The 144,179-nt window shown below is 45.5% G+C and overlaps 2 protein-coding genes and 3 pseudogenes across 2 annotated transcripts; 3 read left to right on the plus strand and 2 right to left on the minus strand.

The window, feature by feature from the left end:
- Positions 1–47,912: 47,912 nt before the first annotated feature.
- On the plus strand, positions 47,913–51,567 carry LOC123157237 (uncharacterized). The gene is made up of 2 exons (XM_044575496.1): positions 47,913–48,082; positions 48,897–51,567. The coding sequence occupies exons 1-2, from the start codon at positions 47,976–47,978 to the stop codon at positions 51,226–51,228; spliced, it is 2,439 nt and encodes an 812-aa protein (XP_044431431.1). The 5' UTR covers positions 47,913–47,975; the 3' UTR covers positions 51,229–51,567.
- Positions 51,568–67,391: 15,824 nt separating this feature from the next.
- LOC123158200 (uncharacterized) lies at positions 67,392–70,224 on the plus strand (annotated as a pseudogene).
- A 1,367-nt stretch (positions 70,225–71,591) lies between these two features.
- LOC123158201 (wall-associated receptor kinase-like 6) lies at positions 71,592–80,077 on the minus strand (annotated as a pseudogene).
- A 2,108-nt stretch (positions 80,078–82,185) lies between these two features.
- LOC123156066 (DNA-directed RNA polymerases II, IV and V subunit 8B-like) lies at positions 82,186–99,053 on the plus strand (annotated as a pseudogene).
- A 1,320-nt stretch (positions 99,054–100,373) lies between these two features.
- On the minus strand, positions 100,374–101,322 carry LOC123159162 (uncharacterized). Its single transcript, XM_044576991.1, has one exon. The coding sequence runs from the start codon at positions 101,090–101,092 to the stop codon at positions 100,712–100,714; it is 381 nt and encodes a 126-aa protein (XP_044432926.1). The 5' UTR covers positions 101,093–101,322; the 3' UTR covers positions 100,374–100,711.
- Between the last annotated feature and the right edge of the window lie 42,857 nt (positions 101,323–144,179).

Here is a 144,179-nt window from a genome sequence, read left to right on the forward strand (position 1 = left end):
CTGTCAAAAGTCTTCGCTCTTAAGCCTCGCAGAACTTCAGCATTTGCTCTTTCGGCTTGGCCGTTGCTTCGTGGGTGTGCCATGGAAGCAAAACAGACTTTGCTGCCAAGATCCTCAATGTATTGCATGAAGGCATGGCTTGTGAACTGTGTGCCGTCGTCGGTGATGATCCTGTTGGGTACCCCAAAACGGAAAACTAGTCCCTTGAAGAACTTGATGGATGACTACACTGGCACCTTCCTCACTGCTTCCACCTCTGGCCACTTTGTGAACTTGTCGATTGCAACATACAAGTACTCAAAGCCCCCGACGACACGAGGGAGAGGGCCCAATATGTCGAGCCCCCAGACCGAGAAGGGCCAGGAGAGAGGTATGGTTTGAAGGGCTTGAGCTGGTTGATGAAGGTTCTTTGAATGGAAATGGCACGCTTCACACTTGGTTACTAGTGCCGTCTCATCCTGGAGGGCAGTGGGCCAGAAGAAACCTTACCGGAAAGCCTTGCCGGCAAGGGCCCTCGACCCTATGTGGGAGCCACATATGCCTCCATGTATCTCTGCCAACAGCTCTAGTCCTTCCTCCCGGGACATGCACTTCAATTTCACCCCATTCGGTCTTTTTTGTACAATACATTGTCAACAAATTGGTACAGAGCAAACCGGCGGGCTACTCTTTCTGCCTCTTCCTGATCCTCAGGAAGCTCTCCTTTTTGGAGGAATCAGATGGTGTGTTGCGCCCATGCCGGAGCCTGTGGCTCGACGACAAGGACCAAAGGCATCTCTTCTGCCATGGGAGCGGCCGTCTCTACGGCTATGGCCTGAGACCCTGCCGGAGTCGACTGCCCCACGGCAGGGTCGGCATCCATGGCAGCATCTTCGCCAGCGGCCCCGGGGAGCTCGGTGGGGAAGTACTTGCCGGGGCCTAGCTTCCTCCGCTTGTTCTACCCAGCTGATGGTTCGACGGATGGTTGAGCTAACTGAAGCACAAAAGTACCTGGTTCCACATGTAGCTTGAGGGCAGCGCGCTTTGAAAAGTACTCAGCGATGTCGTTTTCCGTCTGAGGGACATGCTCTGCTTGTATACCATCAAAGCGCTCCTCCAGTTTCCTCACTTCATCCACGTAAGCTTCCATCAACGGGCTTTGGTAATCTTTGTTTATCTGCCTAACGACGAGCTGCGAATCACCCCTGACGATGAGTTTCTTGACTCCGAGGTCCGCCGTGATCCTGAGACCGGCAAGCAAGCCCTCGTATTCGGCGGTGTTGTTAGCTGACATCTCCTAGGGAAAGTGCATGTGAATGACATACTTGAGGTGCTCTCCGGTGGGTGCGACAAGTAGCACACCAGCGCCAACGCCTTGTAGAGAAAAAGCCCCATCAAAGTACATGATCCAGTTGCGGCTTGTTTCCTTGCCGGGGAGAGCAGTCTCCTGTACCTCTTCATCGGGCGTCGAGGTCCATTCTGCAACAAACTCCGCCAAGACTCTGCTCTGAATCGTCGAGGCGCTTTTGAACTTTAAACCTAAACTCGACAGCTCCAGGGCCCATTCCACGATCCTCCCCGTTGCATCTGGGTTATGCAGTATCTGTTGCAACGGGAGGTGGGTGACTACGATGATCTCGTGTGCTTGGAAGTAATGCCGCAGCTTCCTCGAGGCCATAAGGAGGCCGAAGAGCAGTTTTTGCACACCTGAGTACCTCGACCTAGCCCCCTGCAAGAGGGAGCTGACGAAGTAAACTGGGTGCTGCACCATTTTCTTCTTCTGTGCCACTTCACCCGGTCGCGCGGGCCCTGCCACACTGGCGTCAGCCCCTGCCGGGGACTCGGTCTTGCCGGGACCGAGCCCTGCCAGGGAGGGTTCCGGCTCGCCATCCATTAACCCTGCCACTATTGCTGCCTCTTCGTTGACCTCTCTCTGCGCCACTAGTGCGGCGCTAACCACCTGATTCGTTGACGCTAGATACAGCAGCAACGATTCTTGTGGTTTGGGCGCAACCAGCACCGGGGTAGAGGAGGGGTACTTCTTCAAATCTTGCAGCGCTGCCTCAGCCTCTGGGGTCCACTCCACTGGGCCTGTTTTCTTCAAAATCTTGAAAAGGGGAAGGGCACGCTCCACGGACTTGGAGATGAATCTGCTCATGGCGGCAACACAGCCAGTGAGCCGGCGCATGTCCTTGATCCGTTTGGGTGCCTCAATCTGCTCGATGGCATTGATCTTATCTGGGTTTGCCTCAATCCCACGCTGCGACACAAAGAACCCGAGAAGCTTGCCAGACGGAACACCGAAGATACACTTCTCAGGGTTCAACTTGAGGTTGATCTTGCGCAGGTTTGCGAATGTTTCCTCCAGACCTTGCAGAAATGTTGCTCCGTCCTTGGTTTTGACCACTATGTCATCCATATAAGCTTCCATGTTTCTATGTAGCTGGGGCTCAAAACCAATTTGGACTGCTCTTGCAAAGGTTGAGCCAGCACTCTTCAACCCGAAAGGCATCCGTAAAAAGCAATACGTACCATATGGGGTGATGAATGTTGTCTTCTCCTCGTCCTCTTTTGTCATGAAGATCTGGTGGTACCCTGAGTAGGCATCGAGGAATGATAACAGGTCACACCCAGTCGTGGAGTCAACAATCTGGTCGATGCGTGGTAACAGGAAGGGATCCTTTGGACAAGCTTTATTGATGTCTGTGTAATCAATACACAGTCTCCACTTCCCGTTTGCCTTGCGCACCACTATCGGGTTGGCCAACCACGTCGGATGGAGCACTCCCCTTACCAAACCTGCCGCCTCTAGTTTTCTGATCTCCTCCGTGATGAACTCCTGCCTCTCTAGAGCCTGCTTCCTGACCTTCTGCTTGACGGGTCGTGCATGAGGACAGATAGCAAGATGGTGCTCAATCACTTCCCTGGGAACGTCGGGGATGTCAGAGGCTTGCCACGCAAACACATTGACATTTTCCCGCAGGAAAGTGACGAGATCGCTTTCCTATTTGCTGTCGAGGGTGGAGCTTATGGTAAAAGCTCCCCCCGTACCGTCCTCCTTGACGAGCACCTTCTTGGTCTCCGGTTGTGTAGCTCTGGACTTCTTGCTCTTGCTGACGGAGCTCTCTGGCACGTCCTCAACGGGAGCGCAACACCCCGAAGAGGTGCGCTTGCCGGAGTAGGTGCGAGGGGTCTCGCTGGTCTTCTTCCCCTGGCTCGACGGAGCAACGGCCTACGGGTCCCGCCGGCCGCAACTCATCGTTGTTAGCGATGCCGACGAGGCTCTGGACAGTGGCCCTCCATTCGTCAAGCTTCTCCGCAGCGGGAGGAAAGTCGAGGAGCAGCTGCACGCGTGCTAGGGCTTCTACTGGCGTGGGCGACGGCGAAAGCTGTGTGGACCGCGACACGCCTCGACTTCTAACCGCGTTAGAAGGAGCCCCATCACGGCCTCGCAGCCATTCGCCACCTCCGCCACCACCTCGACACGCATGCTGGCCCTCCTCATCCTGTGAAGGGCGCATGGGACTCTTCCCAGGGTGGCGCCCAGGGTCACCAGCAGGGCGGTGCTGCTCATCGCGCATGACCTGAGAAGAGCGCGTCGTGGGCGCCGGCGTTGGTGTCTTGGAGGTTGCCGCGTCGCTGTCTGGTGGCATGACGGCGCCCCTGGAGGGGCCCCCGCCGCCTGCGGGAGGGCCCACTCCGTCTCTGGAGCCCACGACACGCGGCTCGTCGCCTGGCGTATGAACGACGCCGCTCACCAGGCCTGCAATGCCAGGGTGATGTGGATGTTCGCGGGCCGCGCCATGGGTTCTCTCCGCAACTGGCCCACTACTGGTCCGCACCGGGACTGGCAGTCCGGTCCCGGATGAACCGATCGCCGTGGTCGTCTTCTTCTTAGGAGCCATGGCGATGAAGAACTGCTAGGCCAATTACTAGACCAGATTCTCACAATTGCGCCCCCTACCTAGCGCGCCAAAGATGTCAGTGTGAAACGACACCTATGGGATCACAAGAATCCCTTCTGTAGTTGCGGGGCGCGGGGTTGTGAGAAGAGCAGGATTAGTAATCAGCACAAGGATCGTTTACCTAGGTTCGGGCCACGAGGATGCGTAAAACCCTAGTCCTGCTTGGTGGATGTATTAAGTGTTCTTGAGCTCTCGAACTAGCTATGGGCGCTGCGTGGTTCAAAAGAGCCGAATCCCTCTCCAGTACGCCATGGACCTCCTTTTATAGGCGAAAGGGGCTGCCACAGTGGCACACAGGAGGTGGAAAGGCCTACAGTGCTACGAGCTTATCGCTCATATTACAGGACAAGACGCATTTAATGCGTGGCTTAGGTGTCCCCTCACTTTATCGGGGACGGGAGAGAGGCCTGTCCCGTCCATCGCCGCTCCTCCTCACTTTGACACGCGCCCTGGCCAGCGATGCATGCGGTGCCATGTAGGCAGGCAGGCAGCTGAGGTGGTGCGGTGGTGGAGCCTCCACAAAGATCTGCATGCCGCCACGCAGGTGCCTGCACAGCTGGTTGGGCTGGCAGCTGCATGTGAACGGCGGCGGAGACTTGGTTGGTGCGGGCCTGACAGTGGCCCTACTGATGCCCCTAGCAAGGGTCTTGCCGGGTGGCCCGGCAAGGGTCTTGCCGTGGCGCGCCATCATCCCCAGCAAGGATCATGCCGTGGGTATTGTGGGTTTCCTCGGCAAGGACCTTGTCGAGGGTCATTGCCTTCCAATCCTTATCTGACCTTGAATATTCTTTGTCTTCACAAAGATCTGCATGCCACCATGGAGGTGCCTCTCGAGCCCTGGCCCAATGTAGTCAATGGTGTTGGAGACCGTGGGTTCGAGGGTGGCTCACTCCGCTGGTGTGGACGAGCTGCCCCGACAAGGGCCCTGCCGGGGCTGCTGAGGCTGCCCCGACAAGGGTCTTGCCGGGGAAACCTACTTCGTCCATCTGCACTTTGTAGCCTTGGTCCTTGATGTTGCCTTGTTTGTCTCGTGCCCTCAGCTTCTCTCCAGCTCCCCTCCTTTGCCCTGCTATGTGCGGTCATGGCGCGTGGCTCTGAGTGCCTGTGCACAAGTAAAGGGGTCAAAAGGAGAGCCCCTACTTTTGTACACCGACAGGCTGCTACAAATAGTGGTGCGCCGGACACGTCTAGCCATGTCCGTGGTCTTCGACGATTGATTAACTACTTGGGTTGGAGGGGCCAGTCAGTGGTTCAGCTGCTAGAGCCGCCACGTGTTCTTCCGCACGCATGGAACGCTTTGTATTTCCGCTAATTGTGATGACGCCACATGGACTAGGCATTTTAAGCTTAAGATAAGCATAATGCGGTACTGCATTGAAACGAGCGAAGGCCGTTCTTTCGAGTAGTGTGTGATAGCCGCTTCGGAATGGAGCGATATCGAAGATTAGTTTTTCACTTCGGAAGTTGTCGGGAGAACCGAATACAACCTCTATTGTTAGAGAGCCCGTGTAGCGGGCCTGTATGCCTGGTATTACTCCTTTGAAGGTGGTATTGCTTAGGCTGATTCTTGACGGGTCTATCTTGATCTTATGGACAGTGTCCTGATATATCCGATTAAGACTACTACCTCCGTCCATGAGGACTCGGGTGAGATGGTATCCGTTAATTATTGGGTCGAGCACCAAGGCAGCCGAACCTCCATGTCGGATACTAGTCGGATGATCCCTCCGATCGAAAGTGATCGGGCAGGCCGACCATGGGTTGAATTTGGGGGTGACGGGTTCTACAGTGTATACGTCTCGGAGTGCGCATTTGCGCATCCTCTTTGGGATGTGGGTTGCATAAATCATGTTCACTGTTTTGACCTCTGGTGGAAATTTTTTTTGTCCCCCAGTCTTTGGCTGGCGAGGCTCGTCCTCGTCTTCACTTGGCGTCTCCCTCCCCTTGTGTTTGGCGTTTAGCTTGCCGGCCTGCTTGAAGACCCAGCATTCTCTGTTGGTGTGATTTGCAGGTTTTTTGGGGTGCCATGAATCTGACACGATCTGTCTAGAATTTTGTTTAGGCTAGACGGCCCATCTCTGCTGCCTTTAAATGGCTTTTTCTGTTGACCAGGTCGAGAGCCCCTGAATCCGGCGTTTACCGCCGTGTTGTCTGGGATGTGTTCGTTGTTTTGACGCTTGTTTTTATTGCGTCATGGCTTCCCATTGCCGTCCCTGATTTCGAATGTGCCTAGGTCGCTGGTGCCGCTGCGGGCCAACCAACTGTCTTCGCCTGCGCAAAAGCGGGTCATAAGGCTTGTTAGGGCTGCCATTGTCCTCGGCTTTTCCTGGCCGAGGTGTTTGGCGAGCCATTCGTCACGGACACTGTGCTTGAAAGCCACTAAGGCTTCGGCATCCGGGCAGTCGACGATTTGATTCTTCTTGGTGAGAAATCTGTTCCAAAGCTTACGCGCTGACTCTCCGGGTTGTTGGATTATGTGACTTAAATCGTCTACATCCGGAGGTCGGACATAGGTCCCTTGAAAATTAGCCCTGAAAGCATCCTCAAGTTCTTCCCAACTTCCAATTGAGTTTTCGGGGAGGCTTTTCAACCAGTGCCGAGCTGGTCCTTTCAACTTGAGGGGCAGGTATTTGATGGCATGGAGGTCATCTCCGCGAGCCATGTGGATGTGAAGAATAAATTCCTCAATCCAAATCGCAGGGTCTGTCGTTCCATCGTATGCCTCTATGTTTACAGGTTTAAATCCCTCTGGAAATTCATGATCCAGCACCTCATCAGTGAAGCACAGGGGGTGTGCGCCACCCCTGTATTTGGATGTGTCATGGCATGCTTCCGACGGTTGTAGTGTTCAATGTTGATTCCGATCTGGTATTCAATCAGTATAGTCGTTTTGGTGGCCGTGATCCTACGCCGGAGCACGCTTCCTAGATCCATAGATGGACCTGGGCATACCAACTTTTTTGTCCAGGTGCTCACGTAAATCGTGTGCTGACTTGTATGCGGCGTCATTAGTCGCCCTGTCGCGGCCACGGGGTGGTCGGTCCGGTAGATTGGCTGTATTATTTTTCGGCGGAATGGGCTCTATAGTCTCGTCATCGAATTCGGGGAGCAGCTTGCGCTTTGGGTAGCTCTTTGTGTGGCGATCGCCACCGTATTTTTCGTCAGTGTCAAGCACTTTGTTCCATCCGCGGTTGAGCATGTCCTGCACGGCCTTAAGCCTTTGCTTCTACTTCTTCAAGCTCCTCTCGGTGGCGATAAGCCTTTTGTGGAGGTTCTCTTGTTCCAAGTGCTTTTCCGGGATGATGAATGCATCATCGTCCGGACTGTTCTCCTCTCCAGAGACAGGTTGATGAGTTTTACCCTTGGCATTGCTGTAATCGGATAGCGGCCCTGGACTATGTTTGCCGTCCCCTGGCTCATCCTGATCCATCGCTGGGTCCATGGGGTCGTCGTTACCTTTAGAGTCGTCCGCGGTATTATTCTCTCTTGTGTCGTTATCGCTGTTTTTGCTACGGAGGGATTTAGAGCGACGCTGCTGACGTCGGTGCTTTGATTGCTTCTCAAGAGGATTATCCTCCTTTGCATCCTTCTGTTCCTCGCCATTGTTTAACTTGGGTGTGTCCACCATGTATATATCATATGATGAGGTGGCTGTCCAGCGCCCTTTGGGCAGTGGTTCCTGTTCTTCTCTGGCATCATCGTCCATACCGTCGATGTCTTCGGAATCGAAATCAAGCATGTTAGCTGAGTCGTCGATAGTGGCTATTAAGTGGGTGGTGGGTGGGGAACGAATTTCTTCGTCCTCCGCTTCCCACTCAAGCCGGACATAGTTCGGCCAAGAGTCTCCACACAGGGAGAGAGATTTCAGTGATTTTAGCACGTCGGCCAAAGGTGAGTGCTGAAAGATATCCGCGGAGGTAAACTCCATGATCGGTGCCCAATCAGATTCGATAGGCACGGATGCGCGCGGTTTGAAGCCTATGGCCGGAGACGAGTCCGAGGGTCCGATGACACGGATCTCATTGGAGGCGAAGTTTTTGTTCGTCTCTATTGCCGATGAGTGTGCGGCCTCCGTGGCGGGGTCTAGCCACCCGTCCTCGGAGGGCACGATCTGCTCCGGATCTAAGGCCAGGGCAGCTATAGGTGCATTCTCCTAAACACCGTCCGATGGCAGATCTAAGTCATGCTCATCGTGACTGTACGGCGCACCTGTCATGGGCTCGAATCCGTCGAAGATCAAGTCTCCGCGGATATAGGCAGTGTAGTTTAGGCTTCCAAATCTAACCTGATGGCCAGGGTCGTAGCTATCGATCTGCTCCAGGTGGCCAAGCGAGTTGGCCCGTAGTGCGAAACCGGCGAATATGAAGATCTGTCCGGGAAGGAAAACCTCACCCTGGACCGCATCGTTGTGGACGATTGAAGGGGCCATCAAGCCTTACCGTGATGACACAGTGGAGCTCTCAATGAAAGCACCAATGTCAGTGTCAAAACCAGTGGATCTCGGGTAGGGGGTCCCGAACTATGTGTCTAAGGCTAATGGTAATAGGAGGCGGGGGACACAATGTTTACCCAGGTTCGGGCCCTCTTGATGGAGGTAATACCCTACTTCCTGCTTGATTGATCTTGATGTTATGAGTATTACAAGAGTTGATCTACCACGAGATCATAGAGGCTAAACCCTAGAAGGTAGCCTATGATTATGATTGTTGTTGTCCTACGGACCAAACCCTCCGGTTTATATAGACACTAGAGGGGGCTAGGGTTACACAGAGTCGGTTACAGAGAAGGAGATCTATATATCTGAATTGCCAAGCTTGCCTTCCACACAAAGGAGAGTCCCACACAGATACAGGACAAAGTCCTCAATCTTGTATCTTCATAGTCCAACAGTCCGGCACAAGTACATAGTCCGGCTGTCCAATCACCCCCTAATCCAGGACTCCCTCACCCATCCTCGTTGTCAACTAGAGAACCCTCCTGCATGTTAGCAACTCAGCCAACTCGGGTTCAACATTGGTGAGGGAAAATGGCATATTCTGAACAACAAGACAACATGATGGTCCCAAAGAACTACACCCCCGTTCTAAAAAATAACTATACCACCGCTGTCAAAATAGACAGTCCTCGATATTGCCCCATCTGTGTTAGCCTTCACCCAGCCCTCCTTCGGTGAACACCATCGGATTTTTGCTGGAGTAGTCCACGCACTGCTGACGTCATCATGCATAGAGCTCCACTCCTCCATCAGCCGCACCACAGGTCCTTGATAGCCACAGGATCTTATATCCCTTGAGCACCACTGGTGTTGTTCCTTGACTACCACAACTCATATAATCCCATAAAGATAGTTGCCTTCTCTTTTTCCCTTGTATGACCCATCCAATCTAACATCCAACTGCGCATAATTTCATGTGTCTCTATCTCTGACGAAATTAGAGGTAGGACACACACCAACGGCCTCTCTCAGAAGCTTCCAAAACTGGACGAAGTGCATACATCGCCAAAACTAGTGCATGATGGTCGCTTCTCTTTCACATCCCACACAAACACCCCTAGTTTGATTCTCATGTGTTACAGCTCCGCCCCAATGGCAAAACCATTACGCATAATTCTCCATGTGTGCACCTTCACCTTATGGGGGACATCTATTGTCCCACAAACTGAGCCAACTCTTATGGTTAATCATTGAGTCTGAGGAATCAACATGTGATACACGAGCAAACTTCATGGACATTCCTAGATGATAAGTGTACCTACCAAAAACTTTCCATCTTTGGTGAAGTTCCAAGATCTATTGTCTTCTTACCATGACTGCCCAGAACAATATTCTTGATATCACATGTATCACTTGGTGAATACTTGATCCAACTTTGATTCACTTTAGGCATTGCCTTGATCATTCAACAAACCAACAACCTTAACAATTTGAGGATGGTATGTTGCACCCAATGGCGACAAGCACTCCAACCTCATAATCCAGTTCTCATGCAAAAAATATATCTTTGATCCATCTCCTATGCGCCATATAGTGCCATGTCGCAGCAAGTCTCACCAGTGCATAATAGTCCGCCAAGTAAATGAACACTCATGTTGGCATGTCACTGTCATGATGTCCATCTCTAAAATACCTTGCTTTAAGAACACGAGCACATAAACCATTTGTGACCATGATAATCCTCTTACTTGGTGAGGATAACTTGGTTGAAGATCTCAAAATCTCTAAAGCCTAGACAACCTTCGTGCTTTCGAGTCCACATTTTATCCCACACCACCCCGATGGACCTTTAGATCACCATTAGCTACTCCCTGCTACTTCTTGAGCTTGCATTGGTTTTCCCCTTGAAGAGGAAAGGGTGATGCAGCACAGTAGAGATAAGTATTTCCCTCAGTTAAGAACCAAGGTATCAATCCAGTAGGACGAACGCACAAGTACCCAATAGATGCACCTGCACAAACAACCAAACACTTGCACCCAATGCGATAAAGGGGTTGTCAATCCCTTCACGGTTACCTACAAATGTGAGAGCTGATAGAGATACATAAAACTAAACAAAAGATAATTTTTTGGGGGGTTTTTGGTTTATAGATCTAAAAATAAAAGATTGCAAAATAGTAGATCAGAAACTAATATGATGGAAAATAGACCTGGGGGCCATAGGTTTCACTAGAGGCTTCTCTCTTGAAGGCAAATAATACAGTGGGTGAACAAATTACTGTCGAGCAATTGATAGAAAAGCGCAAAGTTATGACAATATCCAAGGCAATGATTATGAAATATAGGCATCACATCCGTGTCAAGTAGACCGACTCCTGCCTGCATCTACTACTATTACTCCACACATCGACCGCTATCTAGCATGCATCTAGAGTATTAAGTTCATAAAGAACAGAGTAACGCCTTAAGTAAGATGGCATGATGTAGAGGAATAAACTCAAGCAATATGATGAAAACCCCATCTTTTTATCCTCGAGGGCAACAATTCAATACGTGTCTCGCTACCCCTACTTTGTCACTGGGTGAAATCATGCAAGATTAAACCCAAAGCTAAGCACCTCTCCCGTTGTAAGAATAACCAATCTAGTTGGCCAAACCAAATCGATAATTCGAAGAGAAATACAAAGATATCAAATTATGCATATAATAATTCAGAGAAGATCCAAATAATATTTATAGATAAATTGATCATAAATCCACAATTCATTGGATCTCGACAAACACACCGCAAAAGAAGATTACATTGGATAGATCTCCAAAAACATCAAGGAGAACATGGTATTGAGAAACAAAGAGAGGGAAGAAGCCATCTAGCTACTAGCTACGCACCCGTAGGTCTATGGTAAACTACCCACAATTCATCGGAAGGGTAATAGAGTTGATGTATATGCCATCCATGATCGGATCCCCCTCGCAGGATGCCGGAAAAGGCCCCAAGATGGGATCTCACAGGAACAGAAGGTTGCGGCACTGGAGAAGTGTTTTCGTGGATGCTTCTTAGGGTTTTGGAATATATGTGAATATATAGGAGGAAGAACTAGGTCAGGGAGTCACCGAGGGGCCCACAAGGTAGGGGTGCCCCCTAGGGCGCACCCTCCTCCCTTGCCGCCGCCTCGTGGCTCTTATGACTTTCACTCAAAGTCCCATGGGTGTCTTCTGGTCCAAGAAAAATCATTGTGAAGTTTTATTCCATTTGGACTCCGTTTAGTATTCCTTTTCTGCGAAGCTCAAAAAGAAGGAAAAAACAGAAACTGGCACTAGGCTCTAGGTTAATAGGTTAGTCCCAAAAATAATATAAATTATCATATTAATGCATATAAAACATCCAAAACAGATAATATAATAGCATGGAACAATAAAAAAATTATAGATATATTGGAGATGTATGAAGCATCCCCAAGCTTAATTCCTGCTCGTCCTCAAGTAGGTAAATGATAAAAACACAATTTTTGATGTGGATGCTACCTAACAAATTTATCCATGTAATTTTCTTCATTGTGGCATGAATGCTCAGATCCATAAGATTCAAAACAAAAGTTTAATATTGACATAAAAATGATAATACTTCAAGCATACCAATAAAGCAATCATGTCTTCTCAGAATACTATGGCTAAAGAAAGCTATCCCTACATAATCATATAGTCTGGCTATGCTCAATCTTCATCACACAAAGTATTTAAATCATGCACAACCCCGGTTTTAGCCAAGCAATTTGTCGGATTTCGGGTTCCGGCAGACCCTCTAGGTTCGAACTCTGGGGTGCACACGGAGATCGCACCTCCTACCTACCTATGTCTCGTCGCCTCGCAAGGATCTAAACTACACGAAGAACAACACAAGGGACACGAGGTTTATACTAGTTCGGGCCACCATTGTGGTGTAATACCATACTCTAGTTTGTTGCATGGTGGATTGCCTCAGGGGCTGATGATGAACAATACAAGGAAGAACTACCTCGCGAGGGTAGGAGTTCTTGTGGTGGTGGTGGTGTTGGCTAAGGTTCTCATTCTCCTCTTGTCCGCCTCTAGATGCCTCTTGTTGGTCTCTAGATGCCTCTTGTTGGTCTCTAGATGCCTCTACCCTGGGGGTGGCTAGTCCTATTTATAGGCAGAGGCCCTGGGACTCTTCCCAAATATTGAGCGGGAAGGGCGCCAACAATTTGCCATTCTGAAGGGGAACATCTAGTACACTTATCCTGACTAAAGTCGGTCCTCGCCTGCCAAAGACTCTGGCGGTGACGCCGGCTTGGGCTCCACGATGACCTCCATCCTGTCATTCTGTTGGTCTTGGTCTTGTTGCACCGAAATGGTTGCCTTTGCTTGATACTCTTGCCTGCGCTTGCTCCCTTTGCACCAAAGAGGAAACCAGGACTCTGCGCAGGCCGGAGCCCGCCTGGCGCCCGCCTGGCTTTGGTCGTCATGGCTTGCGTCACGGGCACCTCGTGAGGTACCCCACCTTGATCTCTCCGCCTCCTCGTGAGCCAGCCTGATGAGGCCGTGCCTGAGGAAGCTTCATGCCGTCCGCCCCGCGAGGCTTGGCCCCTCGCGAGGGTCTTGAGCTTGTGTTGACAAAGACGGGCCGTACTGGGCCACCCCTTGAGCCATGCTGCAGGCCGCAGGTAGGCAAGTCTGGGTACCCCCATTCCCAGAACGCCGAGACAATTGTTTCATACTTTAGTATTCTCAAACTTTTTCAACTATCACGCAATACATGAGCGTGAGACATGGACATAGCACTATAGGTGGAATAGAATATGGTGGTTGTGGAGAAGACAAAAAATGAGATAGTCTCACATCAACTAGGTGTATCAACGGGCTATGGAGATGCCCATCAATAGATATCAATGTGAGTGAGTAGGGATTGCCATGCAATGGATGCACTAGAGCTATAAGTTTATGGAAGCTCAAAAAGTAAGTAAGTGGGTGTGCATCCAACTTGCTTGCTCACGAAGACCTAGGGCATTTGAGGAAGACCATCATTGGAATATACAAGCCAAGTTCTATAATGAAAAATTCCCACTAGTATATGAAAGTGATAACATAGGAGACTATCTATCATGAAGATCATGGTGCTACTTTGAAGCACAAATGTGGAAGAAGTATAGTAACATTGCCCCTTCTCTCTTTTCTCTCATTTTTTGGTGGGCTTCTTTGGCCTCTCTTTTTTATTTGGGCTTCTTTGGCCTCTTTTATTTTGATAACCTCACATCGGACAATGCTCTGATAATGATGATCATCACAGTTTTATTTACTTGCAGCTCAAAATTACAACTCGATACTAGAACAAAGGTATGACTCCATATGAATGCCTCCAGCGGTGTACCAGGATGTGCTATGATCTAGCGTAGCAAATGACATCAAAAAACGGACAAGCCATGTAAATATCATGCTAGCTATCTTATGATCATGCAAAAAAATATGACAATGATGATGCGTGTCATGATAAACAGAACGGTGGAAGTTGCATGGTAATATATCTCGGAATGGCTATGGAAATGCCATAATAGGTACGTATGGTGGCTGTTTTGAGGAAGGTGGGTGTAATGCATTGGCGAAAGTTGCGCGGTACTAGAAATGCTAGCAATGGTGGAAGGGTGAGAGTGCGTATAATCCATGGACTCAACATTAGTCATAAAGAACTCACATACTTATTGCAAAAACTATTAGTTATCGAAATAAAGTACTACGCGCATGCTCCTAGGGGGAGGTTTGGTAGGAGTTAACCATCGCGTGATCCCGACCTCCACACAAAGGATGACAATCAATAAATAAATCATGCTCCAATTTTGTTACATAACAGTTCACCATACGTGCATCCTACGGGAATCACAAACTTTAATATCACCAATCCACAATTACTCACTAGCATGACTCTAATATCACCATCTTCCTATCTCAAAACAAATGCAAGGAATCAAACTTCTCTTAGTATTCAATGCACTTTATATGAAAGTTTTTATTATATCCCTCTTGGATGCCTATCATATTAGGACTAAATTCATAACCAAAGAAAATTACCATGCTGTTTAGAGAGACTCTCAAAATAATATAAGTGAAGCAAGAGAGTTCAATATTTTCTATAAAATAAAGCCACCGCCGTGCACAAAAAAGATATAAGTGAAGCACTAGATAAAAATTCCCTAGCTCAAAAGATATAAGTGAAGCACATAGAGTATTCTAATAAATCACGATTCATGTGTGTCCCTCTCAAAAGGTGTATACAACAAGGATGATTGTGGCAAACTAAAATGCAAAGACTCATACCATACAAGACGCTCCAAGCAAAACACATATCATGTGGTGAATAAAAATATAGCCTCAAGTAAATTTACCGATAGACGAATACGAAAGAGGGGATGCCTTCCGGGGCATCCCCAAGCTTAGTATATTGGTTGTCCTTGAGTATTACCTTGGGGTGACTTGGGCATCCCCAAGCTTAGGCTCTTGCCACTCCTTATTCCATAGTCCATCAAATATTTAACCAAAACTTGAAAACTTCACAACACAAAACTCAACAGAAAACTCATGAGATCCGTTAGTATAAGAAAGTAAATCACCACTTTTTGGTATTGTCGTGAACTCATTCTTTATTTATATTGGTGTAATATCTACTATATTCCAACTTCTCCATGGTTCATACCTGATGTCTGCTAGAACTACATCGGTATCCCCAAAGAGGAAGGGATGATGCAGCACAGCAATGGTAGGTATTTCCCTCAGTTGAGATCAAGATTATCAAACAAGTAGGAGAATCACGCAACACTACGTGAACGACACCTGCACACAAATAACAAATACTCGCAACCCGACTTGTTAAAGGGGTGGTCAATCCCTTTTGGGCAACGGCGCCAGAAATAGGCAAACGAACATGAGAGAGTTGTAAATATTGTTAGATCCAACGCCAAATAAAATAAAGTGCAGCAAGGTATTTTTGTATTTTTGGTTTAATAGATTTGAAAATAAAAGCAAAGGAAAATAGGTCGCAAAGGCAAATATAATGAAGAATAGACCCGGGGGTCGTAGGTTTCACTAGTGGCTTCTCTCGAGAAAAATAGCAAACGATGGGTGAACAAATTACTGTTGGGCAATTGATAGAACTTCAAATAACCATGACGATATCCAGGCAATGATCATTATATAGGCATCATGTCCAAGATTAGTAGACCGACTCCTGCCTGCATCTACTACTATTACTCCACACATCGACCGCTATCCAGCATGCATCTAGTGTATTGAGTTCATGGAAAAACGGAGTAATGTAATAAGAATGATGACATGATGTAGACAAGATCTATTTATGTAGAAATAGACCCCGTCGTTTTATCCTTAGTAGCAACAATACATACGTGTCGGTTCCCCTTCTGTCACTGGGATCAAGCACCGTAAGATCGAACCCACTACAAAGCAACTCTTCCCATTGCAAGATAAATAGATCAAGATGGCCAAACAAAACCCAAATATCGGTGAAGAAATACAAGGCTATAAGTAATCATGCATATAAGAGATCAAAGAAGACTCAAATAACTTTCATGGATAAAAAGATAGATCTGATCATAAACCTCAAAGTTCATCGGATCCCAACAAACACACCGCAAATAGAGTTACATCATATGGATCTCCAAGAGACCATTGTATTGAGAATCAAACGAGAGAGAGGAAGCCATCTAGCTACTAACTACGGACCCGTAAGTCTACAAAGAACTACTCACGCATCATCGGAGAGGCACCAGTGGGCATGATGAACCCCTCTATGATGGTGTCTAGATTGGATCTGGTGGTTCTGGACTCTACGGCGGCTGGAATTGATTTTCGTCGACTCTCCTAGGGTTTCTGGAATATTGGGGTATTTATAGAGCAAAGAGGCGGTTCAGGGGGCACCCGAGGTGGGCACAACCCACCTAGGTGCGCCTGGGTCCCCAGGCGCGCCCTTGTGGGTTGTGCTCCCCTCGGAGCACCCCCCCCCCCAGGTGCTTCTCCGGCCCACTGGATGTCTTCTGGTCCAAAAAAATCACAAAAAGTTTTGCTACGTTTGGACTCCGTTTGGTACTGATTTCCCGCGATGTAAAAAACATGCAGAGAACAGCAACTGGCACTTGGCACTATGTCAATAGGTTAGTACCAAAAAATGATATAAAATGACTATAAAATGATTGTAAAACATCCAAGAATGATAATATAACAGCATGGAACAATAGAAAACTATAGATACGTTGGAGACGTATCGACATCCTCAAGCTTAATTCATGCTCGTCCTTGAGTAGGTAAATGATCAAAACAGAATTTTTGATGTGGAATGCTGCCTAACATGTCATATCATATTTCTTTATAGCATGGACATTTGTACTGTTATATGGTTCAAAGCAATAGTCTAGTTTTGACATGAGACTTAAATACTCAAGCATATCAACAAGCAACCATGTCTTTGAAAATATCAACACTAAAATAAGTTATCCCTAGCCCATCATGCTCAATCATTGATCCATTCATGAAACACACTCGCATCTTAGCTACACCCAATGCTCAAATACGAGCATAGTGCCTCCTAGTTGGTGCTTTATAAGAGAAGATGGAGACTCAAATTAAAAAGAAAAATTGTGTAAAGTAAAAGAAAGGCCCTTCGCAGACAGAAGTAGGGATTTGTAGAGGTGCCAGAGCTCAAAGCGAAAAAATATAGAGATAAAAACATTTTGAGAGGCATACTTTTCCCACCAATGAAAACGACTTAGAGCTCCCAACACTTTCCATGCTAGATATATCATAGGCGGTTCCCAAACAGAAAATAAAGTTTATTCCTTTTTCCACCATGCTTTCACTTTCCATGGCTAGCCGAATCCACGGTTGCCCTCCATACCAACACTTTCCAAGGAATTTATTATTTGACAACATAAAGTAAATTCATCTTTCATTTCGGGATTGGGCATCCCTAATACCTTTGCCTTACTCTCATGCAATGGCAAGTGAATAAACACTCATCGTGAGAATAACACATCTAGCATGGAAAATATTGGCCACCCCTCACCGCCTCGCGAGCGGTACGAGCACACAAAAGAGAAAATTATTTTGAAAATTAGAGATGGCACATACAAATTTGCTTAGAACAGCAAAGAATACTGCATATAGGTAGGTATAGCGGACTCATGTGGCAAACCTGGTTTAAAGTATTTTGGATGCACAAGTAGTGATCATACTTAGTGCAAAATGAAGGCTAGCAAAAGATTGAGAAGCGACCAACCAAGAAATGAATAATCTCATAAGCGAGTATTAAGCATAATTAACACCAAATAATGCACCACAAGTAGGATATGATTTCATTGCATGACTATTGAATTTCGTGCTTGCATAGGGAATCACAAACCTTAACACCAATATTCTTACTAAAGCACAATTACTCATCAACATGACTCATATATCACATCATTGTATCTCAAAACTATTACAAGGAATCAAGTTTATTTTGTCCAATGATCTTCATGAAAGTTTTTATTATATCCTTCTTGGATATTTATCACTTTGGGACTAATTTTCATGTGTTGCTTTTGATAAGCTCAAACAAATATAAGTGAAGATCATGAGCATAATATTTCTTTCTCTCAAATTAATTTAAGTGAAGCAAGAGAGAATTTCTTAAAAAAATTACTAACTCTCAAACAAATCTAAGTGAAGCAAGAGAGCATTTCTTCAAAAATACTAAAGCACACCATGCTCAAAAAGATATAACTGAAGCACTAGAGCAATTCCATAGCTCATAAAAATGTAAGTGAAGCATAGAGAGCAATTCTAACAAGTCATCGCATAATTTTGGCTCTCTCAAAAAGGTGTGTCCAGCAAGGATTCATGACTTAGAACACAAAGCAAAACAAGCAAAGACTCATATCATACAAGATGCTCCAAGCAAAACTCATAGTATGTGATGAATAAAAATATAGCTTCGAGTAAAATACCGATGGTCGTTAGAAGAAAGAGGGGATGCCACTCGGGGCATCCCCAAGCTTAGTTGCTTGCTTCTCTTTGGATAATAGCTTGGGATGCCATGGGCATCCTCAAGATTAGGCTCTTCTTACTCTTTATTCCTTCATCCATCATAACATCACCCAAAACTTGAAAACTTCAACCACACAAAACTCAACAAAACCTTCATGAGATACGTTAGTATAAGAAAGCAAATCACTACTATAAGTATTGTAGCAAACCAATTCATATTTTATTCTTGCATTATATCTAATGTATTCCAACTTTTCTATGGCAAAAACTCATCAAAGGAAACCATAGAATCATCAAAACAAGCACACAATGCAAGGAAAACAGAATCTGTCAAAAACAGAACAGTTTGTAGCAATCTAAAAACTTCGAATACTTTTGTAACTCCAAAAATTCTGAAAATAGGACTGGGTAATTATCAATCTTGTGTAAAAAATTCAGAGCAAAAGCGCGATTCTGTGATTTCTGAAAATTATTTTCGTGAGCGCAAATAGTTTTGTTTTTCAGCAAGATCAAACAACTATCACCCAAGAAGATCCTAAAGGATTTACTTGGCACAAACACTAATTAAAACACAAAAAACACAATCATAACAGTAGCATATATTGTGCAAATACTCAAGAACAGAAAGCAAAAAAGCAAAAATAAATTTTTGAGGTAGTTTCTTTTGTTGAGCTTTCATACACGTATAGCTCTAGTGCATCCATTGCATGGCAATCCCTACTCACTCACATTGACATCTATTAGTGGGCATCTCCATAGCCCATTGATATGCCTAGTTGATGTGAGACTATCTTCTCCTTTTTGTCTTATCCACAACCACCATTCTATTCCACATATAGTGCTATGTCCATGGTTCATGCTCATGTATTGCGTGAAGATTGAAAAGGTTTGAAAATACTAAAGTATGAAACAATTGCTTGGCTAAAACTAGGGTTGTGCATGATGTAAATATTTGTGTGATGAAGATAGAGCATAGCCAAACTATATGATTTTGTAGGGATAGCTTTCTTTAGCGATGTTATTTTGAGAAGACTTGATTGCTTTGTTAGTATGCTTGAAGTATTATTGTTTTTATGTCAATATGGACATTTATCATGAATCATTTCGATCTCAACATCCATGCCACAAATAAGAAAATTACATTGAGAATTATGATAGGTAGCATTCCACATCAAAAATTCAGTTTTTTATCATTTACCTACTCGAGGACGAGCAGGAATTAAGCTTGGGGATGCTTGATACATCTCCAACGTATCTATAATTTTTTGATTATTCCATGCTATTATATTACATGTTTTAAATGTTTATGGGCTTTACTTTACACTTTTATATGATTTTTGGGACTAACCTATTAACCTAGAGCCCAGTGCCAGTTTCTATTTTCTCCTTGTTTTTGAGTTTACAAAAAAGGAATACCAAACGGAGTCCAATTGACGTGCCAATTTTGACAATTTTTCATGGACCAAAATAAGCCCCCGGAGTAAAAGAGTTGGGCCAGAAGTGTCCTGAGTCGTCCACGAGGGTGGAAGGCGAGCCCTACCCCCTGGGCATGCCCCCTGCCTCATGGACGACTCGGGGACCCCCTTGACGTGAGACCAACGCCAAAAATTCCTATAAATACAGAAACCCCAAGAAAATAACCTAGATCGGGAGTTACGCCGCCACAAGCCTCTGGAGCCACCAAAAACCTCTTGGGACCCTGTTCCGGCACCCTGCCGGAGGGGGGATCCCTCACCAGTGGCCATCTTCATCATCCCGGCGCTCTCCATGACGAGGAGGGAGTAGTTCACCCTCGGGGCTAAGGGTATGTACCAGTAGCTATGTGTTTGATCTCTCTCTCTCTCTCTCTCTCTCTCTCGTGTGCTTGAGATGAACGATCTTGATGTATCGCGAGCTTTGCTATTATAGTTGGATCTTATGATGTTTCTCCCCCTCTACTCTCTTGTGATGAATTGAGTTTTCCCCTTCAAGTTGTCTTGTCGGATTGAGTCTTTAAGGATTTGAGAACACTTGATGTATGTCTTGTCATGCTTATCTGTGGTGACAATGGGATATTCACGTGATCTACTTGATGTATGTTTTGGTGATCAACTTGCGGGTTCAATGAACTTATGCATAGGGGATGGCACACGTTTTCGTCTTGACTCTCCGGTAGAAACTTTGGGGCACTCTTTGAAGTTCTTTGTGTTGGTTGAATAGATGAATCTGAGATTGTGTGATGCATATCATATAATCATGCCCACGGATACTTGAGGTGACATTGGAGTATCTAGGTGAAATTAGGGTTTTGGTTGATTTGTGTCTTAAGGTGTTATTCTAGTACGAACTCTAGGATAGATCGAACGGAAAGAATAGCTTCGTGTTATTTTACTACGGACTCTTGAATAGATCGATCAGAAAGAATAACTTTGAGGTGGTTTCGTACCCTACAATAATCTCTTCGTTTGTTCTCCGCTATTAGTGATTTTGGAGTGACTCTTTGTTGCATGTTGAGGGATAGTTATATGATCCAATTATGTTATTATTGTTGAGAGAACTTGCACTAGTGAAAGTATGAACCCTAGGCCTTATTTCCTAGCATTGCAATACCATTTACGCTCACTTTTACCACTTGTTACCTTGCTGTTTTTATATTTTCAGATTACAAATACTCATATCTACCATCCATATTGCACTTGTATCACCATCTCTTCGCCGAACTAGTGCACCTATACAATTTACCATTGTATTGGGTGTGTTGGGGACACAAGAGACTCTTTGTTATTTGGTTGCAGGGTTGTTTGAGAGAGACCATCTTCATCCTACGCCTCCCACAGATTAATAAACCTTAGGTCATCCACTTGAGGGAAATTTGCTACTATCCTACAAACCTCTGCACTTGGAGGCCCAACAACGTCTACAAGAAGAAGGTTGTGTAGTAGACATCAGGCATAAAGCAAGGATCTACGTTTTTTCATCTTTCTTCGTAGTTTCTTTAGAGGTATTTTTGTCAAGAGGTTTTGTAAAAACAACATAGAACATATTATCCCTAGAAACTTTAGCACTATTGAGTTGCTTATCATCATAACCCCTTCGATTTCCGGCAATAATCTAGAGTAATGTTGGTTAACATTATTGAAAACTTGTTGGATTATATCTAGAATGGGGACTTCTTTTTTAAGATTATCATCAAAGATTTGATTATCCCCAAGCAAATGGCTTAATGCATAATCACTATTGTAAAGAATTTCATCTATTACGGGCTTTTCACGATTCATACCATAAAAATCAAAGATTTCCCTAGCTTCCCGTATTATGTAGTCAAACTCATTCATAAGAATGAGAGTGGCCAACTTCTTACCCTTAGGATTCTTTATAATGGGGAGCTCAAAAAACAATCTTTGCAAAGTAGGATGAGTACGGATAAATTTATTTTCAAGTTTCAAAACTAATGTTGAAATAGCATCCGCATAAGATCTAGTAGTTCTAAGTATAGGAGCATCATAAAGACTTAAATTTCCCACACAATTGAAAAATTCTGGGATACGTTCCTTTCCCATAACATTCCCTTGTCCCAAGATAAAAGATTTAGCATCCAGATTACCCGTACGTCCAATATTAGGAGTTAGGCCATCATCTGTTGCTGCAATACCGAAATCACTCATGATTGCAAACAAAGGGTAGATCTGACAAGAAAACGACAAACAAAAAGAGGACGAATAAAACGGCAAATTTTTGTGAAGTGGGGGAGAGGAAAACAAGAGGAAAATGGCAAATAGTGTAAATTGCAAGGAGATGAGAATTGTGATGAGGAACCTGGTAGATGTTGATGATGTCTCCCCGGCAACGGTGCCAGAAATTCCTTTTGATGTCTGCTAGAACTACGTCGGTATTTCCCCAAAGAGGAAGGGATGATGTAGCATAGCAACAGTAGGTATTTCCCTCAGTTGGAACCAAGGTTATCGAACCAGTAGGAGAATCACGCAACACTACGTGAACGGCACCTGCACACAAATAACAAATACTCGCAAAATGTGTTAAAGGGGTTGTCAATCCCTTTCTGGCAACGATGCCAGAAATAGGCAAACGGACATGAGAGAGTTGTAAATATTGATAGATCAAACGCCAAATAAAATAAAGTGCAGCAAGGTATTTTTGTATTTTTGGTTTAATGGATCTAAAAATAAAAGCAAAGGAAACTAGATCGCAAAGGCAAATATAATGAAGAAGAGACCCGAGGGCCGTAGGTTTCACTTGTGGCTTCTCTCGAGAAAAATAGCAAATGGTGGGTAAAGCAATTACTGTTTGGCAATTGATAGAACTTCAAATAATCATGACGATATCTAGGCAATGATCATTATATAGGCATCACATCCAAGATTAGTAGACCGACTCCTGCCTGCATCTACTACTATTAGTCCACACATCGACCACTATCCAGCATGCATCTAGTGTATTAAGTTCATGGCAAAGGGAGCAATTCAATAAGAATGATGCATGATGTAGACAAGATCTATTTATGTAGAAATATACCCCCATCATTTTATCCTCAGTAGCAACGATACATACGTGTCGGTTCCCCTTCTATCACTGGGATCAAGCACCGTAAGATCGAACCCACTACAAAGCACCTCTTCCCATTGCAAGATAAATAGATCAAGTTGTCCAAACAAAACCCAAATATCGGAGAATAAATACGAGGCTGCAAGTAATCATGCATATAAGAGATCAAAGAATACTCAAATAAGTTTCATGGATAAAAAGATAGACCTGATCATAAACTCAAAGTTCATCGGATCCCAACAAACACACCACACAAAGAGTTACATAATATGGATCTCCAAGAGACCATTGTATTGAGAATCAAACGAGAGAGGGAAGCCATCTAGCTACTAACTACGGACCTGTAGGTCTACAAAGAACTACTCACGCATCATAGGAGAGGCACCAATGGGCATGATGAACCCCTCCGTGATGGTGTCTAGATTGGATTTGGTGGTTCTGGACTCTGCGGCGGCTGGAATTGATTTTTGTCGACTCTCCAAGGGTTTCTGGAATATTGGGGTATTTATAGAGCAAAGAGGCGGTTCAGGGGGCACCCGAGGTGGGCACAACCCACCTAGGCGTGCCTGGGCCCCCAGGTGCGCCCTGGTGGGTTGTGCTCCCCCGGAGCACCCCCAGGTGCTTCTCCGGCCCACTGGATGGCTTCTGGTCCAAAAAAATCCACAAAAAGTTTCGCTGCGTTTGGACTCCGTTTGGTATTGATTTCCTGCGATGTAAAAAACATGGAGAAAATAGCAACTGACACTTGGCACTATGTCAATAGGTTAGTACCAAAAAATGATATAAAATGACTATACAATGATTTTAAAACATCCTAGAATGATAATATAATAGCATGGAACAATCAAAAATTATAGATACGTTGGAGACGTATCAATACCCCCCGATACTACACATAGATTCATCAAAATAAGCAAACAACACATAGAAAACAGAATCTGTCAAAAACAGAACAGTCTATAGCAATCTGTAAACTTCGAATACTTCAGTAACTCCACAAATTCTGATAAATTAGGAAAACCTGGGCAATTTTTATACCAATCTTGTGCAAAGATAATCAGATCAAAAGCATGATTGCGTAAAAAATAAAAATTATTTTTCTGGGCGCAATTTTTTTTGCTGAATATGGTTGAATTTTCTGTGCCAAATATGGTTGTAGAAAATTTGATCTTGCTAAAAAACAGAAATTTTTGCGCCCAGAAAAATAATTTTCATGGTTGAATATGGTTGTAGAAATTACACGTAGATTGGTATAAGAAAATTTTCTACAACCATATTTGGCACAGAAAAATTTTCTTATACCAATCTACGTGTAATTTCTACAACCATATTTTCCTCTCTCATAGTAATTACACATAGGATCATAAGAAAATTCAACAATATAGCTATCACATAACATATTCTCAACACGATCCACATGCATGCGAAGTCTACACTCTTCCAAAATAGTGGGATTAACATTAACTAAAGTCATGACCTCTCCAAACCCACCTTTATCAAAAAAAATCATAAGATTGAACATTTTCCAAATATGTGGGATCTAAAGTTGACACTCTTCCAAACCCACTTTCAATATTATTGCAAACATTATTATCAATCTCAGATTCATCATGGGGCTTAAATAAATTTTCAAGATCATAAGAAGAATCACCCCAATCATGATCATTGCAACAAGTAGTAGACATAGCAAAATTAGCATCCCCAAGCTTAGGGTTTTACATATCATTAACGCAATTTACATTAATGGAATTTATGATAAAATCATTGCAATCATGCTTTTAATTCAAGGGGCTATCAAGTGTGGGTGCAATAGCAATAATTTCATGTTTAACATAAGGAACTATAGCGAGTTCATCTCCATAAGCATAATTAATATTGGCATCATGGCCATAAAAATAGCAAGCATCATGTTCATCAAGGGAAGATATCTCAATCAAATCAACGGAATCATAAATATCTATAGATTCATGCATATCATTATTTTCTTCCAAAGCAACGGTCATTTTCTCAATAAATTCTTTGACATAGGCATTATGAGCATAGTTTTCATAGCAATATTTAAGTATGTCAAAATTTTCAGATTTGTAGAGAGTAATATCATACTTTTCAATCAATGAAGCAACTTCATAAGCACCCTTAAAAGCAACAAATTCTTAAATTTGTTCGATATCATAGTAACAGTAAACACCCTTTTCATAAGAAGATAAGATTTCAAGAGCAACAAGTAAAATCACAAAGTTAACAAAGATTACAAACATAACATAGCAAACAATTTATTTGATTCCATAAGAGTCTCCCTTTTTCAGACAAATGATGACGCACAAAATGAGCATGCTCATCTAAAGGTTTTCCCTCAACTAAACTAGTTGGAGTTTCAGCACGAGCACATATGCATCGAACATGATCCAAGTAGAAAACTTTAAGTGGGTCCATATCAATAGATTTTTTAGCAAGCGAAGATGCAAGCAAATAGAAGGCTCATGGAAACATAAGCAAAGATAGCAAATGAGCAAAAAGGCATACAAAAAGAAGGATGAATAAAAAGGCAAATATTTGTGAAAATCGTTTTAGAAGTGGGGGAGAGGAAAACGAGAGGCAAATGGTGAATAATGTAATGCAAGAGATGAGAGTTTTATGATGGGTACTTGGTAGGCTTGACATAGATCTCCCCGGCAATGGCGCTAGAAATTCTTCCTGTTACTTCTTGAGCTTGTGTTGGTTTTTTCCTCGAAGAGGAAAGGGTGATGCAGCATAGTAGAGATAAGTATTTCCCTCAGTTAAGAACCAAGATATCAATCCAGTAGGAGAAAAACGCAAGTCCCCAATAGATGCACCAGCACAAACAATCAAACACTTGCACCCAACACGATAAAGGGGTTGTTAATCCCTTCACAGTCACTTGCAAAGGCGAGACCTGATAGAGATAGATAAAACTAAACAAAAGATAAAATATTTTCAGGATTTTTCGTTTATAGATCTGAAAATAAAAGATTGCAAAATAGTAGATCGGAAACTAATATGATGGAAAATAGACCCGGGGGCCATAGGTGTCACTAGAGGCTTCTCTCTTGAAGGCAAATAATACGGTGGGTGAACAAATTACTGTCGATCAATTGATAGAAAAGCACAAAGTTATGATGATATCCAAGGCAATGATTATGAAATATAGGAATCACGTCCGTGTCAAGTAGACCGACTCCTGCATGCATCTACTATTATTACTCCACACATCAACCGCTATCCAGCATGCATCTAGAGTATTAAGTTCATAAAGAACGGAGTAACGCCTTTAGTAAGATGACATGGTGTAGAGGAATAAACTCAAGCAATATGATGAAAACCCCATCTTTTTTATCCTCGATGGCAACAATTCAATACGTGTCTCGCTACCCCTACTTTATAACGGGGTGAAATCACGCAAGATTGAACCCAATGCTAAGCACCTCTCCCATTGCAAGAAGAACCAATCTAGTTGGCCAAACCAAACCGATAATTCGAAGAGAAATACAAAGATATCAAATCATGCATATAAGAATTCGGAGAAGATCCAAATAATATTCATAGATAAGCTGATCATAAATCCACAATTCATCGGATCTCAACAAACACACCGCAAAAGAAGATTACATCGGATAGATCTCCAAGAAAATCAAGGAGAACATGGTATTTAGAATCAAAGAGAGGGAAGAAGCCATCTAGCTACTAGCTATGGACCCGTAGGTCTGTGGTAAACTACTCACGCTTCATCAGAAGGGCAATAGAGTTGACGTAGATGCCTTCCGTGATCGAATCCCCCTCCAGCAGGATGCCAAAAAAGTCCCGAAGATGGGATCTCACGGGAACAGAAGGTTGCAGCGGTGGAAAAGTGTTTTCATGGATGCTTCTGAGGGTTTTGGAATATATGTGAATATATAGGAGGAAGATCTAGGTCAGGGAGTCACCAAGGGGCCCACAAGTTAGGGGGCGCTCCCCCCTAGGGTGCGCCCTCCACCCTTGCCGCCGCCTCATGGCTCTTCTGACTTGCACTCCAAGTCCCATGGGTGTCTTCTGGTCCAAGAAAAATCGTCATGAAGTTTTATTCCGTTTGGACTCCGTTTAGTATTCCTTTTCTGCGAAGCTCAAAAACAAGGAAAAACAGAAACTGGCACTGGGCTCTAGGTTAATAGGTTAGTCCCAAAAATAATATAAAATAGCATATTAATGCATATAAAGCATCCAAAACAGATAATATAATAGCATGGAACAATCAAAAATTATAGATACGTTGGAGACATATCACTCCCCACCCAAAGGTTGAAGAGATGGATTCCAGGTTCCCGCACATTCTCTTGGAGAGATGGAAGCAACTCATTGTATACGCCGGTGTTGCTTACAACACTGACTTAATGAGGACTTTCCTTGCGACCTTTAATAAGCCTTGGCCCTTCCAACCCAAGACTTCCCCTCTTGAACTTCCCCTGTTTACAACAATCGTTCTTTGAACTACCAAGCACCATCGGTAGGCCGAGATACTGCTCTAATAGGGAAACCGAGTCAATGTACTTGTTTGAGCTCCTCCTTGTTGCTCTCAGTGTACCCCTTTCCATAGAATATGGAAGATTTTTGAAGGTTCACCCTCTAACCCGATGCCACTTCATACGTCTGCAGAATGTCCTGGAGCTTCGACATATTAGCCACATATGGATCCATAAAAATAATGTTATCGTCCGTGAACTAGAGGTGGGTAACATTGGGGCAAGTGCTCCCAAATGACACTTTCTGGATATCTCGGTCCCCTTGGGGCTACCAGAGGAGCGCAAAGAAGCCTTCCACATGGAGATAAAAGGGTAGGGGAAGAGAGGACCCCCATGCCGCAAGTCCCCCAAAGGAATAAAACTGTTAGATAAATCACCATTTACACATAAAGTTTACCCTTTATTTTTCCCATTTTGATCGCATGAACACACCGTAAGACACTAACACATTGTCTATAATAAGTCTCCCCACCATCAACACACTTTCTACGACTCAAGTAAGTGATCAAATTGCATAATTTAAATACAATGTATACTTCTCTCCTTTTTTCCTTAAGCCCCCCCAACAATCTTTGCTTATCAAACATGTGGCTAACACATCTTAATATAATTTTGTAAACATCATTTGCACCTTAATAACTTGGCATTTACAGAAAAAACCATTCATGGGCTACAATTCTTTGAGAAGCACGGACTCCAAAGCTAGTGAATTCATGGGATGACAAATTATGCGCCTCCATTATTTTTTCACGGGATGGGATCTCACGGGGACAGAAGGTTGCGGCGGTGGAAAAGTGTTTTCGTGGATGCTTCTGGTGGTTTTGGAATATATGTGAATATATAGGAGGAAGAATGAAGATCTAGGTCAGGAGGTCACCGAGGGGGCCACAAGGTAGGGGGCGCCCCCTAGGGTGCGCCCTCCACCCTAGTCACTGCCCCGTAGCTCTTCTGACTTGCACTCCAAGTCTCCTAGGTGTCTTCTGGTCCAAGAAAAATCATCGTGAAGTTTTATTCTATTTCAAATCTGTTTAGTATTCCTTTTCTACGAAGCTCAAAAACAAGGAAAAAACACAAACTCGCACTGGGCTCTAGGTTAATAGATTAGTCCCAAAAATAATATAAAATATTATATTAATGCATATAAAACATCCAAAATAAATAATATAATAGCATGGAATAATAAAAAATTATAGATACATTGGAGAGGTATCAAGCATCCCCAAGCTTAATTCATGCTCGTCCTCGAGTAGGTAAATGATACAAACAGAATTTTTGATGTGGAATGCTACCTAACATATTTATCCATGTAATTTTCTTCATTGTGGCATGAATGTTCAGATCCATAAGATTCAAAAAAAAAGTTTAATATTGACATAAAAACAATAATACTTCAAGCATACTAATAAAGCAATCATGTCTTCTCAAAATACTATGGCTAAAGAAAGCTATCCCTACAAAATCATACAGTCTGGCTATGCTCCATCTTCATCACATAATGCATTCAAATCATGCACAACCTTGGTTTTAGCCAAGCAATTGTTTCATATTTTAGTATTCTCAAACTTTTTCAACTTTCACGAAATACATGAGTGTGAGCCTTGGACATAGCACTATAGGTGGAATAGAATATGGTGGTTGTGGAGAAGACAAAAAGAAGAAGATAGTCTCACATCAACTAGGCATATCAACGGGCTACGGAGATGCCCGTCAATAGATATCAATGTGAGTGAGTAGGGATTGCCATGCAACGGATGCACTAGAGCTATAAGTTTACGAAAGATCAAAAAAGAAACTAAGTGGGTGTGCATCCAACTTGCTTGCTCATGAAGACCTAGGACAATTTCTGTAAGCCCATCATTGGAATATACAAGCCAAGTTCTATAATGAAAAATTCCCACCACTATATGAAAGTGACAAAATAGGAGACTCTCTATCATGAAGATCATGGTGCTACTTTGAAGCACAAGTGTGGAAAAAGGATAGTATCATTGCCCCTTCTCTCTTTTCTCTCATCATTTTTTTCTTTTTTTCTTTTTTTCGATTGGCTTCTTTGTCCTTTTTTATTTTTCCTCACATGGGGCAATGCTCTAATAATGAAGATCATCACACTTTTATTTACTTACACCTAAAGAATTACAACTCGATACTTAGAACAAAATATGACTCTATATGAATGCCTCCGACAGTGTACCGGGATGTGCAATGACTCAAGAGTGACATGTATGAAAAATTATGAATGGTGGCTTTGCCAGAAATACTATGTCAACTACATGATCATGCAAAGCACTATGACAATGATGAAGCGTGTCATAATAAACGGAACGATGGAAGTTGCATGGCAATATATCTCAGAATGGCTATGGAAAGGCCATAGTAGGTAGGTATGGTGGCTGTTTTGAGGAAGGTATATGGTGGGTGTAATGCACTGGCGAAGGTTGTGCGGTACTAGTGAGGCTATCAATGGTGGAAGGGTGAGAGTGCGTATAATCCATAGACTCAACATTAGTCATAAAGAACTCACATACTTATTGCAGAAGTCTATTAGCTATCAAAACAAAGTAACTATGCGCATGCTCCTAGGGGAAGGGTTGGTAGGAGTTAACCATCATGCGATCCTGACCTCCACACAAAGGATGACAATCAATAAATACGTCATGCTCCAACTTCGTTACATAACAGTTCACCATACGTGCATGCTACGGGAAACACACACTTTAACACAAGTATTCTTACCAATCCACAATTACTCACTATCATTACTCTAATATCACCATCTTCGTATCTCAAAACAGATGCAAGGAATCAAACTTCTCATAGTATTCAATGCACTTTATATGAAAGTTTTTATTATATCCCTCTTGGATGCCTATCATATTAGGACTAAATTCATAACCTAAGCAAATTACCATGATGTTTAAAGAGACTCTCAAAATAATATAAGTGAAGCATGAGAGTTCAACAATTTCTATAAAATAAAGCCACCTCCGTGTTCTAAAAAGGTATAAGTGAAGCACTAGGGCAAAATTGCCTAGCTCAAAAGATTTAAGTGAAGCACATAGAGTATTCTAACAAATCACGATTCATGTGTATCCCTCTCAAAAGGTGTGTACATCAAGGATGATTGTGGCAAACTAAAAAGCAAAGACTCATATCATACAAGACGCTCCAAGCAAAACAAATATCATGTGGTGAATAAAAAATATAGCCTCAAGTAAAGTTACCGATAGACAAAGACGAAAGAGGGGATGCCTTCCGGGGCATCCCCAAGCTTAGGCTCTTAGTTTTCCTTGAATATTAACTTGGGCTGCCTTGGGCATCCCCAAGCTTAGGCTCTTGCTACTCCTTATTACATAGTCCATCAAATCTTTACCCAAAACTTGAAAACTTCACAACACAAAACTCAACAGAAAATCTTATGAGATTTGTTAGTATAAGAAAATAAATCACCACTTTATGGTACTGTTGTGAACTCATTTTTTATTTATATTGGTGTAATATCTACTGTATTCCAACTTCTCCATGGTTCATACCCCCCGATACTATCCATAGATTCATCAAAATAAGCAAACAACACATAGAAAATAGAATCTGTCAAAAACAGAATAGTCTGTAGAAATCTGAAAACTTCGAATAATTATGTAACTCCAAAAATTCTAAAAAATTAGGATAGCCTGGGAAATTTGTATATCAATCTTGTGTAAAAAATTCAGATCAAAATCTCGCTTCTGTGAATTATGAAAATTATTTTACTGGGCACGAAAGTTTCTGTTTTTTAGCAAGATCAAATCAACTATCACCGTAATCCATCCCAAAGGTCTTACTTGGAAAAACACTAATTAAAACACAAAAACACATCTAACCAGAGGCTAGATGAATTATTCATTGAAAAACAACAAGCATAAATATTGGGTTGTCTCCAACAAGCGCTTTTCTTTAAAGCCTTTTAGCTAGGCATTGATAATTTCAATGATGCTCACATAAAAGAGAAGAATTGAAGCCCATAGAGAGCATCATAAAACACGTGACAAACACATCTAAGTCTAACATACTTCCTATGTATAGGCATTTATGAGCAAAAAAATTATCAAGGCAAGCAAAAACTAGCATATGCAAGGAAGAAGAAAGAGACGATAGCAATCTCAACATGAAGAGAGGTAATTTATTAACATGAAAATTTGTACAACCATATTTTCCTCTCTCATAATAATTACATGTGGGATCATATCCGAGTTCAATAATATAGCTATCACATAACATATTCTCTATATGATCCACATGCATGCAAAGTTGACACTCTTCCAAAATAGTGGGATCATCAAATAAAGTCATGACCTCTCCAAGCCCACTTTTATCAATTTCATAAGATTGAATATTCTCGAAATATGTGGGATCTAAAGTTGACACTCTTCCAAACCCACTTTCAATATTATTGCAAACATTATTATCAATCTCATATTCATCATGGGGCTTGAATAAATTTTCAAGATCATAAGAAGAATCACCCCAATCATGATCATTGCAACAAGTAGTGGACATAGAAAAACTAGCATCCCCAAGCTTAGGGTTTTGCATATCAATAACACAATTGACATTAATGGAATTTATAATAACATCATTGCGATCATGCTTTTCATTCAAGTCACTATCATGAATCACTTCATAAATTTCTTCTTTCAATACTTCATCACAATTGGATCTTTTGAAATCTCATAAAGATAATCTAGTGCACTCAGCTCACTAGCAATGGTTCATCATAATTGGATCTTTTGAAAAGATTGACAAGTGGATGAGGATCCATATCAATAGATTTTTAGCAAGCAAAGATGCAAGCAAATAGAAGGCACATGGTAACACAAGCAAATATAGCAAACAAGCAAAAAGGCAAACGGAAAGAAGGCAAATAAAAGGCAAATATTTCTGAAAATCATTTTAGAAGTGGGGAAGAGGAAAACGAGAGGCAAATGGCGAACAATGTAATGCAAGAGATGAGAGTTTTATGATGGTTACTTGGTAGGCTTGATGTAGATCTCCCCGACAACAGCGCTAGAAATTCTTCTTGCTACTTCTTGAGCTTGCATTGGTTTTTCCCTTGAAGAGGAAAGGGTGATGCAGCATAGTAGAGGTAAGTATTTCCTGAAGTTAAGAACCAAGGTATCAATCCAGTAGGAGAAACGTGCAAGTCCCTAATAGATGTACCTACACAAACAATCAAACACTTGCACCCAACGCGATAAAGGGGTTGTCAATCCCTTCACTGTCACTTGCAAAGGTGAGATCTAATAGAGATAGATAAAACTAAATAAAAGATAAAATATTTTTGGGTTTTTTGGTTTATAGATCTGAAAATAAAAGATTTGAAAATAGTAGATCAGAAACTAATATGATAGAAAATAGACCCCGGGGCCATAGGTTTCACTAGAGTCTTCTCTCATGAAGGCAAATAATACGGTGGGTGAACAAATTACTGTCGACCAATTGATAGAAAAGCGCAAAGTTATGACGATATACAAGGAAATGATTATGAAATATAGGCATCATGTCCGTGTCAAGTAGACTGACTCCTGCCTGCATCTACCACTATTACTCCACACATCAATCGCTATCCAGCATGCATCTAGAGTATTAAGTTCATAAAGAACAGAGTAATGCCTTAAGTAAGATGACATGATGTAGAGGAATAAACTCAAGCAATATGATGAAACCCCCATCTTTTTATCCTTGATGGCAACAATTCAATACGTGTCTCGCTACCCCTACTTTGTCACTAGGTGAAATCACGCAAGATTGAACTCAAAGCTAAGCACCTCTCCCATTTCAAGAAAAAACAATCTAGTTGGCCAAACCAAACCTATAATTCGAAGAGAAATACAAAGATAACAAATCATGCGTATAAAAATTCAGAGAAGATTCAAATAATATTCATAGATAAGCTGATCATAAATGCACAATTCATCGGATCTCAACAAACACACCGCAGAAGAAGGTTACATCGGATATATCTCCAAGAACATCGAGGAGAACATGGTATTGAGAATCAAAGAGAGAGAATAAGCCATCTAGCTACTAGCTATGGACCCGTAGGTTTGAGTTAAACTACTCACGCTTCATCAGAAGGGCAATAGAGTTGATGTAGATGCCCTCCGTGATCGAATCCCCTTCCGACAGGATGCCGGAAAAGGCCCCAAGATGGGATCTCACGGGAACAGAAGGTTGCGGCAATGGAAAAGTGTTTTCGTGGATACTTCTGGTGGTTTTGGAATATATGTGAATATATATAGGAGGAAGATCTAGGTCAGGAGGTCATGAAGGGGCCCACAAGGTAGGGGGCGCCCCCCCTAGGGCATGCCCTCCAGCCTTTCCGCTGCCTCGTGGATCTTCTGACTTGCACTCCAAGTCTCCTGGGTGTCTTCTAGTCCAAGAAAAATCATCGTGAAGTTTTATTCTGTTTGGACTCCATTTAGTATTCCTTTTCTATGAAGCTCAAAAACAAGGAAAAAACAGAAACTGGCACTGGGCTCTAGGTTAATAGGTTAGTCCCAAAAATAATATAAAATAGCATATTAATGCATATAAAACATCCAAAACAGATAATATAATAGCATGGAACAATCAAAAATTATAGATACGTTGGATATGTATCAACATGTGCATGTCTTACGAAGCTACAATCTGACGATCGATTTTCATGTTTTCACCCTTTGCACAAAGTTTAGCCAGATTTGACCTCAGTTCGAAAGTATTTCGGGATATGACCCTTTCCCTACCGCCGGAGTCCACGATGGTAGGGTAGACCAGGCTAGTTCCAGGCCACCAGGCAACAGCCTAACAGCAGCCACCGTCATCCAACCGTTGTGGGGCTCACATGGCATAACGCCAGAGCGGAGGGCGGTAGGCTAGGTACAACTACCGCCATCTGCCGTGGCGGTAGGGTGTGGTAGAGCCTACACGCGCCCGCAGGTTCTGTAACAGAAACCCGACGAAATTTATGGTTCATACCAACAACATTGCAATCATACTCATCATTCAAATATTTTGTGCCAAACATTTTATTGACTTCTTCTAACATTTGAGCACAATTTTCCGATTCATCATTTTCAAGAAAGATATTATAAAGATGATCAATAATATGATGCAACCTCAATTCCATTTTTATGTAGTTTTCTTTTATAAACCAAACTAGTGATAAAACAAGAAACTAAAAGATTCGTTGCAAGATCTAAAGATATACCTTCAAGCACTCACCTCCCCAGCAACGGCGCCAGAAAAGAGCTTGATGTCTACTATGCAACTTTATTCTTGTAGACTCGTGTTGGGCCTCCAAGCGCAGAGTTTTGTAGGACAGTAGCAATTTTCCCTCAAGTGGATGACCTAAGGTTTATCAATTCGTGGGAGGTGTATGATGAAGATGGTGTCTCTCGAACAACCCTGCAACCAAATACAAGAAATATCTTGTGTCCCCAACACACCCAATACAATGGCAAATTGTATAGGTGCACTAGTTCGGCGAAGAGATGGTGATAAAAGTGTAATATTGGTGGTATAAATATATTTTTATAATATGAATAAATAAAAACAGCGAGGTAGCAAATAGTAAACAGGCACAAAAACGGTATTGCAATGCTTGAAAATGAGGCCGAGGGTCCGTACTTTCAACAATGCTAACATAGTTGGATCATATGATTATCCCTCAAAGTGCGATAAAGAATCACTCCTGAGTTCCTATTAGCGGAGAACAAAAGATAGGAATTGTTTGTAGGGCACGAAACCACCTCAAAGTTATTCTTTCTGTTCGATCTATTCAAGAGTTTGTACTAAAATAACACAAAGCTATTTTTTCGTTTGATCTATCCTAGAGTTCGTACTAGAATAACACCAAAGCAAATTCATATTCATAATACTCAATCCACACAAAGAACTATAAAGAGACCCCAAAGTTTCCGTCGGAGAAAAGATAATAAAAACATGCATCGACCCCTATGCATAGATTACCCCAATATCACCGCGGGAATCCGCGAGTTGAATGCCATAACACATATCAAGTGAATCAATAGGATACCTCATTGTCACCTCAAGTATTCATATTGCAAGACATATATCATGTGTTCCCATATCTGAATATTCAATCCGACAAGACAAAACTTCAAAGGGTAAAGATTCAATTCATCACAACAAGGGTATAGAGGGGAGAAACATCATATGATCCGACTATATTAACAAAGCCCATGATATAGATCACGAGAGAGAGAAGTCAAACGCATAGCTACTGGTACAAACCCTCAGCCCCGAGGGTGGGCTACTCCCTCCTCATCGTGGTGGGCGCTGGGATGATGAAGATGGCCATCAGTGATGATTTCCCCCTCCGGCAGGGTGCCAGAACGGGCTCGCGATTGGTTTTCCGTGGCTACAGAGCCTTGCGGCGGTGGAACTTCTGAGCTAGGTTAACCCCGAAGGGTTTTGGGATATTTGTGAATTTATAGGGAGAAGAGGGGGTGCGGGAGGCCACCGAGGTGGGCACAACCCACCTGGGTGCGCTAGGGGGCCCTGGCGCGCCCTGGTGGGTTGTGCCCCCCTCGGGGCACCCCCAGGTGTAGCTCAGGTCCATTGGGTTCCTTCTGGTCCACAAAATATCCCCGTAAAGTTTCGTTGCGTTTGGACTCCGTTTGATATTGATTTCCTGCGATGTAAAAAACAAGCAAAAAAAACAACAACTGGCACTAGGCACTGGGTCAATAGGTTAGTCCCAAAAAATGATATAAAGTTGCCATAGAATGATTTTAAAACACCCAATAATGATAAAATAACAGCATGAATACTTCATAAATTATAGATACGTTGGAGACGTATCAGCATCCCCAAGCTTAATTCCTACTCGTCCTCGAGCAGGTAAATGATAAAAGAAATAATTTATGAAATGTGAATGCTAGCAAAGTGCATAAGTTTGATCAATGATAATTTCAATCACTTTTTCTAGCATCATAACAATAGTTCTTTCTTATAAAACTTCTCATGTTATAGTAGCAACCAATTCACATGTTAAGGTTCAAACAATGAACTCTCCTGAAACTCAACAACCTATGTTATCAATCACCAAGCAATTGCAATTCAACTTATTCAACAGAGTTTAAGTAAGAGCTCCACATACTCAACCATCATATACTCTTCTATGATTGCTAACACTCACCGCATACACATGAGCAAAACGTTTCAACCGGACACATAGAAAGATAGGGGCTTATTGTTTTGCCTCCCAACATATTCACCTCAAGGGTGATGTCAACAATAATAACGCATGCTACCCATATTCAACTGGACATATGTGCCTAGATCTTTCCTCACCACATGATGCTTGCCAAAAGAGAAAAATAAAAAGGAATAGAGAGAAAAACTTCGACTCTTTGCATAAAAGTAAATATTGAAAAGTAAAAGATAGGCCCTTCACAGAGGGGAGCAGAGGTTGCCATGCGCTTATTTGTTTGTATGCTCAATCCCTTAGTGCAAAAGAACGTCACGTTATATTGCCCCTTATGATAGCAACCTTTACTATGTAGTCCGTCGCTTTTATTGCTTTACCATCATAAGTTCGTACAACACTCAATTTTCTCTTACACTAAATGATCTCACACTTTTAGAAGCAATTTTTATTGCCTTATTGCACCGGTGACAACTTACTTGAAGGATCTTGCTCAATCCTTAGGTAGGTATGGTGGACTCTTGAAAAATAAGATTTAGGTTTAAGGGTTTTTGGATGCACAAGTAGTATCTCTACTTGGTGTGGAATTTTTGGCTAGCAAAGATGGGGGGCAAGCACCACATGTTAAAGGATCTATGACAATATAACTTCTATGTGAATATGAGCAAACATAAATCATTACGTTGTCTTCCTTGTCCAACGTCCACAATTTTGGCATATAATATTTTGATGGGGGCTCACAATCACAAAAGATTTCCATGATAGTGTATTTGCATGTGAAAGTTCTCTTCCTTATACTAATTATTTGTGAATTGCTTGTATGACCAATATTGTGATTGCCAGGCCTCAAAAGATTTCACTTTCTAAACCCAATATGAAGCTACCACTAGGCATGATATGATTTCAACTTCATGACATTCAATTTATTCAACTATTTACTCATAGGATATGAGTGAAGCATAAGAGTAAATGACAAACTACTCCAAAAAGATATAAGTGAAGATCATGCGAGTAGTTAAGTAAATAGGTAACTATTTGAGGACTCTCTCTTATTCAAAAACTTTCAGATCTAAGTATTTTATTAGAACAACAAGCAACAACAGAATAAAATGACATTCCAAGAATAGCACACATCATGTGAAGAAGCAAAAACTTAGATTCAACCGATACTAACCGATAATCATTGAAGAAGAAAGGTGGGATGCCTACCGGGGCATCCCCAAGCTTAGATGCTTGAGACTTCTTGGAATATTAACTTGGGATGCCTTGTGCATCCCCAAGCTTGAGATTCTGTGTCTCCTTAATTCCTCTCATATCACGGTTTTCCTAAATCTCAAAAACTTCATCCACACAAAACTCAACAAGAACTCGTAAGATAAGTTAGTATAAACCAATGCAAAAACCTTATCATTCTCTACTGTAGCAAATCACTAAAATTATTATTTAACATTGCATACTAAATGCCTCTACATATTTAATACTCCTATCCTCAAATAGAATCATTAAACAAGCAAACATATGCAAGCAATGCAAGCATAACAGCAATCTGCCAAAATAGTACAATCTGTAAAGAATGCAAGAGTATCAATACTTCCCTAACTACAAAATTATGAAAATTTACCACATTGTAGAAAATTTATCAGAGCTCATTGTGCAAAAAGTTTCAACATTTTATCATATTATGACTTTTCTAGGGAATGTTTGCAACAGCGATAAACTTTCTGTTTTGAAACAACAACATGTATACTTGCAAAATAAGCATGGTAAAGGCTATCCTTAGCATTTTTATTGAAAATAAAGATGCAAAATATTATTATAAATAATAGCAAGAAAATCCTAGCAAAAGAAAATGATGCTCCAAGCAAAACACATAGCATGTGACGAATGAAAACATAGCCCCAAGTGAGGTTACCGATAATGTTGGAGACGAAAGAGGGGATGCCTTCCGGGGCATCCCCAAGCTTAGTTGCTTGGATCTTCCTTGAATATTACCTTGGGGTGCCTTGGGAATCCCCAAGATTAGGGTATTTTCACTCCTTATTCTCATCATATCGACATCTCACCCAAAACTTGAAAACTTCAATCACACAAAACTTAACGGAACTTCGTGAGATGTGTTAGTATGATAAAGAGCAAACCATTTCACTTTGGTACTCTCAAAGACAAGATTAATAATTGTTTCCACACAATTAATACTGTAGAATATCATTTTCACAATTTATATTGAGCAATATAAGCCATAGAAACTAGAAAACAAGCAAAATATGCATTGAAAACAGAATCTATCAAAAACAGAACAGTTTGTAGTAATCTGTACTCCAACCATACTTCTTCTACTCCAAAAATTCTGAAAATTTAGGAAAATGTAGAGAATTTGTATATCAATAACCTGTAAAACATTCAGATCAAAAGCACATTCCAAGGAATTTTCAAATTTCCTGGACTAGGCGCAAAAGTTTCTGTTTTTGCACAGATTCAAGTCAACTATCATCCACACTATCCCAAAGGCTTTACTTGGCACTTTATTCAAACAAAAGCAATAAAACATGATTACTACAGTAGAATAATCATGTGAAAACACAAAAATAGCAGGTAAAAGTGTTGGGTTGTCTCCCAACAAGTGCTTTTCTTTTATGCCTTTTAGCTAGGCATGATGATTTCAATGATGCTCGCATAAAAGATAAGAACTGAAACATAACAAGAGCATCATGAATCACATGGAAAGCACATTTAAGCCTAACCCACTTCCTATGCATAGGGATTTTGTGAGCAAACAACTTATGGGAACAAAAATCAACTAGCATAGGAAGGCAAAACAAGAATAACTTCAAAATTGTCAACACATAGAGAGGAAACTTGATATTATTGCAATTCCTACAAGCATAAGTTCCTCCCTCATAATAATTTTCAGTAGCATCATGAATGAATTCAACAATATAGCTATCACATAAAGCATTCTTTTCATGATCCACAAGCATAGAAATTTTATTACTCTCCACATAAGCAAATTTTATTCTCATGAATAGTAATGGGAGCAAACTCAACAAAATAACTATCATGGGAATGAAAATTAAAATCATGATGACAAGTTTCATGGTTATCATTATTCTTTATAGCATACATGTCATCACCATAATCATCATAGATAGCAACTTTGTTGTCATAATCAATTGAAACCTCTTCCAAAATAGTGGATTCATCACTAAATAAAGTCATGACCTCTCCAAATACACTTTCATCATTGTAATCATAAAAAATAGGAGGCATGCTATCATCATAATAATTTTTCTCATCAAAACTTGGGGGAAAAAAATATCATCTTCATCAACCATAGCATCCCCAAGCTTATGGCTTTGCATATCATTTGTATCATGGATATTCAAAGAGTTCATACCAACAACATTGCAATTATACTCATCATTCAAATATTTTGTGCCAAACATTTTATTGACTTCTTCTTCTAACATTTGAGCACAATTTTCCAATCCATCATTTTCAAGAAAGATATTATAAAGATGATCAATAATATGATGCAACCTCATTTCCATTTTTATGTAGTTTTCTTTTATAAACCAAACTAGTGATAAAACAAGAAACTAAAAGATTCAATTGCAAGATCTAAAGATATACCTTCAAGCACTCACCTCCCCGGCAACGGCGCCAGAAAAGAGCTTGATGTCTACTACGCAACTTTATTCTTATAGACTCGTGTTGGGCCTCCAAGCGTAGAGTTTTGTAGGATAGTAGCAATTTCCCCTCAAGTGGATGACTTAAGGTTTATCAATCCGTGGGAGGTGTAGGATGAACATGGTCTCTCTCGAACAACTCTGCAACCAAATACAAGAAATCTCTTGTGTCCCCAAAACACCTAATACAATGGCAAATTGTATAGGTGCACTAGTTCGGCGAAGAGATGGTGATAAAAGTGTAATATTGATGGTAGAAATATATTTTTTATAATCTGAATAAATAAAAACAGCAAGGTGGCAAATAGTAAACGGGCACAAAAACGGCATTGCAATGCTTGAAAATGAGGCCTAGGGTCCGTACTTTCACTAGTGCAACCTCTCAACAATGCTAACATAGTTGGATCATATGATTATCCCTCAAAGTACGATAAAGAATCATTCCCAAGTTCCTATTAGCGGAGAACAAAAGATAGGAATTGTTTGTAGGGCACGAAACCACCTCAAAGCTATTCTTTCTGTTCGATCTATTCAAGAGTTCGTACTAAAATAACACAAAGCTATTTTTTCCGTTCGATCTATCCTAGAGTTCGTACTAGAATAGCACCAAAGCAAATTCATATTCATAATACTCAATCCACACAAGGAACTACAAAGAGACCCCAAAGTTTCCGTCGGAGAAAAGATAATAAAAATGTGCATCGACCCCTATGCATAGATTCCCGCAATATCACCGCGGCAATCCGCGAGTTGAATGCCATAACACATATCAAGTGAATCAATAGGATACCTCATTGTCACATCAAGTATTCATACTGCAAAACATATATCACGTGTTCTTATATCTGAATATTCAATCCGACAAGACAAAACTTCAAAGGGTAAAGATTCAATTCATCACAACAAGGGTATAGAGGGGAGAAACATCATATGATCCGACTATATTAACAAAGCCCATCATATAGATCACGAGAGAGAGAAGTCAAACACATAGCTACTGGTACAAACCCTCAGCCCCGAGGGTGGACTACTCCCTCCTCATCGTGGTGGCCGCCGGGACGATGAAGATGATCACTGGTGATGATTTCCCCCTTCGGCGGCTACTGAGCCTTGCGGCGGCGGAACTTCTGATATAGGTTAACTCCAAAGGGTTTCAGAATATTTGTGAATTTATAGGGCGAAGAGGGGATGCGGGAGGCCATCGAGGTGGGCGTAACCCACCTGGGCGCGCCAGGGGGCCCTGGTGCGCCCTGGTGGGTTGTGCCCCCCTCGGGGCACCTCCTAGGTGCAGCTCAGGCCCATTGGGTTCCTTCTGGTCCAGAAAAAAAACTTTGTAAAGTTTCGTTGCATTTGGACTCCGTTTGATATTGATTTCCTGTGATGTAAAAACAAGCAAAAAACAGCAACTGGCACTGGGCACTGGGTCAATAGGTTAGTCCCAAAAAATGATATAAAGTTGCCATAAAATGATTGTAAAACACCCAAGAATGATAAAATAACATCATGAATACTTCATAAATTATAGATACGTTGGAGATGTATCAAGCGATGGCAGGCATCGTCCCTCCATGAGCAGGAACAATGACATCGACCGTTCTAGCGCACCCAAGCATGCCCACTATCTTCCGACAATGGGTCATGGACTTTTGCAATAACAAACAACCAAGAAGATAATACAGATCAACTTTGGGGTTACAATTGAACTATAACATGGCTAGGAGGCTCGATGTTACCTTCACTATTTCCCTCAGCTTGCTGTCATATTCCATGGTTCCGAGATCATACGCAAGCGTGTTCGAGCCATCAAGAATGCTTCTGTTAAGCTTCGATGCCTGCACAAGTAAGCATCATTTGTAAGTTAGTGACACTGACTAAAGCAGTTTTCATCCAACCGTTGATAGCTCAAAACAATAGAGAACACCACTTACCACTCTGTTCATCAGGGGTGCATACTCCCTGAATTCACCTTTAAGGTCTCTGAGGTGGTCACGGTAGGCTTCATCCTCGGAGTCATCCTCCTCCAATGATGCGATATTGGCTTTCGTCCCTTGGGGCCTCAGGCACATATTCTACTTCACACCATCCTCATACCACTTCATGTGTTCATGGTACGCATCCCAGTCAACCTTCTCCTCTCGTCGTCTTTGCGATACCTCCTCTTGTCCCAAGCTTTCACGTGGTCCGCGTGCTCATGCCCCTAGTCTGTGATTGACTGACAATTCTTCCTACTTTTCCTGCAAGGCATAAGAAACAATAAAACATAAAACATCAGGATAACGTCGAACAGAATGATAACATGGAAATAGTGAACAATGTCCTCACCATTGAAGCTCAAAGTCACCAGTGTCAGTGGGGCGCCCCGGTGGGGTATTCTGGAAGACACCAAATTGCGTGGCCACACGCTGTGGTAAGGGCCAGTCCACGGTGTACACACATATGATTAGCACAATGCACCGCTAGGCAAGCATGTCCTCGTAGCACATCGAGTTGAGCTCGAACCCCCATTCTCGATCATGGTATGACCACCAGTTGACCTAGAAAAAGATTGGTAAGAATCGTGAAAGTGGCAACAAAATGATTGGTAAGCTAGTTGGTATACCTGGTAAGCTGACAGGTTGTCCACCTTGTTGGTGAAGACCTTGTACAGCGCATTGGCCTTGCCCGTGTAGACCTTCACTTTGTCCCAAGCGTATGCAGCGGTGGGGTATCAAGCACGGTCGCCTTGTTCGCCATACTCCGTCCATATATGTCGGTCATCTCTCTCAGGACGGTCAACCAGAATTCACTCCCACATCCAAATAGAAAGGGCCCAGACAAATCCACACATGCTAGACCTCTCTTTGGTCCTCTGGGTTGCGTCGTCCAGCTACAAACACCAAATGATGACCAGATAATAATATCTAAAGCAACATACATACGTCCATAAATGAATATTGAGATATTTATCATACTGAGCGGTATAGGTACGCGAGGTCGACGGACCCCTAGCTGTAGCCTGCATCCCAGATGGTTAGGAAGTCTAGATACATCCATAGGGGGTGTCCCTTGAGCAGTTAGGAAACACGACCTCCGTTAGAAGGTACCACAAGTAGGCCCTCGCGTATTGCTCCACGGTCCGCTCATTGGCATCTTGCGGGCATATGGACCAGTTGTTTTGGATCCACATGAGTGGTACACCGGATGTTCGGTTATCTCGGGTGGTGGGGCAGTTGCCGATGAGGCCGGTGACCCTCTCCTTCCTGTTGTTCTTGTCCACTCGAGTGAGAGCCTGGCCCTGGATCCGTAGTGATCATGGCAAAGTCCTCGAGTGTCACCATCATCTCACCACATGGGAGATGGAAACTGTGTGTCTCAGGGCGCCATCGGTCGATCAACGCTTTGAGTGCTGAGTGGACGAGCATCGGCGACTTTCCCTTGAACTACAACACGAAACCCAGCAGGCGTGCTCTCCTGAAGTAGGACGTGTACCGTTCATCATACTGCATCTGAACGGCCTTGGTGTGGCCCCTCATCTGCATGGGGGTAGCATCTGTCAAAATGTAAATGGAAATAGTTAGTAACTTCATTTCTCATAATAACCAATAACTTCTACAACAACTTGATCATAGTTATTACCACTCCATTCTCCACAAAACGGGCACGTGGACCGTTGTCGAAAGCACGGTGTACTTGATGCCGATGTTGGGCGCATGGGGGGCGCCTAAAACTATTGGAAATGAATCAAGCTATTTTTTCAACCGACGTGAATCATATAATTTTCATCAATTATCACATATTCAACCAACATTCATATCATATTCAACCAACATAAATGATCAATGCAAATGAATCATATTCAACCAACATCATTCATTCAACAACATTCAACCATCCAAGATTTTTTTCCAATATCATTTATTCAACATTTATACAAAAAATTGAAATACGTATATGCATAATTCACCAAAATCCATCATATTCAAACATTGTACTATATGCATATGATTCATTCATTCAACAACATCCATCATATGTAGCTAAGTAGTTACAGTCCCTCCAACATCCATCATATGACCATTCAATTCAAAAAAAATGGTGATGAACTAGGGTTCATATGGAAACTACATAGAATCTCTTCAACTAGTTACTAGAGTTCATATTCAACCCCATACATCATATATTCAACCCCATACATCACTACTAGGGAAAAGCCCATACACATGATCTTACCAGCAGCGAGTTTTAAAATAAGGCACTGCTGCAATTTATCAGTAGCGCGCTCCGCCGGAACTCGCTGCTGAAATAAAAGTAGCAGTAGCGCACCTCCACTAAGCCACGCTACTATTACAATTCCCACGACCCCGCCGCGAAGCTAGTTATAGCAGCAGCGTGTTAGTTAGAAGGGCGCTACTGCTAAAACTAGCTATCTCCCACCACCCACGCTCTCCTCTATCTGATACTCACACTCACTTGATCTCCCCCTCAACCCCCCATACCGGTCCTCCCCGCCGGCCGCCGTCGCCTACCCCTCCTCCCTCTGCGCTGCCGTCACTTCCTCCTCCTCGCTGGACTCGGTACCGCCCTCCTCTTTCGTCCTTCCTCAACTCACCACCGGCCGGCCCCTCCTCGCTCCGCCCTTCCTCCTCTATCCTACTCTCTCCTTCCTCCTCCAGTCGCCCCTCCTTCTCCCTCCTCCCTCCTCCATCCACACCCCCTCCTCCCTACTACATTTTGATTTAGTAGGCTAGTTCATATGCAACATTTTGATTTAGTTCATATGATTTAGTTGATTTAGTAGGCTAGTTGATTTAGTTGATTTAGAACATTTTAATTTAGTTGATTTAGAACATTTTGATTTTGTTGATTTAGCAGGCAAGTTGATCTAGTAGGCTAGTTGATTTAGTTGATTTATAGAACATTTTGATTTAGTTGATTTAGTAGGCAAGTTGATTTAATAGGCTAGTTGATTTAGTTGATTTATAGAACATTTTGATTTAGTTGATTTAGTATGCTAGTTGATAGCTCTAAAGATTTGGCACCACCTAGCTTCTCGCGGAAGAAGAATCAAATTTCTTCTCACGGAAGATTTGGCATTTGGCTGTTGGTTCTATTCTAGAAGGTGTTAGTAAACTATGAAAATATAACTGAAGAAGAACAAAAAAAACACATGCTACTGTTTTTCTTTCGTGTGAAGTGGATCGTTAATCCTTTGCTCATATTGCTTTAGGAAAATGGCGCCGCCACCACCACCATGTCGATTGTGCAAGTCAAGGTGTGCCAGCAGCCTTGCAACTGGCAAGCTGTTCGGCATCTACTTCCAGCCGAGTTTTCGTCATGCGGTGGTAAGAAATTATATGAAATGTAACACCTGTTTTATTTTTAGTGTTGGCATTACTATATTGTGTCATTTTGCTTTTTTTACACAGATCATCCCATGCAATGTGAAGTTGAAATTCAACAAGCTGACAGGAAACACTGTGACATTTGAGGCTCCTGGGGGCCGTACACTATGGAGGTCGAGAAAGGACGCAATATTTCGCAGATTGGAGGAGATGGATGGGCCTGTTTCCTCGCCCGCATGCGTCTTACTGGTGGTGAGTTGATCAGCTTCTCCTTCAGAGCAGAAAGACCCAAGATGTCTGTCATTTATATCAACCTGGTGGAAGATGATGAAGATGACGAAGATGATGAAGATAATGAGGACCCACCCGATGAAGATGATGAGGACCCACTTCATGAAGCCATCATAGCTCAAAGAATGAGGCTGAGCGAGGAGGAGGTGTGCAACCTATGGGACATAATTCCGCCACGTGTTGACTTTGTCGGGGTGCCATTCGTGACCCGCCTGACAAGTACCATGGTCGATCGACATGATATGGTATGTTATACTTACAAATGCAAATTATCCGATGATATGCTTAGTGTAGAGTCCAATGATATGTTGTGTGGAATCTAGTCGATGATATGCTTTAGTGTAGAGTTTGATCACATGCTTATTAGTGTAGAATCTAAGGAACTATTAATAGTGTAGATAATCCATATATACTTATTTGCAAGAATACGTGCGAGGCTATTTATTAATTGATACGTTTTTTTATTCAAAAATTGGCAAAGAGCCTATCTGTGAGTTATGGTATCGAGCCTGATGAAGAAGGCTCAGCTGGACTACGCCTTACCGCAAGGGGCTCGGTCACAACCTGTACTTACCGCGTGGACACGGACGGTCGCACACACTTAAACTCGGTTGGGTGGAAGAGATTCCTCGATGGCAAGAATCTTCGTGTTGGACGGGCCATCCTAATTACTATCAGGAACACCAACCGCCCAGAATTGAGGATGATGATCGTCTTCGGTATCATCTAGAACTACATATGTGTGTGGCTATATCATCTAGAACTACATATGATGATCGTCGTCGATATCATCTAGAACTACATATGATGATCGTCGTCGATATCATTTAGAACTATATATGATGATCGTGGTCGATATCACCTAGTACTACTTGAGGATGCATGTGACTATATATGAAGTTGTTATCTAGTACTCCCTTCGTTCCAAATTACTCGTCGAACCACGACGAGTAATTTGGAACGGAGGGAGTACTACCTAGTACCTATAATGCTTTATGAAATTGATATCTAGTAGTACCTAGTATCTGGAAATTGCAGTTTATTGAAACCTGAACAGGGTAGGAAGCGGGGGGAAATGATGAAAGATATAGCAGTAGCGAGGGGCTAGGAAACCGCTACAGCTAACTAATAGTAGTGCGTTCCAGAAAAGCGCTGCTGATATAGTCAACAGTAGTAGCGCGAGTGCGGACCGCGCTACTACTAACAGTTAGCTGTAGCGCCGTAGTAGTAGCGCGGCTTCCCGCGCTGCTGCTGGCCTCAAAACTCGCGCTACTACTAGGGTTTTCCCTAGTAGTGCATCATATAGAATCAAGCTAAGCAAACCTAGCATCAACCAAAATTAAAATCTAGTAGGAAAATAGGGTTCCTTTGTATCAAATAATGCATCGAATCGGAAGCTTCTTGATAAAAACTAATTGGAGGGATTGAGAGAGCTTACTTTTCTCATCTCGGAGCCATCTCAATGCGCAAAAACCGTGAAGAAACGAAAGAGATTCGGGAAGGGGAGTGGAGTGAATGAGAGAGGGGGGGGAGCAGTTCTTCTTTGTTCTTGCGCGACGCGGCTGGAAAGAGACGGGGTGCGCGAACCGGCGCTCACGGATTATAACTGCTCAGACCTTACCGCCGGGGACCCTGGCGGTAGGGTAAGACAACCTATCGTCGGGCCCTGTGGCAGTAGGGTCGGACGGAGGGGACGGTTGCCGTTTGCGGCTGCTGACGTGGATTAGTTGCCTACCACCATTGGCCTCGGCGGTAGCCTGCACTATCCTACCGCCATGGTCCCCGGCGGTAGAAAAAGAGTCAGATTCCGAAATACTTTCGAACCGAGTTCAGATCTAACTTTGTGCAAAGGGTCAAAACATGAAAATCGGCCCAATCTGACCCAGCCCACAACAACCACACACAAAAGCCCACATTAGGCTGTCGATACAATCCCCACGGCCTTGTTTGGAGAGAGTGAGACTGAGAGAGAGAGAGAGAGAGAGCGCTGCTCGGGCGGTTCTGGAAGCGGATGGGAAAGAAAGGCCGCCTGCGGCGACGCCGCCAGCCGCCAGCCGGCATCAGCCCCACCACATCGTCGTCGACGTCGCCGCCGCCAGCGCCTGCATCCTCCTCAAGGCCTGCGCTCTCCACCTCCCCCTCTCCCTCTTCCCCTGAACCCCAGTTTCTCATCGCATTTTCCCTCGTTCATCTCTCGTATACGCGTCGTTTGTCTACTCCGTCGTGCAACTGTGCAATCAATCGTTCTCGTCGGAAGGGAAGAACTCGAATCGCGTCGCCGCTGTCCTAGGTTTAGATTTTTCACTCGATTTCGCCGTAAAGGATACTACTGAGCCTTGGAACCCTAGATGGGATGTGCATGTACGGCTAGTAGAATTGGTTTGAGAAGAAAATTAGTTCGGTTGTTCGTCGTCCCCCACTATGTGATTTGCATATGGAAAGGATTATAAAAACTGCCCAAAGCTGAAGAACCCGTGAAATTTCAGTGTATCAGTACTGTACCTGTACTGACAATCGGTATTGGTAAGACATTCTTATTAACGGAGCTTAAGTGCAGCTGTTTTATTCAGTGTTTACAGCCAAGCGAAATGTCATAGCGTTTGTCACCATTTCTGTATCATGATCTGAAGATGCAGATGGTTTCACTGTCACGAAATATTTTAACTACAGGGTGGGTTTCCAAAAATAAAATTATGATCTGTGCATGTTATCATCTTAGCCCTGTCATAACCATCTTACAAAAAATCAATCAATCAACTTGCTGCTTATTTGTAAGTGTCGACTTTCTTGACATGTAAGGGATATACAAGATCTGGAGAACACCACGTGCTTAATTGCTTATCCATGGTCCAAGCATGCTGTCTGCCTTTTTTCATTTGTTACTAGACTAATCTTTCTAACCTTTCTTCCTTGAATTTGTTGTGCTTTGCAGAGAGTTTGCCATGACGCAAAGCCCGAGCAAATTGTCTGACCCATCTGTCTCTACTCCCCCAGGAGTGTTGAGGCACCAAGGTTGGGCTGACCTCCCAGATAAACTGCTTCACTCCATTGTTCCTCTGTTGGGATCTTTCCTCGACCTTATTGTGTTTGCTAGCACCTGTGGTTCTTGGCGTGCTGCCTTCTCTTCGTACCCATCCAAATCGACCATCTGCACCAAACTCCCACCTCTCCTCGTTCGACCCAATGTCTGTGTCCAAGCCCCTCATCTCCCTTCCAGCAATGGTCGTCACAAGCTACGCACATGTAAGGTCATTGATCTAGCCAACCAGAACAGAGCCCTTCGCTGCCAGATTCCTCAAGAAACTTTTCAGAGAATGCGTTTTGCTGGCTCTTCCTATGGGCAACTCATCTGCTGCCGCCGAGGAAATTGTCTTGTTGTTGATGTGTTCACTGGTGCCGAGGTTTCACCTCCATGTCTCCCATTCAGTGGTGACTGTGAGCAGGAGTTCTACTTTGGTGGCACCCTGACAGCTCCCCTTGCATCACCCAACTGCCATCTCCTTGTCAGCATACGTTCCTCCCTGTTTGATTGGCCGGTTGGAAGTGACTCTTGGTCTGAACTCAAGCTTTCTGATGCACGGATAGATCAGATTGTGGAATTCAATGGTCACTTCATCGCCATAGATTATTCCCAGAGGATCTACATTCTGAAGTTAGCCCCCCAGCTTGGCCTGCAGGAGATAACAACCGAGTGGTGGGACGACATGACTGAATGCCCATATCTAAGACCAGGGCTGGTGGTCTGCGGTGATATGCTTCTCATGGTTGACCATTACATGAGCTTATCATTTGGAGCACCAGTCTTGTATAAACCCTACCGCCTGGATATGTCAACCAGACCTGCAAAATGGGTGGAGGTGAAGAAGCTGGACAATTGGGCACTCTTTGTAGGGGGTGATGTGAGGAGTCCACCGTTTTCTTGCTTGACCCCAGAGAAGTGGGGAGGGAGGAGCAACTGCCTATACTACGCCCATTACTCTCAGCCTTGGAGTGTACATGGATTAGGTGATGAGGCAGATGCTGTGTGGGATCCTTCCACCGACCCTGATCTTGTGTACAAGAGAAACTGGTACGGCCAGCTGCAGGCCTTCTGGGTGTATCCAAGCATGTTCTATTCCGATGCTCCAGTAGTGACTGGGCACCAAGACTGGGCTGACCTCCCAGATAACCTGCTTCATTCCATTGTTCCTCTGTTGGGATCCTTTCTCGACCTTATTGCGTTTGCTAGCACCTGTCGTTCTTGGCGTGCCGCCTTCTCTTCATACCCATCCAAATCAACTTTCTGCACCAAACTTCCGCCTCTCCTCGTCCGACCCAATGTCCGTGTCCAAGCCCCTCATCTACCTTCCAGAAATGGTCGTCACAAGCTACGCACATGTAAGGTCATTGATCTAGCCAACCAGAACATACCCCTTCGCTGCCAGATTCCTCAAGAAACTTTTCAGAGGATGCGCTTTGCTGGTTCTTCATATGGGCATCTCATCTGCTGCCGCCAAGGAAATTGTCTTATTGTTGATGTGTTCACTGGTGCTGAGGTTTCACCTCCATGTCTGCCATTCAGTGGCGACTGTGAGGAGGAGTTCTACTTTGGTGGCACCCTGACAGCTCCCCTTGCATCACCCAACTGCCATCTCCTTGTTAGCACCCGATCCTCCCTGTTTGATTGGCCGGTTGGAAGTGACTCTTGGTCTGAACTCAAGCTTTCTGATGCAAGGGTAGATCAGATCGTGGAATTCGATGGTCAGCTCATCGCCATGGATTATTTTCAGAGGATATACATTCTGAAGTTAGCCCCTGAGCTTGGCCTGCAGGAGATAACTACCGAGTGGTGGGACGGCATGACTGAGTGCCCATATCTAAGACCATGGCTGGTGGTTTGCGGTGATATGCTTCTCATGGTTGACCATTACGTGAGCCTATCATTTGGAGCACCAGTCTTGTATAAACCCTACCGCCTTGATATGTCGACCAGACCTGCAAAATGGGTGGAGGTGAAAAAGCTGGACAACTGGGCACTCTTTGTAGGGGCTGATGTGAGGAGCCCGCCGTTTTCTTGCTTGAGCCCAGAGAAGTGGGGAGGAACGAGCAACCGCCTGTACTATGCCCATTACTCTCAGCCTTGGAGCGTACATGGCTTTGGTGACGCGGCAGATGCTGTGTGGGATCCTTCCACCGACCCTGATCTTGTGTACAAGAGAAACTGGTACGGCCAGCTTCAGGCCTTCTGGGTGTATCCAAGCATGTTCTACTCTGATGGCCAGTGATAGTCGATGGGCAACTATGGCTTGCTGCACTACCAGCTTCTTTTGGAAAAACTATCTCTTCCAACAGAGACTTATGCAGCTGAAGAAAAGAGGTGATTTTCATGGTGGCAGTCGTACTGGAGCTTCTGCAGTTAGTTTCATCCTTCAGTTTTTAGAACATTGTAGGAGACGTTTATGGTGGCATTGGTGATTGCTCAAACCTTCGCCAGTTAATTTGTCATTCAGTTTGCTGTTTGGTCGTTGCACTGTATGGATATGTACTTGACTACGTATTGCTCATCTGTGCTGGAGTTGACTAGTTAAGCGCCATGTTTCTGCATGACGAAGAGTGTTCCTGCATGCGCCTGTGCTCTTATTTGCATCTTAATATCTTTTTAATTCTACAAGTTAATTACAACAAGCAGACTTCCATAGCTAATTTTGCTTGAAGATACATGATGTGTCCTCTTGAATTCGCCCGGTCTGTGTGAACAAGGCATTTTTTCTTAAGTTATTGTATCAAGAGTTGCCCTGAAGTGTGTTTTGTTGTGCATGTATGGTTACTGCTGCCTCATAAGGAAGGTATCACTGTGTATGCTTTGGTTGGTTTGTGTGATTGCTCTTGGGATGTCTGCTATATAGTTTGAACTAGAAAAAAAAGAGTACTTTTGCTAGCACAGATAAGCTTGTTGTAACCTGGGTGATTGTGTTCTTCTGAATGTGTTATCCAGTGCTTTGCTGTGTATGTATGGCAGAACAAACATGGCAGCAATGAACTGTCGGTATCAGTATATCAGTATGATCACTTCACAGTTGATCCACGTCTAACGTGCCAACAAGATGAAAATGATATACAGAGCTGTTGGTGTCAGCGTGAAATATCGCTTCACCATTCATACTTCGTATGCGCATAGATATCAAGATGCCTGAAATTCAAAACACATTCTCGTTGAAAGAACACTAATTTCTCAGTTTGAAGGCTTCTTCAAACTTCATATACAAAACAGTAGGGTTCTAACATATCCCGTACAGGCAGCAGGATCTCCTTGAACGTATGGTGTTTCTTCAACATTGGGCTTTGGATTACCCCCTCACCCCAAAAACAGAATTAAGATTCTACATTTACTTCAAGGAATTGTCTGCTTTCATTTCGTAGCAATCAAGTGTGTCCATGTGTACAATTCTTCAGTTCCTTTCTGTACACTTGGAATAAAAGTTTGGAGGCAGAGGTGAAAATTGCACTTCCACATATAGGTGTAACATTGCAATGTTCATCTCTTAGGCCTTTTTTTACGAATACGGTTGGTATTTGTCGTCCCGGTAAAAAAAATAGATTCCATGGTCGTAATTTCAGCTGCAGTCTTTCCCCAAACCTAAAACCTCTGGCGGCGCTGGGGGCGACTAGAGTTTGACGTGGAACCTTCTCTGCCCAACGATTCGTCGCCGGTGCAATCGAGGTAGGAAAACGGCAACTGCTCCGGGTTCATGGCTGCCCCCAACGCAGCGGGCTCAGGGGAGGGGAGCGATCCTCAGGTGGGTAACGCTGCTAGGAGGAAACTTGAGGAGGCCCTTGGGAAGCTTGATATATCCGAGGAAGAGGCTACTCCTCTGATCGTTGACGATCGCGTCGAGGGAAGGCCGGAGAAGTGGCCACTGGCCGGAAAAGTGCTCCACCGGAACCATATCCACATCCAGACCATCACTAATGCGCTTCGGCCGGCATGGGGCAATCCTCGCGGTCTGAAATTCAGATCGGCGGGAGTAAACGTTTTTGTTGCAGAGTTCGAGACTCAGAGAGACAGAGATCGGGTGTGGGGAGGCTCGCCATGGCACATCAGCAAAAACGCCGTGGTGTTGGCGGAGTTTGACGAGTGCATGCGGCCAGATGAGGTTCAATTTTTCCGTCTACAGATTTGGGCTAGGGTTTTCGATCTTCCCTATAACCTAAGGGATGAGGCGTGGTGGATGCCGATCGCTCAGCAGATGGATAAAAACGCCCAATTTGTCAGGTTTGATCACATTGGCGGTTATCTGCGAGCCAGGATATCAATAGAGGTGGACAAGCCTTTGAGGAGGTGGATTTTGATTGATTCTACCAGGAGGAAGAAGATGGATGTGTATGAAATCCAATATGAACAACTTCCCTACTTTTGCTTCTCCTGTGGCAGACTAGGACATTCAGAGCTCTATTGTGCTACCCTGGACTCTCGTGATGCCAAGGGTGAGCTACCGTTTGGTTCCAGGCTTCGAGCGTCGGATGATGCAAAGAAGCAGCAGGCCAGCGACAATTCCACCAGGGACCCAAAGACTCAGACCAAACCAACCACTGGAAATTCGAGTACTAATAAGGAACCTGGAGAGGAAGTTACTTCTCCTAAGAAGAGCAAGCAGCAGCCAAAGCGCAAAGAAGCTCCACATCAGGTCTACAAACCAGTAGCTAAAACTCTGCTGCTCACTGACGGGAGTTTGAACGTTCCTATTGGGGATACGAGTGCAAGCATCAAGGACCCAACCTCAGCCAGTAATGAAGTACAAGGGGATGATTATGCTCGTGAACCAAAGAAGAAGAAGCCTACACCGGAAAATTCGGCAGAGACCGCGGCACGGTCCTGCCCATCACAATGAGTGTTTTAAGTTGGAACTGCCGGGGGCTTGGGAACCCCGAGGCAGTTCGGGAGCTTCGCAGTATTGTGAAGCTTGAAGGACCCTCCCTTCTCTTTGTAATGGAAACGAAAATCAAGGCTAAAAGAGTTGAGGATTTGAAGTATACGCTTGGTTTTACAGGCAGTTTTGTTGTTGACAGTGTCGGCCTTAGTGGTGGCATAGGTCTATTTTGGTCCAAAGATGTGACCGCTGATTTGAAGAATTTCAGTAAGAACCATATTGATGCACTAGTTCAGAACTCTAATCGGAACGCTTATGTTTGGCGTTTCACGGGTTTTTACGGAGCACCACGGGCGGAAGAGAGACACCACAGTTGGCGGTTCTTGCGTACTCTGTACAATATCCCCCATAGCGCATGGTTGTGCGTGGGAGATTTTAACGAAACTTTGTTTGCTTGCGAGCACTTCAGCAGAGCGGCTCGGTCTGAATCTCATATGAGAGCGTTTCGGGAGGTGGTGGATGAGATCTCCTTTCAAGATTTGGGCTGGTCTGGCACGGCTTACACTTGGGATAACCATCAATCAGGAGATGCAAATGTCAAGGCACGGCTAGACAGGGCTTTTGCTAATGAGGAATTTCGTCAGCTTTTTCGTCACATACGGGTTAGACACTTACCTTTAGTTGAGTCTGATCATTGCTTTGTGGTAGCAGAAATCAAGGAGGTTTTGACAGACCGGCCTAGGACAAAGAAATAATTTAGGTATGAAAACGTATGACAGACCCATACAGATTATGATTGTCACATCCCTAGCTTCTGGCATTGCTCTAGCCTAGCTTCATGTGTGCATCATGTCTATATTTTTGAAACTTAAATTGAGGAATATTGGAAGCCTCAAAACCCTAAATAAAAGAGGGGCAAAAACCCTAGAAATCTTATTCATTGCTCCAAATGGCTCTTCTTAAAATGTTTGATAATTTTTGGTAAGGGTTCTGGTCCCAACCAAAATATTGAACATTTTTAAGGATTTATTTTTGGGACTTTGAATTTAAATCATAGCTATTTGAATTGGACTTATATCTACTGTTAAATAAATATAGGTCCAATAATTCTGAAATATTTTGTGGAGCATTGTTTTAATTCTTTTAGCTCCTAAAAATATTGTCAGAAGCAAAATAAATTGAATTGGTTTCAAAACCAAATTCAAAACAAACCTGCAAAATAGAAAACAGAGTTAAAACAAAACAGAGAGAAAAAAATAAAAGGAGTGAAGCCTACCTGGCCTCACCCGTGCAGCCCACCAGCCGGCCCAGCTCCCCCCCCCTGGCTGGCCCAGCCCACCTCCTCCTCCCTTGTCCTCTTCCTCCTCTGCCAGGAGGACGAACAGAGGCGAGGCGTGGCGCTCGCCGACGCTGCCTCGGCCACCTCCTGCTTCCCCCCTAGCCACCTCCTGCTTCCTCTCGTTGCCCTGGACCCCGTCCGCGACGCCACGCACCCCCCCAGGCCTCTCACTCTCTCCCCGAGCTCCTCTCCTCCTCTGGCTCTCTCGCGCGCAGCCACCGAACACACCCGCCGCCGCCGACGAGCTCTCTCGTGGCCACCGGCCACCCCTAGCCTCTCCGACACACCCACGAGCTCCGCCTCGACCCCCGCCTTCCTCCCCACCGACCCACGGCCCTCCGGAAGCCCTGCAACGCCGCCACCATCGCCGTTCCGTCGCCGGCCACCGAAGCTCCCCTCCGTCGATTCGCCGGACCCCGAGCCTCCCCTGCCTCGCCAGCAGCACCAGAAGAATCGCGGTGAGCCACTGAACCGTTCCCCTCTTCTTCCCATGCCGTTGGGCCGCTCTAGCCATTGCTTCCGCCGGACCCGAGAGCTCGCCGCCGCCGTGCCTCGTCACCACCGTGGCTGGAGCCGTTGCAGCTCGAAGCCGAGCACACCACCGCACCCAACACGTCTCCAGGAGCCCGTAGCCGCCACTAGCTTCCCTCCCGTGCCCCCGAACGCCAAACCCGACCTCGCCCGAGCTCCGGCCGCCGCCTCGCTCGCCGCCGTTGCTGATTCCGGCCACCCCCGCACCTCCCGTTGGTCCCCCTAGATGCGCACGGGCGCGGGCTACCTCCTGGTGCCCTTGGCGCGTCGATCCGATGCCCCTAGCGCAAGTCCGGCGCTCCCCCGCCGTGCGGAATGGTCGCCGCCGGCGAAACCCCGGCGACTGCCGACGTGGCACGCCTAATTAGCACTAATGACGCCTAAACACCCCCCCCCCACAGCCACTGACAGTGGGCCCCGTAGTGGGTCAAAGCCCGGGTCAACGCGGGATTAGCCCCTGTGTCACTGACGTGTGGACCCCACACGTCAGGTTTGACCTGGAGGCGCCCTGTTGACCTGCTGACGTCAAGGTGATGACATGCTGACGCCATAATTCATTTTCTGGAATTATTTTAATTCTAAATAATCAGAAAATTCCAGAAAATGCCTAAAACTTCTAAAAATCATAGAAAATTAACCATAACTCCAAATTAAATAATTTATATATGAAAAATTATCAGAAAAATTCAAGGAATCCATCTGTACCATTTTCATGCATGTTAGAACAACTTATCACTACTGTTTAGGGCAAATGAAGTAAATGGCATTTGAATAATCACATATGGAGTTTGAATTTGAATCTTGTATTCAAACCAACTTCATTTAATCTGTTGCTAGTTGCATTAGCTCAAACACATTCATTTTGCCATGTCATGATCATGCATCATATTGTGCATTGCATTGATTGTGTTCCCTTTTGTGTTGCCGGTATTTGTCCCCTCTCGATAGACGTGATACCCGATGATGTGATCGCTGACACTGATGAAGACTCAATGTTATCTTCAGAAGTGCCAGGCAAGCAAAACCCCCTTGTTCATTCCGATACAATCCTACTCTCTCGCTCCTGCTCTCTTTTACTGCATTAGGACAACACCGATTCATCTGTTACTTGCTGCGGTAGCTGAACCCCTTTATCCTTTGCATGACCTGTCATTGCCACAGTAAATAGATGAAACCCACTAGCATGAGTAGGAGTTGTTTGAGCCCTGCTGTGCCTACTCATTCATGCTTGTTTGTCATGCCTGCTACTGCTTAGAGTTGAGTCAGGTCTGATTCATCGGGGATGAATCAGAGGCGTGTGAACATGTCCTACTATGTGTGAGCTAAGTGTGTGAACACGTTTTGGTAAAGGTAGCGGTGAGAGGCCATGTAGGAGTACATGGTGGGTTGTCTCATTGCAGCCGTCCTCAGGAACTGAGTTCCGTGTTTGTGATCCATGATTCAGCTACTACCACGCATTGGGCCCGAAACCAATGGACCCTCTCGGCTTCTTAATCACCCTTGTCCTCTGTCCAGGAGTTGCAAGTAGTTTCTGGTGTTTGTAGTATGCTGGAGGCCGTGGACAGCGCTGACCGTAGGGGTGGGCTGTGATGCGGTAGGCACGTGGCCGGGTAAACCGGGCACCCGTTTGGTGTCACGGAACCCTGTACACATCGTTTGGGGCTGTGAGCGAAACTCCGGCCGGATCTCCTCATGGATGGAACCCGAATAGGCGATAAACCTGGACTAGAGACTTGAGTGTTTAGGCAGGCCGTGGCCGACACCCACGTTGGGCTTCCGCTTGAAGGTTGCCGAGTACATGTCGTGTAAACGGCGGTAAGTGGTGAGAGCGTGTGTGAAGAAGTACACCCCTGCAGGGTTAACCTAATCTATTCGAATAGCCGTGTCCGCGGAAAAGGACTTCTGGGTTGCTTATATCAGTTCATAGACAAGTGAAAGTGGATACTCTAAAATACGCAAGATAAGCGTGAGTGCTATGGATGGCGTTCTCGTAGGGAGACGGGAGCGATTCCATAGTGGTGTATTGCTATGGTGATTATGTGGACTCGTGTGCGCCACCTCAAAAGAGTTACATTGCAGTCGTAGTTTAGGATAGCCACCGAGTCAAAGCTGGCTTGCTGCAGTTAAACCCCACCATCCCTTTGTTGATAATGATGCATATGTAGATAGTTCTGATGTAAGTCTTGCTGGGTACATTTGTACTCACGTTTGCCTATTTTATGTTTTTGCAGAGAGACTTCGGTCTCGCTAGTAGTTTCACGTGGACTTCGACGTTTAGCTTGATACCTCAGCTACGATCTTGTGCCCTCGGCAGGATCTGATAGATAGTCAGGCTTCTCAGCCTTTTTCATTTATAGTTGTCTGTACTCAGACATGATAGCTTCCGCTTGTGCTTTGACTTGTATGCTCTGAGTGTTGGGTCATGAGACCCATGTTTGTAATATCTCGCTCCTCGGAGCCTATTGAATAAACTACTTGAGTCGTAGAGTCATTTTGTGATGCCATGTTGTATTGCACATATCGAGCATATTGTGTGTATGTTATTGAAATGCTTGGTATGTGTGGGATCTGACCATCTAGTTGTTTATCTTTAGTAGCCTCTCTTACCGGGAAATGTCTCCTAGTGTTTCCACTGAGCCATGGTAGCTTGCTACTGCTCCGGAACACTTAGGCTGGCCGGCATGTGTCCTTCTTCGTTCCTGTGTCTGTCCCTTCGGGGAAATGTCACGCGATGAATACCGGAGTCCTGTTAGCCTGCTACAGCCCGGTTCACCGGAGTCCTGCTAGCCCAGTGCTACAGCCTGGATTCACTCGCTGATGACTGACACGTTCGATGCTGGGTCATGGATGCCTGTCCCTGTAAGTCTGTGTCGCTTTGGGTTTACGACTAGCCATGTCAGCCCGGGCTCCTTATCATATGGATGCTAGCGACACTGTCATATACGTGTGCCAAAAGGCGCAAACGGTCCCGGGCAAAGGTAAGGCGACACCCGTGGGAATACCGTGCGTGAGGCCGCAAAGTGATATGAGGTGTTACATGCTAGATCGATGTGGCATTGAGTCGGGGTCCTGACAGCGTTGGTATCAGAGCTTGACTGCCTGTAGGATTACCAAGCCAAACTGGTCGAAGTTGAGTCTAGAAATTCTTAGTTATATAAGGGAATTGATTGTGGGATGGAACGTAAGGCTCTTTTTACTCCTTATACCTTATGCCCTTCTGATCTGAGTCATCATCTTATCTTCTACGGGGATTAAGAACTAGGCTATCTCTTCTTTCTATCAGGATCACGTGTTACTAATCCGTAGACTTATAGATTGTTGGATTAAGCCTCAGTTCAGTTCCTATTACTTCCGTATGTTAAATTGTTGATCTCGAAACCTTGATATTGTGCCTTTGAGTGGTTATGCCACCATTTTTGTGAATGTCTCAAATCTTTTCTGAGCATTTACAGCCGTTATGCTGTCCGAGTCATCCCAGGTTTCCAAACAGTCTGATGCATTTGCAAATCCCTTCCTCCTGTTTCCGATGTGCCTTTGGTCAGATTAATCACACAAATTGTTGAGTTGAGGTACTCTATTGCCTCAACCTTTATGTTAGAGTTATTACTATGACCCTAGGTGTCTCAGGGGATCATCTAGTAGTCTAGCCATGTTTTGTGTCCCAGTGTGATGATTCTGGCTTTTATTCTCGAAAGCATCCCGTGATGCCACTTAGTAGTAGGTATTCTACTCCTTGGGTTTTGAACCCGAGATTCACTCTACTTACTTCATGTTGATAGTGTTTGCTAATTCCTTCAGGATATTAGTAACTTTGCGATAGTCCTCGAGGTCCGTGGTATTTCCTTCTTCCAAATACCATGAACTACTTATGGCAGATGTTTATTGGATCAAAAGAAAAATCACAATTAGAGTACTCTTGAGGAGTTCTCCATTCATAAATCGTGACTCTGCCAGTTCTACCTTTCTGCATGGGTTATCCGGAAGAAATATGTTGAACTTGGTTCGACATACTAATCTATGCATCCACAACTCAGAAAGTTATATGTTCCTTTGAGTTGTTCTCTTTAGTTGCATTCTGACCCTCGTCTATCAATTGATAGTCAAGAGTATGCATGCATTTGTTTATCGATGCCTACTCTTGTGGTCCGTCAAGCCATTCTATCGCAGAATGACTAGGAGAAACAAACTCCAGTACCTCTTCCATATCCAGGATTGGGTCAGAGAAGTTGTGCTCCGCAGATCAAATTGCTAATCCAGCTTTCGTTCTGTTCCACCTTGGAGTATTACCATCTTTAAATCGGGATTGTTATAGGAATTGCACCCCATCCTATGAACTCCTGGTACAGTGATACTTCTTGCCGTCATTAGTCATTCCTCGGTCTTCGTGTTGATGCAACCGGAATACCGACAAATGAATTGTGATGTGTGAAATCAATACGCCTAGCAACCTCGTTGCTGGGTAGTTAAAGGATAATAATTTCATTCTTAGTATGTTGGTTTTCGAATCATCATTCTAAGGTTGATCATGCTACCTAGTCCTTGTTCTCAGTGCCCTCCTCGATCGATGGGTTAGGATTATTTCAAATTCTTGCTCTATTGATCATATCGTCTTGCCCTGAAGAGCAAGATTGTTCTCGAGCTTAGTAACATACCGGTGGCTCGTGATTTTCTGAATATCTTCTCAGAAGTATTACCAGGTTGTCACCTGACCGCTATGTTGAGCTCGTGATCAAGTTGGTTTCTTGTGAACCACCTTCTCTCCAAGAATCGGTGTTAGATATCCCTGAGCTAGTTGGTTAAGCTAAACAATAACTTGGAGGGTTGGAAGATAAAAGCTTGCCTGACTTAGTTCGTTCCAAAGGGATATTCTTGTGTAGTGTGTGTTGAAGAAAGATGATATCTTCATCGATTGGTCCCTGTGATCAGTTGTTGGATCTATTGTCTTATCAATCCTTTGATTTGAGTGTGGGCTATCGTCAAATCAAGTCAGAACCAACGATGTTCGTAATGTTGTCTTACTCGTGGTTGATCCCTCGAGCATACACCATTATATCTTTGGGGCTGACCAATGCTATCACCGTGTTCACACGATGGTGGAAGTCCAGTGATATGGAAATTCTGATGAGTTGTTGTTGAGCCCATTGACAACATTCTTATCTCCTCCATGATGTTGTTGAACATTAAGTTAGTGTTGGAAACTTTTGAAAGCATTTACTTCATGCCCCGTTCATGAAGTATATGTTTGGATAAAAGAAGTGACTTCCTTTGATTCACGTGCATTTGATGTAAGTTGCCGACGTGAATTCGAGAAAGCATGTTTTTGCCTCCTTTGGAATCATCCCAAATCAGTCATGCACACGTGCGAAGTATTCTGTGGTCTGGAGATTTGCAACCTCCATGCTATATGTATGTCCCGAGCACACCAAGCCACTGATTGATTTGTTCAAGGGGAAGAAGTTCCTTCATAAGAGCTAATCATATGACTTATGCAAGGACTTCGTTATCCACGGTGATGGTTCCCAACCAGAACTTGGTAGTGTTTTATTGTAAGACTACCACGTGGTCATGCTTGTCTGGGACAACGTGTTCACATGTTTGTAGCAGAACCAGCTCATGTTTTGGAGCTTGCTATCGTAGTTCATCTCCCTAGAATCCCGCAACGTCATCTCGTCGATTTGTGTTGCAAACTTTCATTTTTCTTCCTAAGACTCGATGAGCCTGGAATATCCTAACACCAACCAGAGCTGAATCTCAGGCAGATATGATGGTTGGAACATTTCCCTAAGAACTATAATATTGGTCTCTCGATAACCGGTAAGGTGGATGTCGTGGCCAACACACCCATCCGGTAGACCTATTATTATAGTATCTTGTTTGAGGAAGTTGGCCACCCCCCCCCTCTAGGGATTTCGTAGGATTTACTCTCTAGTTGCCCCTATGGATCTTTGTGTTTCCGAAGTCCGACCTTTTTACTTGATGTTCTAGATATCAAACCATATCTATGGGTGGGTTACACTAGCACATCAAGGAGAACATTAGAAGCGGAGTGCTAAATGTCTCTCGGTCGATCATCCAGATTTTGTTCCTTGGCTTCGCTAAGGTGTAATCTGAGAAAGTGTTATCCTCCTTCGCATCTGCATCATCCATCTTTAACCATCATGGTAGTAAGTTGTGTTACCGGACCCTTGACACGGATGTTGGTAAAACCTTGATGGATATGGAATTGCTCAAGTTCTTGAGAGCACGCACAAGCGCTACGTGTTATCATCGGCACTAACTGGGTTTGCCCTCAGTTCCCTCGACAATGCTATGACCTATTCAAACAGTGAATTAACTCTCTAGTGTTGGTTTCTTTCCCAGTTACTAGAATCATTCCCAGCATTTGCATTTTGTTCCCAGCTTGCACCGCCAATGTGCCATTCTACCATGGGTCCCTTCCATTTCCGGTGATAAGTAAATTCATCCATTGCGTTGTCTTCAACAAGGTAATCCACATCATCCAAGTCCGAGTATGCCATTCTACCGACCCCCTTCAAACGATCGCTCGAGAATTACCTTAGGCTGGTTTAAAGAGTTTCAATGATCTCTGAATCAAAAGTAATTCTTTTTGCCACTTAAGGGGATATCTCTACGAGTCACCTTCCCTAAGGTGTATCGTTATGGTATCATGGCAACTCAACTCCTCGCTACGTTGACAACCGATTACCACACTCTTAAGCGTGAAATTGTTGTCTACCTAGTGAACCTTCGTCATCCGTTTCTTTCCACCCCTCTTGATGTGTATCTCGTGTCTCAACCCGAGAGATGGTCCTATGTCTCATTCCGTGAGTTGTTCGATCTTCGAGAAGATCGACCCTTCTAGAGTCTCCTTCTTCCCTCCATGTCATGTTGGCAGGAGTTCTCAGAGCAAGACGACAAGACAAAGATGGTGTTCAAGCAACGTTCATTTGAAGTACACCCTGGATCGTGAAGATTATACTAGTTTGCGCTTCCCCTTCAGCTACCCTACGCTTGAATCTCGAGACGAGATTCTTGTTTAGTGGGGGTGAGTTGTCACATCCCTAGCTTCTGGCATTGCTCTAGCCTAGCTTCATGTGTGCATCATGTCTATATTTTTGAAACTTAAATTGAGGAATATTGGAAGCCTCAAAACCCTAAATAAAAGAGGGGCAAAAACCCTAGAAATCTTATTCATTGCTCCAAATGGCTCTTCTTAAAATGTTTGATAATTTTTGGTAAGGGTTCTGGTCCCAACCAAAATATTGAACATTTTTAAGGATTTATTTTTGGGACTTTGAATTTAAATCATAGCTATTTGAATTGGACTTATATCTACTGTTAAATAAATATAGGTCCAATAATTCTGAAATATTTTATGGAGCATTGTTTTAATTCTTTTAGCTCCTAAAAATATTGTCAGAAGCAAAATAAATTGAATTGGTTTCAAAACCAAATTCAAAACAAACCTGCAAAATAGAAAACAGAGTTAAAACAAAACAGAGAGAAAAATATAAAAGGAGTGAAGCCTACCTGGCCTCACCCGTGCAGCCCACCAGCCGGCCCAGCTCCCCCCCCTGGCCGGCCCAGCCCACCTCCTCCTCCCTTGTCCTCTTCCTCCTCTGCCAGGAGGACGAACAGAGGCGAGGCGTGGCGCTCGCCGACGCTGCCTCGGCCACCTCCTGCTTCCCCCCTAGCCACCTCCTGCTTCCTCTCGTTGCCCTGGACCCCGTCCGCGACGCCACGCACCCCCCAGGCCTCTCACTCTCTCCCCGAGCTCCTCTCCTCCTCTGGCTCTCTCGCGCGCAGCCACCGAACACACCCGCCGCCGCCGACGAGCTCTCTCGTGGCCACCGGCCACCCCTAGCCTCTCCGACACACCCACGAGCTCCGCCTCGACCCCCTCCTTCCTCCCCACCGACCCATGGCCCTCCGGAAGCCCTGCAACGCCGCCACCATCGCCGTTCCGTCGCCGGCCACCGAAGCTCCCCTCCGTCGATTCGCCGGACCCCGAGCCTCCCCTGCCTCGCCAGCAGCACCAGAAGAATCGCGGTGAGCCACTGAACCGTTCCCCTCTTCTTCCCATGCCGTTGGGCCGCTCTAGCCATTGCTTCCGCCGGACCCAAGAGCTCGCCGCCGCCGTGCCTCGTCACCACCGTGGCTGGAGCCGTTGCAGCTCGAAGCCGAGCACACCACCGCACCCAACACGTCTCCAGGAGCCCGTAGCCGCCACTAGCTTCCCTCCCGTGCCCCCGAACGCCAAACCCGACCTCGCCCGAGCTCCGGCCGCCGCCTCGCTCGCCGCCGTTGCTGATTCCGGCCACCCCCGCACCTCCCGTTGGTCCCCCTAGATGCGCACGGGCGCGGGCTACCTCCTGGTGCCCTTGGCGCGTCGATCCGATGCCCCTAGCGCAAGTCCGGCGCTCCCCCGCCGTGCGGAATGGTCGCCGCCGGCGAAACCCCGGCGACTGCCGACGTGGCACGCCTAATTAGCACTAATGACGCCTAAACACCCCCCCCCCCACAGCCACTGACAGTGGGCCCCGTAGTGGGTCAAAGCCCGGGTCAACACGGGATTAGCCCCTGTGTCACTGACGTGTGGACCCCACACGTCAGGTTTGACCTGGAGGCGCCCTGTTGACCTGCTGACGTCAAGGTGATGACATGCTGACGCCATAATTCATTTTCTGGAATTATTTTAATTCTAAATAATCAGAAAATTCCAGAAAATGCCTAAAACTTCTAAAAATCATAGAAAATTAACCATAACTCCAAATTAAATAATTTATATATGAAAAATTATCAGAAAAATTCAAGGAATCCATCTGTACCATTTTCATGCATGTTAGAACAACTTATCACTACTGTTTAGGGCAAATGAAGTAAATGGCATTTGAATAATCACATATGGAGTTTGAATTTGAATCTTGTATTCAAACCAACTTCATTTAATCTGTTGCTAGTTGCATTAGCTCAAACACATTCATTTTGCCATGTCATGATCATGCATCATATTGTGCATTGCATTGATTGTGTTCCCTTTTGTGTTGCCGGTATTTGTCCCCTCTCGATAGACGTGATACCCGATGATGTGATCGCTGACACTGATGAAGACTCAATGTTATCTTCAGAAGTGCCAGGCAAGCAAAACCCCCTTGTTCATTCCGATACAATCCTACTCTCTCGCTCCTGCTCTCTTTTACTGCATTAGGACAACACCGATTCATCTGTTACTTGCTGCGGTAGCTGAACCCCTTTATCCTTTGCATGACCTGTCATTGCCACAGTAAATAGATGAAACCCACTAGCATGAGTAGGAGTTGTTTGAGCCCTGCTGTGCCTACTCATTCATGCTTGTTTGTCATGCCTGCTACTGCTTAGAGTTGAGTCAGGTCTGATTCATCGGGGATGAATCAGAGGCGTGTGAACATGTCCTACTATGTGTGAGCTAAGTGTGTGAACACGTTTTGGTAAAGGTAGCGGTGAGAGGCCATGTAGGAGTACATGGTGGGTTGTCTCATTGCAGCCGTCCTCAGGAACTGAGTTCTGTGTTTGTGATCCATGATTCAGCTACTACCACGCATTGGGCCCGAAACCAATGGACCCTCTCGGCTTCTTAATCACCCTTGTCCTCTGTCCAGGAGTTGCAAGTAGTTTCTGGTGTTTGTAGTATGCTGGAGGTCGTGGACAGCGTTGACCGTAGGGGTGGGCTGTGATGCGGTAGGCACGTGGCCGGGTAAACCGGGCACCCGTTTGGTGTCACGGAACCCTGTACACATCGTTTGGGGCTGTGAGCGAAACTCCGGCCGGATCTCCTAATGGATGGAACCCGAATAGGCGATAAACCTGGACTAGAGACTTGAGTGTTTAGGCAGGCCGTGGCCGACACCCACGTTGGGCTTCCGCTTGAAGGTTGCCGAGTACATGTCGTGTAAACGGCGGTAAGTGGTGAGAGCGTGTGTGAAGAAGTACACCCCTGCAGGGTTAACCTAATCTATTCGAATAGTCGTGTCCGCGGAAAAGGACTTCTGGGTTGCTTATATCAGTTCATAGACACGTGAAAGTGGATACTCTAAAATACGCAAGATAAGCGTGAGTGCTATGGATGGCGTTCTCGTAGGGAGACGGGAGCGATTCCATAGTGGTGTATTGCTATGGTGATTATGTGGACTCGTGTGCGCCACCTCAAAAGAGTTACATTGCAGTCGTAGTTTAGGATAGCCACCGAGTCAAAGCTGGCTTGCTGGAGTTAAACCCCACCATCCCTTTGTTGATAATGATGCATATGTAGATAGTTCTGATGTAAGTCTTGCTGGGTACATTTGTACTCACGTTTGCCTATTTTATGTTTTTGCAGAGAGACTTCGGTCTCGCTAGTAGTTTCACGTGGACTTCGACGTTTAGCTTGATACCTCAGCTACGATCTTGTGCCCTCGGCAGGATCTGATAGATAGTCAGGCTTCTCAGCCTTTTTCATTTATAGTTGTCTGTACTCAGACATGATAGCTTCCGCTTGTGCTTTGACTTGTATGCTCTGAGTGTTGGGTCATGAGACCCATGTTTGCAATATCTCGCTCCTCGGAGCCTATTGAATAAACTACTTGAGTCGTAGAGTCATTTTGTGATGCCATGTTGTATTGCACATATCGAGCATATTGTGTGTATGTTATTGAAATGCTTGGTATGTGTGGGATCTGACCATCTAGTTGTTTATCTTTAGTAGCCTCTCTTACCGGGAAATGTCTCCTAGTGTTTCCACTGAGCCATGGTAGCTTGCTACTGCTCCGGAACACTTAGGCTGGCCGGCATGTGTCCTTCTTTGTTCCTGTGTCTGTCCCTTCGGGGAAATGTCACGCGATGAATACCGGAGTCCTGTTAGCCTGCTACAGCCCGGTTCACCGGAGTCCTGCTAGCCCAGTGCTACAGCCTGGATTCACTCGCTGATGACCGACACGTTCGATGCTGGGTCATGGATGCCTGTCCCTGTAAGTCTGTGCCGCTTTGGGTTTACGACTAGCCATGTCAGCCCGGGCTCCTTATCATATGGATGCTAGCGACACTGTCATATACGTGTGCCAAAAGGCGCAAACGGTCCCGGGCAAAGGTAAGGCGACACCCGTGGGAATACCGTGCGTGAGGCCGCAAAGTGATATGAGGTGTTACATGCTAGATCGATGTGGCATTGAGTCGGGGTCCTGACAATGATCGTCTTGTAGCCGATAATTGGCGAGGCATACAGCGGACTCCTGGTCTGCAAGGCATTGCTTCGGCACTTGGTACATTGCAGTCCACTCTAGAGCCATGGAGTTTGAGAGAGTTTGGGTGTTTGACACGTACAGTCAGACAACTCCAAAAGCGTCTAGACCGTGTTCGGTGCCAGGCCACAGGAACTGGGCCGTCGGATGAGGAGAAAAACATTGTTAAAAAATTAAAAGAGGCCCTGCATCAAGAGGAAGTGTGGATTCGACAGCGGTCGAGAGTTCCGTGGCTTCGCGATGGTGATTGCAACACATCTTATTTCCAAGCACAAGCAGCGCAGCGCCAGCGAATGAATAAAATCACAGAGTTGCGACGAGCTAATGGCACCGTGTGTGCTAGTAGAGATGAGGATAAAGTGGAGGTGCAGACCTTTTATCAACAGTTATATGAGTCACAAGGTTTTGCAGACCCACAGTTTTTGTTATCGCATGTGCCGGTCAAGGTGTCACAGGCGATGAACACCGATCTTTCCAAACCATACACCCCGGACGAAGTCAGGGTGGCCTTGTTCCAAATGGCTCCGTCCAAGGCACCGGGTATCGATGGTTTTACTACAGGTTTTTATCAGCGTCATTGGGATTTACTTGGCGATGATGTAACCCAGGCAGTTCTTGATTTTCTGAATGGAGGTGAGCTACCATCGGGTCTGAATGACACTTCTATTACTCTAATCCCCAAGGTCAGACACCCCCAATCAATTACTCAATATCGTCCTATTGCTTTGTGCCCAGTTCTATACAAGATTGCAGCGAAGGCAATTACTAATCGCTTGAGATGCATTATGGACGAAGTAATCAGTGAAGAGCAAAGTGCTTTTGTTCCCGGTCGCCTCATTACTGACAATGTTCTAGTTGCTTATGAAAGCATACATACGATGAGGAGACGAAAGAAGGGAAAGAATTACTCATGTGCGGTCAAACTTGATATGATGAAAGCATATGATCGCGTTGAGTGGCATTATCTGGAAGCTATACTAGTTTGGTTGGGCTTTTGTATGAGCTTTGTCAGATTGATAATGAAGTGTGTTTCCTCGGTTCGGTTTTCGGTACGTGTCAACGGAGAGCTGTTACCATACTTCACACCTACCAGAGGATTCTGTCAAGGAGACCCAGTTTCACCCTATCTTTTTCTGCTTTGTGCAGAAGGTTTTTCCTCGTTGCTAAAATATTACAATGGAATAACTATAGACAGGGGTTTGAGAGTGAGCTATAGATCGCCATGGGTCACACATTTGTTATTTGCAGATGATAGCCTGATCTTCATCAATGCATGTAATCCTAGCGCTCTTAGACTTAATGAAATTCTCAGAATCTATGGAGAGGCCTCTGGCCAAAGTGTTAATCGTGACAAAAGTTTGGTATATTTCTGTTCTAACACTCCTGATTCGTTGAGGCAGGTTATGCAAGCAACTTTGAATATCCAAGTGCAAGCATTCAGCGAGAAATACCTGGGGCTGCCTACCGCTGTGGGACGGATCACCTCTGGCACATTTGATCACATCAGCGAAAGAGCTCGTGGGAAAATGCAAGGTTGGTCGGAGAAATTATTGGCATGTGCAGGCCGAGAAACTCTTCTAAAATCGATCGTCCAATCTATTCCTACATATTCGATGAGCACTTTTCTTTTGACCAAAAAAGTTTGCAAGAGTCTTACTTCACCAGTGGCTAAATATTTTTGGAGTAGCTCTCTAGACAAGAAATCTTTGCACTGGGTGTCCTGGAAAGAGCTAGCTACACCAAAGTGCAAGGGTGGTATGGGTTTCCGAGACCCTCATATCTTCAATCTTGCTATGTTGGGCAAGCATGGGTGGCGGCTCATCACCAATCCCAATTCTCTTTGTGCAAGAGTCTTGAAAGGCCGCTACTTTCCCGACACTGACTTCATGCAGGCTACTGTACCCAAGTCGGCGTCGGCCACTTGGAGGGCGATCATTGCAGGGAGGGAGGCCCTACGGTCTGGACTGATCTCCCGCGTGGGTGACGGCTCTTCCATCTCGGTTTGGAATGACAAGTGGATTCCAGGTACAATATCCATGTCTCCTATCTTTCGGCCACCACATACGACCGTCGAGCGTGTGTCCGAGCTTATTGACCCATCAAATTGGTCGTGGAGACAAGAACTTGTTCGTCATACTTTCATTGCTCCTGATGCTGAAGCAATTCTGAATATCCCAATTCGGCAAGGAGGAGGAGATGATTTTCTTGCATGGGCATTCGAAAGATTGGGGAACTACACTGTGAAGTAGGCGTACCGTGCTCTCGGGACTCAGAAAGAGCGTGCTGCTCTAGAGGAAGGGACGGCTACCGGAACCTCAGAGGAAGATACACAGTTGTGGAAATCTCTATGGAAATTGAATGTCATCCCAAAGGTTAGTGTTCTGGTGGAGGGTTCTTCGTGGAATTCTCCCAGATGAGGCCACTCTTAACTATTGACATATTGCAGAGATCCGTCGATGCAATGTTTGTTTGGCTATGGACGAGAATCTGGAGCATGCGCTCATACATTGTTCGCACGCAAAACAGTTCTGGGAAGAAGCGTATGCTTGGTTTGGCCTTAGACTGCCTCGTCTTCATCCAGACTCTTGGGCGCGAGATATCACATGTGATCCTCGGTTCACTACTAATGATCGCGCAAAGATCACAACAATCATGTGGTCTATATGGCATTCCCGGAACAGAATCAAGCACGGCGAAGAGGGAAAGAATCCAACGGCAACACTCAGGGCCACCAAGGAGGCGATTGCCCTCCTTCATCTTCCACGCCGAGATGCTTTGATTTTGCCTGGCTTCGGTTGGAGACCGCCTGATGAGGGATTTGTTAAGATCACTACGGATGGTGCCTTAAACCTAGCGGATGGCAGGGGCGGTGCAGGAGGGGTGGCCAGATCCTCTTTGGCGCTCCTAGGAGCATGGTGCAGACCATATTTGGGTATTTCTGATCCCTTGATTATGGAGGGTTTATCACTGCGAGATGGAGTTCGCTTTGCATCACTTCGAGGATACTCGTATGTGGTAATGGAGACTGACTGCTTGGAGATGGTGACGCTCTGGAACACTCGCCACGATTCTCGGTCAATTGTGGCTCCTTTACTATTAGAGATAGGAGAGCTATGTAATCAATTTACTCTTTTTGATATTCAGCATGTAAACATGTCAGCTAATGTCCCGGCGCATCTTTGTGCAAAGCGCGCTTGCACTCTGAATGTGACCGACAGCTGGCTTGAGGAGACTCCAGGTTTTTTGGTGACCAGCCTGTTGGCTGACTGTCCCAAAAATGCCTTCATATGAATAAAGCTCTCCGGTTTTCCCCGCAAAAAAAAAGAAAAATTCAAAAAAATCTAATTTTCTTTTGGGGAGAAACATTGACAAAAGTTTTAAGTGCTTGCAAAAATTCTTCATGAAATCACATTTCTAGAAGGCGTGGCGAAAAAAACAAAATCGGTACTTTGAAAATGCTACTTTCAAAAGCATTTTGGAGCACTGAATTTGTTTTTTTTTTGCCACGCCTTACAGGAATGTGATTTCATGATGAATTTTTGCAAGCACTTAGAACTTTTGTCAATGTTTCTCCCCAAAAAAATTTGGAATTTTTTTTATTTTTCCTTTTTTTTATTTTACTGTTCACCAAGCTCAAATGAGCTCGGGAGCAGAAAGGCACTTTCAGAGTGGATGTTAGATTTCCTATGAAATGTAGTACAAAAGATTCCAAAGGAAAAATTCCTATGGGATTTAATCTATGAATCAAAGGACAAACATAGGGAAATTTCCAAAGGGTTTCAATCCTTCAAAAATCCTATTGAATTCCTTTGAATCAAAGGAGCCCAAAGAACAAAAAGAATATGCAGCACTCTAGCTGGTTACTAAAAAAAGGAGAAAGATAATTATAGCAGGAATGGTTCCAGCTCAATATGGGAATATCATTTCAGCAAGGGATGTGTGTTAATAGAGTGCGATGTATCAAGGATGAAACACTAATTTTGTTGAGTAAATCCATCATTCATCAAGAAGATGGTACTGTATATGCTCAAAAAGAAAAAGATGGTACTGCATAATACATTTTGTAAAAAAAGAGGTTTGCATGTAGGGCCTTACAAGATAAGGTGATCTAAGATGGTGCTGCAAAACACAGTGTTTGCCTCAGCTTAGAAAGAACAACCATGGCAAAAACACTAGAGAGCTGACAAGCATATCTAGCGGGGCAGGCTAGCGGATGCGAGGAACTCCTGCTCCAAGCTATAGCATGCGTTTTGGCTGCGCTGAGATGGTACATGGTAAGTTCTCCCGGCTAGGTTCATGACCATGGACTGGTGGCCTTGCATCTCATACTCAACGGCTGGATCAACTTGAGATGAATTTGTACGATTCATTCGTAGTTGCTGCAATGTTGTCTCGACTTCATTGTAGGCCTTTCCTCACCTTTTAGGGCATTTCCAGCCGTTCGGCCCCCCAGGGCGCTTAAATAGAGCGGCCTGGGGGCGTGCCGGCGCTAGTTCGGCCTCTGGGGGCGACCTAGCTCCCAGTCACGCCCCCACGCGCCGGCCCCAGGATGCGGGAAATTCAAACTTGGTCGTTCCCGCTCTCAAAAGACGCCGCAAATCCGGCGATCGGACGTAGTCTGGCGTTACAAAAAACAGGGGGCCGCCATGCGCAACGATTCACTCGACTTGGTCGGCTCCAGGCGTTGGCGGAGTCGGCGTGCGCGGGCTCGTCGGTGTCGGACCTGCTTCGTCGCAGGGCTGCGTCGGCGCAGCTTCGGCACTGCTGGGCGGCGATGTAGAGGCGCCGTCCGGGCTTGGCGTCTGTGTGGTCGTGGGCGTCATCGGCGTTGCCGTCGGCAGCTCGTTCAGGATGAGGCCGCGCTGCACCAGGTACCACGCCTTGAGCTTCTCGTCGTTGCTCTGGAGCATGTCCGCCCCGCTCATCAGAAAAGCCATGTCGGTGTTCGTCTTCTTCGCGGCGACGTTCGTCCGGAGCAGGTCGAGCTTGATGGCGTTGTTCTTCATAAGCGACGACCACCGCGCCTCGGTCTTCTCTTCGCGTAGGACGGCCCGGGCCTGGGCGTCGGCGAGGCAATGCTCGATGGACTCCTGCACTCGCGTGGTTGCCGCGTCGGCGCTTTTCCCCTTCTTTGCCATCTTGTGGCCGTCCGGCCGTCCCTCTGGCGCGCCCGTGGTCGTCGCGTCTGGCTTGTATGTCTCCTTGGCTTTGTCGAGGGCACGCCGGACTTCCGCCCACTTCTCGCACTTGTCAATGCACTTGTAGACGTGGAGGTGCTTGAAGTCGGCGTCTTGGTTGTCGCCCCGATACATGGCGAACATACGCAGCAGCTGCGCGGAGAGACAAACAGTTGGCGGGCGGCGGGCGTAGGGGACGAAGATATGCGGGCGAACGGCGTGCGTACCTGATCCTCAATGCTGGCGCCGCTCTCCGGGTGAGCCGCGACCTCCTCGACGATTCCATGCCATTTGTTGCACGCCAACTGGATACGCCCCCAATGGTTCGCCATCGCCTTGGAGCCACGCTGCATGTACACGCCTTTGAAGTAGGGGTCGACGAGCTTCCGCTCGTCGAACTCGGCCTTGATGCGGTCCCAGTACGTGTCCAAGCTCTGGTTCGTGTCGGTGGTCGGGTCGAGGCAGACGACTTTCCATGCTTCGGCGAGGCATTCCTCCTCCTTGGACGTCCACTTGATGCGCGGTTCGCCTGACCTAGCCGCCCGCTTCTTCTTCTTCTGGCGCCCCTTCGTCGGAACAGGAGCCGGTTCCTCCTCCTCCTCCTCCTCCTCGTCCTCCTCCTCCTCGGGTTCCTGCGCGTCGTCGCCGTAGACGTAGCCGAGCTCGGCCTCCATGTCGCCGTTGAGGTCCACTACCTCGTCCTGGGTGGCAAACCCGGGAGACTCGGCGGCCACGGTCAATCCTGTCGTGATGATGTCGTCCATGTCGGCTCCCGTGTCGTTGGCGTCGCCGAGGTGCGAGAAGGGTAGCGGTCCGCGGTAGAGATGGGGCGTCGGTGTGGACGCGTAGGAGGCGGGCGGCGAGTAGTTGTATGGAGGGTACTGCACGCCGACGAAGGCGGGCGAGGGCATGCGCGTAGCGGGGTGACCATGAGGGAAGGTCACGTTTGGGTTGAACCCGCCGTGCGCGTCGCCGTCGGCGTAGCCGGGCGACGATGAACCCCATGGAGATCCGGCGCCTTGCTGTCCCCAGGGCGCGTACTGGGCGTGGCTGACGACGGGTGGATTCATCCCCGCCTGGTCGACCGATGAGGAAGACGCCGCCGCGCGCGCCGTGTTGTCGCGGGCCTTCTTGGCTATGGCCCTGTTCCGCCTATCGGCGGTGACCGCTTCGCGCCGCTGAACTTCCACCCTCCACTCGGCGTTCGACAGGCCCGGTGGCTTCGATGGCGGCGCCCTCGGCTTCCTCTGCTTCGGCTGGACCACGACGCCAGTCACGGTTGCCGCCGCGCGCGGCATGGCGTACTTCTTCGGCGGCATGGCGTGCTTCTTCGCGGCGAGCGGGAGGGGGTTTGGCGGGAGAAAGGGATAGAATGGCGGGAGGAAGGCGAGCGAGCGGGAGAGATGCGAGGGAAAAGCGTCAAGAAACGGCGGGAAAAGACCCTCGGGTCGCTTCCAGGGTAGGCCCACGCGCCTTTTTCGCTTGCGCCGGCTCCCCAAGCGCCCCCCAGGGCGCCGGGTTCGGCCTGGGTCCGCCGGCACCAGTTTTGGCCCGAGCCGGCGAAAAACGGGCTTCTGGGGGCGCGACTGGGGCCTTTTTTTGGCGCCGGCGCGGCAAAATCGCCTGGGGACGGCCTGTTGGGGGCGCGGCTGAAGATGCCCTTAGCCTCAAGCACTTTTCCGCAAGAGAAGCAACCCCGTTGATCTCCTCCTCGTTCGCTTCTTCAAGAACTTGTGCCACCACTATTTCTTTGGGTTGCCTCGACCTGATCTCCAAGAGGAAGTAGTTACACAAGCTCTCGGCCATTCCCGACTCAGCTGTAAAAACAGGTTTTTTCCTGATAAGAAGTTCTAGGAGTACCACACCAAAACTGTAAACATCACTCTTCTCATTTAGCTGCCCAGTCTGGTAGTATTCTGGATCTAAATAACCGAATGTGCCCTGAACATTTGTAGCTACATGAGTTTGATCAATGGGGACAATTCTTGAAGCGCCGAAATCCGAAACCTTTGCTGCATTGTTTGTGTCTAGGAGTATATTAGAGGACTTCACATCATGATGAAAGATTGATATTGAGGCTGCAGAGTGGAGATAACATAGAGCACCCGCAGCTTCTGCTGCAATCCGTAGGCAGTCATTCCATGTCAAAGAAACCATGTTTATCATGATGAAGACTTTCAAACAATGAACCATTGGGAATGAAGTCGTACACTAGTAAGGGGACCTCAGTTTCAAGACAGCACCCGAAAAGTTTCACGATATTCCGGTGATTTATCTGAGAGAGAATTGCAACCTCGTTGATAAAATCGCTGATCTCACCTTCCCTGATTATCTGGGATTTTTTTATGGCTACCACATGCTGGTTTGATAAGATCCCTTTGTAGACTGTGCCATGTCCTCCACGTCCAAGGATACGTGCAGGATCAAAGTTATTTGTTGCCCTTTTAAGCTCTTCCAAGGAGAAAATCTTTGTCCTCTCGCTCGCATTTTCATCCCCTGATATCAATTGTTCCAAGAGAAGGCCATTGTTCCTTCGGAAATACTTCCTTCTTAGTTTCTTCTGGACGTCTCTTTTCCATCTTTGAACGAGAAATATCGTAGTTAAGCCGAAAAGTAGCATGCCAAGGCCACTGCTTAGCCCAATCACAATACCTACATAACGAAACTGATCCATCAATCCTCATATATCCCGAGTATCTTTTGAGGGGACGAACAGAACATACAGTAGAGATGGGCTCACCTAAGTAGAAATTTTGCTTTCTTACTGGAGTGCACTGCATTTTTGTTATATCATACTCTGTATGATCAGGGCACTTGGTGCAGGTGTAGTTTCCGATAGTGTTCTGGCAATTCCCTTTGCAAAGTCCTGGTGTCCGTTTGCACTCATCAATATCTGTAACCATATCTCTGTCAGGAGATACATAACATTTGTACAAATAATAAACTACAGTTGTAAAGATAAAGAGAAGGGGAGTACCTTCACAACCATCTGGGATGTATGGATTTCCTTCAAAACCGCGCAAGCATGCACACCTGTATCCAACATAACCTTCCATGGAGCTGATGACACCCAGGCAGAAGCTATGGACACTAACGCACGCATATCCAGAGGTGTTTTTTTCCGCCTCTTGGCATGTAAGATTAGCGACAGCCCACTGCACAGAGGCTGATTCCAGAGGATTGACATACAGGTTCGGTTCATCAGCTTCTGAAGATTGTAGCATAATGTTAAATGACTCGTCTCCAACACTCGACTCATATTTGATTCCCAGGAGCCCCTCATTGACATTTATGTATGTCACTTCAACGAAGCCATTATTATGCCAGAGAACGGGCGGTGTAGTGTCTGAGCAGTTGAGCTTAAAAGTTTTCCTCGCAGAACAACCTTCTTCTATGCCAAAAGGAAATGGGACACTTATATTTCCACATCGTCGAGAACAATTCACCCTATGTGGTCTTGAATTATACTCTATTTCTCAAAAGATATTCAAATTCATCAGATTAGCTAAAGAAGCAAGATAATGTGCTCAAATATGGAAGTCATTTTATCAACATAGCACTGTACAACTGTAAAAGTTATGGTGTAATAATGATATTTTTATCCTTTCTAGCTATTTTTATTAAATGGCCCAACTCCTCAATAGGACTAGTTTGTTTATACTTGTAGTTGTGGTAATAAGATTAAAAATCACCAATACGCAATCAGACGAAAATGCTGGCAGCTCGGTAGATTAATGAGACTAAAGTGAATCTTAAGAATTTAAATGACATCCCACCAAGGCAAATTTAATATTTCTAGCACAGAATGGTGCTTGTACATTAACTCAATCACAGCCGTAATATACTTAAATATACATAACAATTCAAGGCATACAATAATACTCTATCTTTCAAGTGGGATAAAAATACATAGAAAAACTCATAGTCGCTCTTGTTCTCAACACCACATGCCACACATCTCGGTTCACTCACAAACATCCTAAGATTAGTTTTATTGATCATCAGCCTGTGCGTCTGCATTGGCCAATTCAGATGAACACAAAAGTAGCAGAGGTTTTTAAATAGCATTTATTATACAAGATTTGTCCAAATTAGAAATACTGGAAGAAACTAAGTAGCAATATATGCATTTGAAATATTACCATTATACATCCAATAGTTTTTCATTGCTACTATAGAGATGGAAGTAGCAATCATATGACCAGTGGGGCCCAACAATAAGCGTAATTAACAAATTTAAGTAAATAATTTAAAACACAGATTTACTTCTTGTTTTTATGATATGCATGTATTTTTGTGAAATTAATATTAATGATTCTCCCTTTTTTTCATATTTTTTGATCTTATGATTGCCATCCTTTATCTTCTTTGCTAATGCGATCAAATTAGATTTGAACTTCAAATGCAAATGAATGTGTGGCAACCAGAGAACTACATGCGCAGCGTGTTTGTCAATTGGTCATGTTAAGCTGCTAGCCTAGCACAAAATAAAAAATATTGTTTACCGAGATGAACCTCTAAATGCTACTAGTAGAAGGCACGTGCTATGCACGTGTTTTTCACTCTCTTTTTGCAAAAAAGTGACTTCATCATTTAATTTGTTGGATTTTGAGAAAGGATTGTCAAGGTGCTGCATTTGGACTCGGTGGATACAAACGACATCGAGTGCTTTTGATTTGTAAAAGCTTAATGTCTTATATTTTAAGACGAAGGGAATAAATGTTCACCCATCGATTTGACAAATGTTAGTTGTTCAGTGAGTCGTTGTTTGCTAGATATTCCAGACCTCCCGTCATTGAGCAATGAAATTCAAAATAGCCACAGAAGATCCAAAATAGCAGACTTTTAATTTGCACCAGCACGTGTGGTGTGTGGTAGCATTCGGTGCCGTGAGTGTTCCAGAAAGATCGTGGAGTCATGTTGGTGCGTGTTTGTACAGAGCGAATCCAGGAAACATGAACCGTTAGATCACTTGGGTGTGGTACTGATAAACAGTGGATATTCATCTTCTAGAACAAATCAATGGCTCACAGTTGCTCATGAATCTTGATGGATAGCTAGTCCGAATTCAAAAATTTGTGTACTATAGTAGTAGAGAAAATGGAGTCCCAGTAGTGTCACAGGTAAAAAGCAAAACATGTACATGACTTCAAAATAATGCTACTTAAGTTGGACTAGACATGTTCCTAAGATTACTCAGTAATTCCTCCATTTCAAGATACAGTGTGTATTTTTTTATTCGTTAAGACGAGTTATTTCACCAATAGTTGTCAGTTAATTTGTGGTTTAAGTTATAAAAAACCACAAACATGAGTAAATACTTTTTAAATGAATCGGGTGACATCAATTCCATGTCACCTATACCACATATTAAAGCAATTGTTGGTCAAGGCCTTGTAATACAGAGACCGAAGAAGCCTTATATTTCAAAATAGAGGGGGTACTTAGTGAGATAGTAGATATTAATTTTGACAAATAGTTGGTATTGTTTCTTTGATTATCGTGGAGTTAGTTTCATAGAACTACATATTTTTTTTGTTAAAAACAAATCCAAAAGGAGCTTCAAAAGATAAGGTATGATAAAGGAGATTATTACCATGGACAGCTGAGCAGCCACCAGAGATATATGGATTGCCTTCATAACCACTGATGCACCGGCAGATATAACCTTTATCGGCAAGAGGAACCGTGCATTCGCTGTGGTGGCTGACACATGCATAGTTGCTATTATCCATGCTCCTGGAGCAGCTCGTTTGGTCGAGGATACTCCATATGATTAAGATATTAATAGTTATGTCGATTGTATCCCACAAGATGTTGAGTCTAGATTGTGTTTTTATCTTACTTGTCTTGTGGGGAACAAATTGAAACTCGAGGGTGTGAACTGTTAATGCAGAATATGTAAAAGAACACGACCCAGGGCCATGTCGGTCCTGCTTATAAACTTGCTCCGCAATATCTATGCTGGGGCAGGATACCTTGCAAACCAACTCACGGTTACCAAGGTCTTTACGCACCAAGTACACATCTAAGTCGCAAGCAATGACAGAAAGGGACATTGTACTGAGAAGGCTAAAAGTTTTCCCTGGAGTCCATGACATGTTGTAGGCATGGAGACCAGATTTCATGGGGATGGTTTTGGAGAAGTTGACAAAAAAAGAGCTGAACTGCAAGTGCTTGCCCCACAAGTTCACTGACATGCCACTGGGGTAAATATTGCCCACAACCTGGGTTGTACTTGTACTACTACCATCGTGCAAGAAGAGTTTAGGGGGATTGGTGGTGTGGTTGCAAATGAGACTGAATTCAGGATTCCTGAAGCAACCAGCTCCTATGCCGAATGGGTAGCTGAAGGTCAAGTGACCACATCTATTGGCACAGCTGAGAGTCAAATTTGAAGAACCCATGCCGGCGTCCAACCGACCGATCAGGCGGTTCAGAGGCTGGGTGGTGCTCCCATCTAAGCTTCTCACAACTGCAGATGCTCGTGCTTCAGCCATCCCTAGCATGGCAGGTATGAGCAAAACAAGCATGGTGTTGAACTGGGTAATTCGCTCGACACCTTGCTCAGCAAGTGAGGTGAGGGAGAATTTGTGGAGAAGTAACTGGCATAGAATACCACAACTGATGGGCTCTATTATAGGAGGATATCGAAGATGTCAAAATCACTAATGGGCCCATGCACTGTACTGTACTGGTACTTACGGAGGAAGTTTCTCCATTTCTCTTATTAGGACAGGAAGTTTCCTCTATAATACAATACAAAAAGGAAGCATGATAGGATTTACATTAAGGCCACACAAAAGAAGCTTGATACTCCAATATTAACCATGTGCTTACATAAAACAATTTCGGCGGATATAGGCAAGGTTGTATCTGTTTTTGCTTTTATCAAACAGATCTACAACATCTGTATTCTGTAATTGACATACTAATTTCTACCATACCAGGAGTCCCAACTTTAGATTCTCTCAAAAGCAAATTTTCTTGTGCGAAGGAACGAGCGTAACTAATCAGAGAAGAAGCAATGGCAGTCACTGGACAGAAACATTCTAACCCATGAAATGGGGCATTGACTCCATTGACCTTGAGCAATGGACTAAAATCAAGTCTTAGATTGCGGCCACTCAATCCAAGCAGACACCACTCCATTGACTCCATTGGGTGGGAAAGTCAGTCATTGATGGAACTGTGTGCACTCAATCCAAGCAAGCCCATTTATTCATTTTTTCCGGCGGACAAAGATAATACTAGAAGCTAGGATCTCCGTTTATTTCCCTTCTGAATAATACTGTGTTGTTGTGTAATGTTTCTTTGATTTATTTAGGGGAGGAGCAATTTTTGGTGTGGGCATTCGAAGTTACAGTACAATTTTTCATGTTTCACGATAAAGAATTCAACCACCTTCCTTCCTTTTCGACACCTACCATGTTTACATTAGACAGAAAATGCTTCATTGTTCACACGCTCAAAGCTTCGTATACTATTTAGCTAATGCATTTTCCAATTTTCAGAGTTTAAACTTGGCCATTCACCCACCGGTGCATTCAGACAAAGCTAGTAGTAACAATTTGCAAATTCAAATGCCCGACAAATCACCTTGCTAGGTTGGTCCAGTGCTCCTTGCTGCCCACTGCTCGCTGCACTTGCGGCTGACCTGCTCTGCTGCTCATTGCTCAGCTGCAGCTGCCAACGAGCGATTCAATCAGATTAACCGATGCATGGTGTGATTGTAGTGCCATGACCAGTAGGTCGAAAAGAAGGAGAAAACTGAAATCGAAACTGTAAGTGTGCCGGCGTACACGGCCATACGCCCGGAGCCCCGGACAGCCTGGCGCCGGCGCCGGCGCCACCGCAGCCGACGGGCGAGGCGAGTGCAGCTCGCGCGCAGCACCGCACGGAGATCGGACTTCGGAGGGGACGGCCGTCGCGATCGGCGGAATCCGGTCGGCCGGTCGCTGTTGCATGGTAGGGTTCGCCGGCTCAGCGCCAGCGGCAGGGGGGCGGGGCCTCGGGGGTGAGTGAGGCTGTGGCATCTGTATGGCTGTTTGGTCGTGGGCTGTAATAAACTAAGGCCCACTGAGGCTTTAGAAAAGACTAAGGCCCAGTGGCTGCAACCCAAGCCCTCGCGACCAAAGCCTCCACCGGCGGGGGAACTCCTATCTCGTCTGGGCCGGCCCACGCGGAACAGCCAGCGGTGAAAAAATACAACAAAAAGAGCAGCCCCAATCAGGATTCGAACTCCCGACCTGGCGCTTGTAAACACGACACCTAACCACCGGAGCTGATCAGAGTTACTGTCAAACATTCAACACGAAACCTATTAGTACTAAAAATACCGACATATCAAAATATTTTCCATTTTTTCGAACATTTACATAAAACTCTGAATACTTTTAAAAGAAATTCTGAACAATTTTCAAAAAACACGAACAAGTATTGAAAAATGTACAATTTTTAGATTTGTAACAAAAATTTATAACGCAAAGAATGTGTGAAATTTTGAACAATTTTCTGAATAGTTATTTGTTTTAAAAACATAAACATTTTTTGAACTGGTGAACAAATCTTGAAAAAACAGGAACATTTTCTAAATTCCGAACATTTTTTGAATTTAGAGAACAAAATTTTGAAATTGAGAACAAAATTTGAACATAATTTTTTTCTAAAAGTATGAACATTTTTTGAATCTTGAGAACAAATTTTGAAACGAAGAACAAATTTGGACAATTTCTTAAAGCATGAACATTTTTTGAATCTTGAGAACAAATATTAAAACAGAGAACAAATTTGGAAGCATGAACAATGTATTAAAGCACAGACATTTTTTGAACATAAATATTTAAAAACATAAACATTTTTTGAACTGGTGAACAAATCTTGAAAAAACAGGAACATTTTCTAAATTCCGAACATTTTTTGAATTTAGAGAACAAAATTTAAATATAAATATTTTCTAAAAGTACGAACATTTTTTGAATCTTTAGAACAAATTTTGAAACAAAGAACAAATTTGGACAATTTCTTAAAGCATGAACATTTTTTGAATCTTGAGAACAAATTTTGAAACAGAGAACAAATTTGGAAGCATGAACAATGTATTAAAGCACAGACATTTTTTGAATATTTAGAACAAATTTTCGAACAGAGAACAAATTTGAAAATACCAAACAAATTTGGAAGCGCGAACATTTTTTGAACAATTTTTGAAAATTCTGAACAATTTTTGAGAAATGCATACAGTTTTTGAATTTGTGAACAAAATTTGAAAACACGAATTGTTTTAAAATTCTGAACATTTTTGTAAAAGCGCGAACATTTTCCAAAAAATGTGAACATTTTGTTGAAAAAGAAAACATAAACTTGAAAAAAAAAGAAACAGAAATAGAAAAAGAAAAAAAAACCGGTTCAGGAACCTTCTAGAAGGTTTCCAAAACCGGAAAAAAACCAGCTGGAAACCTCTAGAAGGTTCCCAAAACCGGGAGCGCTGGAACGGTTCAACGGGCCGGCCCGTTGCGTCGCTGCTCGGTCGCTCACCTGTGCGAAGCGCCGGCAGTTTGACGCAACAAGCGGCATATAGGATTTTCCCACCGGCGGCTCGCCACCGAGCCGCCCTTCCCCTGCCGGCGACCGCCGCGCAGACCGAGCACCGCCAGAACCCGGAGGCCACAGCTCTCCGCCGAGAGGTTCTCTCCTTTGCCCCCTTCCCCGTTGGACATCCCACTTTGCTTGGTAAACCCTAGTCCACCTCTGATATCCCCTCTTGTTTTCTAAACCCAACTGATTCCATTTATTCTTCAGAAGGAACCATGTGAAGACTAAATATTGTACTAGTCATGAGCTACATACCCTTGAACTTCAGACGCTCGGTTATTTGTTGCTTTTGGGGGAGCTGGGCTGCGTCACATGTGGAAGATTTTTTTTCTTGGAAAACATGAATTAGGAGGCACTTGTTTGGGTTATTTTTTAGAACCAGTCGGTAGGATACAAGGATTGCTGTGCGCTGCTAGCAATTCTTTTTTACTTTAGCACTGTGCAAGATTGAAGTTCTTGCTCTGCCTCTTGGACAGGAAAAATGGCCGGGCATCTCTTTGAGCATATCTTCATTGTGACCAGAATCGATCCTGATGGGAAGAAGTTCGACAGATGTGATTCTCTCTGGCTGTTCCACCTGATGAATTGTGAGTTCTACTAGACCGCGCTTTACTCTGCCCAACCGTGCCGCTCATGTATGTTGATTCTTGGAGTGCTGTTAGCAATAAGTTGATAATAATTTATGTCACCCTGCAAAAATAATAATAATTTATGTCTAGCCATTTTACAGTGCACTATGTAAATATTTAGATCCTGGGGTGTTCAAATCATAGCTACACTTACACATCTTCGTTGATTCAGATATTTACTGAACTGAGTGAATTGTAAAAAACCATCACATTTGAGGCTTCATTTGCGGAAAACCACCAGGTCGCTATTTGAAAAAAAAACACCGCACATTCAATAAACATTTTGCAGTTTGCACTGAACAGGTGATTTAGCCCATTTAATCACTTTTTGACATGTGGGGCCGGACTGTAAGGAGCTGACTTGGCAAAATAATCACACACGGACCCCTAGTAGATTTAAAAAAAAAAAGCAATCAGCCCCCTGGACCATGCCCGGCTCCCGTCGCCGCCGCCGGAAGACGCCCGTCGACCGGGCGGTCGCGGAGACGAGGAGGAGGTGGAGCGAGGAGGAGATGGATAGGAGTGAGCCGGCGAGCGCGGCGTGCGCGTCGCGGTGGCCGACGACGGCGGTGAGCAGGCCGGCGCGTCCCCAGCAGAGCGCCATGGCCTCCTGTTCCGTGAAGACGGTCGGTTGCCCGACCTCGAGCATGGCCCGTCCTCGTGGCAGCCCGAGCTCGCCGGTGGAAGAACGCATCCGCCTGCCCCTCTGGACCGGCATCCCCCCCCCCCCCCCCCCCCCGCGATGAAGCTCCGTGGCCTGGAGTTCCTCGGCCATCCCAGGCACCCACCTGGATCTGTCGGGGTCACCCACCTAGAACGCGAGCACGGAGGCGCCGGCCACCGCCCAGGCCATGCACGGGTTTGTCGAGGAGGCAGTGGTGCTCGCGACCCTGCGCCCAGGTCGTGCACGGGTCAGCCCTCGCGGTCCACTCCTGCAGTCCCAGGGACGCCCGTGGGTAGTGATGAAGCTATGTTCCTAGGGTAGGGTCATGGACCTGTCCAAAGTACCCTACCCAAGGACATCTCTAGAAGAAACCACCTGTCAATCGACTCAGAAGTGTTCCACTCGACAGACTCGAAGACACTCGACCATGAAGCCAACCACTCGACCATGAAGCCATCCACTCGACAGTCAGGAGACCTAAAGTCACTCTGCACGCCAACGGTCGGTCATTAAGTAGCTTTTATGGTCATCATAGCACTTTATGTGTAGCGTTACCAGTAACGCCCAATCTTAATGTATCTTAAACCCTGCATAACTGAGGGCCGGAGGGGTCTGATGGACTCTATATAAGACACCCCCTCCTCAGCGTAAAGGGTTCGCACCCCTGTAACTCATACGCATATAATCCAGTCGACAGTCTCCGGGCTCCGAGACGTAGGGCTGTTACTTCCTCCAAGAAGGGCCTGAACTCGTAAACCCCTTGCGTATACAACTACTCCATAGCTAAGATCTTGCCTCTCCATACCTACCCCCCTACACTACTGTCAGACTTAGAACCACGATAGTTGGCGCCCACCGTGGGGCGGGTGTCTTAGCGACTTATTGGAGAAGTTGCGATTTTTCCCGATCTCCATCATGGTGTCAAGCGGAGTTTTGGTCGAGGGCCGCGAGATCCGTCTCGGCGCTCTCACGTTCATCTCCGATGACTCTGCTTGGCTTCAGGAGGCTCCGCTTGACATCGACGCGCTCCCAGTCTGCGGAGCGACGCACTTTCACGCGTGCGTCCGCGGCGTCCTCCTGCGGCAACCGTCGACCCAGTATCGGTCGGTCCTTGCGTCGTCCTCCCACCCTGTTTCCTGCTGGCGCAAGCGCTCCGGTCGGTCGAGGCTTCAGTGGTGGGTGAGACACGCGGTGGCTCGCCAGTCGGCCACCCCCCAAGTCGCGGCAATCGAGCCCGACGAATCTCTCTACGGCTTGTTCGATCTGTCGATTGGCTCCGCAGAGACTGCATCCGAGTGCGACAGTAGTGATCCAGCGGCGGAGGTTCTGATGGTCGATGGACCACGCGGTCCTCCCGGTTTTCCCGACGCCGACAGAGGCGACGGAGGCGATCCGTCGCATGGCTATGAAGAGTATCTTCCTGAGCCCCTCACTTTGCTGCAGAGGGAAGATCTTCGCCGCCGGAACATGGATGCACTACACACTCCTATCGTTGGAGAAACCCCCGAGGCTCGTGCCCTAGAGGACGCGCGCTTGGCCAACTTGGCTGAGTGCACTCGACTGGAGAACCTCCAGCGAGCACTCGATGAGCGTGCGCGACAACGGGTTCCAGAATCCAACCGACGTCAACTCTTTCCACCACCGACTTAGGTATATCAAACTCCGATTCAGAATTTAGCAGCTGCAGCCCGAATAGCAGAGTCGATTCAGCCTTCCCAGTCAGAGGCTGGCAAAGGCCTATTGCAGATCAGAGATTTACTCCGGGCAGCCGGAGATCGGAATTCAGCTATATCGCAGTCGCGAAATAGGATTCACAGCAGATCCGTAGCTGCAAACACAGTCCAGTCGGCCCATAGCCCCAGATCACCCCCGAGGCATGAGGGGCGTGGAGACCGGCATGATCAGTACAAGAACCGTGAGCAGTATGATCACCGAATCGATCGTGATGATCGACGTCGGGTGCCCACCCCTCCCCCAAGGGGTGGATCGTACGCGCCTCGACAACAGGATGATAGACGCCAGCACAGTGTTGGGCGAAGGATCCCGTCGACCCCAGGGAACCAGGCTTTGATGCGAGATCCATTATCGTTCAAGGTTTGGTCGACAGGAATAGAGCTCACCGAGAGGGTCACAATAGAGATGTACCCACCAGCAGCAGAGTGCACGTCTCAGGACCAGAGTGTTTTAGCAGAGCTGTCAGGGCCGCAGTGATTCCTCCCAACTTCAGGTTGGCGACTGGAGTCAGTAAGTTCATTGGTGAGTCCAAGCCTGATACTTGGCTTGAAGACTACCGAGTGGTTGTTCAGATTGGCGGCGGTAATGATGAGGTGGCCATGAAACATCTGCCTCTTATGTTGGAGGGCTTGGCCAGAGCGTGGTTGAATCAGTTAGCACCTAGCAGCATTTACACTTGGGAAGATCTTGCCCGAGTGTTTGTCAGAACATTTGAAGGAACTTGCAACCGACCAGTAGGACTGACAGAGCTGCAATCTTGTGTGCAGAAGTCGAATGAAACTTTGAGAGATTACATCCAGAGATGGATCACGTTGCATCACACGGTAGAAAATGTATCTGATCACCAGGCAGTGTGTGCCTTCAAGGAAGGCGTTAAGTACAGAGAGCTAAACCTGAAATTTGGTCGAACCGGAGACATGTCTCTGAGTCAAATGATGGAGATAGCCACCAAGTATGCCAATGGTGAAGAAGAGGATCGGCTCCGGAGTGGCAAGCACAAGTCAGTCGCCTACGAAACCAGAGGAGGGAACTCCAGTCGGAAGCAGAAGCAGAAAGCCGAGCCAGCTGCTCCTGGAGAAGCCTTGGCCGTGACTCAAGGAAAGTTTAAAGGGAAGCCCAAAGGGTCTTGGAACCCTAAGAAGGTGAAAGACAAGGAAGGAAATGACGTGATGGATTTGCCGTGTCACATCCACACGAAAAAAGATGAGGAGGGTAAATTCATTTACCCGAAACATACCACTCGACAGTGTCGGCTCTTGATCCAGCAATTCCAGGGGAAACAACCCAAAGATAAGGAAAAGGAGTCGGACAAAGTTGAGGACAAAAAGGATAGTGATGATGGATATCCCCAGGTCAATTCCACCCTGATGATTTTTGCTGACGTTGAAAGCAAAAGTCGACTGAAAGTTATCAACCGAGAAGTGAGTATGGTTGCTCCGGCGACACTCAGTTATCTGAAATGGTCTCAGACTGCCATCACATTCGACCAGTTTGATCACCCGACACACATAGCCACCCCTGGGAGGAAAGCTCTGGTGGTTGACCCAGCCGTCGAAGGCACTCGTTTGACTAAAATTTTGATGGATGGTGGCAGTAGCCTGAACATACTATACGCAGAGACGATGAAAGGGATGGGCATTCCGATGTCCAGACTAAGTACCAGCAACATGAGTTTCTATGGAGTCATTTCTGGAAAGAAGGCCGCGTCACTCGGTCAGATTGCTCTTGATGTGGTTTTCGGTGTTTCCAAAAATTACCGCAAAGAAAAGTTGACATTTGAAGTTGTGGACTTCTAGAGTGCCTATCACGCTATTTTGGGCAGGCCGGCTTATGCACGTTTTCTGGCTCGACCATGTTATGTGTACCTCAAATTGAAGATGCCTGGCCCCAAAGGTGTGATCACCATCACTGGCAATCAGAAGAAGGCGGAAGAGTGCTTTCAGAAAGGCTCAAAGATCGCTGATGCTCAGATGGCAGCGGAAGAGTGGCAGGAATACCAGAAAACTGCAGACCCGAGTGATTTGTTGCGAGCCAAGAAGCCCGCTACGGAATCAGCGTTTCAGTTGTCTGGTGAGACAAAACCGATTCACATTCACCCGACCGACCCCAGTGCTGCTCCGACTCATATCTCTACAACGCTCGACTCCAAATAGGAAGAAGCGCTCATCCAGTTCCTCCGTGAGAACTGGGACATCTTCGCATGGAAACCTTCTGACATGCCGGGTGTTCCTAGGGGGCTGGCTGAGCACCGTCTATGAGTCGACTCAAAGGTGAAACCTGTTAAAGAACATCTTCAACGGTCCGCCGTCCAGAAAAGAAAGGCCATTGGCGAGGAGGTGGCTCGGCTCTTAGCAGCAGAATTTATCCGAGAAATTTATCACTCCGAGTGGCTCGCCAATGTTGTCATGGTCCCTAAGAAGGACAAGTCACTTCACATGTGCATTGACTTTAAACATATCAATCGGGCCTGCCCGAAAGATCATTTTCCTCTCCCCCGCATCGACCAAATAGTCGACTCGACTGCGGGAGGTGAGCGCCTGCCTTTCTTAGACGCCTATTCCGGGTACCATCAGATCCGTCTGTATGGACCCGATGAGATCAAAACAGCTTTCATCACCCCATTCGGGTGCTTCTGTTATGTCACCATGCCATCCGGTCTCAAGAATGCCGGAGCCACGTTCATGAGGATGATTCAGAAGTGTTTGCTCACTCAAATCAGTCGGAATGTGGAAGCATACATGGATGATATTGTGGTCAAGTCACGGAAAGGTTCCGACCTGCTGACTGATCTTGCAGAGACATTTGCCAACCTCAGGAGGTATGATATCAAGCTTAATCCATCAAAGTGCACATTCGGAGTTCCTGGCGGAAAGTTACTCGGTTTTCTCGTTTCCAAACGAGGAATCGACGCCAATCCAGAAAAAGTCGGTACTATACTCTGAATGAAACGTCCTGTGCATGTGCACGATGTCCAGAAGCTTACTGGTTGCTTGGCCGCTTTAAGTCGATTCATCTCTCGTCTCGGTGAAAAGGCATTGCCTCTTTACCGACTGATGAAGAAGTCAGACAAGTTCGAGTGGACTCCTGAAGCCGATGCAGCGTTTGCAGAGCTAAAAACTCTGCTTTCCACCCAGTCGGTGCTTGCTGCCCCGATCAGCAAAGAGCCTTTGCTGCTTTACATTGCAGCCACAGGACAAGTCGTCAGTACAGTACTTACGGTCGAGCGGGAAGAAGGAAAAGCCTTTAAAGTTCAGCGCCCAGTGTATTATATTTCTGAAGTTTTGACCCCATCAAAGCAAAGATACCCTCATTATCAGAAGCTTGTATATGGGATTTATATGACCACGAAGAAGGTTGCTCATTACTTCTCTGACCATTCCATTACAGTCGTCAGCGACGCTCCATTGTCAGAGATTTTGCACAACAGAGATGCAATCGGTCGAGTGGCAAAATGGGCGATTGAACTCCTTCCCCTAGATATCAGGTTTGAGGCAAAGAAAGCCATCAAGTCCCAAGCAATAGCAGATTTCATCGCCGAGTGGACCGAACAACAACTGCCAACTCAAGTTCACTCGGAGCACTGGACCATGTTCTTTGATGGTTCTAAGATGCTGAATGGATCCGGTGCTGGGGTAGTGTTGGTTTCCCACCAAGGAGATAAGCTCAGATATGTGCTCCAGATTCACTTTGATTCCTCCAATAACGAAGCAGAATACGAAGCACTTTTGTATGGGTTGCGTATGGCCATTTCACTCGGTGTCCGTCGCCTCATGGTCTATGGTGACTCTGATTTGGTGGTTAACCAAGTGATGAAGGAGTGGGACGTCAGAAGCCCAACCATGACTGGTTACTGCAATGCAGTGAGAGAGCTAGAGAAGAAATTCGAGGGGTTAGAGCTTCATCATATACCCCGACTGAAAAATCAAGCAGCTGATGATTTGGCAAAAATAGGTTCCAAGAGAGAAGCCATTCCCAGTAATGTGTTTTTGGAACACATTCACACACCATCAGTTCAAGAGGATCCTTTCACCGAAGAAGCCCCGCAGCCAAAAAGTGCCACGGATCCGACTGAAGTTGAGGTCCCAGCTGTGGTCGACCTGATCATGGAAGTTTTGGTCATCACTCCCGACTGGACAGTGTCGTACATCGCGTATATCCCAAGGAAAGAGCTCCCAGAGAATGAAGAAGAGGCTCGACAGATCATCCGTCGGTCCAAGGCCTTTACTGTGATAAAGGGACAGTTGTACAGGGAAAGCGCGACTGGAGCCAGTCAGAAATGTATAACGCCAGAAGAAGGTCGGATAATTCTTGACAATATCCACTCGGGGACCTGTGGCCATCATGCGTCCTCTTGGACTATTGTGGCTAAAGCATACCGAGCGGGGTTTTACTGGCCCAGAGCAAATGAAATGGCAAAAGAGATAGTCGACAAGTGTGAAGGATGTCAGTTCTATTCCAATATGTCACACAAGCCCGCCTCAGCCTTGAAGACCATTCCAATCGTCTGGCCCTTTGCTGTTTGGGGATTAGATATGGTTGGACCACTGAGAACTGGTAGGAGCGGCTTCACCCATGTACTGGTGGCAGTCGACAAGTTCACTAAGTGGATCGAAGCCAAACCTATCAAGAATCTTGATGCCGGCACTGCTATCAGCTTCATCAGAGAGTTGATATTCAGATATGGAGTTCCGCATAGCATCATCACTAATAATGGGTCAAACTTCGATTCCGACCAATTCAAAGCCTTTTGCGCTTCTCAAGGCACGCGAGTCGACTACGCTTCCGTCGCTCACCCCCAGTCGAATGGACAGGCAGAAAGAGCAAACGGCCTAATTCTCAAAGGACTGAAACCCCCGGTTGATGCGTGATCTCAAACACGCAGCAGGCGCGTGGGTCGACGAACTTCCATCAGTTCTTTGGGGATTGATGACTACTCCTAATCGGTCGACTGGGTGAACTCCATTCTTTCTGGTCTATGGAGCTGAAGTAGTTCTGCCGAGTGACCTGCTTCACAATGCACCCTGAGTCGAGCTCTACTCTGAAGATGAAGCAGAACAAGCCCGGCAGGACGCAGTCGACCTTCTAGAAGAAGAAAGAGAGATGGCCATGATCCGATCGACCATCTATCAGCAGGACTTACGTCGATTCCATGCCAGAAACGTGAAGAGTCGAGCCTTCCAAGAAGGAGACTTGGTCCTTCGAGTGGATCAACAGAAGCCACACAAACTCGCCCCTACTTGGGAAGGCCCCTTCATGGTCACCAAAGTTCTCCACAATGGAGCATACCATCTTTACAATGTCGGTCGCTAGATTGATGAGCCACGAGCTTGGAATGCGGAGCTGCTCCGCCCCTTTTACACTTAAGTACTCACTCGGGTGAGATGTAATAAAAAGTATCATGTAGTTTGTTTATCAAAGACAAAAGTGTTATAATTTTCCCATTGATTGTTGTTGCTTTCGTTTATGTGAGAAATCCCCCAGTGGGTGGCTTAGCTGCGAATCCGTTTCGCCTAAGTTTGTAAAAAAATTCCCTACCAAGTGACGAGCAAGCCTCTCACTCGGGGGCTTAGCTGCGAATCCGTTTCGCCTAAGTATTTGAAAATCCTACCAAGTGACAAGAAAGCCTCTCACTCGGAGGCTTAGTTGCGAATTCGTTTCGCCTAAGTATTTGAAAATCCTACCGAGTGGTGAGTCTGCCTCTCACGCGGGGGCTTAGCTGCGAATCCGTTTCGCCTAAGTATTTGAAAATCCTACCAAGTGACGAGCAAGCCTCTCACTCGGAGGCTTAGCTGCGAATCCGTTTCACCTAAGTATTTGAAAATCCTACCGAGTGGTGAGTCTGCCTCTCACGCGGGGGCTTAGCTGCAGTCCAGTACTCGCCTAAGTATTTAAAAATCCTATCGAGTGGAGAGCAAACCTCCCACTCGGGGGCTTAGCTGCAGTCTAGTACTCGCCTAAGTGATAAAAATCCTACCGAGTGGAGAGCAAACCTCCCACTCGGGGGCTTAGCTGCAGTCTAGTACTCGCCTAAGTGATAAAAATCCTACCGAGTGGAGAGCAAACCTCCCACTCGGGGGCTTAGTTGCAGTCTAGTACTCGCCTAAGTGATAAAAATCCTACTGAGTGGAGAGCAAACCTCCCACTCGGGGGCTTAGCTGCAGTCCAGTACTCGCCTAAGTATTTGAAATCCTACCGAGTGGAGAGCAAACCTCCCACTCGGGGGCTTAGCTGCAGTCCAGTACTCGCCTAAGTATTTAAAAATCCTATCGAGTGGGGAGCAAACCTCCCACTCGGGGGCTTAGCTGCAGTCCAGTACTCGTCTAAGTATTTAAAAATCCTATCGAGTGGAGAGAAAACCTCCCACTCGGGGGCTTAGCTGCAGTCTAGTACTCGCCTAAGTGATAAAAATCCTACCGAGTGGAGAGCAAACCTCCCACTCGGGGGCTTAGCTGCAGTCCAGTACTCGCCTAAGTATTTAAAAATCCTATCGGGTGGAGAGCAAACCTCCCACTCGGGGGCTTAGCTGCAGTCCAGTACTCGCCTAAGTATTTGAAAATCCTACCGAGTGGAGAGCAAACCTCCCACTCGGGGGGCTTAGCTGCAGTCCAGTACTCGCCTAAGTATTTGAAATCCTACCGAGTGGAGAGCAAACCTCTCACTCGGGGGGCTTAGCTGCAGTCCAGTACTCGCCTAAGTATTTAAAAATCCTATCGAGTGGAGAGCAAACCTCCCACTCGGGGGCTTAGCTGCAGTCCAGTACTCGCCTAAGTATTTGAAAATCGTACCGAGTGGACAGCAAACCTCCCACTCGGGGGCTTAGCTGCAGTCCAGTACTCGCCTAAGTATCTGAAATCCTACCGAGTGGAGAGCAAACCTCCCACTCGGGGGCTTAGCTGCAGTCCAATACTCGCCTAAGTATCTGAAAATCCTACCGAGTGGAGAGCAAACCTCCCACTCAGAAGCTTAGCTGCAGTCCAAAGTGCTCGCCTAAGTATGAAATCCATCCCGATCTGCAAGGACGACGAGGTGCAGGTCGACTGCTACCTTCTCCTTCAGAGCTACGCCACAAATACAATGTGCGCTCTGCAAGGACGATGAGGTGCAGGTCGACTGCTACCTTTTCCTTCGGAGCTACGCCACAAATACAATGTGCGCTCTGCAAGGACGACGAGGTGCAAGTTGACTGCTACCTTCTCCTTCAGAGCTACGCCATAAATACAATGTGCACTCTGCAAGGACGACGAGGTGCAAGTCGACTGCTACCTTCTCCTTCGGAGCTACGCCACAAATACAATGTGCGCTCTGCAAAGACGACGAGGCGCAGGTCGACTGCTACCTTCTCTTTCGGAGCTCCGCCACAAATACAACGTGCGCTCCATCCCAATCCGCAAGGACGCAGGTCGACTGCAATCTGTGCTCCATCCTTGCTTGCGAGAGCGGTGAAGAACAGATCGACTGGATTCTCCACCTTAGGGCTGCGTCTCAAGCATTAAAGTATATTCCGAGTGAAGAACAAAGTTCGCTCGAAGGCAAATACAAGCATATTAAACGATAAGCCAAGTTCAGATAACATCCTACGGATTCGGAAGTGCTCAGGCATCAAGCCTGTAAAAGTTTATCGGTTACAAAACCACTCGGCATTCCGAGGCAAATTTAAGGTGAAGCATAGAAGTTTTTCTTACTCCTCGGGTGGAGGACTGGAAGGCGCGACAAACTGGTCCAGGTCGATTCCATCAGCAATTCGAGTGGCAGTAGCAATGAAGGTCTCCATGAAAGATTGAAAGTCATGCTTCTTGGTGTTGGCCACTTTGAGGGACGCCAGCTTGTCCTCTCGCGCATCCTTGCAGTGAACACGGACCAGGGACAGAGCAACATCAGCACCACACCTGGCAGAAGACTTCTTCCATTCTTGCACTCGACCTGGAACTTCATTCAGTCGAGTCATTAGAGACTCGAGGTCATTTTGAAGCGTCTCTCCCGGCTAGAGTGTCGAATCGATTCGCGACGCCGCAACCTTCAGTCGAGCAAGATAGTCAACCACACCAGCAACACGAGACTCCAGTCGGAGCACGTTCATGGCAGTTTCATCCTTCACAGGAGAATTAATGGGATCCAAGCCTGTCTCCACTCGGCTGGTCTCCTCCTCGAAGTTTTGGCAGAACTCTGCAAACACAATTCAAAGATAAACCAGCAGTTCTACGATGAGTCGACGATAACAAGTCAGTCGGACGGCTGACCTCCTTGTTGGCCGCGTCGAGAGCAGCTTTCAGATTGGCGTTCTCCTCTTCAAGTTTACCGACTGAAGCCAGCTTTTCTTCCGCAAGCTTCGTTTTGTCCAAAGCCGCCTTCTGCGCCTCGGCAAGGTCATGGTCCTTCTTCTTCAGAGCCTCCTTCATTTTATCTGCAAAGTGACAATGAGATCAGAATCAGGAATGGGCCGAAAGATAAAGACAGTTGTCAAGTTCTCACCAATCACACCTTTTGCTTCGTCCTTCGCCTTCCGAAAGTTCTCCTGAACAAGCTTCAAGTCAAGGTCGAGCTGGATATGTTTGTTTTCCAACTCAGTATAACGAGCCACAAGCTCGCAAGATTTCTGCAAAGTGTCAGTCGACAGACATCAAAGAGAGGTTGCTTCTGAGTGACTAAGAGAAAAACCGTAACGTTTCTAAGACTACAGTCGAATCAAAATATTCAACAGTAGTCTCGGGGACTACACCCAGTGGGTGCACTCAGCGTGCCCCCACTGGTTTTACCGACTTGGTCCGATCAGTCGGCCGAAAAGAGACAAAGAGGTTATGATCCTAAAACTATAGCTCTATAGCTAACTACCAGCAGTCAGCCTTGGTCTCATCATGAAAAAAAACAGGTTCTTCAGACTACAGTCGACTGCCAGCAGTCCATCATAGTCTCGCGGACTACACCCAGTGGGTGCACTCAGCGTGCCCCCACCGGTTCCAAGATTCCATTCGACATGGTCCGACCAGACCGAGTGAAGAAGTTAGAGTGAAGAAATTTAAAATACGAAGACTACAGTCGACTGCCAGCAGTCCACCATAGTCTCAGGGACTACACCCAGTGGGTGCACTCAGCGTGCCCCCACCAATCCAAAAATTCAATCGACACACCCACTGGGTGTACAGATACAAAGATCTTCGTAAAGAAAGTCTTTAGATAGCATATCCTAACAGAACAAGCGGTGACCAACTAACCTGGACATTGCTCTGAAGGGCTGAGCTAGCATCATAAGCCGCTTGGCTGGCTTCCCGGATCGCCTTCACCTGCTCCATCATGATCCCCGCTTGGCGTATAGCCTCCTTAGCAGCACCCGCTTGGTCCTCTGGGACGTGGTGTGTGGCAAAAAGGGACGACGGGTCAGCAATCGACGACGAAGGCCGGGCACTCGTCAGCGGCACAGCAAAGGACACGGAATGCCGAGTGACATCGCCACCTTCTTGAACCAATGCCGCAGGCGCTGATGCGATCTGAGTGGTCTTGCCAGCCGGCGCCTTTTTATTCCTCCTCGCCCTCAGTGGCACCTCGTCGTCATCATCAGGGAGATCAATGACATGAGGAGGAACTACAGGAAAAATCCAAAGTTAAAAACGAAAATCCAATCGACCAAAAGTGAAACTACAGAGAGCATACCAAGGTTGGAGGTAGCAGCGTCTTCCATTTCCTGGTCTTCGTTCTTGGCGGAGGTCTCAGAGGTAGCAGCACTGCAGATTTCAGAAACCAGTCGGTTAATCAATGAGTCGACCAAGAGTTCGTCCGCGCTAAACAAGAAGACACAAGTTCTGCTGTTACCAGGAAATGGTGGGAATGGCCATTCTCATCTTGGGCAAGGCCTTCGGCGGCTTTGATGGCGCCGCTCGTGGGTGCTTCGGCGCTTTTTCAGTCGGCACCGGAGAAGCCGCCCGAGGGCGCTTTGACGATTGCACAACAGACGCAATCGCTTTGCCGCGCTCACTCGCGGGGTCATGGATGAGCTTGGATCGCCTCTCCGTGCGAGGAGGATCGACTTCCTCTTCCTCCTCCTCTTCGCTGGAGCCATCATCATCCTCTTCCCCCTCACCATCAGATTGCCACTCCTCCTCACTTTCACCTCCACTCGCCTCTCCCTCCTCGGCCTGTTCTTGCGCCCCATTGGGCATCGAGTACATCTCAGTCGTGGCCTAGAAGACAACAAACAAGACAAAAGTCAGTCGACTGATTTTGAGCAAACAGAATGAAGAAAGCAGGATCACAGTCGGAGATGCAGAATTGGACCTTGTCTACTTCGTATGATTGGTCGAGTGGAGGAATCCTCCTGGCTCCTCGGGGGTTGTCTTTGTTCCCTGTGATGCTCCCCAGCCACCTCTCCAGCGTGGCATCGTCAATCTCCTCCGGATGGATCCGAGTGGTGTCCTCAGTACCAGAATACAACCACATCAGATGGTCTCGGGCTTGAAGCGGCTGGATGCGTCGTCGGAGGAAGACCTCCAAGAGGTCCATGTCGGTCACCCCGTCGCGGATAAGCTGGACGACACGCTCGACCAGCACCTTAACCTGCGCCTTCTCTTCCGGGATCACCTTCAAAGAGGAAGGCTTCCTCACTCGTTCCATGGAAAAAGGAGGGAGTCCGGTCGATTGCCCTGGCGTCGGCTAGTCTTTGCAGTAGAACCAGGTCGACTGCCATCCACGGACCGAGTCGGCAAGGATCATGGCCGGGAAAGAACTTTTTCCTCTCATTTGAACCCCAAGACCCTCACACATCTGAATCACTCGGGTTCTCTCGTCACTCGGATTGGCCTTTTTCACCGTCTGGGAGCGATAGGTGAAGATGTGCTTGAAAAGACGCCAATGAGGCCGGCAACCCAAGAAATTCTCGCACAAAGACACATAAGCAGCGAGGTACACGATGGTGTTGGGTGTGAAGTGGTGGAGTTGCACCCCAAAGAAATTTAGAAATCCCCGAAAGAAAGAGTGAGGCGGCAAAGAAAACCCACGGTCGACATGGGTGACCAAGAGAACGCACTCACCCTCCTGAGGCTGCGGCTCGGACTCCTTCCCCGGGAGCCGCGCCGATCCATGGGGGATCAGTCCTCCATCGGCCAGGTCGTCAAGATCTGCTTGACGAATCGTCGAACGGATCCAGTCGCCCTGGATCCAGCCCTGCGGCAGGCCGGCCCTCGATGAAGATCCGCCTCGACCGGTTGCCCTTCCCTTCGCCTTCGCTGTCGCTTTCTTCGCCCGCTCCAGGGCCGCCGTCTTCTCTTTCACCATCGTCGCCGGCGAGACGCGCACGGGGCAGCGGCGCTGAGGCGGAAGCGAACGCGGCGGAAAGTCTGGAGAAGGGAGGAGGAAATGAGAACGCACTGTTCAAAAAAACCCCGTCCGGCGCCTTATATGAGGTTACATCCAAGTGACTGACTTGTAGGCCCGGGCGATCCTGTCAAATCCCGCAACAGCCGCGCGCGCGATACGTGGCGAAAAAGGTGGCGCGGAGATCGAGGCATCCCTGCCTTATCCCATCCGATTACCGCGGCCTCCTCCACCCCGCGCGCTTCCCGAAATACGAATCCCGCTAAATTCGCGGGTTGCAGAACAACTCGTCAGATGAAAGATCTCCTCCGCTTTGTCGCTCGGAGCTCTCCAAGTAAAAACTTCACTCGACGGATACAAAGAATGGATCAAGGCGACTAAAAAAGAAGTTGGTGCCGTCACCTAAAGTTCATTGATCCAGAACAAGACATACTCATAGCACAAAAAATGGGTCGGAAGAATTCTCAACTCCTTCCCCACTCAAACCTCGATCCATTCGGGGGCTAATGATGAAACTATGTACCTAGGGTAGGGTCATGGACCTGTCCAAACTACCCTACCCAAGGACATCTATAGAAGAAACCACCTGCCAATCGACTCAGAAGTGTTCCACTCGACAGACTCGAAGACACTCGACCATGAAGCCAACCACTCGACCATGAAGCCATCCACTCGACAGTCAGGAGACCTAAAGTCACTCTGCACGCCAACGGTCGGTCATTAAGTAGCTTTTATGGTCATCATAGCACTTTATGTGTAGCGTTACCAGTAACGCCCAATCTTAATGTATCTTAAACCCTGCATAACTAAGGGCCGTACGGGTCTGGCGGACTCTATATAAGCCACCCCCCTCCTCAGCGTAAAGGGTTCGCACCCCTGTAACTCATACGCATATAATCCAGTCGACCGCCTCCAGGCTCCGAGACGTAGGGTTGTTACTTCCTCCAAGAAGGGCCTGAACTCGTAAACCCCTTGCGTATACAACTACTCCATAGCTAAGATCTTGCCTCTCCATACCTACCCCCCTACACTACTGTCAGACTTAGAACCACGACAGGTAGTGCAGCCCCGCCAGTTCCGACGACGACTCCAGCGGCTGCTGCGCCACGGCTGCCGCCAATCCTGCGGTTTCCGTCGTCGTAAGCCATGGCCACCGCCCCCGGAGGGGAAGGGGGCGGTGTGTCGCCGTCGGCCGGTGATGTCGCATCCTCATCGGGCGGCCCCCTGTCGCTGCGTGCGAGGAAGGAGATGCCCTCCGTGGGGGAGGGGGAGGGGCTTGATTGCTTTTCTTTTTTAAGATCCAGGGAGGTATATGTCAATTTGTTGCCAAATTAGCTCCTTACATTCCGGCCCCACTAGTCAGAAAGTGGTTAAACGGGCTAAATCACCTGATCAGTGCTTTTTGCAAATGGTTTACTGAATGCGCGGTGATTTTTGCAAATGATTAGCGACCAGGTGGTTTTCCGCAGATGAAGCCCCAAATGTGGTGATTTTTTGCAATTCACTCTACTGAACTACATTTTCCTTTCCATATTTGTGTGCAGTTAATCGCAGCGAGGCTAGATGCGAGCAGGTCGATATGTAGATGGAATTAGATGTCGCTACCGATGTTTACCCGATTCATACTGGTGAAAAAATTCACCATGGGTTTGGCTCCTACGCTGAATCTGGATGGAACTCCAGACATTCGCTACTACACATAGGTAACGTGATCTAATTCTTCTTCCAAGTTGATCATGGAATTATTTGGCAACTGAATGGTGTGAATGTGGCTCATTATGTGTTACAGTTGATTAATTGTTGTTATTTTTAGATGGGCGTGCCTTCATGGAGGGCACATGTTTAGGGCCTGATGATACTTCGTGCAGGAAGCTCAAATTATATTCATTTCTTTCCTTCTTTCAGGCTGGTAGGAAAACCCTTGCTGACAAGTATTACTGTCATGCATGGAAAGCTTTACAACAATTCAAAGGACAGTTCCAGTGGTCAAGCTACTAAAGTGTATGATGTCTGAACTTTAGATTAGTGTTTTCTTTTAATGCAGCATTCCTTATCTTCATATAGTTTATGAAGATTTTGTTCTATAACATGTTTCTTGTTAAGCGTCACCTTGGGGGGGGGGGGGGGGGGGGGGGGGGGGGGGCTCATCTGAATTTTACACCTGTATGAGTTTGAGGGTACATAGTGATCTCTTCTTTTTCCCTTCAGCTTGACAATCCTTAATCCCAGTACCTAATGCATGTCTACATAATCTTTTGTGGCCGGGGTGGTGGTGGGGAGCAGAGGTGCCGTGGGAAGGCGTTGAAATTGCTTAATGTGAGTGTTACTGAGTAACATGATGTACATACATGGTCCAAGACAACGGGCGGGTTTTGAGATTTCTTAATTTGGGTGTTATGAATAACCTGCTGTATATACATGGTCCAAGTCTCTCAAGATAAAAGGCTCCACTGTCATTGACAAATGTGGGTTAGTGGCGGAGGGGGCATGGGCCGCTTTCACTGGAACTGAATGCTATTCCAAATGAAATAATGCCATGGGCTGTTCCCATGTGAGGATCTTGGTGTGACTCGTACAAAGAACAAGGTTCCACTTCCACATCTGCTGAATGGCTACCCCTCAAAACAAAACAAAAAACTGGTGAATGGCTGATTGAAGGTTTTGGTTGTACATATTTGATATTCCTTTTATAGTTTGTACTTGCTAGAAAACCGCTTAAATATTTGCAAGATGCTACAAATGTATTGATAGCGTGTTGATGGTGTCTTCTCGTTTTTGAGTCACAAGTGCTGGGATAGTTATTTACATTTTCTCACAATGCCTATGTGTATGTCTGACTGCAGCTGATCTGAACAACTCACCTGTCTAACTGCTCTAACGATTCTACTCTGCCCGCTCTCCCTTTCCTGGGAGATTTATGTGTCTTTTGGTGGCCTCCCGGTGTTCCTCAAAGGCGATCCTTGGAGTGCCGCCAACCTCGAGCTGGATCGAAGGCCGTTCCTCCTCATACGGAAGGTGTAAATGACCAGTGCTTCTTTTCATTTTGGCGGGCAAAATTTTACCTTTTGTAACTCTAGTCTCTAGATTGGCCCAACTGCTCCTCTGTGACAGAAGCCACTTATTCCTGTTCCCCTGGAGAGCACATTATTTTGTATATCACCGATGTTTTGCGTACACTACCATGCGGCATGAATGTTATCTTGGGTGATTATCAGGGTACTCTGGTGGTACTGCCATATCTTGCTTGCCTGAACGTCCCACACCCAGTATATCCTCATCCAGATCTCCAGCAGGCGATCGGTGAGTTTACATGGAGGATAGCTGTCGCCAGTGCGGGTAGATGCTTGGATTGGTTACAAAGTTCACATGCAGTTTCCTCCCCGGCCTTGGCAAGGACGGGGGCGCACGAACAGGGAAGCCTTTACTCCTACCATATACGTCGACCAAGATAAGCAACCAACCTCTGCAGCTTTGGATTTAACTCCCCCTGCCACCCACAGAAAGGCTCAAGAACAATTTGCCCAAACGCCGGCCCCGATGGATCGGAGAGGAGCTGGCCTGCCTCTGCCTGCATGGACCACCACTGACTGTTCACCAGTTTGCGAGAGCTGGAAGCGGCCTCTGGGCCAAGAATAATCCGTGAAGCTCCACGGATCCTACTCATTGCGCCATGGAGCGGAGCGAGCAGAGCAAGCCGAGCAATCACTCACTCACACACGCACAGAGCGTACTGCCGCTGCCTGCTTTCTTCCCTGGGGCCGTATCTCCCGAAGATGCACATCCGGTGGCCCTCCCTCTTTATCTTGTACGAGTACTACGAAATTTTACACTACGGTGCGTTTTTGAGTCGGCATGGGGCTTGCCTTCAATTCAAGCATCGAATGCCTGTGCTAATTAAGAGCGTTGGACGGGCAGAGCAGTACAGGAGCATTGATAATGACACTACACACTGCTCACATTCGAAGAGAGCTTGGAACAGTACCGTCTCTGAGTGACTAGTACGAGTAATCATGGGAGTAAGATGTGGTCACAAAACTATTTTTCGGCCAGGATTGGACCAAAGCCGTTTGTGATTCTGCAGGGCCTACCCACACGCGTATGTAAAAGGCCTGCGGCTTTCTACGTGCACGTACAGAGAGAGATGCGCACGAAATCTTTCAGGCTCCACAAGCACGATCATGTCATGTGATGGCTGAGGGCTCCAAGCCAACTCGGATGCGATGAACGGAAGAATCTTCCCGGTTCGAGGGTCGGAACAAAGACCCCCTGCGGATGGTGGCCAAGCGGGAGCTACCCGAGCAAGAGAACAATTCTTGTTTCTGATGGTAGAACAAAAGGACATCAGCTAGGCGGAATATACACCAAGTACTCGCGGACAAGAGCGCAAACAGGCAGGAAGCGGACAAGATCATCGACATCAAACCAAAAATCAAGTGCTTGCTAACTATGGCTAACAAACTGATAGATATCTGTCCCATGATGGACAGAGGATGCTGATGGGCACCGGGCAGAAGGACCAGCTCGGGAGCGGGAAATTCTGACTGGCGCTCCGGTTCAGCAGCAGCTCACCACCGGCGCCGGAGTGTCTGCTCTGCTCCTCCTTGCTTCTTGCATTTGCAGCTCTGCCCCGGTCTTCGCTTGGCCGCTACTTAATTACGGAGGAAGAGCTTCTCGCGCGATCACCTGTTGTGCAGCGGGTTCGGGCCCGTCGGGATGCGCCGCTTGTCGTCCTCGTCGCACGCCGCGTCGTCGCGGCCTCCGGCGGTCGGCTTCCGCTTCCACGCCGCGCTGGTCTTGCTCTTGCTATTGCACCGGGCGGCCGCAGCGGTGGCGGTGGCGTCGAACGCGACCGCGCGGGCGCCGGCTCTTGGACTGGGCTTGGGCACAGCGTGGTGCACGGGCATCGAGGGCCACCTCTGCGCAGCGCGGCCGCGCGCGCGCGTGGAGAAGGCCGGCATCCTGGCCGCCCAGGCGCCCGCGCCGTGGGCGACAGCGAGCTGCAGCAGGACGGCAATGGCGAGGCATAGGGCGGCGGCGCGCGCCCAGCGCCGCCTCCTCATGGGCGCTGAGTTCAGCGGGTGGCACGCACGTAGGAGCAGTACGTACGTGCGCTCTCTCTGAGTCTGGTTGTTGGGGAGCTCTGTTGTTGGAGGCAGAGAAGGAGGGAGGGAGGCACACGCAGCTGACCAGCAATGGGACTATTCAAAGGGTCTGAGGAGCCGGGCTTGCTCCGAGTTTTAACAGCGCCGCGCGTGGTGACCACTGGCACCCACAAGGGCGCCACAACCACAAGCAATAACTCGAGGCAGACGGGGTAAATCTAATGAGTTCCCGAATAGCGCTTGCCAAAACAGAGCGCGGCAATGGTCCTACAATACGATTTATTTTCTCACAGCTTCTAAACACGGAGGGAGGGAGAGGGCGCGCGCGCAACTGCACGTACAGGTACAGCCCCATTCCAACCACATTGATGAGCCTTCACTCCCTCCCCCGATGGCGCGACAGCGACGTGCCGCCGGGGCCGTGGTGGCCACGGAGCTAGCTAAAGCGACGCGCGGCTAGAGGGCTAGAGCTACGTACGTTAACCGGGGGGTGCAGCGCAGCGGCGGCATGCCCGTACTCCCGTCCCGTGCATGTGCGCCGGCCACCGGTGCCGGTGCGGCCGGCATGGCATGGCATGGAATGGCATGTCGCCGCGCCGCGTGCGCTCGGTTTGACCGGCCTCCTGCCGTTCGCGTGCTCACCGGTGAGATCGATCCGTCGTCCGGCCGGCCGTCAGTCCGCCGTTGCATCATCATCATGGCAAGCTAGCTAGCTCGGCTACTCCTCCCTTCCCTTGTCTCGCGGACGCGCCCACTCTCCGATCGACCCGTCTCGTCAGTGCCGTTTGCTCGTAATTCCTCTCTCTAGGGTGCAGATAGGAGTGTGCTGCTCGCTCGCCCGGTCGCTCGCAGTCGCCGGTGGCCGGTGGCCGATGGTTGTCCACAAGGGAGGCGGACTATGCAGCCGTCCTAGGGTGGGTGGCACTGATTCGTGCAAAAGCCTTCGGCCCTTCTGCATCCCTCCCTCGCTCTCTTTCTCCGGTACATGGATCGATGATGGCCTTGCCAGAACGCGGTACGTACAAAAGCCTTCTCTTTCGGAACAAGACCTGTACCGTACGCGTTGGTGTTGGTGACCCCCATCGAACGGTCCACTCCTATAGTCCTACAGTATGTACTCGTATGCGGCAGGAGTAGTAGTAGGAGTAGGAGCAGGACGGTCACTGCTTCTGTCGAGTTTGCTTCCTCTGATCGCGCCGGGTACAAGCCGTACAGGTACAGGCGCAGTTACGCTTCTTTGCTTTAAATAAGTATTACTGGTACATCAGTACAGTGGTACTACATGTGTTTTTTTTTCTTGAGCAAAAGAGAGGGCTTTCCCCCTCCAGTTTCATTCAATGAAACCATATTCCGGTCTTACAATATCCAAGCATCCAACCAAAACTAAAGCGCAAAATATAGCACCAGTGCTCTACCAAGTTCTATTACAAGCATCTACAACCGGGTGCCTCAAACGCCCCTTCAACTCTCAGACGAACGACACTCTCAGTCTGTCATTGACAGGTCAGAAAAACCTGACCCAGACGGACGCCTCAAATCGGCATCAAATGTTCGGGCTGACCGGCACCCCTCATATCCAGTCTAAATATGGGGTGGCCCTAGCGCGTCCATCACGTCGGATCCGGCCCACGCTGGCCCACCCGACCCCACATATATATCCATCTCCATTCGCTCCCCGAGCCAAAACCTAGCCACTCCACTCCGCCCTCGAGCTTCCGTCTGGCGATCTCCAGCCTTCCAGGAATGGCAGGCAGCGAATCTGACTCCGACCACTCCAAATCCGTCAACTAGGGTGTCATCCCATGCGGATTGGAGGAGTCAATGGCCGTCCGCATTGCCCTCCGCCGCTCCCGGGAGGACTGTGCGCGGCCTACGTCGGGATTTGTCCGGCGAATTCATTGCGTCAGCGCAACTGGCGCTTGGACCCGCTGGGGCTGGATCATCGTCGCCCTTAGCTTCCCCATCTCGGGGGGGGGGGGGGGGTGAGAGCTACCAGGACCAGTGTGCTCGCTGTGGGAAGGAGAGGATGAGGGTGCCCGAGGCTCGCCTTCCTGCCGGCATGGCGGCGGTAGATGCAGCAGAGCGCGCTGCCGCGGAGTAGGAAGTCATCCACGCCCGCATCATCAAGAAGTGGCAGCGGAGGAACACATGCGCCCTCGCTCGAGTGCAGAATCGGGTGGTCCGTGCCATGGCTGGACTACCCCCAAAGAGGAGAAGTCGGACAACTCCGACGATGAGCAGATCCGGCTTGATCCATATGACATTTTTGATTGGTACTTCCGCAAGAAGGACGACAAGGGCGCTGGGAAGGCAAGGGCAATTGTGGATGATCTTTTCCATAGCTAGTATGTAGGTAGAACATGCCGAATTTTGGTAGTCCAATGGCAATGTCCTGATGTAGTAGCCGCATGATGTGTGTTGCATCGTTTACATAAACGTTGCTTACCTTTGTATGGATTTGGGTTGTGCTAATTGAGGTTTTTGGTTGTGCCAAGGAAAATTTGGGGTGTGTCCGATCCATGCAGGCGGACGTGTCCGGGCACGTCTTCGGGCATTTAGGGGTCCAAATTAGCAAGTTCCGGCTATAGATGCTCTAAGAACGGGCTAAGCTCGTCCCCAAAATACATCCACTATGCAAAAGACCACAAAGATGGCAAGAAGAGAACCCTCCAGGATCTCAGCAGCTCGCTAGTTTAGCCACCAAGTCTTGGGACTCTCCAGTCTCCAACCATGCGAAGCGCGATATACTTCACTTGTCACCCGCTCTATTAGTTTTTCTCCCAGCGTCAGCATTTTTTCCTCTCCCTCCTATGTGCAAAACGGACCAATCCGTGATTCAATTACAGATTAGTCTCACCAAACTCATGGGATCACCAAATATTTTCCTATTGAAGATCACATCATCGCGACATTTCCAAGTGAACCAAAACAGAGCCGGAACACCCACCAACACTAGTTTCTTATCATGTTTCAGAAAAGTTTTGATACATCTGCAAAGTTTCTTATCATGCAAGTCAATAGGAATGTAATGTAAGTCGAAAGCATATCTTAACAAATTCCAAATCAATTTTGCAGCAAAGCAAGTGAAGAATAATGATCAATACTTTCTTCTTGCACACAGAAAACACAACTCTTCTCTCCTTTCCATCCCCTTTTCAATAAATTGTCCCTAGTTAAAATGCTTTTTTTCATCAGCCCCAAGAAGATTTTAATTTTGGCAGGTACTTTGATCTTCCATGGAATTTTTTGTGGAAAACCACAATCAACCTTAAATGGAGATATAAAGACTTCACAGAAAACTTCCTATCAGCAGCAAGCATCCGCAGGGGTTTATCTTTTCCTCCATGCATCATCACTTCCTCACATCTCATTTTCAGACTGTTCCAAAGATCTCAAGATTCCCCAAACAAAGATCTTCTAAAAGAGAAATTGTGCCATCCTTTTTTAATAGCATCAGACACAAAAATGTTATGATCAATAATGGTATAGTACACATTAGAATAATCATATTTAAGAAGTTTATATCCAATCAACTGGTCTTCCCAAAATCTGGTGATTTTTTCTATCCCCAATTCTTTTTTTTCACATGATGATAAAAACAAATCTTTCACCTTTATGAGACAAGACCAAAATTGTGAGTCTCCAGCCTTATGCAATTCCAGAAATACATTTTCCCCTAACATACTTATTAAGCAATATTTCTTGCCAAAGTCCATACTCATTTTCTAATATCCACAACCATATAGCTAGGAGAGCTTTATTGAAAAGATCTAAATTTATGATCCCTAAACCACCCTGATGTTTTGGCATACATCAAGTCTTCCAATTAATTAAATGATATTATTTTTCTTATCTTTGTCAGCTTGCCACACCAGCCTAGCCCTGAAGAAGTCTGCTTTTCTCCTGATTCCAGCAGGAATAGGATAGAAGGACATCATAAACATAGAAATATTTGTGAGATAGTATTGCACCATTGTCACCCTGCCAGCTATGTGAAGCAGTCTCCCCTGCCAACAAGCACATCTATTTTCAGTTTTCTCTGTCACCACCTTCCAAAATTTATTCCTAATTCTAATATCAGAGACTGACAATCCTAGGCACTTCAATGGAACAGAGCCTAGTTCACAAGTGAAGGTTTCTTGATATAGGGAAGTTTGATAAGTCTCAAACGTATCCATAATTTTTGATTGTTTCATGCTACTCTATTATCATTTCTATACACTTTTATTATCGTTTTACATTATTTTATATTATTTTTATGGACTAACCTATTAACTTAGTGCCCAGTGTCGGTTCCTGTTTTCTGCTTGTTTTTTGTTTCACAGGAAATCAATATCTTCGGAGGTCAAAATATGTTGTTGATTTAACACAATTTTTTGGGCAACAAGAAACACATGAAGCTTCAGGTGTCGTCGAGAAGAGCCACGAGGGGCCGACAAGGACAGGTGGCGGGTCTGGGGGTGTTCACACCCCTGCATGTATGGGAACCGACTTGACCTATTTCCATTGCCATAAGTTCCTATAAATAGAGAAACCATCGGCACACCTCCATAAGAGTTTTATCTCCGTCGCAAGCCTCTGTTCTGAAGAGGTCCCATCTGGAGCCCTGTTCTCGATGTCAGTGTTAAAACGGGCAGATCTCAGGTAGGGGGGCCCAAGCTGTGTGTCTAAGGATCAATGGTAACAAGGGACAATGGGACACAATGTTTACCCAGGTTTGGGCCCTCTTAAAGGAGGTAATACCCTATGTCCTGCTTGATTGTATTCGATGAGTATAGGGGTTACAAGAGTTGATCTACCTCAAGATCATAATGGTTAAACCCTAGTTGTCTAGCCTATGAATATTCTGATAGCCTCTATGGACTAAACCCTCCGGTTTATATAGACACGGGAGGGACCTAGGGTTGTACATGGCTGGTATACAAGGAAGGGAAATAGAATATTCGGACACCAATCTTGCCGTCCACGCATATAGGAGTCCTACCCGGACACGGGGGATGGTCTTCTGCTTTATCTTCATGGCCCATTAGGCCGGCCCACATAGAATAGATCGTACACCCAAGGACCCCCTAATCCAGGACTCCCTCAGTATCCCTTGAACTAGTCTTCAATGACAATGTGTTTGTCATGCGGATTGTCTTCGGCGTTGCAAGGCGGGTTCCTTTTCTTGAATATTGTACGTCAGCTCCCCTTACAAAAGAACTATGCCCGGCTCTGCATAATTAATACTGTTGGGGAACGTTGCAGAAAATAAAAAAATTTCCTCCGGTTTCACCAAGATCCATCTATGAGTTCATCTAAGCAACGTGTGATAGGAGTGCATCTACATACCTTTGTAGATCGCGAGCGGAAGCGTTCAAGAGAACAGGGTTGAGGGAGTCGTACTCGTCGTGATCCAAATCGCCGATGACCAAGTGCCGAACGGACAGCACCTCCGCATTCAACACACGTACGGAGCGGATGACGTCTCCTTCTTCTTGATCCAGCAAGGGGGAAGGAGAGGTTGATGAAGATCCAGCAGCACGGCGGCATGGTGGTGGATGCAGCAGAGTTCCGCCAGTGCTTCGCCAAGCTCCTATGAGAGGGAGAGGTGTAGTAGGGGAGAGGGAGGCGCCAAGACTTTAGGGTGCGGCTGCCCTCCCTCCCCCCTCCTTTATATAGGCCCCCAGGGGGGGCGCCATCCCTAGAGATGGGATCTTTAGGGGGGGGGGCGGCCAAGGGGGGTGGAGTGCCCCCCAAGGCAAGTGGAGGCGCCCCCTCCCCTAGGGTTCCCAACCCTAGGCACAGAGGGGGGCCCAGGGGGGCGCACCAGCCCACCAGGGGCTGGTTCCCCTCCCACTTCAGCCCATGGGGCCCTCCGGGATAGGTGGCCCCACCCGGTGGACCCCAGGGACCCTTCCGTGGTCCCGGTACAATACCGGTGACCCCCGAAATTCTCCCGATGGCCGAAACTACACTTCCTATATATAATTCTTTACCTTCGGACCATTCCGGAACTCCTCGTGATGTCCGGGATCTCATCCGGGACTCCGAACAACTTTCGGTTTGCTGCATACTCATATCTCTACAACCCTAGCGTCACCGAACCTTAAGTGTGTAGACCCTACGGGTTCGGGAGACACGTAGACATGACCGAGACGGCTCTCCGGTCAATAACCAACAGGATCTGGATACCCATGTTGGCTCCCACATGCTCCTCGATGATCTCATCGGATGAACCACGATGTCGAGGATTCAATCAACCCCGTATACAATTCCCTTTGTTAATCGGTACGTTACTTGCCCGAGACTCGATCATCGGTATCCCAATACCTCGTTCAGTCTCGTTACCGGCAAGTCACTTTACTCGTACCGTAATGCATGATCCCGTGACCAGACACTTGGTCACTTTGAGCTCATTATGATGATGCATTACCGAGTGGGCCCAGAGATACCTCTCCATCATACGGAGTGACAGATCCCAGTCTCGATCCGTGTCAACCCAACAGACACTTTCGGAGATACCTGTAGTGCACCTTTATAGTCACCCAGTTACGTTGTGACGTTTGGTACACCCAAAGCACTCCTACGGTATCCAGGAGTTACACGATCTCATGGTCTAAGGAAAAGATACTTGACATTGGAAAATCTCTAGCAAAACAAACTACACGATCTTGTGCTATGCTTAGGATTGGGTCTTGTCCATCACATCATTCTCCTAATGATGTGATCCCGTTATCAACGACATCTAATGTCCATAGTCAGGAAACCATGACTATCTGTTGATCAACGAGCTAGTCAACTAGAGGCTTACTAGGGACACATTATGGTCTATGTATTCACACGTGTATTACGATTTCCGGATAATACAATTATAGCATGAATAAAGACAATTATCATGAATAAGGAAATATAATAATAATCCTTCTATTATTGCCTCTAGGGCATATTTCCAACAGTCTCCCACTTGCACTAGAGTCAATAATCTAGTTACATTGTGATGAATCGAACACCCATAGTGTTCTGGTGTTGATCATGTTTTGCTCGCGAAAGAGGTTTAGTCAACGGATCTGCGACATTCAGATCCGTATGTACTTTGCAAATATCTATGTCTCCATCTTGAACATTTTCATGGATGGAGTTGAAACGACGCTTGATGTGCCTGGTCTTCTTGTGAAACCTGGGCTCCTTGGCAAGGGCAATAGCTCTAGTGCTGTCACAGAAGAGAGTGATTGGCCCCGACGCATTGGGTATGACTCCTAGGTCGGTGATGAACTCCTTCATCCATATTGCTTCATGCGCTGCCTCCGAGGCTGCCATGTACTCCACTTCACATGTAGATCCCGCCACAACGCTCTGCTTGCAACTGCACCAGCTTACTGCTCCATGATTCAACATATACACATATCCGGTTTGTGACTTAGAGTCATCCAGATCTGTGTTGAAGCTAGCATCGACGTAACCCTTTACGACGAGCTCTTCGTCACCTCCATAAACGAGAAACATGTCCTTTGTCCTTTTCAGGTACTTCAGGATATTCTTGACCGCTGTCCAGTGTTCCTTGCCGAGATTACTTTGGTACCTTCCTACCAAACTTATGGCAAGGTTTACATCAGGTCTGGTACACAGCATGGCATACATAATAGATCCTATGGCTGAAGCATAGGGGATGACACTCATCTCTTCTTTATCTTTTGCCGTGGTCGGGCATTGAGCCGAGCTCAATCTCACACCTTGCAATACAGGCAAGAACCCTTTGTTGGACTGATCCATTTTGAACTTCTTCAAAATCTTATCAAGGTATGTGCTTTGTGAAAGACCTATGAGGCGTCTCAATATATCCCTATAGATCTTGATGCCTAATATGTAAGCAGCTTCTCCAAGGTCCTTCATTGAAAACACTTATTCAAGTAGGCCTTAATGCTGTCCAAAAGTTCTATATCATTTCCCATCAAAAGTATGTCATCTACATATAATATGAGAAATGCTACAGAGCTCCCACTCACTTTCTTGTAAACGCAGGCTTCTCCATAAGTCTGCATAAACCCAAACGCTTTGATCATCTCATCAAAGCGAATGTTCCAACTCCGAGATGCTTGCACCAGCCTATAAATGGATCGCTGGAGCTTGCATACCTTGTTAGCATTCTTAGGATCGACAAAACCTTCCGGCTGCATCATATACAGTTCTTCCTTAGGATGTCCGTTAAGGAATGCCGTTTTGACGTCCATCTGCCATATCTCATAATCATAGTATGCGGCAATTGCTAACATGATTCGGACGGACTTCAGCTTCGCTACGGGAGAGAAAGTCTCATCGTAGTTAACCCCTTGAACTTGCCGATAACCCTTAGCGACAAGTCGAGCTTTATAGATGGTAATATTACCATCCGCGTCCGTCTTCTTCTTAAAGATCCATTTGTTTTCTATCGCTCGCCGATCGTTGGGCAAGTCTGTCAAAGTCCATACTTTGTTTTCATACATGGATTCTATCTCGGATTGCATGGTTTCAAACCATTTGTTGGAATCTGGGCCCGCCATCGCTTCTTCATAGTTCGAAGGTTCACCGTTGTCTAACAACATGATTTCCAGGACAGGATTGCCATACCACTCTGGTGTGGAACGTGTCCTTGTGGACCTATGAAGTTCAGTAGCAACTTGATCCGAAGTACCTTGATCATCATCATTAATTTCCTCTCAAGTCGGCGTAGGCACCACAGGAACATTTTCCTGAGCTGCACTACTTTTCGGTTCAAGAGGAAGTACTTCATCGAGTTCTACTTTCCTCCCACTTACTCCTTTCGAGAGAAACTCTTTTTCCAGAAAGGATCCGTTCTTGGCAACGAAGATCTTGCCCTCGGATCTTAAGTAGAAGGTATACCCAATGGTTTCCTTAGGGTATCCTATGAAGACGCATTTTTCCGACTTGGGTTCGAGCTTTTCAGGTTGAAGTTTCTTGACATAAGCATCACATCCCCAAACTTTTAGAAACGACAGCTTAGGTTTCTTCCCAAACCATAATTCATACAGTGTCGTCTCAATGGATTTAGACGGAGCCCTATTTAAAGTGAATGTAGCTGTCTCTAGAGCGTATCCCCAAAATGATAGCGGTAAATCGGTAAGAGACATCATAGACCGCACTATATCCAATAGAGTGCGATTAAGATGTTCGGACACACCATTACACTGAGGTGTTCCAGGCGGCGTGAGTTGTGAAACGATTCCACATTTCCTTAAGTGTGTACCAAATTCGTGACTTAAATATTCTCCTCCATGATCTGATCGTAGGAACTTTATCTTTCGGTCACTTTGATTCTCTACCTCATTCTGAAATTCCTTGAACTTTTCAAAGGTCTCAGACTTGTGTTTCATCAAGTAGACATACCCATATCTACTCAAGTCATCAGTGAGAGTGAGAACATAACAATATCCTCCGCGAGCCTCAACGCTTATTGGACCGCACACATCGGTATGTATGATTTCCAATAAGTTAGTTGCTCGCTCCATTGTTACAGAGAACGTAGTCTTGGTCATTTTGCCCATGAGGCATGGTTCGCATGTGTCAAATGATTCATAATCGAGAGACTCTAAAAGTCCATCAGCATGGAGCTTCTTCATGTGCTTGACACCAATGTGACCAAGGCGGCAGTGCCACAAGTATGTGGGACTATCTTTATCAACTTTACATCTTTTGGTATTCACACTATGAATATGTGTGACATTACGTTCGAGATTCATTAAGAATAAACCATTGACCATCGGGGCATGACCATAAAACATATCTCTCATATAAATAGAACAACCATTATTCTCGGATTTAAATGAGTAGCCATCTCGTATTAAACGAGATCCAGATACAATGTTCATGCTCAAACTTGGCACTAAATAACAATTATTGAGGTTTAAAACTAACCCCGTGGGTAAATGTAGAGGCAGCGTGCCGACGGCGATCACATCGACCTTGGAACCATTCCCGACGCGCATCATCACCTCGTCCTTCGCCAGTCTCCGCTTATTCCGCAGCTCCTGCTGTGAGTTACAAATATGAGCAACGGCACCGGTATCAAATACCCAGGAGTTACTACGATTACTGGTAAGGTACACATCAATTACATGTATATCACATATACCTTTAGTGTTGCCGGCCTTCTTGTCCGCTAAGTATTTGGGGCAGTTCCGCTTCTAGTGACCCTTCCCTTTGCAATAAAAGCACTCAGTCTCAGGCTTGGGTCCATTCTTTGACTTCTTCCCGGCAACTGGCTTACCGGGTGCGGCAACATCCTTGCCGTCCTTCTTGAAGTTCTTCTTACCCTTGCCCTTCTTGAACTTAGTGGTTTTATTGACCATCAACACTTGATGTTCCTTCTTGATTTCTACCTCTGTTGACTTCAGCATTGAAAATACTCCAGGAATAGTTTTCACCATCCCCTGCATATTGTAGTTCATCACAAAGCTCTTGTAGCTCGGTGGGAGCGACTGAAGGATTCTGTCAAGGACCGCCTTGTCTGGGAGGTTAATGTCCAGCTGGGACAGGCGGTTGTGCAACCCAGACATTTTGAGTATGTGCTCACTGACAGAACTATTTTCCTCCATCTTACAACTATAGAACTTGTCGGAGACTTCATATCTCTTGACCCGGGCATGAGCTTGGAAAACCATTTTCAGCTCCTCGAACATCTCATATGCTCCGTGTTGCTCAAAACACTTTTGGAGCCCCGGTTCTAAGCTATAAAGCATGCCGCACTGAACGAGGGAGTAATCATCAGCACGTGACTGCCAAGCGTTCATAATGTCTTGGTTCTCTGGGATGGGTGCTTCACCTAGCGGTCCTTCTAGGACATATGCTTTCTTGGCAGCTATGAGGATGATCCTCAAGTTCCGGACCCAGTCCGTATAGTTGCTGCCATCATCTTTAAGCTTGGTTTTCTCTAGGAACGCATTGAAGTTCATGTTGACATGGGCGTTGGCCATTTGATCTACAAGACATATTTGCAAAGGTTTTAGACTAAGTTCATGATAATTAAGTTCATCTAATCAAATTATCTAATGAACTCCCACTCAGATTAGACATCCCTCTAGTCATCTAAGTGTTACACGATCCGAGTCGACTAGGCCGTGTCCGATCATCACGCGAGACGGACTAGTCATCATCGGTGAACATCTCATGTTGATCGTATCTTTCATATGACTCATGTTCGACCTTTCGGTCTCTGTGTTCCGAGGCCATGTCTGTACATGCTAGGCTCGTCAAGTTAACCCTAAGTGTTTTGCATGTGTAAAACTGTCTTACACCCATTGTATGTGAACCTAAGAATCTATCACACCCGATCATCACGTGGTGTTTCGAAACGACGAACTTTAGCAACGACGCACAGTTAGGGGAGAACACTTTCTTGAAATTGTTATAAGGGATCATCTTATTTACTACCGTCGTTCTAAGTAAACAAGATGCATAAACATAATAAACATCACATGCAATTATATAATAGTGACATGATATGGCCAATATCATATAGCTCCTTTGATCTCCATCTTCGGGGCTCCATGATCATCTTCGTCACCGGCACGACACCATGATCTCCATCATCATGATCTCCATCATCGTGTCTCCATGAATTTGCTAGCCAACTATTACTTCTACTACTATGGCTAACGTTTTAGCAATAAAGTAAAGTAATTACATGGCGTTAAATCATTGACACGCAGGTCATACAATAATTAAGACAACTCCTATGGCTCCTGCCGGTTGTCATACTCATCGACATGCAAGTCGTGGTTCCTATTACAAGAACATGATCTCATACATCACAATATATCATTCATCATTCATCACAACTTTTGGCCATATCACATCACAAGGCAATTGTTGCAAAAACAAGTTAGACGTCCTCTAATTGTTGTTGCATCTTTTACGTGGCTGCAATAGGGTTCTAGCAAGAACGTTTTCTTACCTACAAAAAAGCCAACGTGATTTGTCAACTTCTATTTACCCTTCATAAGGACCCTTTTCATCGAATCCGCTCCAACTAAAGTGGGAGAGACAGACACCCGCTAGCCACCTTATGCAACTAGTGCATGTCAGTCGGTGGAACCTGTCTCACGTAAGCGTACGTGTAAGGTCAGTCCAGGCCGCTTCATCCCACAATACCGCTGAAGCAAAATAAGACTAGTAGCGGCAAGAAAGTTGACAACATCTACGCCCACAACAGATTTGTGTTCTACTCATGCAATAAAGAACTATGCATAGACCTAGCTCTGATACCACTGTTGGGGAATGTTGCAGAAAATAAAATTTTTTCCTACGGTTTCACCAAGATCCATCTATGAGTTCATATAAGCAACGAGTGATAGGAGTGCATCTACATACCTTTGTAGATCGCGAGCCGAAGCGTTCAAGAGAACGGGGTTGAGGGAGTCGTACTCGTCGTGATCCAAATCACCGATGACCAAGTGCCGAACGGACAGCACCTCCATGTTCAACACACGTACGGAGCGGATGACGTCTCCTCCTTCTTGATCCAGCAAGGGGGAAGGAGAGGTTGATAAAGATCCAGCAGCACGACGACGTGGTGGTGGATGCAACAGAGTTCCGGCAGAGCTTCGCCGAGCTTCTGCGAGAGGGAGAGGTGTAGCAGGGGAGAGGGAGGCGCCAAGACTTCAGGGTGCGGCTGCCCTCCCTCCCCCCTCCTTTATATAGGCCCCCAGGGGGGGGGCGCCGACCCTAGAGATGGGATCTCTAGGGGGGGCGGCAGCCAAGGGGGGTGGAGTGCCCCCCAAGGCAAGTGGAGGCGCCCCCTCCCCCAGGGTTCCCAACCCTAGGTGCAGAGGGGGGCCCAGGAGGGGGGGGGGGGGGGCGCACCAGCCCACCAGGGGCTGGTTCCCCTCCTACTTCATCCCATGGGGCCCTCCGGGATAGGTGGCCCCACCCGATGGACCCCCGGGACCCTTCCGGTGGTCCCGGTACAATACCGGTGACCCCCGAAATTCTCCCGATGGCCGAAACTACACTTCCTATATATAATTCTTTACCTTCGGACCATTCCGGAACTCCTCATGACATCTGGGATCTCATCCGGGACTCCGAACAACTTTCGGTTTGCTGCATACTCATATCTCTACAACCCTAGCGTCACCGAACCTTAAGTGTGTAGACCCTACGGGTTCGGGAGACACGTAGACATGACCGAGACGGCTCTCCGGTCAATAACCAACAGCGGGATCTGGATACCCATGTTGGCTCCCACATGCTCCTCGATGATCTCATCGGATGAACCACGATGTCGAGGATTCAATCAACCCCGTATGCAATTCCCTTTGTCAATCGGTACGTTACTTGCCCGAGACTCGATTGTCGGTATCCCAATACCTCGTTCAGTCTCGTTACCGGCAAGTCACTTTACTCGTACCGTAATGCATGATACTGTGACCAGACACTTGTTCACTTTGAGCTCATTATGATGATGCATTACCGAGTGGGCCCAGAGATACCTCTCCGTCATACAGAGTGACAGATCCCAGTCTCGATCCGTGTCAACCCAACAGACACTTTCGGAGATACCTGTAGTGCACCTTTATAGTCACCCAGTTACGTTGTGACGTTTGGTACACCCAAAGCACTCCTACGGTATCCAGGAGTTACACGATCTCATGGTCTAAGGAAAAGATACTTGACATTGGAAAATCTCTAGCAAAACGAACTACACGATCTTGTGCTATGCTTAGGATTGGGTCTTGTCCATCACATCATTCTCCTAATGATGTGATCCCGTTCTCAACGACATCTAATGTCCATAGTCAGGAAACCATGACTATCTGTTGATCAACGAGCTAGTCAACTAGAGGCTTACTAGGGACATATTATGGTCTATGTATTCACACGTGTATTACGATTTCCGGATAATACAATTATAGCATGAATAAAGACAATTATCATGAATAAGGAAATATAATAATAATCCTTCTATTATTGCCTCTAGGGCATATTTCCAACAAATACAACCCTTAGCCATGAAGGCAAGATGTGAAAACAAGGACAATGTCTTTTGCTGACAACTTTTTTCGGCGAAGCGTCACACTTGACTCTTCAGTATTTTGAACTGTTTTTCACACCTCCTGTTTTGTGTTTTGAGGTCGAGCCTCCATTGGCACATCTTGTCAAAACAGAGATCGTGCCCGCTTATTACGGGATTCTCATCATGGGATTTGGGTAACCCAACCACGCCTTACGCACGATCTCATTGGGAACATGTGAGGTTTAAGGCTTAAGAGAGGGATGATTGGCATTTTCACCGTCTATAAGAGGACAAAGATCCCTCCTTTCTTCCCCACGCCTTCCTCTAGCCTCTGTCTTCCAATCCCCAAGCTCTAGCACCGAAAAAGCTCCAATCTTTCCCACCGCCACTACCCTCCCCAGCCATGGCTGGGTCCGTCTCCAAGGGCAAGTGGGAGGCTGATGACCCACAAGTGTAGAGGAACTATCGTAGTCCTTTCGATAAGTAAGAGTGTCGAACCCAACGAGGAGCGGAAGGAAATGATGAGCGGTTTTCAGTAAGGTTTTCTCTGCAAGCACTGAAATTGTAGGTGATAGATAGTTTTTTGATAAGATAAATAGTAACGAGTAACAAGTAAACAAAGTAAATAAAGTGCAGCAAGGTGGCCCAATCCTTTATGTAGAAAAGGATAAGCCTAGACAATTTATAATAATGAGAAAGGAGCTCCCGAGGACACATAGGAATTATCGTCAAGCTAGTTTTCATCATGCTCATATGATTCGCGTTCGGTACTTTGATAATTTGATATGTGGGTGGACCGGTGCTTGGGTACTGCCCTTACTTGGACAAGTATCCCACTTATGATTAACCCCTATTGCAAGCGTCTGCAACTACAAAAGAAGTATTAAGGTAAACCTAACCACAACATTAAACATATGGATCCAAATCAGCCCCTAACGAAGCAACACATAAACTAGGGTTTAAGGTTCTGTCACTCTAGCAACCCATCATCTACTTATTACTTCCCTATGCCCTCCTCTAGGCCCAAACAATGGTGAAGTGTCATGTAGTCGACGTTCACATAACACCACTAGAGGAAAAGACAACATACATCTCATCAAAATATCGAACGAATACCAAATTCACATGACTACTGATAGCAAGACTTCACCCATGTCCTCAGGAACAAACGTAGCTACTCACAAAGCATATTCATGTTCATAATCAGAGGGGTAATAATATGCATTAAGGATCTGAACATATGATCTTCCACCAAGTGAACCAATTAGCATCAACTACAAGGAGTAATCAACACTACTAGCAACCCACAGGTACCAATTTGTGGTTTTGATACAAGATTGGATACAAGAGATGAACTAGGGTTCTGAGAGGAGATGATGCTGGTGAAGATGTTGATGGAGATTGATCCCCTCCCGATGAGAGGATCGTTGGTGATGATTTCCCCCTCCCGGAGGGAAGTGTCCCCGGTAGAACAGCTCTGCTAGAGCCCTAGATTGGTTCCACCAAGGTTCCGCCTCGTGGCGGCGGAGTTTCGTCCCGTAAGCTTGCCCATGATTTTTTCTAGGGTAAAAGCCCTCATATAGCAGAAGATGGACACCGGAGGGCCACCAGGGGGCCCAGGAGACAGGGGGCGCGCCCAATAGGGGGGGGGGCGGCGCCCCCACCCTCCTGGACAGGGTGTGGGCCCCCTGGTCTACTTCTTCCGCTCAATAATTCTTATTAATTCCAAAAATAGGTTTTGTGGAATTTCAGGATTTTTGGAGCAGTGCAGAATAGGTTTCCAATGTTTGCTCCTTCTCCAGCCAGAATTCCAGCTGCCGGCATTCCCCCTCTTCATGGTAAACTGTGTAAAATAAGAGAGAATAGCCATAAGTATTGAGATATAATGTGTAATAATAGCCCATAATGCAATAAATATTGATATAAAAGCATGATGCAAAATGGACGTATCAACTCCCCCAAGCTTAGACCTCGCTTGTCCTCATGCGGAAGCCGACATCGAAAAATATGTCCACATGCTTAGAGATAGAGGTGTCGATAAAAATAAAATACGGACATGAGGGCATCATGATCATTCTTATAACAACAACATATATAGATCTTATCATATGATTTCTTATGCTCAAGTAACAATGAATTCACAATGTCAAGTATGGTTCAAAAACTTCATTGAGAACTAACAAACTATAATCTCAGTCATTGAAGCAATCGCAATTTATCATAACATCAGAAAGAGTCAACAATAGAGCTTTTTCAGCAAGTTCACATACTCAACTATCTTGTAGTCTTCTACAATTGCTAACACTCACGCAATACTCGTGGTTATGGAGTTTCAGCCGGACACTGAGAAAGATAGGGGATTATTGTGTTGCCTCCCAACGTATTCACTTTTAGGTGATGTCAACAATAATAGCCCATGCTAACTTACATCCAATTGGATATATATATCATGATCTTTCAAACACGAAGAGCTTGCCAAAGGATAAAATGAAAAAGGGGAAAGGTGAGGATCACCTTGACTCAAGCATAAAGTAAAAACATAAAGTAAAAGATAGACCCTCCACAGAGGGAAGCAGAGGTTGCCATGCACGTTTAGGGTTGGATGCACAAAATCTTAATGCAAAAGAACATCACTTTGTATTGCCCCTTGTATGTGGACCTTTATTATGCAGTCCGTCGCTTTTATTACTTCCACAACAAGATCGTACAATGCTTATTTTCTCTGCACTAATAAGTCATACATATTTAGAGAGCAATTTTTATTGCTTGCACCAATGAAAACTTACTTAAAGGATCTTACTCAATCCATAGGTAGGTATGGTGGACTCTCATGGCAAAAACTGGGTTTAAGGATATTTGGAAGCACAAGTAGTATCTCTACTTGGTGCAAGGAAATTGGCTAGCATGAGGGGGAAAGGCAAGCTCAACATGTTCGGAAGGTCAATAACAATATACTTTAACTGAGATGTGAGAAAACATAAACCATTACGTTGTCTTCCTTGTCCAACGTCAACTCTTTTAGCATGTCATACTTAATGAGTTCTCACAATCATAAAAGGTGTCCAAGATAATATATTTATATGTGAACCTCTCTTTCCTTATCACTTCCTATTAATTGCAACGACGACCAAAACTACGTTCATCAACTCTCAACAATTTTTATGCCTCATACTTTCTATATGTGAAGTCATCACTAACAATAAGATCAATATGAACTCTTTAATTCTTTCTACTTTCTCAAGATCATAGCAACATAGCAAAGCCATTGGCTCAATACTAATCTTTGTTATAGATAACTCACGGACTCGATTACAAAAAGAGATCACTAAGCAAAACTCAAAACTACTTGATATCAAAACTTCAATCTACTAGATCAAGATACTACAAAAAGGATCGAACTAAATAAAACGGTAAAGATAGGAGTGTGATGGTGATACGATACCGGAGCACCTCCCCCAAGCTTGGCAGTTGCCAAGGGGAGTGCCCATACCCATGTGATTATGTCCTCGAAGGTGATGGGGGTGGTGATGATGATGGTGGATAATCGCACATTGAGCGTAAAAGCTCCTCCAACTTGAGGATAATGCCCTTGAGTCCGGCGATATGATCCATCAACAGAATATTCTCCTGTGTGAGATACTTGTTCTATATGCGAGCTAACTCAATCATCTTGAAAGCTTCAATTTCTGTTGGAGTAAAGAGGTTAGGTAAAGGTTGAAGGATGTCTTCTTCTTTCACCACCGGAGCTTGAACCTTCATAGCCTTCTTGATCCCTTCATCCTCGTTAATCTCTTCCGGTTCTTCTCTTTTCAGCTCTATCTTCAATAGCCAAGCATCCTTATCTTCGTTGTTGAGGGAGGGCGACGTCATGGTGCTCTTGATCTGCAACAGAAACAACTCGAAATGAAAACAGAGGATATTTGCGTGATACGGTGGTCAAAACCTTCGGGAGTATATATAATGAATTTTTACCGACCAAAATACGTAACATGCAAGAAAATGGAGTCCGGGAGGCACACGAGGTGCCCACGAGACAGGGAGGCGCGCCCAGTAAGGGTGGGCGCGCCCTCCACTCTCATGGGGGCCTCGTGTCCCTTTCAGACTACTTCTTTCTTCCTAAAATTCTTAAAATATTCCAAAACTGATAAATATTGCCATTGGAGTTGTTTTGGAGTCGGTTTACTTACCGTACCACCTACATATTCCTTTTCGGAGTCTGGAACGTTCTGGAAAGTATCCCTTATGTATTCCTCCGGGGTTACGGTTTCAATAATATTAGTTTCAACATTAATAGGATTACCTGAAATATAATGTTTAATTCTTTGACCATTTACCACCCTCGGACTTGTGCCTTCGAAGTTGTTGATCTTTATGGCACCAGAACGATAGACCTCCTCGATAACGTAGGGACCTTCCCATTTAGAGAGAAGCTTTCCTGCAAAAAATCTTAAACGAGAGTTGAATAATAACACATAATCTCCTACGTTAAACTCACGCTTTTGTATCCTTTTATCATGCTAGCGTTTGACTTTTTCTTTGAATAGCTTGTCATTCTCATAGGCTTGGGTTCTCCATTCATCAAGTAAGCTAATATCAAACAACCTCTTCTCACCGGCAAGTTTGAAGTCATAGTTGAGCTCTTTAATAGCCCAATATGCTTTATGTTCAAGTTCAAGAGGTAAATGACATGCTTTTCCATAAACCATCTTATATGGAGACATACCCATAGGATTTTTGTATGCAGTTCTATAGGCCCATAATGCATCATCAAGTTTTTTGGACCAATTCTTTCTAGATCTGTTCACAGTCTTTTGCAAAATTAATTTGAGCTCTCTATTGCTCAACTCTACTTGACCACTAGACTACGGATGATAAGGAGATGCGATTCTATGATTAACATCATACTTAGCAAGCATCTTACAGAAAGCACCATGAATAAAATATGAACCACCATCAGTCATAAGATATCTAGGGACTCCAAACCTCGGAAAAATAACTTCTTTAAGCATTTTAATAGAAGTGTTATGATCAGCACTACTAGTTGGAATAGCTTCTACCCACTTAGTAACGTAACCAACAACAGCTAAAATATGTGTATAACCATTAGAGGCAGGAAAAGGTCCCATATAATCAAAGCCCCAAACATCAAATGGTTCAATAACAAGAGAATAATTCATAGGCATTTCTTGACGTCTACTAATGTTACCTATTCTTTGACATTCATCACAAGATAAGACAAACTTACGAGCATCTTTGAAGAGAGTAGGCCAATAAAAACCAGATTGTAGTACCTTGTGTGCAGTTCTATCTCCAGCGTGGTGCCCTCCGTAGGATTCAGAGTGAAACTTGCGTAGGATCTTCTCCTGTTCATGCTCAGGCACACAACGTCTAATAACACCATCTACTCCTTCTTTATAAAGGTGTGGATCATCCCAAAAGTAATGTCTTAAGTCATAAACGAACTTTTTCTTTTGCTAGTATGTGAAACTAGGGGGTATAAATTTAGCAACAATATAATTAGAATAATCAGCATACCAAGGAGCAGTACGAGAAGCATTAACAACCGCTAATTGTTCACCAGGAAAGCTATCATCAATAGGTAGTGGGTTATCAAGAACATTCTCTAACCTAGACAAGTTGTCTGCAACGGGGTTCTCAGCTCCCTTTCTATCAATAATATGTAAGTCAAATGCTTGGAGCAGGAGAACCCATCTAATGAGCCTAGGCTTAGCATCTTTCTTTTCCATAAGATATTTAATAGCAGCATGATCAGTGTGAATAGTAACTTTGGAATCAACAATATAAGGTCTAAACTTATCACAAGCAAAAACAACTGCTAAGAACTCTTTTTCAGTAGTAGCATAATTTCTTTGGGCAGTATCAAGAGTCTTACTAGAATACTGGATAACATTCAATTTCTTATCAACTCTTTTCCCTAGAACAGCACCTACAACATAATCACTAGCATCACACATAATTTCAAAGGGTAAATTCCAATCAGGTGGCTGAACAATAGGTGCAGTGATCAAAGCTTTCTTAAGTATTTAAAATGCTTCTACACAATCATCATCAAAGACAAAAGGAATATCTTTTTGCAATAAATTAGTCAGAGGCCTAGAGATTTTAGAAAAGTCCTGAATGAACCTCCTATAAAAACCGGCATGACCAAGGAAACTTCTTATACCTTTTATGTCCTTGAGACATGGCATGTTTTTGATAGCATCAACTTTAGCTTTATCAACTTCAATACCTCTCTCAGAAATCTTGTGCCCCAAGACAATGCCTTCATTAACCATAAAGCAACACTTTTCCCAATTCAGAATGAGACTAGTGTCTTCGCATCTCTGCAAAACTCGATCAAGGTTGCTCAAACAATTACCAAAAGAAGATCCATAAACAGAGAAGTCGTCCATGAATACCTCACAAATCTTTTCACAAAAATCAAAGAATATAGCCATCATGCATCTTTGAATGGTAGCAGGTGCATTACATAAACCAAAAGGCATACGTCTGTAAGCAAAAGTACCGGAAGGGCAAGTAAAAGTAGTTTTTGATTGATCTCCCGCTGACATAGGTATTTGAGAGAAACCAGAATAACCATCTAGAAAGCAAAAATGTGTGTGTTTGGATAGTCTTTCTAGCATTTGATTAATGAAAGGTAAAGGGTAATGATCTTTCTTAGTAGCCTTATTTAATTTACGGAAATCAATTACCATCCTATAACCTGTAATAATTCTTTGCGGGATCAATTCATCTTTATCATTAGGAACAACGGTAATACCTCCCTTTTTAGGAACACAATGGACAGGACTTACCCATTCACTATCAGCAACGGGATAAATTATACCTGCCTCAAGGAGCTTTAGTATCTCCTTTCTTACCACTTCTTTCATCTTGGGATTTAGTCGTCGTTGAGGATCTCTAACTGGTTTGGCATCATCCTCCAATTTAATTTTGTGTTGGCATAACGTGGTACTAACGCGCTTAAAGATCATCCAGAGTATATCCAATAGCAGCTCGGTGCTTCTTCAGAGTTTTCAATAATCTTTCTTCTTATTGCTCTGAAAGGTTAGCACTAATAATAACATGATATATTTTCTTTTCATCAAGATAAGCATACTTAAGATTATCAGGCAAAGGTTTGAGTTCAAACACGGGATCACCCTTGGGTGGAGGGGGATCCCCAAGAATTTCAACGGGAAGATTATGTTTCAGCATAGGTTCCTGTTTAAGGAACACTTCATCTATTTCCCTTCTTTCCTTCATAAACATATCATTTTCATGGTCTAGCAAATATTGTTCTAACGGATTAGTAGGAGGCACAACAATGGAAGCAAGACCAATTATCTCATCCTTACTAGGTGGTTCCCTATCACGAGGTTGTCTATGAAACTTAGCAAAATTAAACTCATGAGACATACCATCTAAGCCAATGGTGACAGTATCTTTTTCACAATCAATCTTAGCATTAGCTGTATTCAAGAAGGGTCTACCAAAAATAATGGGACAAAATTCATCTTATGGGGAAGCAAGAACAAGAAAATCAGCAGGGTATTTAACTTTCCCACACAAAACTTCAACATCTCTAACAATTCAAACCGGTTTAATGGTATCCCTATTAGCAAGCTTAATAGTAACATCAATGTCTTCTAATTCAACGGGTGCAATTCGTGCATAATTTCTTTATATAAATCATAAGGTATCGCACTTGCACTAGCACCCATATCACATAAACCATGATAACAATGATCTCCTATTTTAACAGAAATAACAGGCATGCCTACGACAGGTCTTTGTATCTTAGTATCTGGTCTAGCAATATTAGCAGTTTCATCACATAAATAAATAACATACCCATCTAAATCATCAACCAAGAGATCCTTAACCATAGCAATACTAGGTTCAACATTGATTTTCTCAAGAGGTGTATAAGTCCTAGTATTACTCTTACGAACAACAGTCGAAGTTTTAGCATGATCCTTTATCCTAACAGGAAATGGAGGTTTCTCAACATAAGTAGTAGGAACAATAGGATCGCTATAGGTAATAGTCTTTTCTTCAACTGTAATAGGTGCAACTACTTTCACTTCAACATGAGGATTATATTTAAACCACTACTCTTTACGGAGATCAATGTGAGTAGCAAAAGATTCACAGAAAGAAGCTACTATCTCAGAGTCAAGTCCATACTTAGCGCTAAATCCACGAAAAGCATCGGTATCCATAAAAGATTTAACACAATCGAACTTAAGTGTCATACCTGACTCCTTACCACCGTAGGAACCCCAATCTTCAGAGTTGCGTTTAATTCTCTCCAATAAGTCCCATTTGAAATCAATAGTCTTCAGCATATAAGAACCAGCACAGGAAGTATCGAGCATGTTGCGATTATTAAGAGAAAGCCGAGCATAAATTTTTTGAATAATCATTTCCCGGGAGAGCTCATGATTGGGGCATGAATATAACATTGAATTAAGCCTCCCCCAAGCTTGAGCGATGCTTTCTCCTTCGCGAGTCCAGAAATTATATATATAATTACGATCATGATGAACAAGATGCATAGGGTAGAACTTCTAGTGAAATTCCAACATCAATCGCTTATAATTCCAACATCTCGTATCATCACATAGCCTATACCATGTCAATGCATCTCCCTTCAAAGATAAAGGGAAGACCTTCCTTTTGAAAACATCATCGGGAATACCTGCAAGCTTAAATAATCCACAAACTTCATCCACAAAGATAAGGTGTAAATTGGGATGCAATGTTCCATCTCCTGTAAATGGATTAGCTAGCAGTTTCTCTATCATACCGGAAGGAATCTCAAAGTAAATATTTTCATAAAGTTCAGTAGGTTGAGGAGCAACTCTTTTCTCTTCTGCTCGTGGTGAAGATACCGCGAACAAGCCCCTCAAAGGATTAGTTTCCATAGTGACAAGTAACAAAAAAAATTCAGCACACTATATAAATGTTTCCTTACCAAGTTCCACTCACCAAAAGCGCTACACTCCCCGACAACGGCGCCAGAAAAGAGTCTTGATGACCCACAAGTGTAGGGGATCTATCATAGTCCTTTTGATAAGTAAGAGTGTCGAACCCAACGAGGAGCAGAAGGAAATGACAAGCGGTTTTCAGTAAGGTTTTCTCTGCAAGCACTGAAATTGTAGGTGATAGATAGTTTTGTGATAAGATAAATAGTAACGAGTAACAAGTAAACAAAGTAAATAAAGTGCAGCAAGGTGGCCCAATCCTTTATGTAGCAAAGGATAAGCCTGGACAATTTCTAATAATGAGAAAGGAGCTCCCGAGGACACATGGGAATTATCGTCAAGCTAGTTTTCATCATGCTCATATGATTCGCGTTCGGTACTTTGATAATTTGATATGTGGGTGGACCGGTGCTTGGGTACTGCCCTTACTTGGACAAGTATCCCACTTATGATTAACCCCTATTGCAAGCGTCCGCAACTACAAAAGAAGTATTAAGGTAAACCTAACCACAACATTAAACATATGGATCCAAATCAGCCCCTAGCGAAGCAACACATAAACTAGGGTTTAAGGTTCTGTCACTCTAGCAACCCATCATCTACTTATTACTTCCCTATGCCCTCCTCTAGGCCCAAACAATGGTGAAGTGTCATGTAGTCGAGTTCACATAACACCACTAGAGGAAAAGACAACATACATCTCATCAAAATATCGAACGAATACCAAATTCACATGACTACTAATAGCAAGACTTCACCCATGTCCTCAGGAACAAACGTAACTACTCAGAAAGCATATTCATGTTCATAATCAGAGGGGTAATAGTATGCATTAAGGATCTGAACATACAATCTTCCACCAAGTGAACCAATTAGCATCAACTACAAGGAGTAATCAACACTACTAGCAACCCACAGGTACCAATTTGTGGTTTTGATACAAGATTGGATACAAGAGATGAACTAGGGTTTTGAGAGGAGATGGTGCTGGTGAAGATATTGATGGAGATTGACCCCCTCCCTATGAGAGGTTAGTTGGTGATGACGTTGGTGATGATTTCCCCCTCCCGGAGGGAAGTTTCCCCGGCAGAACAGCTCTGCCAGAGCCCTAGATTGGTTCCGCCAAGGTTCCGCCTCATGGCAGCGGAGTTTCGTCCCGTAAGTTTACCCACGATTTTTTCCAGGGTAAAAGCCCTCATATAGCAGAAGATGGACACCGGAGGGCCACCAAGGGGCCTAGGAGACAGGAGGGCGCGCCCAGTTGGGGGGCACGCCCCCCACCCTCGTGGACAGGGTGTGGGCCCCCTGGTGTACTTCTTCCGCTCAATAATTCTTATTAATTCCAAAAATAGGTTTCGTGGAATTCAGGATTTTTGGAGCAGCAGAATATGTTTCCAATGTTTGCTCCTTTTCCAGCCAGAATTCTAGCTGCTGACATTCCCCCTCTTCATGGTAAACCTTGTAAAATAAGAGAGAATAGCCATAAGTATTGAGATATAATGTGTAATAATAGCCCATAATGCAATAAATATTGATATAAAAGCATGATGCAAAATGGACATATCAGATGCCTCCTCCGTCACTGAAAAGGACATCAAGGATCTCCGGAGCGCGGGCTATCTGTCTGCGGATATCGCGCACAGGCTCCCAGATAAGGACCAGGTCATCCCCACTCCGGGGCCCGACGAGAGGGTCATATTCATCCCCCATTTCCTCAGAGGTCTAGGGTTTCCCTTCCACCCCTTCGTCCGAGGCCTTATGTTCTACTATGGGCTAGATTTCCACGATCTAGCCCCAAATTCCTTCCTCTGCATATCGACGTTTATCGGCGTGTGTGAGGCTCTGCTCCGCATCCCACCACACTTCAGCTTATGGCTCAAAGTTTTCAATCTGAAGCTGAAGGTGGTCGACGGACATCACGCGGATTGCGGCGGGGCCATGGTAAGCAAGCTTCCCAATGCCACATGGCCCAAAGGGGCATTCATCAAGACTGTTAAGGTGTGGCAGCAGGAGTGATTCTACATCATCGAACCCCGCCGCGCCAACTTGGTGGCCATACCTGACTTTAGATCTGGACCCCCTACAAGAGTAACCTCATGGACCGCCAAGGGCCTTGATTGGAGGTCCCAAACGGAGGTGAAGATGCTTCAGAAATGCATCACCAATGTCCTGGGTATGAACATCGACCTCATGAACGTGGTCCAAGTGATGCTCTTCCATTGTGTCCTTCCCTGCCAACACCGGACTCCCCCATGTGGGAGTTTAATCCGAAGGGGCCATAGACCCTGAGGCGCTTCTTCAACACCACACACGAAGACATATGGAAGCTGCTATTCAAGGCCTAGAAAAGCTGGCCAATGAAGGCCCATTTGGTTGATGCTTTAATTAATGAAGAATTTATCACCTACCTTCTGCACAGGGATGTACAGCAAAGGCGGAGCAGATCAACTGTCAGGCACCGCTGCCAGAGAACCCAGCCACAACCCAACTAACGGAGATGCTGGTCCCGGTGTCTTATCAGGCGCCGGAGAAGAAGGCCAAGGAGGCCAAGGGCGCCCCCCGCCGCGGAGGTCCTTCGGACACTGTGTTCGGAGAGACGGAAGTCAGGAAGAAGAGGAGGAGGAGGAGGTGGAAAGCGACTCCCCCCGCAAGGGGAGGAGGAAGAAGAGGAGTGCCTCCGAAGACCCAGAGTGGGAGGTGCCGAAAAGAGGGAAGCTAGCCCTCTCGGACAGTTCGGACTCAGAGTCCGAACACATCCCCAAGAGACCTCCGAGGGTGAAGCCCCTGGCCGAGTCGTAAGTATTCATAAATTTTACTGTTCGCCTCTAGACTTTCTGCCTCTTGTTATGTAAGTTGTTTTGTTGTATGCTTCTCAGACCTCCCCACGAGATTCCGCACACTCCATTATCGGAGGGGAATTCTCTACCGCCTGAGCAGGAAGAGAGCGACAGGCCGCTGCAAGTCTCCTCGCCTATCGCCATGGAGGACACCGAAGTGTCGTCCCAAAGGGCTTCTCCTGGACTTGGAGGGGCGGACGAGGCCATCGAGAAGGTGGCTGAGGTTAATGCCTCGGTCGCTGAAGACCTGGGGGAGGCGACCCCCATGACAACCAACGGTGGGCAGCCCCATCAATCTGGACACCCGCCAAACACCGTTCCAGAGACCAACGCAGGTCCGGGATTGGATGCGCGGCCCTCTTGAAGAGAGGGGGGAGGAGCAGCAGCTCCATCAGCAGCCTCCATTAATCCAGAGACAACTCATGCTCTGGAGGAAGCACTGCACCCTGATGGGTGCGGTTGTGGAAAAGGTTCAGTCTACTAAAAGCGTACTGAATGAAGCCTTCTGCAGCCTACTGACAGGCTTTGAGGTATGCGGCGTAATGTTCTAAAAACTTTTCATATGAAAGGATAAACCTGTGTATATACAGTATCCCCTGAGGCTCTCTCTGAATTAGAAAAAAATAGATAGAGGATCCACATGATAATCCGAACAATAATATATTGTGCTACTTTTGTATTAGGCATCTATGTTAGCGGCTACCGCCCAAGCCACAGAGGTTTCCGAATTTAATCGGAAGCTTCGAGTGGTCGATTAGGAACTCAACCGCATTAACAAGCGGTTCGAGGAAACACAAGGTATGCAGAAATTTTGAAGAAGGAACATATCAGAAGTGATATGTATACTGAGTAGTTTAACTCATGGAATTTTTTGATTATAATCATAGTTGGCGTAGCTGAGGTCGAGTCCCTCAAAGGCGCGCTTTCCCAAGCCAAGAAGGAGGTAGAGGCAAATAAGGCAGCCACTGACAAAGCGGTTGCGGAGCTGGAGGCAGAGCAGACTGCCTGCCGCCAGCGTGAAGCTCGGGTGGCCGAAGTCGAGCAGGAGATGAAGGACGCCATCCGTAAATGCGAGACCTTGGAGCAGAATACTTCAGACCAGTTGTCTGAGCTTGCTAAGGCTCTTCATGATGCCAAAGAAGCGCGGATCGAGTCCCGGAGTGCTCGTGAGGAGATCCAGCAGGCGAGACATATAGCGGCTGGCAAGGCCTTTCTTTTGCAGAGTAGCTTTGGAGGTAAGAGGTATATCTTGCTTACCTGAGTTTGGAGTTCTCCAGGCGCATTTGCGGATCTTTTGAGGAGCTTCATCGATGCCGCGTAGTTTTTCCGAGCCCAAGAGGGGAATTCGACCGAGAAGTTGTTCTGGTCGCAATATCTCGCGCCGGAGCATCCAACGCCTCTAAACGACCAGCTGAGGCAACTAACGGAGCTACATAGGATGGCCGGCTTGGCCATGAAGGATCTAGTACTCCAATTCTGGCCAGCCGAGCCCATTCCCAGCAGCTACTTCGTCTTAGTGAAGCGGCTTATCGACGCATGGCCGTGGATCGATGCTATAAAGCGTTCGACCTGCATAGAAGGTGCCCAGATGGCCTTTAGCCGCGTCAAGATGAAATGGGCGAAGATGAAGGACACCGAAGTGGCGACCGCAGGTCCGCCCGAAGGCAAAGATCATTGGAAGCCGGAGAGGTACTTTAACGACGTCCTAGAAGGAGCCCTCATAGTAAAGGGCTAGTGTTCTAAGGATACGATGTTTGATTAAATGTGTTCGGGTTGTACAAACTATGTTATGAACCCGTGCTTTGAGATATCTATGCCTTGCGCCCTTTGTTTTGAGTAATTTTTTCCTCCTATGCGGCCGTTTATTGTTTATATTTCTGGAAGTTGCCAGTCGTCAGCTTCTTCCCCCATGTAAATGTTACAGGCGTGTTCTACATAATGCGTGACCGCACTTTATCCAATGTCTTGGTCCATAGAGGAGGCATCCGCGGGGTGAACCAGGCAGACTATGCGGCTTTATTACCTTCACTTAGCCATAGTAGTCTAATGGTGGGGCTAAGTCCTAGCCCCTGTTGCGTGTGCGGCTATCCGGATTACGGTGGCTTTGCAACGCAGCTGGTCGAAGACCAACCCCTCGTATGACATGGTGAGAATCGCCAATGATTTGTAGTGTGACACTAAGTCACCGTATCGCTGACTGGCTCTCGCTTACCATGACGGTCAGTTTTCGGCTTTCTCTACTGAGGTACTTAACCGGACGAACCAGAAATACAATCGCAATAGTTCTCCCTTTACTACCTTAACCGAATGGGCGAAACGTAAGGTGGTAAACACAGGAGCCGGGAAACCCAACTATGGACCAAAGACATGATTCGGAGCCGATCCATATAATGCAATATCCGGGATGCCGAAGAGCTCCCTATAGGTGTTCGGACTTTAGAATGTGCCGGGTCGATTACAGCCCCCGGCGTTAAGGCCGGACTAAAGCACATGTGGTAGTCTGAAGTAGGGAGGGGATGCAGATGATAATATAACATAAGCACCAAACAGAAGTGGTGATCAGCTGCTTCCTTTATACCCCGATTAATACATCGAGACGAGTTTCAACAGATAATGCCATGAATATCATGGTCATGCTACATGCCAAAATTTTACATAAGGGAAAGGATTACACATGGCCTAAAAGTAGTGGTTTGAAGATCCCAGTGGTGCCCTACCGCATGTCTGCGCCGTTTCTCCTTGGTAGGGAATCCTTTGAGAGGGGGATTAGATGGTTGTCTACAAAAAAGAGAAAGAGGGTCCTAGAAGGGGACCCCGTGCAACCGTAGAGTCGATAGATTTTTTAACGAACCTGCAGTGAAAAATATTTAAGTTCCAAAAGGGTCAAGCCATACTATGTTGCCCAAGGTATTGCAAGTGCATAGTTATGTACATGTGTACGTATGTTGCTACCTTATGGGGAAATTGGTGGAGGCTGGACTGTTATTCGAGCTCCGAATCCATTGAGCCGTCGCACTGAGATGCTGACTGGACTCACTTAGAAATGTTGCTGGTCTTGATCACCGATAAATTGTTCGTCTTGATGAGGCCGCCGTGTACCTCGGCTGCTAAGGCCGCAGTGTGCTCTTCAGTATGGAGGGAGCGCTCCATATTTCTATTGATTGTGATGATGCCCCGCGGTCCAGGCATCTTGAGCTTCAAATAAGCGTAATGAGAGACTACATTAAAGCGGGCGAAAGCGGTTTGTCCGAGCAATGTATGATAACCACTGTGAAAAGGGACGATGTCAAAGATCAATTCTTCGCTTTGGAAGTTGTCTGGAGAGCCGAATACTACTTCCAGTGTTAAGGAGCCCGTGCAGCGGGCCTCCACGCCGGGTATAACTCCTTTAAAGGTAGTGTTACTAGGCTTGGTTATGGACGGGTCGATACCCATTTTTCAGACAGTATCTTGATAGATCAAGGTATGACTGCTGCCATCATCCATAAGGACTCTAGTAAGATGGTATCCGACTATCTGTCGATGATAGGTATGAGTACTAGGGCAGCCGAACCTTCATGAAGGATATTGGTTGGGTGGTCCCTGTGATCAAAGGTGATCGGACAAACCAACCATGGGTTGAATTTTGGGGCGAGAGGCTCTACGGCGTAGACGTCCCTTAGCGCGCGCTTGCGCTCCCTCTTGGGGATGTGGGTGACATAAATCATGTTCACCATTTTCACCTCGAGGGGAAATTGCTTCTGACCCTAGTGTTCGACTGACATGGCTCATCATCGTCCTTGCTTGGAGGTACTTTCCCCTTATGTTCGATATTTAATTTACCGGCCTGCTTGAAAACACAGCAATTTCTATTGGTGTGAATTGGCAGGCATGTCGGGGGTGCCATGAATCTGACAAGGTCTTTCGAGGATTTTGTCAAATTTGGATGGACTATCTCTGTTGCCCTTGAAAGGTTTCTGCCGCTGAATGGGTTTGGCACCACTGAATCCGGCGTTGACTTCCGTATCTTCTATTTCGTTGTTATTGTTCCGACGCTTGTTTTTATTGTGGCGTGTGAGGGAGTCCTGGATTAAGGGGTCCTCGAACAGCCGTACTATATACTTTGGCCGGACTGTTGGGCTATGAAGATACAAGATAGAAGACTTCGTCCAGTGTCCTGGTGGGACTCTCCTTTGCGTGGAAGGCAAGCTTAGCGATTCGGATATGTAGATTCCCTTCTCTGTAACCGACCTGATGTATCCCTAGCCCCTTCTGGTGTCTATATAAACCGGAGGATTTAGTCCGTAGGACAACAACAATGATAATCATAGGCTAGCTTCTAGGGTTTAGCCTCTATGATCTCATGGTAGATCAACTCTTGTAATACTCATATCATCAATATCAATCAAGCAGGAAGTAGGGTATTACCTCCATAGAGAGGGCCCAAACCTGGGTAAAGATCATGTCCCCCGCCTCCTGTTACCATTAGCCTTAGATGGACAGTTCGGGACCCCCCTACCTGAGATCTGCCGGTTTTGACACCGACATTGGTGCTTTCATTGAGAGTTCCACTGTGGCGTCAAAAAAAAGGTTTGATGGCTCGCCTTGTTATCAAGGACAACATCGCCTCCGGGGGAGCCCTGGCCTCAGGTCAAACCCTCCGACTAGGCAGCTTCGTCATGACCGCCCGTTCGGCCACCGTGCCGACGATGACTTCTCGGGTCATCAAAAGCAGCCTCCACGTCAGCTCGGAATACACCGAGAGAATGGATTCGATGGAGCTATCATCCTTGAACGGGCTCCTGGATCGCATCGCCGCTTTGGGAGTCACTACGGACTATGATCAGATTGGGCTTAAACCCGATCAAAGAGAGATTAACTCTCCGCCTATCACCCATCACATAGCGGTGGTGGAGGAGCAATGCAGCAACTGTTCCTCTATATTGAGGACGAACTATGTCCGGATTCCTGAGCTCGCTGAGCCAGATACCCGCTCCCGGGAGGACGTGCCCCAAACTCCGAATTTAGAATCGGACAGCGGGCTGGAAAAATTGGTTAACATCCCGGAACCCGAACTATTAAATTCGGAAGCTCCTCAGCCTCTGAGTCCCAGATCGGGTCTGGATTCGGATTTAAATCCACCCGCCCACCTAGACACAAGCGATCTTTCCCACATCAGACAACAATCCCAAGAGACAGTACATCTCTTTTGGGCCAGATTCCTCCTTGTAATGAGCAAGGTTAAGGACTGTCGCGAGGAAGACGCAATCTCATTCTTTTGCAGAAATTCCACGGACAAGGGAATCCTTAATGCCATAAGTCGCCGTGGCATATCACACTTCGCTAACTTGGCGGCCATAGTACAGAAGTACTGTTCGATGGAAAGCGCCTGGAAAACCCAGGCAACATTCTGGGATCCCCTGACTCTCACTAAACCCCACGTCCGAACGAAAAGGGTGCACTCTTGCAAATCACCCGATCCAATCACGAAGAAACCAAAGCCCGCTAAAGGGCGTGGAACCGTATTGGAGGGATGGCTCACTAGGCCATGCAAAATCCACACCACACCGGATACCATACCAACACACAACCTTAGAGCATGTTGGATACTTCGACAGGTGGCCAAGAGCAGCGAGGATCTCCTCATTAACAATACCACATAGCATCATCCCGCAGAAAACAACAATACAATGTTGACAGTCTTCGAGACTTTTGCCTCGAATAACAGGCACAAGAGAGCAAGCCGCGGCCTCGCCGAAGTCTGCCACATTGTAGCAATAAATCCCTGGAACGACACGGCTATAACCTTTAATGCCAGTGACGAACCTCAATTCTGAACAGTCCGAGCACCAGCCTCTTTGGTCCTTAGTCCAATTGTGGACAACTTTTGGCTTACTAAAGTGCTCATGGACGGTGGCAGCATATTAAACCTCATCTACGAGGAAACTCTCAACAAAATGGAAATAGACAAGAGCCGCATTGAGCAAAGCAGCATGACCTTTTGAGGAATTATCCCTAGTCGGGAGGCGCGATGTGCGGGAAAAATCACACTCGATGTGGTATTCGGCACGCCGGAAAATTACAGGTCCGAAGAGATAACATTACAAGTGGCCCCTTTCAGCAGTGGATACCATGCCCTTTTAGGGCGGGACGCATTCGCGAGCTTCCAAGCTATACCCCATTATGGGTACCCAACGGAATCATCACTCTAGCCAGTGATCTGGACATAGCACTCCACGCCGAAAATAAAACCGCCGCCCTGACCCTTGAGGCATTATCCAAAGCCCTCGTGGCTAAAGAATTAACTGCATTATGCTCCACAGTTGATAGGGACGATGTGATACTCGATAAGCGATCCAAGTCCACCTCTTTCAAACCAGCGGACGAAACAGTCAAATTCCAAGTCCACCCAACGGACTCTACAAAAACAACATCCATCGGGGCACAGCTGAACCCCACAATCGACGCCGCACCGCGGGTGTTCTTACGCGAGAAATGGGACATCTTCGCCTGGCACCCTTCAGATATGCCAGGGATCCCACGCAGGCTGGCCAAGCATAGTCTCAACTTATTGAAGGGATATCATAACCCACAAGTATAGGGGATCACAATAGTTTTTGAGGGTAGAGTATTCAACCCAAATTTATTGATTCGACACAAGGGGAGCCAAAGAATATTCTTAAGTATTAGCAGTTGAGTTGTCAATTCAACCACACCTGGATAACTTAGTATCTGCAGCAAAGTATTTAGTAGCAAAGTAGTATGATAGTAATGGTAATAGTGATAAAAGTAACGGTAGCAGTTTTGTAGTAATTGTAATAGTAGCAACGGTAAAGTAAATAAGCAAAGAGCAATATGTGAAAAGATCGTAGGCATTGGATCAATGATGGATAATTATGTCGGATGCGATTCCTCATGTAATAGTTATAACATAGGGTGACACAGAACTAGCTCCAGTTCATCAATGTAATGTAGGCATGTATTTCAAATATAGTCATACATGCTTATGGAAAAGAACTTGCATGCCATCTTTTGTACTACCCTCCCGTGGTAGCGGGGTCCTAGTGGAAACTACGGGATATTAAGGCCTCCTTTTAATAGAGTACCGGACCAAAGCATTAACACGTAGTGAATACATGAACTCCTCAAACTACGGTCATCATCGTGAAGTATCCCGATTATAGTCACTTCGGGGTTCTCGGATCATAACACATAATAGGTGACTATAGACTTGCAAGATAGGATCAATAACTCACATATATATTCATGAAAACATAATAGGTTCAGATCTGAAATCATGGCACTCGGGCCCTAATGACAAGAATTAAGCATAGCAAAGTCATAGCAACATCAATCTCAGAACATAGTGGATACTAGGGATCAAACCCTAACAAAACTAACTTGATTACATGGTAAATCTTATCCAACCCATCACCGTCCAGCAAGCCTACGATGGAATTACTAACGCACGGCGGTGAGCATCATGAAATTAGTGATGGAGGATGGTTGATGATGATGACGGCGACGAATCCCCCTCTCCGGAGCCCCGAACGGACTCTAGATCAGCCCTCCCAAGAGAGAATAGGGCTTGGCGGCGGCTCCGTATCGTAAAACGTGATGAATTTTTCTCCCTGATTTTTTCTCCATGTAAGCAAATATATAGAGTTGGAGTTGAGGTCGGTGGACGTCCAAGGGGCCCAGGGGGAGGGGCGCGCCCCTACCCTCGTGGACAGGGTGTGGGCCCCCTGACGCTATTTCTTTCGCCAATATTTTTTATTAATTCTAAAAAGTTGCTCCGTGGATTTCCAGGACATTTCGAGAACTTTTATTTCTGCACAAAAATAACACCATGGCAGTTCTGCTGAAAACAGCGTCAGTCCGGGTTAGTTCCATTCAAATCATGCAAGTTAGAGTCCAAAACAAGGGGAAAAGTGTTTGGAAAAGTAGATACGATGGAGACGTATCAATTCCCCCAAGCTTAAACCTTTGCTTGTCCTCAAGCAATGGAATTGACAAACTGAAAGTGATAAAGAAAAACTTTTACAAACTGTGTTTGCTCTTGTTGTTGTAAATATGTAAAGCCAACATTCAAGTTTTCAGCAAAGATTATAAACTAACCATATTCACAATAACACTCAGATCTCATGTTTACTCGTATCAGTGGCATAATCAACTAACGAGCAATAATAATAAAACTCGGATGACAACACTTTCTCAAATTAATCATAATATGATATAACAAGATGGTATCTCGCTAGCCCTTTCTGAGACCACAAAACATAAATGCATAGCACCTTTAAAGATCAAGGACTGACTAAACATTGTAATTCATGGTAAAAGAGATCCAGTCAAGTCATACCCAATATAAACTAATAGTAATGCATGCAAATGACAGTGTGCTCTCCAGCGGGTGCTTTTTAATAAGAGGGTGATGACTCAACATAAAAGTAAATAGATAGGCCCTTCGTAGAGGGAAGCAGGGATTTGTAGAGGTGCCAGAGCTCGATTTTGAAATATAGATGAATAACATTTTGAGCGGTATACTTTCGCTGTCAACATAACAACTATGAGATCTCGATGTCTTCCATGCTACACACACTATAGACGGTTCCCAAACAGAATGGTAAAGTTTATACTCCCCCACCACCAACAAGCATCAATCCATGGCTTGCTCAAAACAACGAGTGCCTCCAACTAGCAACAATCCTGGGGGAGTTTTGTTTTAATTATTTTGATTTTCTTTGATCTTTTTGATCATGGGACTGGGCATCCCGGTTACCAGCCATTTTCTCGTGAATGAGGAGCGGAGTCCACTCCTCTTGAGAATAACCCGCCTAGCATGGAAGATACAGACAACCCTAGTTGATACATGAGTTGCTCGAGCATACAAAACAAAATTTCATTTGAAGGTTTGGAGTTTGGCACATACAAATTTACTTGGAACAGGAATTAAATACTGCATATAGGAAGGTATGGTGGACTCATATGGAATAACTTTGGGGTTTATGGAGTTTGGATGCACAAGCAGTATTCCCGCTTAGTACAGGTAAAGCTAGCAAAAGACTGGGAAGCGACCACCTGAGAGAGCGACAACAGTCATGAACATGCATTAAAATTAATCAACACCGAATGCAAGCATGGGTAGGATATAATCCAGCATGAACATAAATATCGTGAAGGCTATGTTGATTTTGTTTCAACTACATGCATGAACATGTGCCAAGTCGAGTCACTCAATTCATTTAAAGGAGGATACCACCCTATCATACCACATCATAACCATTTTAATAGCATATTGGCACGCAAGGTAAACCATTATAAGCTCCTAGCTAATTAAGCATGGCATAAGCAACTATAATCTCTAATTGTCATTGCCAACATGTTTATTCATAATAGGCTGAATCAGGAACGATGAACTCATCATATTTACAAAAACAAGAGAGGTTGAGTTCATACCAACTTCTCTCATCTCAATCAGTCCATCATATATCATCATTATTGCCTTTCACTTGCACGACCAAACGGTGTGTATAATAATAATAGTGCACATGCATTGTACTAAGCTAGAATCTGCAAGCATTCAATTCAAGGGAGAAGACAGGGTAATATGGGTTCTTGGTTAAATCAACAGTCATGCATATTAGAACCACTAGACATTTTCATTATGGTCTTCTCCTCTTGACCCCCAAAGAAAAGAAAAGAAAATAAAACTATTTACACGGGAAAGCTCCCAACAAGTAAAAGAAGAGCGAGAAATCTTTTTGGGTTTTCTTTTAACCACTACTACAAGCATGGAAATTAAACTAACTATTTTTTTGGTTTTCTTAAGGTTTATCAAACACACAAAAAGAAAGCTAGAAAAGGAAATTAAACTAGCATGGATAATACAATGAAAGAGTATGAGCATCGACAACTAGAATGAGTGTGTGAACATGAATGTTGTAATTTTGGTGAGAAATACGTACTCCCCCAAGCTTAGGCTCTTGGCCTAAGTTGGTCTATGGCCATGGATAGCCTGACTGATATCCGAAGTTGTAACTAGGGTCGTACTGAGATGCATCAGCCATTGCCTCCTAGGCTGCAGCATGGCGGCGAGTTGCTTCCGTCCTCCTCTCATACTCGGTTGCCTCCTCCCTGGATATAACATATCGTCCTTTTGCCTGATAATCAAAAAGGGTAGGAGCAGGGAGAGTAACATGGACAACACGACATCTGTCAAAGATTAGTCGATACTGGAGGAATTGTTCATTCCTCTCAAGAAAATGATGACTAACCATGGCATTATAATCTAAATAAGTGGGAAGCCACTCCCTATCTCCCTCACATGGAGGTATACCAAGATAATTAGCAACACAGGTCGCATAAATCCCTCGAAACAAATCTCCAGATAAACAATTATTATGCAACCTACGTGCAACAGTTGCCCCCAAGTTGCAATCTTTATTACCTAATACAACACTCTTGAGGACACAAAGATCAGGAACACACATGTGGCATGCTTCATCTTTACCATTAATGCATCTATCAATGAAGAGAGGAAAATAATGTATAGCAGGAAAAGGAATGCTCCCTATGGTAGCTTGTGCTATATATCTAGATTCTCCCACAGTGATACTAGCAAGAAAGTCTTTATATTCAGATTTACGAGGTTCATTAACACTACCCCACTGTGGGAGTTTGCAAGCAGTGGTAAAATCTTCTAGGTCCATGGTATATGATTGATCATGAATATCAAACAAGACACTTTGAGAATTACGCGAAGATGAAAATTTAAACCTTCTCACGAATGAACCAGTCAAATAGTAGTATTGAGGACACTTATCTTGCATGAAGTCCTCAAGATCGGCATTACACACATATGCATCAAATTCATCCTTGATGCCTGCATTGACCATAACTTCTTCTGACGGCCATTCACAAGTCCCTACATCAGCTTCCCTTGGTGGTTCATCATCTTGCTCACGCATAGCGCGCCTGGGTGCTTGCTTTCTTGAAGAACCACCTTGGTACATTTTCCTAGACATATTTCTTCCTCTGAAATATTTCTGAAATTATTAGTAACTCAAAATAAAAGTGAATCAAACTCAATAAAACTGATAGTAACTACTCCCTCAAGTGCCTAGAGCCTATATCATGCATTAGAATTACTTGGGACCTCATAATTTTGACATGCAAGCTCAAGAACAGGGTCACCTAGGCAGCAAAAATTTGCAATGAATAAAGCACTAGAACAAAAACTAATTGGACCATTGGAGGAGTCACATACCAAGGAATAATCTCCCAAAGCAGTTTTGTGAATGGAGCTTTGAGCAAGGAGATCAAAAATCACAGCAAAATGAGCTAGAACTCGTGCTTGAGCTGGATGAGGATTTTTTGGGAGGAAGATGGAGTGTATGGGTGCAGGAATAAGTGGAGGGGGCCACTGTGGGCCCACGAGGCAGGGGCGTGCGCCCAGTAAGGGTGGGCACGCCTTGGACCCTCGTGGCCAGGTGCTTGCCCCATGCTGTGTTTTCAGAGCCTAAAATCCTCAAATATTCCGTAAAAAATGATACTAAATTGGCAGGGCATTTGGAGAACTTTTATTTTCGGGAAATTTTTATTGCATGGATAATTCAGAAAACAGACATGTAATACTATTTTTACTTTATTTAATCTAAATAACAGAAAGGAAAAGGAGGGTACAAAAGGTTGTGCCTTCTAGTTTCATCCATCTCATTATCATCAAAATGAATCTACTAACAAGGTTGATCAAGTCTTGTTAGCAAACTCATTCCGAATAACATGGAACCGGAGAAATTTCGAATAACACTAGGTTACCTCAACGGGGATATGAACATCCCCAATAACAAGAATATCATATTTCTTCTTGACAGTAGGAAGAGGAAATTCAAAACCTCCAATAATGATAGCTGGAACTTTTCCAATAGAATTGATGCTATGAACTTGAGGTTGTTTCCTCGGAAAGTGTACCGTATGCTCATTACCATTAACATGAAAAGTTACATTGCCTTTGTTGCAATCAATAACAGCCCCTGCAGTATTCAAAAAGGGCCTACCAAGGATAATCGACATACTATCGTCCTCGGGAATATCAAGAATAACAAAGTCCATGAAGATAGTGACATTTGCAACCACAACAGGCACATCCTCACAAATACCAACAGGTATAGCAGTTGATTTGTCAGCCATTTGCAAAGATATTTCAGTAGGTGTCAACTTATTCAATTCAAGTCTATGATATAAAGAGAGAGGCATAGAATTGATGCTATGAACTTGAGGTTGTTTCCTCGGAAAGTGTACCGTATGCTCATTACCATTAACATGAAAAGTTACATTGCCTTTGTTGCAATCAATAACAGCCCCTGCAATATTCAAAAAGGGCCTACCAAGGATAATCGACATACTATCGTCCTCGGGAATATGAAGAATAACAAAGTCCGTGAAGATAGTGACATTTGCAACCACAACAGGCACGTCCTCACAAATACCAACAGGTATAGCAGTTGATTTGTCAGCCATTTGCAAAGATATTTCAGTAGGTGTCAACTTATTCAATTCAAGTCTATGATATAAAGAGAGAGGCATAACACTAACACCGACTCCAAGATCACATAAAGTAGTTTTAACATAGTTTATTTTAATGGAGCATGGTATAGTTGGTACTCCTGGGTCTCCAAGTTTCTTAGGTACTCCACCCTTAAAAGTATAATTAGCAAGCATGGTGGAAATTTCAGCTTCCGGTATCTTTCTTTTATTTGTAATGATATCTTTCACATATTTAGCATAAGGATTTACTTTAAGCATATTAGTTAAGCACGTGCATAAGAAGATAGGTCTAATCATTTCAGCAAAGCGCTCAAAATCCTCATCATCCTTTTTCTTGGATGGCTTAGGAGGAAAAGGCATGGGTTTCTGAACCCATGGTTCTCTTTCTTCACAATGCTTCCTAGCAACAAAGTCTCTTTTATCATGACGTTGATTCTTTGATTGTGGGTTATCAAGATCAAGAACATGTTCAATCTCTACATCATTATTATTGCTACGTTGAGCATCAACATGAACATTATCATTAACATTATCACTAGGTTCATGTTCATCACCATATTGTGTTTCAGCATCTAAGATAGAAATATCATTGGGATTCTCAGGTGTGTCTATAACAGGTTCACTAGAAGCATGCAAAGTCCTATCATTTTTCCTTTTATTCTTTTTAGAAGGACTAGGTGCATCTAAATTATTTCTCTGAGAATCTTGCTCAATTCTCTTAGGGTGGCGTTCAGGGTACAAAGGTTCCTGAGTCATTCTACCAGTTCTAGTAGCCACTCTAACAGAAAAATCATGTTTATTATTTAATTCATTGAGCAAATCACTTTGAGCTTTAAGTACTTGTTCTGCTTGAGTGGTAACCACAGAAGCATATTTACTAATGAGTTTAAGTTCACCTTTAACTCTAGCCATATAATCACTCAAGCGTCCAATCATGTAAGCATTACACTTTAATTCTCTACCAACATAAGCATTGAAATTTTCTTGTCTAGCCATAAAGTCTCAAATTCATCCAAGCATGGGCTAGCAAACTTAGTAGACGGGATTTCAACTTTATCATATCTATAGAGAGAATTTACCTTTACTACCTGTGTCGGCTTATCAAGACCATGTGTTTCTTCAATAGGTGGTATATTAAGACCATGTATCTCTTCAATAGGAGGTAAGTTCTTAACATCTTCAACTTTAATACCTTTTTCTTTCATAGATTTCTTAGCCTCCTGCATATCTCCAGGATTGAGAAATAGAACGCCCCTCTTCTTTGGAGTTGGTTTAGGAGTAGGCTCAGGAGTTGGCTCAATTGCCTCAGGAATTGGCTTAGGAAGAGTCCAATTATTTTCATTAGTCAACATATTATTCAATAGTAATTCAGCTTGGTCGATTGTTCTTTCCCTGAAAACACAACCAACACAACTATCCAAGTGGTCCTTGGAAGCATCAGTTAGTCCATTGTAAAAGATATCAAGTATTTCATTTTTCTTAAGTGGTTGATCAGGCAAAGCATTAAGTAATCGGAGAAGCCTCCCCCATGCTTGTGGGAGACTCTCTTCTTCAATTTGCACTAAATTATATATTTCCCTCAAGGCAGCTTGTTTCTTATGAGCAGGGAAATATTTAGCAGAGAAGTAATAAATCATATCCTGGGGACTACGCACACAACCAGGATCAAGAGAATTTAACCAAGTTTTAGCATCACCCTTTAATGAGAATGGAAATATCTTAAGGATATAGTAGTAGCGAGATTTCTCATCATTAGTGAACAGGGTGGCTATATCATTTAACTTAGTAAGATGTGCCACAACAGTTTCAGATTCATAGCCATAAAAAGGATCAGATTCAACCAAAGTAATTATCTCAGGATCGACAGAGAATTCATAATCCTTATCAGTAACAAATATAGGTGAAGTAGCAAAAGCAGGGTCATATTTCATTCTAGCATTCAGAGTTTTCTGTTTCAGTTTAGCTAATAATTTCTTAAGATCAGATCTATCATTACAAGCAAGAAGATCTCTAGCAGTTTCTTCATCCATAACATAACCCTCTGGGAGAACAGGCAATTCATACTTAGGGGGAGAACCTTCATCATCACTATCTTCAATAATTTCATTTTCAATAATTTCATTCTCTCTAGCCCTAGCAAGTTGTTCATCAAGAAATTCACCTAATGGCATAGTAGTATCAAGCACAAAAGTAGTTTCATCATAAGTATCATGCATAGTATAAGTGGCATCATCAATAACATGCGACATATCAGAATTAATAGCAGAAGCAGGTTTAGGTGTCGCAAGGTTACTCATAACAGAAGGAGAATCTAGTGTAGAGCTAGATGGCAGTTCCTTACCTCCCCTCATAGTTGAGGGATAAATCTTAGTTCTTTCGTTTTTCAAGTTCTTCATAGTGACCAGCAGATACCACACCCTTTTAGGGCGGGACGCATTCGTGAGCTTCCAAGCTATACCCCATTATGAGTACATGAAGCTCAAGATGCCCGGGCCCAACGGAATCATCACTCTAGCCAGTGATCCGGACATAGCACTCCGCGCCGAAAATAAAACCGCCGCCCTGGCCCTTGAGGCATTATCCAAAGCCCTCGCGGCCGAAGAATTAACTGATTATGCTCCACAGTTGATAGGGACGATGTGATACTCGATAAGCGATCCAAGTCCACCTCTTTCAAACCAGCGGACGAAATAGTCAAATTCCAAGTCCACCCAACGGACTCTACAAAAACAGCATCCATCGGGGCACAACTGAACCCCACAATCGACGGTGCACTGCGGGCGTTCTTATGCGAGAATTGGGACATCTTTGCCTGACACCCTTCAGATATGCCAGGGATCCCACGCAGGCTGGCCGAGCATAGTCTCAACATATTGAAGGGATATGATAACCCACAAGTATAGGGGATAGCAACAGTTTTCGAGGGTAGAGTATTCAACCCAAATTTATTGATTCGACACAAGGGGAGCCAAAGAATATTCTTAAGTATTAGCAATTGAGTTGTCAATTCAACCACACCTGGATAACTTAGTATCTGCAACAAAGTATTTAGTAGCAAAGTAGTGTGATAGTAGTGGTAATAGTGATAAAAGTAACGGTAGCAGTTTTGTAGTAATTGTAACAGTAGCAACGGTAAAGTAAATAAGCAAAGAGCAATATGCGAAAAGCTTGTAGGCATTGGATCATTGATGGATAATTATGTCGGATGCGATTCCTCATGTAATAGTTATAACATAGGGTGACACAGAACTAGCTCCAGTTCATCAATGTAATGTAGGCATCTATTTCGAATATAGTCATACGTGCTTATGGAAAAGAACTTGCATGACATCTTTTGTCCTACCCTCCCGTGGCAGTAGGGTCCTAGTGGAAACTAAGTGATATTAAGGCCTCCTTTTAATAGAGTACCGGACCAAAGCATTAACACATAGTGAATACATGAACTCCTCAAACTACGGTCATCACCGAGAAGTATCCCGATTATTGTCACTTCGGGGTTGTCGGATCGTAACACATAATGGGTGACTATAGACTTGCAAGATAGGATCAAGAACTCACATATATTCATGAAAACATAATAGGTTCAGATCTGAAATCATGGCACTCGGGCCCAAGTGACAAGCATTAAGCATAGGAAAGTCATAGCAACATCAATCTTAGAACATAGTGGATACTAGGGATCAAACCCTAACAAAACTAACTTGATTACATGGTAAATCTCATCCAACCCATCGCCGTCTAGCAAGCCTACGATGGAATTACTCATGCACGGCGGTGAGCATCATGAAATCGGTGATGGAGGATGGTTGATGATGACGACGGCGACGAATCCCCCTCTCCAGAGCCCCGAACGGACTCCAGACCAGCCCTCCCGATAGAGATTAGGGCTTGGCGGCGGCTCCGTATTGTAAAACGCGATGAATCTTTGTCCCTGATTTTTTTCTCCACGAAAGCAAATATATAGAGTTGGAGTTGAGGTCGGTGGACGTCCAGGGGGCCCATGATGCAGGGGGGCGCGCCCAGGGGGAGGGGGCGCACCCCCACCCTCGTGGACATGGTGTGGGCCCCCTGACACTATTTCTTTTGCCAATATTTTTTATTAATTTTGAAAAGTTGCTCTGTGGATTTCCAGGACATTCCGAGAACTTTTATTTCTGCACAAAAATAACACCATGGCAGTTCTACTGAAAACAACGTCAGTCCGGGTTAGTTCCATTCAAATCATGCAAGTTATAGTCCAAAACAATAGCAAAAGTGTTTGGACAAGTAGATACGATGGAGATGTATCAGGATACAAGCCGGTCAAGCAGACACTACGGCGCTTTTCAGAGCCTAAATGACAAGCTATGGGAGAGGAGCTAGCTAAGTTACTCGAGGCCGGAGTCATCAGAGAAATAAAACACCCGGACTGGCTAGCAAACCTGGTGATGGTACCAAAGAAGGATAAATCCTGGCGCCTATGTGTCGATTTCATGGACCTCAATAAGGCTTTCCCTAAGTATCCCTTCCCCCTCCCCCGCATCGATCAATTCATCGACGCTACCGCAGGACACGACTCATTGTGCTTCCTTAATGCATACTTCAGATACCATCAAATCAAGATGATGGAGTCCGATCAAGCCGCAACAACATTTATCACCCCATACGACCCTTTCTATTTCAACACCATGCCTGTCGGGCTCAAAAACGCCGATGCTACCTAC

This window comes from Triticum aestivum, chromosome 7B (genome assembly GCF_018294505.1).
Source record: "Triticum aestivum cultivar Chinese Spring chromosome 7B, IWGSC CS RefSeq v2.1, whole genome shotgun sequence".
In the NCBI taxonomy this organism is placed as follows: domain Eukaryota; kingdom Viridiplantae; phylum Streptophyta; class Magnoliopsida; order Poales; family Poaceae; genus Triticum; species Triticum aestivum.

Bases quoted from the DNA above. Each gene is read 5' to 3' on its own strand.
- LOC123159162 (XM_044576991.1), bottom strand. From the start codon at position 101,092: ATGAGGAGGCGGCGCTGGGCGCGCGCCGCCGCCCTATGCCTCGCCATT.
- LOC123157237 (XM_044575496.1), top strand. From the start codon at position 47,976: ATGGGAAAGAAAGGCCGCCTGCGGCGACGCCGCCAGCCGCCAGCCGGC. The intron at 48,083-48,896 runs GCCTGCGCTCTC...TGTGCTTTGCAG, and splicing joins GCGCCTGCATCCTCCTCAAG to AGAGTTTGCCATGACGCAAA.